We start from the raw sequence: 112,221 nt of genomic DNA on the forward strand, positions 1-112,221 counted from the left end.
CCCATTCATAATGACACTCTATCTCCTCCTTACTTTACTTTGTTTTCCTCCATTGCTCTTATCGTCACCTTCCTTACTGTATATTTACCTATTTGTTATTATCTCCTTGTCCCCACTGGAATATAAACTCTAGGAAGGCAGATACTTTGTCTCTGTCTGAAAGGCAGGCTTAAGGTAATCCCTCAACAAATATTTGTTGAATTAATGCATACATTTAATTGATTTTTCTGTTTGTTTTTTCTAAATATAACATGCCCATAAAAAGAAATGACTGAAGTTATTTTAAATAGCCCATGCCTATGGTCTTCCCTCTTATGGGGACATCATCTGAAACAGTCTAAAACACTTTGCCTTCCCACTGAAGCACACTTTCCAAGGAGGAAGGTTCTGTCCCTTTATTACATACTAACCTATAGAGAAAGGGACTGTAGAAGTGTTATGGGAAGTTTGTGTCCCTTCCTCCTTTCTCTAGAAGCACCAAAACAAAAAAGATAAACAAAACTAATTGCTAGAACATGTTTATGCTAGCATTTTTTCCACAATGGATCTTGAACTATAAAACAACAACAAAATTCTTGTTAAAGTTGTTCTATTCTTGAAGAAATAAGTGTGAATAGAGCAAATGGCCCATTTTGGAGCTAGGGTGTCATTCTGTGTCAAGTGAGGATGAGGTCTGAACATCTGTCATTTCCTGGACCTCAGCTTCAGACTTGCAAATAGCACCTTCTCAGTCAAGAATGCATATTTTCCCTGAGGGCAAGCAATGGGATTGCCTAATCATTGAGACTTTGATGGAGAGAAAACAACAAAGCAGGCAGAGATAAAGGCTCCGAAGCTCACAATAATTGCATTACCAACAAGAATACCTAACTAGCTTCTCTGTTGCAAATACCTGCAGTTAGGCTTTCTGTGTGTTCTCCATGACCCAGGTCTATGAATCTTACTTTTTGGCAATTATCTCAGTTGGGTCACTTCCTCAGAACAAAAGGTGACAATAATGAAGAGTCCAATTTCCACCTCTTTCTAGATTGAAAAAACTCTCTAGCTTTGCAACAATAGCTTTTTCAGATTTTTTTTGTCCCCTGCCTCCACCCTGCTACATTAATCTTATAGTAAAGTCTGTGCATCCTGTTCAAATAATCCCATTTAAAAAATTAGAAAACTAGATTTAAAGAGGCTTAAGATCAACTAGGATATGAGTCAAATCTTTAGGTACTGGAATGAGTTCTCCATTGTAGAACACTATAAAATGGAATTATTATAAACTCACGGAGACTTTGAAAGACATTTTTTAATGAGGTCAAGGCTGAACATGCCTCTGTAGTTTTTCTGAGGAAAAGAAACTAGCATCAAATTTTCACTCAACTATAGCTGAAAAGTAAATATTGATCTAGTTTCCTCCTGTAAATTCTGAATTCTAGTTCACAGGAACATATAGTTAGAAGCAAACTTTAGATTTACTTAGTCTAGATTCATCATAGGTTATAATTAAAAACTCAAAATAGGTTATTTAAAATCTTTTTTTTTTTTTTTTTTTTTTTTTTGGTACCAGGGATTGAGCCCAGGGGCACTTAACCACTGAGTCACATCCCCAGCCCTTTTTTATTTTTTATTTTGAGACAGGCTCTTGCTAAACTGCTTAGGGCCTTGCTAAGTTGCTGAATCTGGCTTTGAATGTGTGTTCTTCTGCCTCAGCCTCCCGAGTCACAGGGATTACAGGCACGCGCCACTATGCCCAGCTACAAAAAAGTATCTTTAGATACTAATTTCACAGACATGTTATTGATAAATGACTTTTAAAACAAAAGTAATATTGGAATAAGATATGTTTGAGGTCACAACTGGTCATTTTTATGTTAATAGCAAAATTACAGGTTTGAAATATATGTTAAAATGAAGGTGAAAAAGATTATTTAACGTAGATGTGAAAGTTTTGGCTTTCATAAAAGGTTTGGACTCTTCGCAGTAATTAGACTGAGGGTTTAGATTATCTCATGTGACTCTGTTACAAAAACAGAAGTTTTAGCCAAGTACTAACATGCAAAATAAAAATAAAAAGTTTCGTTTTGTTTTTTTTCCTTCAGGGGTTAGCTGCACTATAGTTGGAAGTTCAGTAATGCATCTACACATACATGGCAATTAAATCTAGATTCTAACAAACTTCAAGTTAATTTTTAATCACTTTTTATGACTGGGTAATAAACATATGTAAATGAGTCATGGATGGAGACCTTAGTTTATATAAAATGTCAAAAAACAGTACTGATTGATAATCTGAAAAGCAAGAGGTCTTAAAGATGGATATATGTTTTAGATCTAACTCTATCACAATAGGTCCTTAACCATATCATTCAGTTTCTTTGGGCCTCAGTTTCCTCATCTGTAAAATATAAGAGTTATGTTTGGTAACTAATATCTGTGCAGTGCTTATGTCTCCAAAGTTCTTTTCTATGTATGATTTAATTTAGGGAATTCTTGCAATTCTATGAAGGACAGATACTGTTACTCTCAATAGAAAGATGGAGAAACTGAGGCTCTTAAAGTCTTAAATGTATGACCAAAGTCACAGATTGTAAATGGTAGAACTAGGATTCAGACTCTGCTGTTCAGGCATGATTCTGTATAGGCAGACACCATGCAAACCACCTTTAAAAGTCTGATATAATAGGTTGTGTTTAGTCATTACTCAATTATAACCAGACTCTTAAAATACCTTTAACACTATTCAACAGGTACAACATGTTCTCTACCCTGCAGGACTGAATGCTCTTATGGTTCTAATGCAGGAGGATCCAATTAAGTATTAAGTTAATAGCCAACTTTATAGCCAAGCTAATAGAAAAGCCACATTACACTGGCTCCGTCTTGTCAAACCAGTCACTTTTAAGACTTTGTGCTGATTTATGTCCTCTGATATTCATTGGAATCACTGGATTACTGTAAAAATGCATTCTCCCATTGCTCTGTTACTGATATGTGTTAAGAATCACAATAGGCCAGGTACAGTGGCACATGCCTGTAATCCCAGTGGCTCAGGATGCTGAGGCCAGAGGATCGGGAGTTCAAAGCCAGCCTCAGCAACCTACTGAGGCCCCAAACAACTCAGTGAGACCTGTCTGTAAATAAATAAAGAAATATATATATATATATATATATATATATTTTATTTTATATAATTTTTTTAAAGGGTTAAAGATATGGCTCAATGGTTAAGTGTCCCTGGGTTCAATCCCAGGTACAAAAAAAAAAAAAAAAAAAAAAAAAAGTCACAATATAGCCAGAACACTTGAAAGGAAACAATGTAAAGAGTATTTAGGAAACGTTGAGGAGTCTTTATACTCTCTCCTCAGATATTTAAATTCAGGCATTTGCTAATTCTTAACAAGACATTATTTCAGCAACTCTTTTTTAAATTTTTAAACTTGTTCTTTTTAGTTATACATGACAAAAAAAGTATTTTGACATATTATACATATATGAAGTATAACTTCCCATTCTTGTGGTTGTACATGATGTGGAGTTACACTGGTCATGTATTCATATATGAACATAGAAAAGTTATGTCTATTTCATTCTACTATCTTTCTTATTATTTCAGCAGTTCTTGATTTCCATTTTAAGTCAAATGTTACATTCATTTACCTTTCATAGCATACTTCTATATTTTTCAAAGTGCTTTCATTTATTATTTCATCTCATCTGAACGTAGAGCTAATGTATGGTTGAAATTGTTCTCTGCGGTCTCCAAATCAGTTATTTATTTTTTAATCTCAACTTTCCTGTTTTATGCCATAGGGCATTACAAATGCTAAAGAACGAACATGACAGGCAGGTCATAGAACTTTCATGAAGATAACAAAATGAATTCTAAGGGGATTCATCCACCCAAAATTAATATGGCTTAAAGTCAAGAATAGCAATGACAATAAAATAAAGTAACATGTTTCAAAAGTGGTAAGTGAATCTAAAAAATATAGCCTAGATTCAGTCATCAAATGTGCAATTTCAAAGGATAAGTGCAAGTTGGTTGGAATTGGTGAGATTATATTTATAGTAGAAATGCCAACAGCATTTAAAATTTCAGAAGAAGGCCTAAATAAGCTGTACCAAAACCCATGGTATTCAAAGGAAGAAATGATATGGAGTGAGGTCAATACTTACATGTCATGGTTTTATCAATAGTTCTTTTTATAATGAAGTTTTAAAGTTTATTTTAAAATGTTAGTTTTTATAAAGAAGAAACATATCCTAGTACTTACTTAGGAAAAAAGATACCTGGAGGCACACATACCAACACCACTATTAGCAGCAGCTGTCAGGGAGAAAATGTACATTTGTATGGATCTTGATCTGATCTGATACAGAAGTTTCCAAATATTCTTGAAATATGTGTGAAAGTGTTCTCTTTCACAAAACAGTAAGTTCAGTCTCCTTTTGAAATTATAGCCGGAGAGCTACTGATTTGCTTGTATACTTACTATCTCTTGACACGAAAGTCAAGGTGCTTCAATCATGGGTCTATCGGAAATTTCATCTCCTATGAGTTGTGATGGATGAGGGAGAAAGAAGAAAGGAGAGACTAAGGTGAAAAAGTCACATGATGGAGGATAAAATATTATGGTCATTATTTTAACTTATCTAGGTACAGAGTAAGTTACATTTTAAGTCTAATGTGTTTCAGAACGCTCAGGCTTCCTCACCATTTGATATCTGGAACAACTCCTAGAAAAAAATCTAATTTGGTTTATTGCCACTTTAGGACCATCCTGTTTCTGAGACCTCGTTGTCTTCTTCCTCCTTCCCCTCTGGATGCAGTTACATAGTCATCTAGTGACAGGGTTGGGAATTGCAGCTTTCTATAGCCCTGGGGAAACCTGTCAATTCACCCTGTGAATTGAGATCTGAAATGAGAGAATTAGATTGGCAAATTTCCCCTAACAGAGAGGGGGGCAAGAATGGAGGAAGGAAGGACTGTAAAGAGGAAAAAGAGGGGTGGGAGGGGTGGGGGGAAGGGAAAAAATAACAGAATGAATCAAACAACATTACCCTATGTAAATCTATGATTACACAAATGGTATGCCTTTACGCCATGTACAGAGAAACAACATGTATCCCATTTGTTTACAATAAAAAAAAAAATTTTTCCCTAACAGAAACCAACTTAATGAACCACTGTGCAAATCTGTCTCCTGTCTCCTTGTTTAAGCATCTCTCACATGGAGTAGTAAATTCTCATGTTACCTTATAAGGTGACCAGGGCAGGGCATTACAATGAAATTATATAAACTGGAACAACATCAATGTACTTTTAAAAATCACTATTGTTCTTGTTAGTTTAACCCTTGAATAGGGTACTGAAAATCCTTCTTACGTGAAAGTCAGTTATAGAATGAGAGATGTTAAAGGTAAGCAACACGTGAGAAATTATCAGCCTAAACCCTTTATTTCAAGAATGGGGAATCGTTGAGGACATTATTTTAAGTGAAATAAGCCAGTTACAAAAGAGCAAAAAGCGAATGATTCAACTTACAGGAAGTAACTCAAATAGTCATTTATAGAAAGTAGAATGTGATTTCTAGGTCCTAGGGGGAGAGACAAATGGGGAGTTATTGTTTAAATAGAGATTTTCAAGGGCTGGGAATATAGCTCAGTGGTAGAACACTTGCCTAGCATGTGCTAAGGCCCTGGGTTCAATCCGTGGTACTGCCTTTCCCATCCCTCCCTCAAAAAAAAAAAAAAAAAAAAGGAACATGAAAAGTTGGTATTCTAAAGTACAGAGTTTCAGTTTGGGAGGATCAAAAATTTCTGGAAATGGGTGGTTGTGATGGTTGCACAACAGTATGAATTAATACCACTGAACAGCACATTAAAGTGGTTAGGATAGTATATTTTATGTTATGTGTATTTCATCACATTTTAGAAAGTGCACAGAATGCAATGGAGAATGAACAATTACTGTAGAATCATACATACTATGACACAGATCTTTCTGTACTAGGGATTGGGCCCAGTGGCACTTTACTTCTGAGCTTCAGCCCCAGTCCTTTTTAAAATTATTATTATTATTTTGAGACAGGGTTTCACTTGCTTAGGGCCTCACTAGGTTGGTGAGCCTGGCTTTGAACTTGTGATCCTCCTGCCTTAGCCTCCTGAATCACTAGGATTACAGGTGTGTGCCACTGCACCCATTTTGATATGGATAATTCTTATAATGTTCAGCCAAAGAAGCCAGACACAAAATGGTGCACACAGTGTGATTCTACTTGCATAATCCCTGGGTTAAAAGGACAGTGGGGAGGCAGGAACTGAGGTAGCATGGGCTTCCAGGACTAGCCATGTTTCTGTTTCTTGAAGAAGGAGTGTTCACTTTTTGTAAACATTGATTGCACTGTATGTTTATAATTTGTGCAGTTTTCTGTAAGTATGTTAAATTTGGTTCATTTTATTTAAAGGGACATAGGCAAATGAAAGGGGAATCACCATGATAATTAAGAGATTTTAAACTGTCATAGGAGGGAAGGTTGAAATATTTGAGGATGGTCAAAGTAGTTTGTAATCTTCAAATACCCAAAGGAGTGAAAGAAGTGGATTTTGCTTGCTAATAGCTAAAGAGGTAGAAAGTGGAAGAGGTGGTGAGTGGGACTTCGAGGAAGACAGAAGCTTATTATAAAGCATGATTCAATTATAAGATGAGAATGGGATCTCAGGATATCACACAGCAAAGTGGATAAGCATTGACTTTAGAGCCTGATGTAATTGGACATGAACCCTGGCTCTGCCACTTACATTGGTGATTTATATCCTTCTATCAAGTCTCACCACTGGGTTGCTTTTCAAGATAAGTGATAATGTATTCGACACGCTTAACCTGGGCCCTGGCCCATGGGAGGTGCTCAATAAGTGGAAGAAATTATTTTCAGTAGAAAATGAAATACTATAAAAGATGGGTCATACCTCTGTGAGGCACTATAATGTGTATTCAGGTATTGGTCCCTTTTAACTCCAAGAATCTATGATTCTTCGTATCTTTCTTTTTAACTTTTTTATGGTGGAATAGCTATTAAGTGGCAAGACCTTCTCTTCTTAAAATACTTTAGGCAAAAAGTGTTATAGCATCAAGCTATTGCTGATCAGGGCTAAGTGGATAATCCCATCAGCAATAGTCAGGCTCTGAGGGTTAGGATCCTGTTCCTTTAAATTCTGAGTGGATTCTGAAAAAGTTCAAAGAAGGAAAACCTAGGAAGGGTGTCCAAGTGATGGGCTATAAACAGAAAGGTTACAGCTTGTAGATATCAGGTTTCTGTGGGGGTGGGGCAGAGGAAATTGTTTTTAAAAAGTTGATTAAGGGCTGGGCATGGTAGCACATTCCTGTAATCCCAGGAGCTTGGGAGACAGAAGAACAGCAAGTTCAAAGCCAGCCTCAAGGCGCTAAGCATCTCAGTGAGACCCTGTCTCTAAATAAAATAGAAAAAAACATGCTGGGGATGGTGGCTCAGTGGCCAGGTGCTCCTGAGTTCAATTCCTGGTATACCCCCCCCCCCCCCCCAAAAAAAAGTTGATTAAAGGAAGCTGGGCATGGTATCAGACACCTGTAATCCAAGCAATTTCAGAGGCTGAAGCAGGAGTATCCCAAAATCAAGGATAACTTCAGCAATTTAACAAGACCCTATCTCAAAAATAAAAAGGGCCAAGGGTATAGCTCAGTGATAAAGTGCCCCTGGGTTCAATCCCCAGCATGAATGAACGAATGAATGGATGAATGAATGAATAAATAAATAGAAAAACTGGAAGACAAACTTAGCCCACCTCACTATTTTTTCAGGGTCCAGCTCTTACTGGTTAAATTAATCATTAGATGGAAATAAAAGATGCTACTCCGAAAACCAGTTTCTTTACTTGTAGGCAAAAGCCTGGGTAGTACTTTGGCCTAAATTTTTCCAGACCCTTCTTCTTACTGTGAGTCAAGACTTTTGAACTCTTACATATTTCCAAAGGAAATGTCATGCTGGTTCTGGGCTTCTCAGCTTCTACACAGGCTCCCTTCCCAGCCTCTGTTGAATATTCCTGCCCTGGTCCTATGTCCTGAAAACAAGGAGAGTCTCTATGACAAGAGGCCTGAGGAAACCTAGAACAGTCTCTCTTTGTTTGGGCATTACACACTCAGACTGACCCTTTGAACTTGTTTATCACCCTCAGCTGCTCAAATGTTATGTTGTGACCAATAGACTTTTATATTGGATGGAAAATAGGGGGTATGAATTTAGTTCACTACAGGTTTGGCCTTAGCCAAAGGAGAAAAATAATAGCAGGTTCCTTTTGTGCATAGCAACTTATTTTAGCAGCTTCCCTCTTCAGACTAAAGGCCTTGGTAGACACCACCATGACAGCTCAAACCCCCACAAAAACCTCAGGTTTTAGTCATAGGTCTCATAAGGATGTTACATCATTTCTTAGTTTAATACCTGAGACATTTCCTAAAACACAAGACCCACTGTGAGCTTAAGCCTAAAAAAAATTGGGACTGTTCAGTCTATGGTGCTGTCTAATAGATCTTCTTGTTTGGGTTTCCCACTGGCAGATTTTTTTTTTTTTTTTTTTTTTTCCTCACGTTGATCAGTGGGCTTGTCTCTTTCACAGGTGGAATTCAAAACGGTTGCTTATTTTTGAGATCCCAAGACACCTCCAAGTATACAACATCAGCATCCTGCAGGAAATGATAGCACATTCAAAATGAGTAATAGGAGGAAAGTATAATAAAGGACTATTTACAAAGATAAATGGAGTTTGGGGAAACAAGAAGGGATTAGGTTTTTTATAGTCCAGCATTAGTTACTGTGAGCAAAGGGAAGAGAGTCAGTTCCTTACAGTCATGGTTCTCAAACTTCAATGTGCATCAGATCACCTGGACAATTTGTTCAAATGCAGACCGCCTCCTCTGCAGTTCTGGCTTCGTAGGTCAGGGGGTATGACTAAAGTTTTTGTATTTTCCACAGATTTCCTGAATGGCAATGCTACTAGTCTGGGAAATCTTGGGAAAGAAGGCAGTTTGACACAAGCTGTGTCCTTGATAGAGATGAGGCCAAGCCAGGCAAGGAGGTGCACACCTGTAATCCCAGTGATTTGGGAGACTGAGGATCATAAGTTCAAGGTCAACTTCTGCAATTTAGCAAGACTCTGCCAAAAAAAGAGAGAGAGAGAAAAAAAAAGATTAGGAATGTAGCTCAGTGATAGAGTGCCTCTGGGTTCAATTCATGGTATCAAATAAATAAAAGGGCTATAGATGTAGCTTAGTGGTGAAGCACCCCGGGGTTCAATTTCCAATATCACACACACACACACACACACACACACACACACACACGCGCGCGCGAAAGAGAGAGATGAGGCCAACACAGGCAAACCCGGCAGGGAGAACACCAATCAGCCAAATCCCCACCCACTTCAATTCTGTTTGTTGCTCTTTGTTGATTAAATTAAACAGCAGCCAAAAGGCAAGGGATCCCATTGATGGAGTTCAGGCAATTCAGCCTCCAGTACACACATCGGAGTGGAGAGTGATTTGGAGGAGCAAATGGAAAATACCCAACACTTTCACTTCAGAATATCTTCTAGTACCTTCTCACCATTTTTTCAAAGTATTGTGAGTTTCTATTCTAATGTTCAGTGTATATAAACATTCATATGTATAAATGTGATTTTCACAGGTGGAATACAAAGCAGTTGCAGGTAGGCAGGAAACATGTTTATGTTCATTTATAAATAAGATGGTAAAGGCTGAGCATTTTATAAAAGCTGAGACCTCACAAGTTTTTTGGTCCCAGTTTGGGGCTCTTGCCATCACTTGACATGTTAGACACAAGGAAAGAGTTATGTGATACTGATCCACCCCTGACTCCCAACTCCAAGCTTCTGAGAAGCTGTCTATTCCTCCCTCAGAGCCCTGGTGTGAATTCCCCTTAAGTTGGTTTTTTTTCTCCCCTTCTGGAAGAGGTGGCTTCTTTCCTTTTCTGAGGAGTTTAACCCTTGCTCACAGGCGTACAGTTAACTTAGCCTCCTACTAGAGTTATTTCTTTGTATTAGTCTTTGGTTTTCAAACTTTTCATTGTCAAAGTTACTTTGAGTTTTGATTTGGGAGCTTTGAACAGACCAATTAATACAGTCCTGAGTCCCTTTGAATTCAGAATGTCTTAAGAAATTAACACAAGAAAAAAACAGGTGGAGATAAAATCCTCAGAGAGGTGAAGCCAAAGTGAAGTCACATATCAGGGCTCACAATCAGATTTCTAACACTTGTCCTCAGACCGTCCTAAAGCACATAAGCACCCCTGTCCCAGGTTTGTTGGCTAAACCTGGGTTTAGCCAGCAGACCTTTGCTAATCTGTTTATTTTCTTGAACTGGAGTTGGTTGTGAAGGTGGGAGGGCCCAGTGCACTGGAGGCTGGGGTGGGGGTAGGGGATGTACTTCCCTAGTGGCAGTCTAATCCAAGGAAAGAGATGACGAAAGGGGCAAGTATGCTCTGTTCCTTCCTTGGTGGCCCAGTGAGAGTGTAACGTCATTAATGATTATACCACTTTATGTCACTCTATTTGAGATTAGGTTTACTTCGCAAAATTGCCCCTTGTAGTCATTCTTTGTTTTCTCCTTTGCCCAGTGTTGTAACTTTTAAAAATCCCTTTAAATGGCTGAGATATTAACTATTAGAGTCAACTATTCCAGGAAAAAAATTGGTCCCCTGACTTCTAATCAGTAACCTTTTTGTTTTGTTTTGTTTTACAGAACCTACAACACCTGGCAGTCTTCAAATAACATCAAAGTGTGGCCAAGAAATTGCTAATTTTGTTCTCTAATTAAAAAAAGAATAATGTTTAACTTGCATGAAAATAATGTGCTTATCTAAAGGATTATAGGATTGGCCCATGAGCTAATGTCCTTTGTAAGCAATGGACACTTCAACTAAAAGAAAGAAAAAACATGCCCTGAAGATGTGTAACTCAGCACATAGCCTTCCTGTCCATCACCTCACACTCCCATTTTAACCTCCTCACAAAACCCCCTTCACTTACCTGAATTTTTTGAAATGGCTATAAGGATGAGAGTCTGGCCATTTTCCTGTTAACTAGTTTATTGTAATATTGGCTGTTGTGCCGTTGACAGAAGGGAAACTTGATTAGTGACAAGATGAATCACTCCTTCATGGAGAAGTGAGCGAGGAAAGAACAGAAGGTAAATGTTCTTTTGTCAACAATCTTGTGAATTAGAAGTGTCCATTTTATCGATCTGAGAAAGGGAGAAGGCTTCCTTCAACACTCTTGGCAGAGTGTACTGTCTTGCTCTCAGCAGTGTATGAGAACTACATATGATATAGAAATTGTAGTTTTTAAAGACTTGATTCTCATTTGTACAGCTTTGGGCTTCAATAGTACCATCACCTTTTTGGGATGTTACTTTTGTTTTAAACTTAATTAATTTCTGATTTCTTGATCACTTCCTGTAATACTCTGGATCAGGGCCCTTTTGGATGCTAAGTTCCCATCCTTCTGGGAAGGTCCAGGCTTATCCTTTCTGAACATATCTCCTTTCCTTGTCCTCAATCTAGTAGACTATTGGGAAATGTCCTTACAAAGATTTCCTGGGAACTAGATTTTTAAAATGAGTGTATGTGGGAAAATACTCTCCAAGCATGGAGGGGGCTCTGTTTTTGCCTGTACTTATTTCTTAAGCTCCTTGGGGAAAATAAAGTATTACAAGTCAAATCTCTTTACAAGTAGCTCAACAAGACTGTCTAAATACATCGAATGGAATAGAATTTTGTTTTGTGGATTTGTGGCTTGAAATAGGTTAGACATAAACTGGGCTGTGCACAATTTTTGCTCAATAGAGGTTTTCATTTGAAAAGTATTTGTTGTACAGGAATTTACCCAGTAAATTCAGATTTCTTCCAGCTAATGTTTTTACCACACTGATTCAGGCTCGGGGAGCAGGAGTGGGAAAATATTTAGGACAGAGTCTGCTGGCTAGAGGTCAAGGCAGAGGAAAGAAACACAGGCAGATGTCTGTGTGAAATGTGAATCTGAGTCACTGAAGGAGGAAGAAAATAGCATGTATCATCCTGAAAAAAAATCTTTTTAGTGTGTTTCTTTTGGCTATACCTGCTGGCTCTCCATGATGCATTTTCAGACTTAAAAGGAAGCCACCTTCAAGCAAATTCTCTCCTCCTTTCAAGAATGAAAATAAAAGGAAATGGAGAGTTCTGGTTTCTAAAGAACCTGGATTAGGATTAGAATTTGAATGAACCCAGACAGTGCTCCAGTTTCCGGAGCTGGGAATGTCTTCAGTCATGACCAAGTCTTGCTCCTCTGGCGCCCCCTTGGGCACAGGAAGGGAACTGCATACTTTAAGGTTGCCAAAATCCTCACCATTGCAGTACCTAGAAATGCCATCCAGTAATAGTGTGGTAGGCCTTGCCTCTCCACTTGGAGAGCTTCCTGACCAACTTCTTACCATTCCTAAGGCTTTTTTCTCTGGTCACCACCTACAGACCCTCCTTAATGTATTATTTATTTTTCTAAATGAATTATTTTTCTGCATTCATCTCTGGTCATTAAGTCCCAGAAAGATCCTGTAGCAAATTGTAAATCAATGTGAACCAGCATTTCTGAAATTCATGAAACTTTTTTAAAATATTTTTTTTAGTTGTAGATGGACACAATAACTTTATTTTTATGAGGTGCTGAGGATTGAACCTAGTGCCTCACATGTGCTAGGTGAGCACTCTACCACTGAGCCACAACCCAGTCCATGAAAACTTTTTTTTTTTTACAGTTTTAGTGAAATACATTTTACATATCATAAAACATCACTTATTGTAAGTGTATGGCTAATGGTTTTAGTTAATTTATAGTGTTGTGCAATCATTGTCACAATGCAGTTTTAGAACATTCCCACACCTTAGAAAGTTCCCTATTAGCAGTCAATCCTCACTTTCACTTTCAGTCTCTGGAAACTATCAATATGCTTTCTGCCTACTGATTTGCCTTTGCTGGTCATTTTATATAAATGGAATCATACAACATTTAGTCTGTTGTGACTGGCTTCTTTCACATAGTATAATGTTTACAAGGTAGGCACATTTGTAGCAGGTATCAGTGCTTCACTTCTTTTGATGGCAGAATAACAAGTCCACTGTATGGATATACCATATTTTCTTTATTCATTCATCAGTTGATGGCTATTTGGGGTATTTCCAGCTTTTGTCTATTGTGAATAACACTACTGTGAATATTTGTGTACAATATTTATACCAATACTGCACTTTAAAAAGTTTTTTTGATTCATTGTAACACAAATGGGGTACAACTTTCATTTCTCTGGTTGTACATGAAGAAAAGTCACACCATTTGTGTAATCATATATGTACACAGGGTAATGATGTTTGTCTCATTCTATTATCTTTCCTTCTTCTGCCCCCTCCTGAATTGTCTTGATTACTATGGTTTATAGTAACTTTCGGTGAGTTACTGCATCTTTGAAACACCAAGATTTCTTTTACTGATTTTTGATGTAGCAGGCATTCATACAGTAAGGTACAAGGCTTTTTAGGTCTTTCAGCTATTGCATGCCCTTCTTCAGCCAATGCAATGAACACAATAATTTAACCTGAAGTAAAATGCTTTGGTGAGATTTTCATTCTACTTTCAAAAGTGGTTACAACAAAGCAAATGTTTTTATAAAGTTTACCATGTCTATGTTTAAAATACTAAATTCCCTGTTCTTTAAATTTACTGATCTGAAAATGATGCTCAACTAAACTGGCTCCATAATAGTATTTGGAAATGTTCTCTTTAATAAGATAGAATAAGATAAATGATTAATATGTCCAAAGCCAAGGGAAAGAAACTTTTGTGATACTTTATTAGTTTTGCATAGATTTCTCTTGAGTCAGATAATTCTCTGATACTGATGTTAGCATCATTTTTTTTCTTTTGAAATGCTTTATTAACAATGACTGATGTTAGCATCATTTAAGTTATCTTTAAGCATGGAAAAGTTAGAAAGCAAATCTTCTCAACTTCCTTTTTTTTAAGCCAATAAAAGATCCTAAATTTAAAAATTAAAAAAACAAAATTTTGCTGGGTTTTGGCTCAGTGGTAGAGCACTTGCCTGGCATGCATGAGGCACTGGGTTTGATCCTCAGCGTGACATAAAAATGAATAAATAAAATAATTATTTTATTTAATAAAATAATTAAATAAAAATATTATGTCCATAATAAAAATATTATGTCCATCTACAACTAAAAAAAAATTAAAAAAAATTTTATTTTAAGATAAAATATTAAATTCTAAAAGAATATGAGTTTCAGATAGAATTGAGATAGTTAGAAAAGTTTCCAAGAAATTAAAAAAAACAAAAACAAAAACAAAAAAACTCTTGCAAAACAAGTCAGCAAAGCAGGCCTTTCTTCTTGAATTCCTGCACAGGTACAAGTACAACTTCAGGATTTCAGAAAAACCCATATTTTGGACCATAATGAGGTTTCAGAGATGAGAGCCGGTTCAAAAGAAGAAAGTTGAAAAAAATACACTAAGGTACTAAGGACAGTTAACTTCTTCAAATGTATATATTTATGCCCTTAACCTACTACCTTGGAAGCATACACATTTCAACAGTTAACATAAAGCAAATATATGTCATCTAGCGTCTTGAAGTTCCAGAGAACGAGAATGAAAATTGCAAATAACATTTAAGTACTAATATAAATATCATTTTTACTTGGGGGATCTCCTGGAAGGGTCTCAGGGACCCTCAATTCACCAGATCATATTTTGAGAATCACTGTATTAGAGTCTGTTCTACTTAGGAACTGGGGTAGTAGCTGTGACTGGAATATTCTCTTTATAGAGAAGTAAATATGATGCAGTGGCAACTGCGATCAGTTCTAAAATGGAAAAGAATGCAGAGTTGTGAGAGGTGGAACAAGGAGACCTCTCCAGGCCTGCCAAGCCAGCAGTCAGCTCAGAAAAGTGACCTTTAAACCGCGCCGGGCGGAGTAGGAGTCTGCAGAGTCTCACTGCCACCTTCCTCCCGCGACAGCCTCCAGACCTCCCCCGACAGGGCTGGGCGGGGAACCACTGTGGCGGCGTCTTGGGTTCTGACACAAGTCCCCAGGGCGGCCGCGCTGTCATTCAACACCACGGGTGTGCCCAGCCGCGTGGCGCCGGGACCAATGTGGAGTCGCCTCTTGGGGTGCGACAGTGGGAGGGGCGGGGTCCCCGCGGTCTGCAGACCCTGAGGGGTGGTCGGCCGCGGGTGTCGCTAAAGAGGACAGCAAGGCGAACCTCCTTGGCCGGATCTCGTCAGCGCGGAGACAAGAAGAGAAAGGAGAAAGAAGCTAAGCGGACCTACAAGGCCCAAGCGGCTTTCTCAGGACTCAGTTGAGTGGGCACCGGAGCTGCCATCAAAACCACAAGCGTCCGACGCCTGTAACCTTCCACCGGCCGCCAGCCTTTGGGCACCAGCTGGGGGAGCTGCTGTTCCGGCGGACTCCTGCGCCCTCCGGCGGCCTCTCCCGAGAACGACACTGTGCTTGAACAGGCGGGACGCTAATAAAGATTTCTTCTTCAAAACACAGGAAGTGCCTACGGTGGCCGGGCCGGCTGCGGAGGCCGGGCATGAAGTCGGGCGGTGACCGGAGCGCGGTTGTTGGTGGCGATGAGCGACATAGTGGAGAAGACGCTGACGGCGCTGCCGGGACTGTTCTTGCAGAACCAGCAGGCCGGCGGACCCGCAGCCACCAAGGCGTCCTTCTCCTCTAAGCTGGGCGGCCTGGTCCGTGGCATCACCGCGCTCACGTCCAAGCACGTAGGTGCACTGCGGGGGCGGAGGCGGAGGCCCGGGCGCGGGTGAGGCCCAGCGGCTGGGGTCTCGTCCGCCCTCACGCGGCTCAGGGGGCTGCCTGTGTTGACCCGTCCTGCAGTCTGCAAGATTCACTTCCCTGCCCAAATTGACAGCAGAGAGGCCGGGTTTCCACAGTTGGTCCTGAATCTGACTCATTCTGATCTGGGGCAAATTTGTTTAACCTCCGACCCTTTGTATGTTTTCTCTTGTTGAAGTGGAAGAGTGCCAATTCAAATGTCATAGGTTGTTTTGAGGATTAGATGAGATATCAAAATGTGGAACTATCCAGTGCGTTGGAAGTATCAGGCACTATTTACCTACAAAGTTTCTCTCCCTACTCAGTTTCTTCTGCTCCTCCAGTCCCTTTTGCTAGAAGTCATGAACCTGAACAGGCCACACTGGCCATCTGAGCGTGCTGTTGTTATCTTTGGGAAGCTTGAGGTTCTTAGGCTACACCACTAGGTTGGGCCAGACAACAACAACAACAACAACAACAACAACAAAACCCCCTCATTCTCCCAAACTAAAATATTTGCTGAGTAAGTCTGTGCTTCTGATGAGCTTTGAAAATGAGCAGTTATAATAGGGAATGTACAGACTTTTAGTAGTTACATGGGTAAGATACTGACTCCAAACCCCAGGGAGTTAATATCTTAAAACACGTGTTGTGTCTTAATCTGTTCAACAGATATTTATGGATCAAGGTTATGTGTTAGACACTGAGGACAACAGTAAAATACATTCCCTCTCCCAAGGACTTGGTCATTCATTTTGGGGTTAAGATAAGATGACTACAATGCAGTGTAAGTGCCAGGAGAGAAGAAATAGAAAAGCAAAGTGCTCTGAAGGTTTAAAAGTTTGTTTGTTTGGTTTTTTTTAAACTTATGGACTGGATACTGTTTACTTTCACAGTTTTGTCCTTTGCTAATTTTTATGAGTGCTAAGTGAAATTTAAGGAAAGTTATATTTGGTCTTAAATTGCAGTCTAAAACTGTACATAGGCATCCAAATATGGCAGTACTTCCCTGGTAGTTCTTGATTAACTGTCTAATGAACACCTGCTAATTCCGTGTGTAATTTAAAGATAACATTGTGTTAGCTTAAAATGGGACCAATTTTTATTGTTTATGCAATACAGACATTGAAAGTGATCACACTGGTGTTTGTGAGATAAAAAATGAGAGAAAGGATATGAGGAATCTGCCTTCTTATCCTATATCTCTATTCAAAAAGTATTCTTTTAAGGGGAAGATGTGAGACTCTTATCCTGGACAGAACATGGAGAATTTCTTCCTTTTTTCTCTCCACTTTTAATTTTTTTTAGCATTTTCTGCCAAATAGGTTTTTAAAGGGACAGTAGCCGAGTGAAGAGAAGAGAAGTGGTGGAGTAGCCTGGAAACACTTATTCTCTGGAGGGATGATTTTGAGGGTTGGAGAAATACATACCTTTAGGTAGATCTTATACACATAATATTTATAACTCACTTTTAAAATGATGTTTCTTTTTAGTTTTAATTATTATGTTTTATTTTCCCCTTGATAATGTGGTTACAGTTTTAAAAGACATTCAAGCTTTTAATTATTTTCACTCTTTTAGGAAGAAGAGAAATTAATCCAACAAGAACTGAATAGTCTGAAAGCAACTGTTTCTGCTCCTACTACAACACTTGTAAGTTTTCACAGTCATTGTCAACACATTTGGATTTGAATTCTGATCTACTATGGATTCAATCATGATATCTGATAATTTCTAAAATTTAATAATATTCAAAATCAGTTGCATGTGGTAGCAAGTCAGACATTAACTTAGATTTCTATCATTGACTGACTGCATTGGAATAAGACTTGCTTGCCTATGTCAAGTCAGGACCAACATAATGGTAATTACATAAGTATTACGGTTTTCATAGGACTCTATTACTTATATTGTGTACTTGGAAAAGGTTAAGATATGTCAGTATATTCAGATGTGAATTGATATATTACAAATCTTTCCTCTTTTTCTTAATTTCTCGTTTTTTTGTTTTTGGTGGTGCTGGGGATTTGAATCCAGGGCTTCATATGCTAATGCTCATGCTCTACCATTGAGCTGCATCTCCAGCCCTTATGTTGTAGATCTTTAATTTTAATACTCTACCTTTTGGAGTATAGGTTGGCTGACAAAGTAGAATAATTGTTTTCTTGCTGTGAAACTGAGTATATGGCACATTAGTTAAATCAAGACCTAGTTATTTTTAAACTTGGTTCCATATAATTTGATTTTTCAAACAGCATTTGTTTAGAAACTGTATTGAGGGGCTTCTGAATATAAGCCACTATGAGGCTCTTTAAGTTAAGATAAGGGCTTTTGTTGTTGCTATTACTATTTTTAATTGACATTATCATTTTATGACTTTATGGGATATAGTGTAATAACTCAGTATATGTATGTAATGTGTAATGCCAGGTTTTAAAAAAATATGTATTTCATTTTTGTGGTACCTTGCAAATGCTAAGAAAGTGCTTTGCCACTGAGCTATATATCCAGCCAGCTCCAATTTTTTTAATGAGATTTTTTTTCCCAGACAACATTTGTTCAGCAAATATTAGTAAGTGCCTTTTATGTTTAAGTCACTGTGGGGATGTTTTCCTTCCCTCCAATAGAAATATCAAGATAATCATTTTGCATGAGCACATTAGGTTTCCATTTTCTATAAGTGGTATCACTGTATACAATTTTTCTTGCTATAAGGCATAAACCTAGTGTTGGGTAGAACTAAGATTAATAGGTAGAAGTTAGGGAGTCAGAATTTGGAAGAAAGATGGTATAATAATTATGGCTATCCTGCTCTGGGCATACCTGAGTAGTGTGTTTCTAATGTGATCATGTAGAGGTAGGATGATTGTTAGAGAAATTGTAAAGAGAATTGCTGCATTGGGGAATGTACTTTCTTCTCTAAATATAAGAAAATAATAATGTAGGCAATAATTTTGCTTAAATAAAGCTCATAGTGACTTTAGGAAAACTGAGGTAAACCATTTGTGGTAATCCCAGAGACTGGAAGCTGAGGCAGGAGAATTGCAAGTTTGAGGCCTTCTCAAAATAAAAAAATAAAAGGAGTGGGGATGGGGATGTAGCTCAGTGATAAAGATTCTCTGGGTTCAGTCCTAAGTAACAAACAAACAAACAAACTCTGAGGTAATGTTGCAAATCCAGGGTTAAAACTTAATGGTTTAAATTAATGCACTACTAATTAATGTAGAAGTCTTTGAAGAGGGACTTGTAGAATCATTTAAGTTTTTCTTAGTATTTAGTTGTCTTAATTAATTTGTTAATTATCTTTAACTGCTTTAAGTACAAGTGACCTATATTAAATCTCATTTCCCTAAGATTTTTCTATGGTTTCTCATTAAGCTCTTAATATTTATACATAAATGCTCACACATGCCCATGAAATATTAAACATTTCCATCCTTGCTTTAAAATATTTTACTGTTTCCTAAGCATTTTGTAACTTAGGAGTCCTATAATATGCTAAACTTATTAATTTTTAGATATTAAAACAGATGGAAACATTTTGTATTTTTATTTCTGATTTTCTATAAATATTGAGAAAGTAAATATTGTCATACCAATGAAATAAATGTATAAAATCTCTTAAAATTTTTAGTTTGCATTGTAAATATTGAAAGACTCCATTAAAAAATTAAATATTGGAATGAGTATTTCATTAAATGCTTCTCAGTTTATAATAGTTGTATATTTAAAAAGTATAGACCATTATAAATTATATGTAGCATGATACTTCTGAAGAAAGTATAGATACAATTTGATTTTTAAATGCAAAAATTAATTTCATTACAGAAATTATTACCAACTTGTAATTTATGGATGTTTTAACAAAGTATATTAAAATTGACATGCTGCAGTTTAGATGCCAAGTAAAATTACCATGATGAAATTTTATCTAAGGACCATATGTATTACATTGTAACTAAAGTTTATACTATTAGTACATAGAATTAGAAATAGTGATAGTTGACTTATTTTGTAGTATCACTACCAACAAAATATTTAAAAGATTTTGCTAAAATTGATACCTATTGGTAATTAAGACTGGAAGCAAATTTGATGCAGAATTGAAGAATTTTCCTTTCAAATGAGTATAACACACACATACATACAAAATCAAAACATTCTCTTTGTTTATATAGTGACTGGATATTTTGCATTTCAGAAAATGATGAAGGAATGTATGGTGAGACTTATATATTGTGAAATGCTTGGATATGATGCTTCATTTGGCTATATACATGCAATCAAATTGGCTCAACAAGGAAACCTCTTAGAAAAAAGAGTAGGTATGTATGTGTTTAAGACTTTCCTACTTGAATGTTGTCCTTAGAGTTTCAACTATTATATAAAATGAATGATGGCAGGTATATATATGTTTTTAGAACATTGCATTGTAATTTCCAAAGCCTTTTCTGAAGTCCTGTACTTCAGAAACTCAAAGCCTACTAATGAAATTGATTTTCCTAGTTCATAGCATTTTGGAGTTATAGCATTTTGGTGATTAGATGACTACAAGTATTTGTAAAAACTCATTGATCTATAACTTAGAATGGGTGAATTGTTTTAAGGTAAATTATGCTTTAAAAATAATCATTATAATTTATTATTTTCTTATTACTATTATTATTAGTGTATACTTACTAGAAACATGAAGAAATGAATTTAATTAGTTTTGTAAGAGTATACAGAAGGTGAATAAGCAAATTCCAAAGGAAGAAAAACAGAATTAACAAAAAGTATGTTAATATTAAAATTCTTTTACAATCAAAAAAAAAAAAAAAAATGCTGATTTGGCCAGGTGCAGTGGCACACGCCTGTAATCCCAGCAGCTTGGGAGGCTGAGGCAGGGGGATCGAGAGTTCAAAGCCAGCCTCAGCAAAAGTGAGGTGCTGAGCAACTCAGTGAGACCCTGTCTCTAAATAAAATATAAAATAGGGCTGGGGATCTGGCTCAGTGGTTGAGTGCCTCTGAGTTCAATTCCTGGTACCCCGCACCCCCCTAAAAAAAATCTGATTTAAGCTCAGTTGGTAGAGTGCTTGTCTCTCAAGCATGAGGCCCTGGGTTCAATCCCCAGCACTGCAAAAACAAAACAAAACAAAACAAAAGTCTGATTTAAAGAACTCTGTCTGATCTCATCAGTTTAATGGTCAGAAATGTTTCTTTATAAAATAAAAAATTGAAATTTACTAGAATAATTTTAAATATCTTGTTCTTACTTTCATAAATGAGGATTAAAAGGTATCTCTTAAAAAACTGTCTCTGTAGTCGTACTGTAGGGTTATTAGGAAAATTTCTCTCAGCGACTTAAGTCTTCCATTTCATAAAGGCTCAGTTTTATGTCAGAATCTTCAGAAGGGACATGTTAGCATAGGGATGCATTTTTAAGCATTTGTGTGTGTGTGTGTGTGTGTGTGTGTGTGCGCGCGCGCGTGCGCGCGTGCTGGGGATTTAACCCATGGGCATTCTACCACTGAGTATACCCTCCAGCCCTTTTTATTTTTGACGATCTCACTGTTACTAAGGCTGACCTCGAACTTGGAATCCTCCTTCCTCAGCCTCCTGAGTCCCTGGGATTATAGGCATGCACCACTAGGTCCCATACATTCTTCACAAATTATATTGTGCTGTGCTGTCAGATAATGGTGAGGGAGTGTTAGATGTCTTGGTAAAGATTCTGAGGTGGTATACACATAACAGTCCAACTGCTGAACCCCACTTCACCCCCAATACTTTTTTTATTTTATAGATTTGTTGTGTTCTTTCCTCCTAGTAAAATGTCCTTTGGCATCCTGTTTCTCCCTTTTCATATTTCAAATCAAGGTTCTGAGATCATTCAGGTGGCTCCTACCATCTGTTATTGTATGGTATTGTCTTTTCATATATAAATGTCTTAGCTTCTGAACTAATTAGAAGCTTTCTAAAGACAGGATTTTGTTATTAGAGTGGTCTTCATTGGTAATATACTTTTCTTGAAATTTTGATTTTTTAAAAAATATGGAAGTGAACTTTTATTGTACTAGTGTTTTATTTCACATAGACTTGCAAGGCCTTCTTGTCATATTCACTGTCACCCTACACTTTGAAAAAATTCACTTCTCTAAGAGTTTTTCTATGTCATCAGTCTTTCTAAGTGATGTCACTCTTTTGTATTTAGAGTGTTTTTTTCTTGTTTTGTTTTGTTTCCTAAAAGGGAAATCAAAAAGGAACTTTCAGCCATTGTTGAACATTTTGGGGAAAGTGAAAACCAACTTCATCCTTTTCATTTTAGGGAGAACCATGTTAGATGTCAATACATTTGGAAATGTTCAAAATTCAGCAGTAAGAAGAGACAGTAATCGTAGATTCCAGGCAGAAGTCTGGTATTTCTTTGCCTCCTTTTCTTCTGATTTCCTTTTTCCTTCTCTCCCCTCACCTTTTTTTTTTTTTTTTTTCTTTCTAACATTTCTCATCAAGTTCAAGTCATTTTCATTTATTCCCTTTGCATGTAATTTCACAACACTTAAGAAGCAGTGATACCCTTCTTAGAGGTTGCCATTTTTTGTTAAGGACTCTGGAAAACAGATCCAAAGAAATTAAACCTCATAGTGAAATTTTGGCTTGAGTGGGAAAGATGTTATGAGCAGAAAGACTTCTTAAGAGATTGTCTAGTTACAAAATTTATTTAGTATTCATGGAATATATATGATAGGTGTCCACTGTATGTTAGGCACTGCAGTCAGACATACATGTTTTTTCCATTTTGAGAATCCCTTGTAATGGTAGAGTAGAGGATAGAGACAAACATAGAAATTAATGGTTACATGATGATGTCATATATGCTTTCATGGAGGCATGGACCACATGTTGTACTCATATAGGCATAAGAACAATCATGAAAACCTCAGTTTACTTGGTCTCTGAGACTTAGAGGAGAATATACTGATTATATTTCATATGAGCATTCTGTAATGAATTCGCCTAGAACCTGTTTAAATATTGCATGGCTAGAATTTAGTTAGGTTTGGTCCTGCCAATTTTGTTTGGCTTCCTTTGGCATGAAGATGAGCTTTATACTTGCTCTTCCTTGTTACTTGACTGACTCCCAAATTAGCACAGGCAGGAAATTTTGAAAATAGTCAACACATATTGGATAGTTGGTATAATTATTTTGTGCAGTTATTGCTACATTATGCTTTTTGGATTTATATGTAATTTTTTTTTCATTTTCAATTTTGTATTAAATTTTTTGTTGTTGTTGCTGGGGATTGAACTTAGGGTCTTGTGCATGATAAACACATTCTCTATCACTGAGCTGCACCCCAGCCTCTAATTTTTTTTGTTCATTTATTTTAAATTGGTGAATTATAATTGTACATAAAAGGAATTCATTGTGCTATATTCATGAATGCACATAGCACAATTTGATTGATTTTATGCCCTAGTACCTTCCCTTTCCCTACCCTTCTTCCTCTCCCTCTGTTCCCTTCCTGTACTTCCACATCTGTTCTTAAATTATATAGAGCATTACATGGCATTGCATACTTAAGACCTTATAAAAGTATACAATCAAAGAATGCCCACTTTCATCTCTAGCCCCACTGCCTAGTTTGTTCCTTACCCTCATAGGTAACTATTTTCATTAGTATCTGATTAATCTTTCCATTGTTTCTTTTTGAAATAACCAGAGACTCACTGTTACACAAAAGGCAGCGTATTACATACATTGTCTCTTATACAAAACATCATATTATATGGATTATTCTGTACTTTGGTTTTTAAAAATTTTGATAGTTTATCATCTGTTTAAAAGTTTTATGGTGGATTTATACTTTGTTTTGATGTTGTCATACTGTTATATAGTTCCATAATTTTCATTGGGTGGATATACCATAATTTTTTCATTTAGGTCTCTCTTGGTGGACACATGGATTGTTTTTTTATTTTTTTACTCTTGTAAATGATGTTGCAGTAAGTAATATGGTCCATGTATTATTTCAGTTACGAAAACTTTTCTTTTTTTTTTTTTTTTCTTTTCTTGCGGTGCTGGGGATTGAACCCAGGGCCCTGTGCTTGTAAGGCAAGCACTTTACCAACTGAGCTTTCTCCCTAGCCCTGAAAACTTTTCTTAAATGAGATATCAGAGTCACTTTTGCTGAGATTCATGATCTTTAGGAAAATATTTTCTTGCCAATGACAGAGCATATATCCATGGGCAGTAGATACTCTTAATGTGAAAATATTTTTTTTAAGATAGGATTTAAAACTTCTCTAAATCTTTACTCTGGTATTGTTGCCTCATCTGCTCTTCTGGGATTGATTTCTTTCTTTTTTGTTGGGGGCGCGGTTAGGTACTAGGAATTGAACTCAGGGGCATGCTACCACTGAGCCATGTTCCTAGGCATCCACAGCCATTTTTAAATTTTATTTTGAGACAAGGTCTCACTGAGTTGCTTAGGCTGGCCTTGAGCTGTTTATCCTCTTGCCTCAGCTTCCCGAGTCCTTGGAATTACAGTTGTATGCTGCTATATCAGGCTGTCCTGGAATTTCTGAGGCCAGCTTTGGTGCTTTCTCTGATGGGAGAATGTTTTCCTGTGTTTTGTGTGAATAGTGATAAATAAATTTCAGTATCCATTAAGTCAAGCATTATGTTAAGTGCTTTATCTTGTGAAATAGTATTTATCTTCATTTTAAATGAGAAACATAAAACTTGGAAAAGTCAAGTCATTTGTCCAAGGTCACAAAACTAATGGTGGAGCCAGAATGTGAACCTAAATTTCTGAGTCAAATCCTTGTATTATTATTTTATAACTCACTTAGTCATATCAAATGTACTTCATAATCATAGTTATTATTCTTTGTTTGCTTTAAAAACTTTTTTCATTTTAGAGAGTATCTTTTCTTCTGTTCTTTGATTGTTAAAAAAAGTTAGGATATTCATTGTAACAGATAGAATAAGGTTTTCTTGAGATGATCTTCGGAGTTTTTGGCCTTCATATGGGTTACTTATGAACAAGTGAGTTCTCAGCAGTCTGATAAGACTTAATCTCTGCTTTAAGTGCTTCTGAGGTTTTCCTCATCTGGTCGGGTTTTTTTTTTTTTTTTTTTCTTTTTCTGTTGTGAAATAACTCCTCTTCTTTGTCAGGGAAGATGTTACTGTCAGTCATGCTTCTACTTCTTGGCGAGAAAAGTTTCTCCTGTTGCCCAACAGAAAGATTATGGATCCTGGGTAATGTTGGGAATAGTTAATATTAGACTCTCTAATGACATGTCTGAAAAGAGTTGAACAAAAACCAATGATGATACATAGAGAGGCAGTACATATGGATTGACTCTGACTGTCTGGCTTTGAATCCTGGCATATAATAGCTGTAGGCCTTGGGAAGTTTCTCCTGTTTTGGCCTCATTATTGTATTGGCATAACAATAATACCTACCCTCATAGTGTTGATTCAAGAATTAAATAAGGCTTGTAAAGTACTTGACCCAGAGTAACTGTCTAATAAATGTTATTGTCAACATGAGAGATGACACATAAAATGGCCTGAAATATGGATTCCAGGTATATGGCATTTGTTATATTAATATACTTCCTCAATCTTAAAATATACTTTTTAATGTTTTAATATTATTGAAATAGAAATGCTTTTTTGAGCCCGTGAGTACATTTATTGTGGTAGACAGTGTTTCTTTCCTCTGCAGCTATTACTCATTCAATAGCGTGTTTTCAGATTGAGAAAATAAGGTATTGTGTGTGACTGAATATATGATTTACATTATGTGTGCTGATATTAGGTGGTTCACTCGGTAATGCAAATAATCAGTATCTCACTAATAATTGCAATAATTATTTTGTTTTTGAGTAATTGTATGTTTGACTATAAGAGAGAATGTTTTGATTGATAGTATAGAGATTTGCACAAGAGAGATAGAAGGCATATTTTAATGTTATTTAAGGGTTTTAAGTTGGTATTCATCTGTGAAATATGTAATTATTTTTAGTTTTTGTTATCATGGATTGAACCCAGGGGCACTTAACCACTGAACTACATCCCCAGCCCTTTTTATTTTTTTTTAAATTTTGAAACAAGGTCTTGCCAAGTCGTTTAGAGCCTTGTTAAGTTTCTGAGACTGGCTTTGAACTTGGCATCCCAAACTGTTGGGATTACAGTCATGTGCCACATGCCTGGTGAAATAGATAATTCTGAAAAACTTCAGGATGAAGAATACCTGAAGTTTTTCTTACTGAAGTGTTTTAACCTCATATTTTCAATTTGTTTTTATGTTTACCTCTAACTTATTGTTTGATTAAAACTTGGAATTTAGTATTGCTTTGTTTAACTTCTTGGGAAAAATTTTCTTGGGAAAAATTTTTTTCATAGGTACTAATTAGGCATTTCCTTTTAATTTTTATATAGGTTATTTGGCTGTTTCTTTATTTCTACATGAAAACCATGAACTATTGCTTCTCCTTGTGAATACAGTTGTAAAGGTATCATATCATATGTTGGTTAATATGAAGTCTTCAATTATTCCTGCTGGCATCTGACATTTCTTCTGAATTACATTGAATTAAATAATTTTGGAAAATAAGTGGGCTTATGGAAAGATCATTTAGATTAGTTTCTGCATTTGTAAAGTGTGGATAAATAGTAGAACTCATAATGTTGTGAGGATCAAGTAAAACACCGAAGTACTAGCTGCTGCAGTTGCATCATTTGTTATTGATATTATTATTTCATTTTGAAATGCACATTTGGAATTATAATCCCGATTGCTAGGCTCTTAGAAGCACTTTGCATGCTGTTGTCTTTTTCTCTAGGTTCACTCTAAAGGGATACAGCTATAAACTGAGAAACTGAGGTCTTTAAAATCAAAAAGTCATTTTAAATGGCCATAGAATATATTGAGTAACTGAATTGTACAGATAAAAACACAGTTTAATCCACCCTTACAAAATTTTGTTCTAAACTTCTAAACAAAATCAATAATGAAGTATAATTGAATTGTTGAGCTTTTTCCTTTGATCTTGCATCAATTTTGATATGTGAGAGTGTGTGTTTGAGGTATTTTCTGAATTTTAAGTCATATGCTATGTTAAAGTTGCTAGCAGCTTAAATTTTTTCAAACTTTAAAAAATATATTTTGAAGTTCTGTTAGAATGATTTATAAACCATATGCATAAATAAGTATATAGGAACATATCATTTTATTTTATAAATTTTAGAATTTTATAATTGTATAAAATTGTAGTAGTTGCATGGAATGATTTCCTTTTAACTCTCTACTAATTATTAAACAAGAAAAATTTATAAAATGTTCTGTTACTGGTTTGGAAAAGTTTTCAAGGCTATAATAAAAGAGACTAGTTTGGCCAGTATCAGAACAGGAAATAGTTTCCTTTTGTATCAGATGCTTTTGGACTATCTTTATCTACTGACAGTTAAGGTATATGAAATAATTAGGGTTATGCCTATAAAATTACATATGTCTGCATGTACAAATTAATTATAAAGTTAGGAGAAAATTACTAAGTATATAGGATCATTACAATGTTGAATTAGCCATCCCTAGTTTCAGAATTTATACTGAATATTTCCTTTGCTTAACAATTATGCCAGGACTTGCAGAGCACTAACCTGGTAGAAGTATGTATGGCACTTACTATCGTCAGCCAGATTTTCCCTCGAGAAATGATTCCAGCTGTTCTTCCATTAATAGAAGATAAACTTCAGCATTCCAAGTAAGTAAATTCTTTTGGCCAAGGTGTCTACACCTTTTTGCTTATGTTTTATAAGCTAAAATTTTATTATAATTTGAACAGAGTGCTACTGGGATAGAGAATATTCTTTGACTGGCAGGTATAACACAAAAGTCTCCAACAGAATTGTCATTATTTTTATGTGTGTTTAGAAGAATGTTAGGAAACTTTCTAAAGTTAAACTGAGAGAGAGTAAGCCTTGGTATCAGGAATTCTTTGCTTTTTTAAAAATCTTTTTAAATTTATTTATTTATTCTAATTAGTTATACATGACAGTAGAATGCATTTTGGCACATCATACGTAAATGGAGTATAACTTCTCATTTGTCTGGTTATACATGATGTAGAGTTGCACAGGCCATGTAATCATATATGCACATGTAATCATATATGCACATAGAATAATAATATCTGATTCATTCTACTGTCACTCCTACCCCTGTGCCCCCTTCCCTCCCTTTACTCCCCTCTGTTTAGTCCAAAATATCACTATTCTCCCCACCCCCTATTGTGAATTAGCATTGCGTATCAGAGAAAACATTCAGCCTTTGGGAATCCTTTGCTTTTTTCCTAATTGTACCACTAATGTTTAGTGGTCCTATTTTTCCCCTGGCTATGTGGGATTGGCAAAGCTCCTTAGTTCGCATAAAGTTGTTATGAGTATAAAGTGAAATAATAGAAAACATTTGAAAATAATTCAAGTGCTATGAATACAAAGCTTCAGTGTATTTTTTTCGCCCTCATTTAAAGCTTCAGTATATTGGGAAGATGCTTTTTTATATCAGAATCACAATGTTCAAATTCTACTGTACAGCAGAATATATCTAAATTAACATTACTTGTAGTATTTTGCTAATCTGCTTTTATAAGATTCCTTCACTTTCTACTCTCTTTTTCACCATACTTAATTCACTTTCTAATTCACTTTTTTACCACTCTTACAGTTTGTTTTGACTAAGCCCCTTAACTTCACAATTTTTAAAGTAAGTAAAAAGGGCTGGGTGCTATGACCCATACCTGTAATCCTAGAGACTTGGGAGATTGAGGCAGGAGGATTGCAAGTTGCCAGCTTTAGCAATTTCAATTTGCAAGACCTTGGCAACTTAGTGAAACCCTGTTTCAAAATAAAAAAGACAGGAATGTAGCTCAGTGGTAAAGTACACTTGGGTTCAATTCCCAATACCACTAAAAAAAATAAAATAAAAATAAAGTTAGTAAAAGGTCTGCAGTCATTTTCCTTTTCTCTTTGTGACTACAGTATTTTATTTGTACTTTTTTTTGGTAGTACTAGAGATTGGATCCAGTGCCTGCTAGGCAAGTACTCTACTGCTGAGTTACATCTCCAGCTCTATACACATACACTTAATTTTTTTGGTACTGGGGATTGAACCCAGAGACACCTAACCACTGAGTTGCTAGGATTATAGGTATGCCTTACCTTGCCTGGTGATACACATACATTCTTGATGAAGATTTTTTTTTTTTGGTTACTCATACAACATTTATTTCCTATGTTTTAAGTCAATGTTTTTAATGTTCTAAGATAGTAAAATGTCTTATAATTTATATTCTTTTTTTTTTTTTGGGTGCTTGGGATCGAACCCAGGGCCTTGTGCTTGCAAGGCAACCACTCTACCGACTGAGCTATCTCCCCAGCCCCATAATTTATATTCTTTAGGAAATCTTGGATTATTAATCTTCCAGCTCAAATGATAGCATTTACTGAGAACTGTGGAATAACATCAGAGGATTTTTCAGTCTTTTAAATTATAATTATGTTTTATGTATTAAATTTGTTTAGGAAGATGAGGATGATTAGGGACAATTAGTTGTTGGAAGTAAAATATTAACTTTTCTTGGATGTTTATCGGTTGATTTGATTGTAGCAGCTGTTACATTTGTGTAATTTTTTTCTTATCACCACCACTCTTTTGTGGTGGCCATACTTACTGACCATTTGTTTGAAATCATTCTGAGAATTAAAAGACCACTTGTTAATATTTTCCTTATTGCTTTCCCATGTAGATTAATTTTAAATCCTGGCTGGAGTTCAGACTTTTTGAACCTTGTTTCTGCAGTTTATGGCCATACTTAACTCCAATGTTAAGCAGTAAAGAGTTAAAGAATATGGAACAGAACTATGGGTGAGCCAGTAGATATCACAGAGATATGAGACAAGACTTGGGCTCAACTTTTAGATCTCTGCCTATATTTCAACAAATCAGTCCCGGAGCCCAGATTCAAGCCTCTTGATGTCTTGTGTTAGTACCACCACTTAGGTCCAGTCTTAGGGATTCTTGAGCCTTTTCAGAGTTTGTAATTCTTTTCCCTCACCTTGTTTACCTATTCTCTGCCAGAATTAACATTGGTTAATACTCATTGGCAATATGTTGGTATATAGTTTGCAGTTACCAGAGTATTAAACTAATGACAAATATGTTGCTAATCTGCTTTTTTTAATGTGAGAAGAATTTATGTGACATAGTTTACTTAGGAAGATAGTGAGTTGTTTATTAAGTAGAATTTAGCAGATGCTAGATGACCACTTGTTAGAAATCTTGCACACCTGTAATCCCAGCAGCTTGGGAGGCTGAGGCAGGAGGATCATGAGTTCAAAGCCAGCCTTAGCAATTTAGTGAGGCCTTAAGCAACTCAGTGAAACCCTGTCTCTATTAAAATATAAAAAGGACTGGTGATGTGGCTCAGTGATTGAGCACCCCTAGGTTCAATCCCCAGTATCAAAAAAAAAAAAATTCCTTAGTGGAACATTAAGTATTGAATTGAATAATCTCAATTTTGAGATTCTGTGATTTTAGGTAATATAAATATATATTAAGGAACACTTAAAATTTAAATTATTCACTTCTGACATGTTTACTATTATTGTTATCACTGCTAGTGTACTCTATAGATATGAGATACATAGAAATAGACATGAGAGAGAATAATAAGTAATACATTTCATTGGAAACTATGTCAAGAATATAAGATAGGAGCTGGTGCAGTGGTGCATGCCTGTAATCCAGTAGCTTGGGATGGAGGCAGGAGGATCATGGGTCCAAAGTCAGTCTCAGCAATTTAGTGAGACCCTGTCGACCCTGTCTCTAAATAAAATACACAAAAGGACTGGAGGTATGGCTTAGTGGTTAAGTGCCTTTAGTTCAATCCCCGGTACCAAAAAAAAAAAAAAAAAAAAAGAAAGAAAGAATATAAGATAGAGAGCTGAGTGCAATGGTCTATATCTATAATCTCAGTTATAGCTATTAGACTAAGGCAGGAGGACTATGAGTTTGAGGCCAGCTTGAGCAATGTAGGGAGACCTGTCTGAAATAATAAAAATTAAAAGAAAAGGGGGACTTTGGGGGTGTAGCTTGGTGGTAGAGTGCCTGCCTAGTATGTATGGTGCCCTGAATTTGATCTCCAGAGTATTTGGAGTATGCTTGCCCATGATATAAAAAACAATTTTTAATGTTAATTAAGAGACTTTAATATTACTAGCTGAAATTACCTATTACTGATTTAAACTTAATAGTGGTTATTTTCTCAATTTCTAAAAATAAAGCTTTTAAAAATGAAATCAGAAAACTAAGAAATTTATCTTGTTTTAACTGATTTCAAAAGTAGTACTTGCTGTTTGCCTCACAAGTACAAGGCCCTGGGTTCAATCCCCAACACCGCAAAAAAAAAAAAAAGAAAAAAAAAAAAAAAGTAGTACTTGCATTTTATTAAAAAATTCCAAAACCAGAGAGATTTATAAAATGGACAGTTAAACTCTTTAGGTCTTAACTCCTAGAGATAATTACTTTTTATAGTTTGTCATGTTAGAATAAAGAAATTAATAATAAGTGTAACTTTCTATATTTCTTTTTAGATTAAGGTAATAGCTGACATTTTGAAATCATCTGGCACATAATATTTTCAAACTAAAAGCCTAATGATTCAGATTATCTTGTTTAGATTTAATTTTTTATCCTTAGGGAAATCATACGAAGAAAAGCTGTTTTGGCATTATACAAATTCCATCTCATTGCTCCTAATCAAGTACAACATATCCATATTAAGTTTCGGAAAGCACTTTGTGACAGAGATGTTGGGGTCATGGCTGCTTCTTTGCACATATACCTTAGAATGATTAAGGTAAGTTGGAAATTTCATCAAGTACTAAGTAGTTAGCTTTAGAAAAATGTAATTATATAACTAAAAGAAAAATACTTAATTAACATATTAGGCTATTACTAACTTTTTGCAAGTTATTGGTAACATAATTGTAGGCACATTATAGAATTGGATTTTTTAAAATGCTTACATTTTTTTTCATTTTCCTGAAGAAATGTGGAAAAAATGAGAGCTAGGAAAGTGATTTGAATTTGCAGATTTGTGGTTTTTCAAGCAGTGGTTCTTTTTTATATAGCCTCAAGAGCTGTATAACAGCTTGTAGAAGTGAGGAAGCCAGTGGGGGTTGTGCCAGGTAGACTACAAGTGTTGACTCTGTACATTGATACTATATCAGAAGAGGAAAGAGGTTTGAATGGTATGTAAGAAATTTTTGTAAATGATGATGGGTTTATACTAATTCATTCTCATTGTATTGCCTGAAATGTTTTTGTTCAAAATTATATATCTCTGTGAGAGATTTTAAGTTGAATTCACTTAAAATCTGGAACCAAAGCTTGTCTTTTATGCATTGTATTCCAAAATAGTATGGCATAAATAGATGCTTGATATTAGACATATTTGATATTAAATCTTCTCTTCCCTCTAAAATTTGAAAGAGCAATTATGTCCATTCCAAAAATGTGCCCTTGATACCTAATAAAAATTACAATGAAGAATCTAATGTTCATTTTAAGGAGTGTATATTTAATTTGACCAGTCCAAGAGATTAGTCAGATAGGATAATCAAGGCACTCTCATTCAGAAATAGGAATATGTTTACATATTGCATGGCTAATTAAAATTTTATTTGGCAGTTTTTGGGGACTTTGAACATTTAAGTAGTCTTGGCTGTGCTCTTTTGTGAGAGTGAATTTAACTCAGTTCCATAAGGTCTTTTGCACAGAGCTAAGAGATTGCAAACAGCACTTATTTTTCATACAAAACAGTGGTATTACTGCCCCTTTTTAGTATGCCATTTTTTTACTTTTTTACTTTTTGATTTTATTGCTAGTATTGACTATTAAGGATTCTATTGAAAGATGTAATTTTAAGAACTTTTGAAATGTGATTAAATTATGTGTAGGAAAAAGGGAGTGAGGAAACTTTTCTGGGGATGATTTAACTTTGGATAAGGTAGCTAGAAGAATTTCATTGTGGAAGAAATTATATATATATATATATATATATTATTAGAGCACTATTTCATTCAATGTGCAGCATAAGCTTCTAAGTTTGCATGTTTTAAGTTAGGTTCCAGATGGCATTTCAACCAGTCTGTTTTATATTGATAAGACTTTATTATTAACCGAAAGTTGCTTTTTTTGGATATAGGAGAATTCATCTGGATATAAAGACTTGACTGGGAGTTTTGTAACTATTTTAAAGCAAGTAGTTGGAGGAAAGCTCCCAGTAGATTTCAATTACCACAGTGTGCCAGCACCATGGTTACAAATTCAGCTATTGAGAATACTGGGACTTCTAGGAAAAGACGATCAAAGGTAAACTTCTAAGTAAGTTACTTAATGATCTTATACTGTATGATAACCTTAGGCTTTAGTCATGTGGAGGCTTCATGATAAATTAGATTCTGATACTTTTTGCTTTAATTTGTAATAGTTAATAAACAACTTCTAATAGTTAATAAACCAGTGAAAGAAGTGAATAAATTCTTCCAGGTTGCTGGCATAATCCTAGCACTTAGCTTATCCAAATACTCCCCATTTTGAAGGGTAACTGGAGTGTAGGCTTCCATGCAAAGCTTTCTTCATTATTCTAATAGAGGTTGCAAAACTTTCTGCAAAGGATCAGACAATATTTTAGACTATGTGTACCATATACAGCTACTCCACTCTGGTGTTATTGCATGAAAGCAGCCATAGAGAGTACCTAAATGAATGAGCATGACTGTGTTCCAAGAAAACTTTTTATGGATATTAAAACTTGAATTTTGTATAATTGTTACATCATGAAATAATCTCTTTCTGATTTTTTCCCCAACTGTTAAAAAATGTAGGAACTGGGCTGGGGAGATAGCTCAGTTGATAGAGTGCTTGTCTCTCAAGCATGAGCCCCTGGGTTCAGTACCCAGCACTGCAAAAAATAACAAAAAACAACAACAACAACAAAAAAAAAATGTAGGAACTATTCTTAGCATCAGCCATTAAAAAACAGGTGTCTTATCAGATGAGGCCTGTGGGATGTTGTTTGCCAACTCTTGCTCTAGTTGGATGTGAGAATTTTACTTTTTTAAAAAAATATTTTTATATATATTTTTAGTTGTTGATGGACCTTTATTTTATTCATTTATTTTTATGTGGTGCTGAGAATTGAACACAGTGCCTCACATGCTAGGAAAGCACTGTACCTCGGAGTCACAACCCCAGCCTGCGAGAGCTTCACTTTTTAAATTGATGTTTTGAATCATTTCTTTTAGCCAGTGATATATGTCAAAATTTTTATGGCTATCTTTCCAACTATATGTATTTTTGATAAGTTTAAATTTTGCCATATTTTTTCTTTTTCTTTTTTTGGTACTAGGGATTGAACCCCAGGGGCACTTAACTACTGAATCACATCCCCAGCCCTTTTTATTTTTTTTAACTTTGAGACACGGTCTTGCTAAGTTGCTTAGGGCCTGGCTAAGTGGCTGAGGCTGGGTTTGAACTTATGATTCTTCTGCCTCAGCCTCCCAAGCTGCTGGGAATACAAGTGTGTGCCATCATATTGGCTACCATACTTTTTCAATTTTGCAAACTTTCTAAGTTCCAAGAATGGTGCAGGGTGTAAGGAGGTTCCTAGATCAGTTGTTATTTATATTTGATTCATCATTCTCTCTTTCTCTGTATATGTACACATATTATTTTTATTTTTAAATTTTTTTTCTGACTTGTTCAAGAGCAAGTTCAATTATTAGTTTCCTCGAGAGCATTATATTTTATTGGTCTAAAGGAGACAATGCTATCATATATTGTCAGGAGGCATTTAGTCAAATTATTTACTTAAGTCATTATCTTATTTTCTTCATGGATGAATTTGGAGAAGGTAAACATCAAGTTATTTGATAATAGAATTCTACAGTATTTAATTGAAAGAAAAAATTTCCTGGAAAAGTCTTTTTTATCTATTGTTTAAATATTTTCTTGTGTTTTATAGCATTGTACTTCTTAGGTCATTAACATTTGGCTCATTCATGTTCACAAATGTTTCTAGATTTCATATAGTTGTTTATGACTCTCATGTCAGACATTAACTTTTTTTTTTAGTTGTCAAAGGACCTTTAATTGTTTATATGTGGTGCTGAGAATCAAACCCAGTGCCTTACACATGCTAGGCAAGTGCTATACCACTGGCTACAATCTCAGTCCCTCAGACATTAACTTTTAATATTGAGAAACTATACTATAACTTAGGTGTAGTATTACCAAGATTTATGAGAGGATTGGTAATACCTGTTGTTTTGGAAGAAATGCTTATATAATAAAATGAGAGATTCCTAGATTGTTATTATTGGATATTTATATGTTAGTCAAGACAGAATGAAAATACATGCACTTAAAATTAAATTTTCTAGTTCTATATTTGGAATAAGACATTTTTTTAAAGAAAATGTAAAATATTCACGATATCTAACACATATAGCCCTAGGTTATCTTCATATTTTTGTTTGTTTTATATCTTGGTTTTTCAGCAAGACCATTATATGTAACATATGCTTGTTGTACTTCCACCCATTAGTGTTTCTCTAATTTGTAAAACATACAAAAATACCAACTCAGAGGCGATAGTTTTCACATTGGTCTCTTGGCAAGAAATTTTCTCTTGGAGGCTTGATGGCAGAGCGCTAGGATTCCATAGGCATTGAATTTTAATTTATTTTTTAATAATCTGTCTCAGCTCAGTTGTGGTCACTATAATCAGTGATCACAGAAATGTGAGTGGCACAAATCTGTTAATTTCACAAAATGTATGTTTATTATTAATATAAATGAAAGTTAAAATTTTTCTCACCAAAGAACCTTGTTTCTTTTAAAGGAAGGACTAATATTTGGATATTTTAAAAACAATAAACTGATTAAGAAGCAGATAATATACTGTCCAGAATTATTTGGATGTGTCAGGTATTACTGTATAAATTTAAAACAGGTGGAAATATTTTGTTGCAAAGGAAATTATAAAAAATAGTGTATTTGGTCAAATAACCTAGTTTGTCAATATAGAACAGGTGAGGAAAAAATTTATTGACTTATGTGTATAATTAGTCAATTTTGATAAAGCAGGAAGTTCAACTCATGAAAAGAGCAAATGAAATCTTTTGGAAGTGAAATTTGTATAACTTCACCATAAAATGAATTTCTTTCACTTCTCTTCTGTAGATCCTCAGTTATAAAGAGAGAGAAGTTTGAAAAACTATGTTTTATTGGTTTAGAATACTATAATTCTACTGCAAATAAAATGTCTTTTAAACAGGACAAGTGAATTAATGTATGATGTTCTTGATGAATCCTTACGAAGAGCTGAGTTAAATCACAATGTCACTTATGGTAGGTAATGTATATACATGCTATTTTGATGACTAATGGTGTTTTACAGTACTATAGCTAAATTTGTGATTAAAATTCCATAAATTCCATAGAATTTTGTGCATTAACTTTAAGGTACTTCTTTGGGTTAAAGTAAGTATTGTACAATAGCAGTAATTTGAAATTATGGCGTTTTCTAAATATGGATCTAAATTCATTATAATTTGTCTTTTCATTGAAAACATTAATCAAGTATCTAATTGACTGTGGGGTTAACTAAGTCTGTTGCATATTTTGTAAAAGTTTATATTTGAAGAAAGTTTTTAGTCAGTTGTCAAATAATTAAATTTCTGTTATTTGTCAGGCCCCATGCAAGGTGCTTGGAATACAGCTGTGAATAAAACAGTAATATCATGGGGCTTACAAACTACATAGATGGAAAGGGACAGGTGTTGTAAATGTTACAGGAGAGAATTAGTCAGTGTTCTGGTAGAATATAGCAACTAGTCTTAGTCAAGTAGAAGAACAAGGAAGGTTTTTCTGAAAAGTGGTGCTTAAGAAGACATCTGAAGGTTGAATAGGATATAGATAAAAATACATAGAGTAATAATGTTATTGTGTGATGAGACAGTAAAATGTTTTATATTATTTCAAAAGGTAATTTAGTGATACAGTAAGTTGGGAGAGAAGGGTAGACAACTGAGAGAGTAACTAAAAAACTTTCAGCAGAGAGAGGAACTATTTTTTTTTTCCTGAAACTATTCGTTTTTGAGCAGTCAGTGAAAGATTAGTGAAGAAATTTAGATTCTTGTAGAATTTAGAAGATGGAAGTAAAACTGTTTAAACTTTGTATGCTTTGGAGGAGATCAGTAGAAGAGGCACTGAGACATATATCTCAAATGAGAATATGTTCTTAACCTGGTAAAGTAAAATTGTTTCTCTGTATCTAGGAGGAATTGGTTCCAGGATTGCCCACCCCTGTGCCCCACACCCTCACCATCAAATCATCCCCCAGCGCCAACCCCAACCAAACTCCTGGATGCTCAAGTCCCTTATATAAAATGGCATAGTGTTTGTAGGTAACTTATGCACATACTCCCATGTAATCATCTCTAGATTACTTATAATACCTAATGGAATGTAAATGCTATGTAAATAGTTGTTATACTATATTGTTTGGGGAATAATGGCAAAAAAAACCTTACATGTTCAGTACAGATTGAGATTTTTATTTTCAAATGTTTTGGATCTGCAGCTAGTTGAATCTGTAGAGTAGAACTCACAGATGTGGAATCTGTGGATACAGAGGACCCACTGTACCATGAAGTAGGAGATTAGCAGCATTACTTTTCTTTCAGACAGTGGTAACCTGGATCTTTAAGAACTATGTAGAGTAGACCAGAGGGTAGAAATTGAACTAGCTTACTAGTTCGATAGAAAACTGTGACATAAAAAGTATTTGACAAATACTATAAGGATAAAGGATTAAATGTATGAGACTAGTTCAGAAAAATAATGAACATAGTAATGAATTAGAATAGCAATGTGTGTGTGTGTGTGTGTGTGTGTGTGTGTGTGTGTGTGTATTTTTTTTTTTTCCTGGTACTGGGTATTGAACCTAGGGGTACTTTACTACTGAGCTACATTTCCTGTCCTTTTTATTTTTTTATTTTGAGGCGGGGTCTTGCTAAGTTGACCAGATTGATCTCAAACTTGAGATCCTTCTGCCCCAGTTTCTCTAATAGCTGGGATTATAGGCCTGAACCACTGCACTTGGTGGAATAGTAAATTTTGAAGGAAAGATTTATATTTTGTATGTACAAATGGTAATTAAGGCAATAAGAGTGCTTTATTGATTTGTTCAACCTGTATTTATTGAAGACCTGTGAAATAAAAACTTGATGTTTGTTTTAAATAAGGTACATATTGAGGAAAGAGTTGTTGGATTTAATGTCTTCCTCTGTGTTACGTGTGGGAGATAAAGGAAGAATAAGGTAGACACAGCCCTCTTCTTGATGAGTACATGTTGTAGTGAATTGATGACATTATCTAGGTTTCTGCTTATGCAGTAAGAATAAGGGGACACAGATGAGGATGACCCTTACTAAGGCAGATGGTTCAACCAAGAGCTGTCAGAAGGTTCAACAGAGGGTCAGTATCTTTCCAGCTGCTGAAGTAAATGAAAGTGTTTTGTATGTGATGTAATTGGTGCCCCGGTTAAGGGTTTTAAAGACTTGAAGAGTTCTGTTTAGGGCTGGAGATATAGCTCAGTTGATAGAGTGCTTGCCTCGCATGCACAGGCCCTGGGTTCAATTCCCAGCACCACACACACACACACACACACAGGCCCTGGGTTCAATTCCCAGCACCACACACACACACACACACACAAAAAAAAAAAAAAAAAAAAAAAAAAAAAAAAGAAGCATTCTGTTTAAAAATTAGTTTAGAATTTGTTTTTTTTTTTTTTTTTTGCAGAAAGTTTTTTTTAAATTATAATTGACATTTCAGCTTTAATTTTTTTATTTTTTGAATAGGTAATATATGCACATGGTTCAAAATTCAAAAGATACAAAAGGGTATACAATGAACAGTAAGTCTTTCTCCTACCCTTATCATCCACCACCCAGATCCCCTTCCTGGAGATAACTACTCTTACCTGTTCTTTTGCCTTGGAGAATACTGTATACCTGAGGAAATATTTTTTAACGTTCTCCATTAGGACCCTTTTGTTACTATTGCTTGATGCATCACCAACAATTTTTACATTTATAGGCTGTTGGTTCAGTGTTTAACCTTCCCACCAAGACCTTAGAGTTTCTGTTGTTCCTTTTTCGCTTTTCATTGTTATGCTTTCCCCATATTTGTATTGATACAGTTTATAGCTTACATTGCTTGTATCATTGGTAGAGTATTTTCGAGAATAAACTAATTTAAGTATTGTTTAAGAATGTGATTTTTAAATTATAAGCTTCATAAGGCAGGGATTATGTCTGTCTCATTGACCAGCATATTCCAGTATTTGGCACGGGGTTAATCGATGAGTAATATGCTTTATTTAGAGGAAGGGAAAGTTAATTACTTACCTAATTGGGTTTCAGTCTCAGTACTTTCTAAACCATATTTTTATGGAAGATCCATTATTATAACTTATCTTAGTGTCAAGAAATAAAGTACATCAAAGACATTTATTGGGTATCTGCTGTGTGCCAGGCATTGTATAAGGTGGTATAAGAGATATGAAGAAGTATAAGCTGTAGTTTTTTTTTTTTAAAGAATTTATAGTATAATAGAAAAGATATCCTATTCATGAAACTATATACCAGTATATAGAATGTGAAGAAATGGTATAGGGAGTAACTATTATAGCAGTTCAGAGGTGATGGAGATCACTGTGGGCTTGAGGGCAAGGATGAGGATTAGTAGGTGTGGTAGGATCCTGAAAGACAGTAGGATTTAGGTAGGCAGAAGAGAGGTTGAAGAGGCTTCTAGGCAGAAGGACTTGAGAGAAGGTATAGAACTGGGGGTGTTTAAAACAGTTTCAGAGAACAGTGTTTTGCCATTCTGAATGATGATCATGGTGGGGAGGCTACATTGTGAAGTTCCTCTCATGGCAGACTTATAAATTTGGACTTATAAATCTGGAGCTATGAGAAATTTTGGAGCAGAGTGATACTAAAGTGAGGATGACATTTTTAGTAAACTTGTAAATTAGGAGAAATATGTAAAATGGAATATAAGGGACAGAGCCATCAAAAGTAGATATTAAGTGCTCCCCCCCTTTTTTCCTACTAACTTTACCTAAAAACCTGGATATTAATAATGTAAGAAAAATATGACTCAGGAAGGTGGAGAAAAAAGACGTCAAGCTGGTTGGGGACCTGAGTCACAAGGAATGACACAGTGTTGAGTACCCTGGGTTTTCTTTCTGCCTCATATACCTCTACTGGGTACTGGAGAACTAGCAATCTGGAAATGCCAACAGGCATGAAAAAACCCCCAATGACCAGGAAGAAAAGGACAAAATTAGCAAGACAGAAAACTTTCAGACAATAAACGTTCTATTCTAGCCAAGCATTACACAGAAAAAAAGTGACTACCCACCAGCAAAGGTCAAATGGAGACCAAAGATTTCCATTCTCACCAGGTATAATGAGCTACCCCAACCTCTCACTCTCCCCACTAGGGTAGTGGTAGAGGAGCCCTAGAGGGAAGCTGGAATTTTATTCCTATCAGTCAGGAAGGCCTCACTCTCATGCCTATTCAGTGGAAGCAGTGTGGGAAGGCTGAATTTCGTATCCACTTGGGAGTGAGGATTAATGAGGTACTCTTTCTGCTGGGGTTGTGTTAAAAGAATCCTGGTGGAGTCAGGGCTTTTACCCCTCACAGTGTTAGTGGAGTCCTTGTAGGAGCAGTAATGAGGTACCTCTCCCTCTCATAGGCAGGGGATATCAGCAGATAACCACCCTCCCCAGCAATGACAAGGAGTATCTCCCTCTCCAAGTGTTAAAGGAGGCAGAGTGGAGACTTTCACCCATCTTGGGCAGTTCCTCACTTCCCCTGCGGGAATGGTATTAGTAGATAGAGATTTAAAGTGAAAGTGAAATCCAGTCTGAAGGATAAGGTATCAGAAAAACTTCAAATTTTCTTTGAGTATAATCCAACCCAAGATATCATTGATAAAATTAGTGTCATGAATATTAGGACATCAGTTTTAATTTGGTAAATTTTACTTATTATTTGAATTAAGACCTGGGTTGCTACTGAAGAGTAAACAAAGTTCCATGCTATGTTTTTTTTTTTTTTTTTTTTTGCGGTACTGGGGGGATCAAACCCAGGGCTTTGAGCTTGCAAGGCAAAGCACTCTACCAACTGAGCTATCTCCCCAGCCCCATGCTATGTTTTTAAGTATAGAAATTCTTAGGAGTGCACTCATTTTTAACCACTGCAAAGAGGAGATAGCAAGTAGCGGCTCTTTCAATTATGGACTATACTTAAGTTTTTTTTTTTTTAGTTAGAGAACAAAAGGACTTAGCTCTAGGTGGGAAAATAATTTAAAAGTCCATTGAATTGATTTTCAGCCCAATTATGCCTCAGGAGACTAATAATAACTGTAATTTTGAACTATTAATTTTTCCTAGCATCCCAGAAACCTTATGAGCATCTATATATGAGTGTATATTTTTGGTAGGTAATGACATGTTTTAGTTAGTAAAACAAATTTGGTACCAGGAGAGTTCTCAGTGGCAGGTTACTGCAAAGAAAAATTTGTTAGTTATCGTGGAAAACAGAGCATCATCATTTTTAATCTCAGGGTTGCCATGACAGTTCAGAGTTTGACAGGTTTTTTTTTTTTTGTTTTAACACAGGAGGCAAGGACAGTAAATATTTTAGGCAGGTCACATGGGTTTCTATTACACATTTTGGATTTTCTTTTTATACAAATTTTAAAAAATATGTAAATCATTTTTAGTTCATAGGCTTATAAAAACGGATTGAAGGCTGGATTGCAGAAGTTTGCCCATTCCTTCCTTAGGTAGTTAGTGGGTCAAAGTTCTCTTTGGTTATTTTATTTAGTTCACAAAATCAAAGTCATCTCTTTTTTTCCTCCACAGTGCAGAGTAAAGACATTTGAAAAGCATATCCTCCAAATATGTAAAACATTTTTAAGTTCATTTAACTTACTATATAGTATTCATGGTACAGTTAGAATCCTTGATAAAGAGTAATTCAGATCCTCATTTTTTTCCTCTCTATGGAGTAGATTATATAATATTTTTTCTAAAGTTTGTGCATTAATTGATAGTTAATTAATTGATAGTGTAAAACGTAGCAGGTTGAATACGCAGAATGTGTCTTATACATGAAGAAAGTGTCTGATTGTTATGCTTTAAGCTTTGGAAATAAAGAGTAGTTCTGTTGACACTTGATAAGCTTCAGTTTGTAGTACAACTGTTTTTAAGTTATCTGATTCTGTGCATTCACTGTATCTCATTTCTGATACTATGATTCCATAGGACCTATGGGGCTTAATGATGTCTCATTGATTCTACTCTACCATGGCAAAACTCCAAATCCTCAATTCACATTTAAAAGAATTTGAAAACATTTTAGTGTCCACTTTGATCATTGTAGTTTTCATATTGTTGACTGTATTGGAAAATTAAATTTCTACAGCATCAAGTTGTATACTAGACTGTTCTGTATATGTGAATTTAATTTTAAAGTAGCTTGAAGAATTTAAAATAGTGATCCTGTCTTTGTAATAAATGTTAGAACACCCTCAAATGATCATATTTAAATAAACTACAGATGCATTTTCTGTGTATGTGGTAGAAACTACCTGAGAATAAATTATTTTAAAGCAGTCAGGGAGAGTTGGAAAGATCTGTTTACACAGCAATCATGAATATATTGCTTAAGTGCCTATTAGAATGTGAACTCCTTAAGGATAGGGATTTTTCTTCTCTGTTTTGTTCACTGCTGTATTCATAGTACTAATACCATGTCTGGCACATAGGAGGTGGTCAGTAAATATTTGTTGCATGAATGAACATATCATTCTTATCATTAGTAATGTAATATTCTTTAAATTGTACTGTGATAACTTAGTCCTAATAACTATATAAGCCTGGAAATAGTAAAGGTAGTTCCTTGAAAATTTTCCATAAAAAATATTTTTGATTAGAACTGATCTTCCAGTTAGTTTTTTAAGGTACAAGCTCTACACAGTTATGTTCATGTATTGTACCTTAATATGATATCTTTCATTTTTATATTTTCTTTCTCTAGCTATTTTGTTTGAATGTGTACATACAGTCTATTCTATTTATCCTAAGTCAGAATTACTTGAGAAGGCTGCCAAGTGCATTGGAAAATTTGTTCTCTCACCTAAAATAAATCTTAAATATTTAGGTAAGTCAATGGATTCTTTTGATGAAAGTTATAGAGAACTTTTGAAATTTTCTGGATATTTGTTTCAAGTCACTTCATATAATGTACTCTTTGTTTCTAGGACTGAAGGCTCTTACCTATGTTATCCAACAGGATCCTACTCTGGCTCTTCAACATCAGATGACAATAATTGAATGCTTAGACCATCCTGATCCCATTATTAAAAGAGAGGTAAACTGGTATTTTGAATAATGCACTTGAAGTGTTAAAGTTTTAAAACTTTTTGTCAGTATTCTGAAGAGAGATTAAAGTGCTGGGTAGTGTGTGTTTGTGTATTTTAAATTTTTGCATATATTTAATTCTAAAGTTTAAGTAACATTTTAAAGTATCATCAACATCTGTAGGAATGTTTTTAAATTAATGGATTGAAGAGGTTAGTTCTAATTATCTGTATGGCTTCATTAATATCTTTTTGACTTAAGCATTGTACCAATAGAGACATGAATTCTAGTTCTAGGACTTATTGGTACAGTATAAGATGTACTCCTATTACATGTTATAATTTATGATGGTTAATATTTTCCCATTATTTTCTTTTACATATGTAAAATGAGTTACTGAATTAACTTAGATAGGAATATTGAAAGAATTAAGATATCCATAAAATGATTTGAGCTTCTTGGAAGAAAAGATATAATTATGTACTTAGTTCTATTTTTAAAAAAATTTTTTGGTATGTAATAGTTATATATAATAGTAGTATTCATTATGACCTAATCATACATGAATATAGCATGATTTCATCATTTTTTTTCCCCAATACCTCCCCTTACCCTCCTCTGGTCCTTTCCTCTATCAGACTGTTCTATTTTCATGAGATGACTTTTTTTTTTTTCCCTCTTTAACTTCCATGTATGAGAGTAAACATTTATTTACTTAGTTCTGTTTCAACTTTTTCCTTTTGTAAAATTATTTCAGTGTCCTGTTGGGTGTCAGTATAAATATTTCTATTTATTCTTGTGAGAATTAATTTCTCAAGAGAAATCACTCTGTAGCTTCATTCAAGAGTATCTTCATTGAAAAGGCCATTTAACTCCATACAAGAGTTAAGAAGAGTGCAAAATTTTATTTCTGATCTAAAAATTAGTAAAGTTAAAAAAAAATAGGATGTACTAAACCTCTTAATATCTTAAGAGTAGTGAGATAAAAATAAGAGAGCTTATTGGATGAATACTATATTACATTTAACAATTGTAATTTTAAAAAAATAATGAATTTATTTTTAAAAAGCATTTTTGAAATAAAAATATTGAGTTTACCCTCATATACATACTTAAGTACATATTAACATATGTAACATATATTTATTCATATTTTTAATCATCTGAAAATTGTTACCTGTTACCTGCCTTAAATGAATCTGGGAAGTTTGCAAATGTATAAATTTCTGTTTGTAGGTATTATAGAAAAAGCTCCCGGGGCAACAAAATAAAAATTAATTACACAGTCCTTCTGCTATACCAGATATATAGAACATGTGTTTTCTTTGTGTGATTAACTACTAATAGGATTAGTTGAACAGGACTGACTTAAGTACAGTTTTCTTATTAATATATGTAATTATTGGACTCTTATTTAGAAATGAGTTAGAAAATACACACACACACACACACACACACACACACACACACACACACACACGTGTGCCTGCACACACAACCATAGACATAAGTAATGTACATTTAACATTTAGGAGCTGTTACATTTTTAGAAAATATATTATAAACCTTTTAACTTTTTAGTTTTTACATGTTCTCCCATATAGAAATGATAGAAATATCTTAATTGTCCCAATAGAAAATATTTACCTTTTGAGATTGATTGCAGTTTACTTTTTGAAAATAATCTTACTTTTTTTTGGGGGGGGGGGGAGTACTAGAAATTGAACTAGGGCCTTGTGCATGCTAGGCAAACATGCTCACTGAGTTGCATCCCCAGCTTTATTATTATTATTATTATTATTATTATTATTGGTACAGGGGATTGAACTCAGGAATGAGCCACATTCCCAGCCCTATTTTGTGTTTTATTTAGAAATAGGGTCTCACTGAGTTGCTTATTGTCTCACTTTTGCTGAGGCTGACTTTGAACTTGTGATCCTCCTGCCTCAGCTTCCTGAGTGGCTGGGATTACAGGTGTGCACCAACGCACCTGGCTTTGTTATTTGATTTTTGAGACAAAGTCATGCCAAGTCTCTGAGGCTGGTCTCAAAATTGCACTTCTCCTGCCTCAGCCTTCCAAGTTGGGAGTGGAGATGTGTGCCACCACACCCAGCTAATTTTTACTTAAGCTTTTTTTTTTATTTTTTAGTTAAAATTTGTATTTCTTGATCATCTACTAACTGATTGCAAACAATAGATCTGCATTATTATTATTATATTTATTGGTGTTATCATGCATAGTTTTATAATGCTATTTTTATTTCTCTTCCTTAAATAGACTCTGGAACTTCTTTACAGAATTACAAATGCACAGAATGTAACAGTTATTGTCCAGAAAATGCTTGAATATTTACATCAGAGTAAAGAAGAGTATATCATTGTCAATTTGGTTGGCAAAATAGCTGAGCTGGCTGAGAAATATCCTTTGTTTGGACCATGAGTCATAAAATACCTTTAGTTACGCACTAACTTTAAAATGATTGGCATATATATGGTTACTTGCAAGTTGAGGTCGGAGTTCCACCAATACCTTGCACTCTTGATACTTAAGTCTCTCATTGTTGTAGGCAGGAAATTATGTAGATTTCTTGGAGAATGGCTTTTTCCCTGGTTTCTTTTATTTGTTGGTTAGTATTTTAAGCAGGAAAACATAGGAGCCCCTACCTGGTTTGTTCGTTTTTTCACTCATTTGTTCTTTCTCTGTCTCTTTTTTCCCTTCTTTTCCTTTTTTTCTGTCTCTGCTCTCTCTTTCTCTCATGATAATGAGTCTCTTCTCATCTTTGACTTTACTTCCTACTCAACTTCTTTTCCTTTTCTAAGTAAAAGTCATTTTTTGGGGTAGGAGAGGATAAGGTGGAGGGTCAGGATCCTGAAATGTATTTTTATGATACTGTTTATATTGTGAATTGTCACAATAAAGTAGTTGGAAACTCCACTGGTAATTTACTTTTCTCCAATCTGTTTTAAAAAGAGGAACTTTATTGGTCATGAGGATATTGCATTCCTTTAAAGATATCTGTTATTTAATTCTAAGAGAAAAAGGGTGAGTAATACTAATTAAATTATCTTAAAAATTGTTTAAGTGTAGTTTATCCCAGACAGTGCTATAGCACTGACCAGCAGCAGGATAGAATTTTTAGAACTGATGAAGAACATATTAGAAAAAAGGTTAAATAACTTGTTCAGGTAGACACACCACAACATTTAACCTCTCTGAAGTGTATATGATTTTTCTTTATTTATTTGTTCCTAATCAGCTGGTTCATTTCTTTCATTTATTTTGCATTTATTTATTGGATACCTATTATGTGTAAGCCTACTGCTAGATAAAGTGATATAAATGCAGTTTATTAAATAGACTTTTATTGAGCAGACATTTTACATAAAAATTGGGGCATAGAACATGTTATGGCAGAGGTTAAAGATAAAGATGAACTGGGGCCTTTTTTGTAAAAAAGATTGCTATAGAAAGATAATTTCATTTAGAAGTATACTTGTTCTTAACACTGTGGACACATATGCTCCTGATAATGCATGGTTTATTCAGACAATGAATGCTGTGTTTTCAGTGGGAGGAGATGTAATGCATCCTGATATTCCCAATAACTTTCTGAGACTGCTAGCAGAAGGTTGGTAAAGATTTTAAAATTAAATGTTTTTCATTACAGAGTCATTAGGGAATTTAGTGGAAATTAAAATGGTGTATCAATTTCTTTGTAGGTTTTGATGATGAAACAGAAGATCAGCAATTGAGGCTCTATGCAGTTCAGTCTTATCTTACTTTACTAGATATGGAAAATGCATTTTATCCACAGAGATTTCTTCAAGTTATGAGTTGGGTGAGCAAAGTGCATTTCATAATAAATTTTTATAAAAACCAAATATTAACATTTTTTTCCTCCAGAAATCATTCTGTTCTAAAGCTAATTGCTTCAGACATCATTTTCTTTCCCAAGTTACTAACTATTTACTTGTTTGTTCTTTCTCTCTGCCATCTTACTTGTCTGGTCTTTTAAATATGGGTGGATGTTGAGATATCTGTGTTTACAAATATGTTATGTTTTTTATGTGAGTCCATGTTTGAATATGTGAAATTTACATATCTTTTATATATTAGCTTCCTATAACTATAAAACAATGTTACCACAAATGTAGTGGTTTAAAAAAACAGATTTATTTGACCTTTGGTTTTTTGGGATTGGCTTATTTTGCTTAGCATGATATTCTCCAGAATCATCCATTTACTGGCAAATGTCATAAAGTCATTCTTTCCTTATTCTACTGTCATGTATAACCAAGAATAACCAGTAAAATAAAATAAAATAAAATTTAAAAACCCCACAGATTTATAATCTCATAGTTTATTTTCTCATCTGTGGGAAAGCTGAAATTTACCTTCCCAGTTAACATTCTTAATTACATTTGCTTCACTATATCTGCATCTATTTTTTATATTTAGGTCTGTCTGCCTATATACAGTGTGTTTTACTCAGCCATTTAAAATTGAATTGCATTAGAAAAATGCAAATTAAAACAACACTGAGAAAAAAAAAAAAAACTTAAAACCAAACCAAAACAAAAAAAAAACTACACTGAGATTTCATCTCACTCCAGTCAGAATGCCAAGTATTAAGAATATCAAGTAAAAATAAATGTTGATGAGGATGTGGGAAGAAGCATACACTCATATGTTGCTGGTGGGACTGGAAATTGGTACAACTACTCTGGAAAGCAGTATGGAGATTCCTCAGAAAACTGGGAATGGACCCACCTTTTGACCCAGTTATCCCACTCCTCTTTTTATACCAAAGGAATTAAAATCAGCATACCACAGTGACACAACCACATCAATGTTTATAGAAGCTCAATTCACAATAGCTAAGCTATGGAACCAACCTAGGTGCCTTTCAACAGATAAATGGATAAAAAAACTGTGCTACATATACACAATGGAATATTACTTAGCCTTAAAGGAGAATGAAATTATGGCATTTGCAGGTAAGTGGGATGGAACTGGAGACTATCATGCCAAGTAAAATAAGCCAATCCCAAAAAAACCAAAGGCCAAATCTCTCTGATATGCCAATGCTGGCTTACAATGGGGGCAGGGTGGGAATGGAAGTTAATCAGATTTGTGGGGGGGAGTGGGGAGAAGGGAGGGGAATGGAAATGGAAAAGATAGTAGAATGAGTTGAACTTAACTTTCCTATGTTCATACATGAATATGCAATCAGTAACTATACATCATATACAACCAAAAAATTGGAAGTTATATTCCATGTGTATATGATCTGTCAAAATACATTATACTGTCATGTATAATTAAAAAGAACAAATAAAAAGATTTTTTAAAAAATTGAATTGCAGAGAGCATGACACTTCTAGAAAAATTCAATATTAATTTCTTAAGAATGAGATTAATTACAGAATAATGGGTCTTATTTATTTTGCTGATAATCCTTCCAAAATTGATTGATGTATTTGGTGACCATTAATTTTGTTTTCTCCGTTAACATAGCATGTCACTATATTTATTTAGACTGTCTGATTTCTTCCTATAGCATATAATTCCTATACATATTTTTATGCTTATTTCATTTTCTTTAGAGCAATTATGAATGTATGATATTTTAGATTTTGATTTCCATGTGTTTGTTGCTAGTATATACACTTTTTCATATTTTGATCATTTGGTTGCATTCAGTATTCTGAGTTTCTTTAGTATAGATTCCTTAAGAACTTGTTGGGATTTTTGAATCTATGTTCAAGAGATATTTGAGTCTGTTGTTTTCTTTATTTTTTTTTGCTATTCTATTTGGTTTCGATATTGAGGTGCATAAAATGTATAGAATTGCTGTTAATTTTTTTTTTTAAATTTGGAGAGCTGGACGTGGTGTACATGCCTGTAATCCCAGTGGGTTGGATAGCTGAGGCAGGAGGACCTCAGGTTCAAAGCCAGCCTCAGTAATTTAATGAGGCCCTAAGCAACTTAGTGAGAACCTGTCTCAAAATAAAAAGGGATGGGGATGTGGTTCAGTGGTAAAGTGCCACTGGGTTCAATCCCTGGTACCAAAAAAAAGTCCAAAATACCATTTAAGAAAGATCTCCTACTCTTTGAATTATCATTTTATGGTCCATAGAACTGTGTCACTTGAGTAAGTTAGATGTAAGAAAAGGGATAGGTAATGTGGATCAGCATTCCTCCAAGTCTATTCTGTGGATCATTTATATCAGAATTAGCCAGTGCTTGTCTAGATGTATACCCTCGATCCCCATCACAACCATGCTAAATTAGAATATCTGAGGATGGACTGAAAATCTGTATTTTGTGAAATATCTCAGGTGACTCTCATACATATTAGCATATGACAACCACTGATTTAAATTCTCACTGAAAAGTGACTTTAAAAACTGACAACTAACTCTGAAAGTTCAGAAGAAAACTGTTATAAAAGTATTTTGCTTATATATTGTTAATGACAAGCATGTGGAAAACATTTTTGTATTGCATTCTAGTTCTTTTGTATTGAGCATACAATTCTTGGTATAATTTTGTACATAAAAAACAATGGTTTCTACATTAAATTTACTTTGTTTAGGTTTCTGCATGTGGATTACTGTATAACTTGATATCTGTGTATATAATCTTTGTTTTATCCATAGGTGTTAGGAGAGTATTCCTACCTCTTAGAAAAGGAAACACCGGAGGATGTTATAACCAGGCTCTACAAGTTACTTATGAATGACTCCATTTCTTCAGAAACAAAAGCCTGGTTGTTTGCTGCTGTGACCAAGTTGACACCCCAAGCACATTCTTCTAATCTAGTTGAGAGGTTAATCCAGGAATTTACTATCTCTCTGGATACTTGTATGAGACAGCATGCATTTGAATTAAAATATTTGCATGAGAATGTAGAACTTATGAAGAGCTTACTTCCAATTGATAAGAGTTGTGAAGAAATGATGGTAAGACATCTGTGTTCCATCTTTTTAAAAATTGTGTTGTCTAAACATAGAGTAATTCTTGCATTTGTGATATATATAAGGAATATATCAAAATGTAGTTTCTGTAGCATTTAGGGTGAAGGCTGTAGTTTTCTCACATTGGTAGAAGAGAGAATTTGAGAACTTCCATTTAGTACAAATTCTAAATTGTTAGGAAGATTAGAGTATCTCTCCTGAAGAATGGCAGTAAAAATCTTTATATTTTGTGACAGTCTCTTGTAATATATGTTAATTCATGAATTTCCTTTATATTTATCTCCTTTGAAATTTTAGTCATACTCTATTTTCTTTGAGATTGTTTAAAAAAAAAAATGCTTCTCAATTCATATTGTCCATCTACTCTCTAAATACTGCTTTGGAACCTGATCAGCCACCTTTACTTTTAGCTATCACACCTTTCAATCTCAAATTGTCAGTTATTATTCATCTTCTTAATTCATATCATCCCTTCCCTGAGATTGGTGTGAATCAGAAAATTTCTAAAAGGAAGCCAGATTTGTTGAATTTTTGTGTATTACCTGTCATATAATTGAAAAAGAGAAGAGAATGGGCAATGTTCCCACTAGTTTTGACTCAAGTTTTCATATCAGGTTAATTTTGAACATTTTTAATGTTTTTTCAATAGCAACTCAAAAGCAAAGGCCTTACTTTAGCATTTATTAGGCATTTTAGATATGTTCATTAAATGATGAATGAATATGCTATTCATAGTAGTACATTAGGAGTAGCTACACTTTTCTTTTCCCCCAATAAAAGATGACAATGATGACACGTCCACATCTCTTAAGAATTGCATTGAAACTCCAAATTCAGAATGTGAGGTGCCACTTATACATTAAATTAAGTCAGGGGAAGCAATTCTAGAGTTATCTATGCTATCTCTTTCTCTCATTTTTTTCTCATCTCCCTTTCCCTTCCCTGTCATCATCTTTATCATTTCTTCACTGTGGGAGACTGAATAAAGGCCCCCAAAGATGTTCATATTTTAATCACAGAAGACTACAGGTCTTACCTTAAGTGTTAAAATGTTGTAAATATGATAAAATTAAATATTTTGTGACAGGGAGGTTATCTTAGGCTGTCTAGGTAGTCATGCTATAATATACTCACAAGGGTCAGAGAAGGCAGAGTAATAATAGAAGCAAATATTGGAATGATGTGGCCATAAGCCGAGGAATACAGGCAGTTTAGAGAGAAACTCAGAGAGACAACGAATGGATTCTCCCCTGGGGGATCCAGAAGGTACCAACTCTGCCAGTACCATTGATTTTAGCCCCCAGCAGAGAAAAATCCAGTTACTCTAACTCATAACAGGTATGTATCTTCTGGTGGGTTACAGGTCCTCTGAAGGTTTGAAACTCTGAAGGTTTGAATCATAGCACTTGATATGATGCTCTAACGTATTAGATATTCAAAAATATATTCTGTGCAGTAAAATTAATAATAATTGCAAGTGTTTTAAGTTGACTTATAGCTAGGTGATCTGATGATAGATATTTCAGAAAGTGAGAGAGTTGGGAAGCATTTTTAGAATTAAAACTTCTGTTTTTAACTTAAATATTTTTAGTATTATGTGCTAAAATTATTTATGTGAATGGACTGTTTAGAGTAAATTTTATAATTCCTAATTTTTACTGAATTTTTATGTAGGTGGATGCTTCCTTATCTTTTCTGGATGGTTTTGTGGCTGAAGGACTCAGTCAGGGGGCAGCACCTTATAAACCTCACCACCAACGCCAGGAGGAAAAGCTTTCTCAGGAAAAAGGTGATTTTTCATGAGTTTATACTCACTTGTAGGGACATTTTTTTTTTTAATGCAATTGATATTATAGTCATGTAAGTAAATGACAAGGGACATTTATTTTTTATTATCCTTTAAATCTGTTTATGATTTGTTTACCCTGACTGGTTTTCAGGTACTCATAAAGAAAGTTAGCAAAGTATTCTCAAAGCTACAGGATCCATATATAGAAATGATAAGATATGACCACCATCCAGGAATTTTGAAAGAACTGGAAGGTAAAATTATACTGGTCACTGTCTTGGATGGTTGACACATTAGTGAGAGCTATCTGTGGGAAAGTTTCAGGAAAAAACCCTGATTACTATGGATTAGAGAGTTACATTTTCATTCTAAACTGTTTTCAGAATGTCTCTTCTAATAACATGTCTGATTAGTGAAGTTAGGAAGAACTAAGAAAGGAAAGAAAAACTTCTTACTTTCAATACTATAGCCTGTTAGGGAAAGACTTCTGTAATGAATTTCATAGTTACTTGGATGATGCATGGGAAGTATGCATTTGATTAAAGTGAAAGCAGTGAATTATTATGTTTAGGTGTTCAGAATTTCAATATTGAAAAGTTAGATTCTGAAAGATTTTTTTCCTATTATTGAATGATTTTTGAGATGTATTGTTTTCTAGGCTCTGTGCTAGGCATAGTTATGAGTACAACTAATCAGTTGATCCTAAAATAAGACAAAAATTGTAAACGCTAATAATAGACTTGATATTATGTTTTTGCAGAAGTATTTGCTTTTTAAGCCTTTGATTTTTTAAAAGAACATTTTCATTTTATTTTATTGGGGAAGAACACAACATGAGATCTATCCTCCTAATTTTTAAGTGTGCAGTACACTATTGTTGCCTTATAGATATGGTGTTGTACAGCATATTTCTAGTGCATATTCATCTTGCTTTACTGCACTTATGCCTGTTGATTAAAAACTCCCCATTTCCTCTTCCCCACTAATCCACTCTTCAGGTCTATGAATTTGATACCCTATATATAAGTGAAATCATACAGTATATGTCTTTCTGTGACTGGCTTATTTTCTATAGCATAATATCCTCTGTGTTGTCACACATTGCAGAATTTTCTTCTTTTTTTAAGGCTTAAAAGTATTCCTTTTATGTTCTATATGTCTGTCTTTATCTTAGTGCTATATCAGTTTGAGTATTGTAGTTTGGCAGTAGATTTTCAAGTCAGGGCATGTGACACCTCAAGCTTTGTTCTTTCTCAAGATTGGTTTGACTATTTACTTCCTTGGCAAATTCTTCCAAACATTTAAAGAAGAATTAAGGTCAGTTTTCTCACACTCTTCTAAAAATTAGAAGAGGAGAACACACTTTTAAACTCCATTTATGAGATCAGCATTACCCTGACACCAAAGCCAGAGATGCCACTAAAAAGGAAAACTAAAGACCAATATTCTTTATATATCGTTGCAGAAATCCTCAACAAAATACTAGCACACCAAATCCAGCAATATATTAAAGGATCATATACCACAACTACATAGGAAATCCCACTAATATGCAAGGATGGTTCAACATATCAAAATCAATTAATATGATTACTATATTCACAGAGTAAAGGATAAAAATCACATGATTGTCTCAATTTAGAAAAAGCTTTTGTCAAAATTCACCACCCTTTCATGATAAAAACTCTCAACAAACTAGAAATAGAAGGGAATACCTCAGTATAATAAAGACCATATGTGAAAATCCCATGGCTAGCATTATAACATTATAAGGTGAACAACTGAAACCTTTTCCTTTAAAATCAAGAATAAGGCAAGGATGCCTAATTTTCTCATGTCTCGTCAATGTAGTACTGGGAATCCTACCTATAGTAGTTAGGCATGAGAAAGAAAGGAGGGGAGAAGAAGGAAGGGAAGAAAGGAGAGAAAAGGGAGAAAGGAAGGAAATAAAGAAATCCAAATTGGAAAGGAAGAAGTAAAATTGCCCCTCTTTCCAGACAATGGGATCTTGAAACCCTGAAGTGTTCGTAAGGAAAGTACTAATAAACAAATATAGGACGTTGGAGGATACAAAATCAATACACAAAAATCAGTTGCATTTCTATATACTAACTAATTAAAGGGAAATTAGGAAAATAGCTTTATTTAAGTATCCCCCCAAAAGTTAAAATGCCTAGGAATAAACTTAAGGAGGTAAAAAATTGTGTACAAAAAAAAAATCACAAAACATTAATGATAAATCAAATTACACAAATAAATGGAAAGATATCCTTTGTTCATGGACTGGAAAATTCATGTTAAAAGTTCATGCTACTCAAAGTGATCTACAGATTCAATACAATGTCAGTCTTCTAAGGTGTTTGATGTATTATTTAGTAATAGCTAATGGCCTAGAATATTCAAGCAATTTCTTCCCTCAGTAGCGCCTTATATTTTAATAGTATATGTTGGGGCCGGGTAAAGTTTTGAATTCCAGTTGCCCAGTCTATATACTTCATGTAAAGATCTGTGACATCCAGGACATGGAGTGAAAATCTCCTGAAGTTCTACAATAGAAACTTGACCCAGTTGCTCAGTTTCTTTATTTTCATATATCTGGGAGTCATCAGTTACCATTACTGAAGTCAGGGGTTGGGGAGGGAAGGGGGGATAAGAAAACTAGTTCCTGACAGTGCCTATTTTCTTTCTTAAAGTAAGTTAAATAACTGATGCAAATGTAATATAGTCCTGAATTCTCCAAGTTGACGCAGTCCTTTGCCAAGTAATTTTTTCCCCATAGAATCATCATTATAAATGACCCCTCGCTCTCATATTAGTGTCTTCCAAATCTGTTTTTAGAAGACATCAAAAGATGGAAAGATCTCCCTTACTCTTGGATAGGCAGAATTAATATAGTCAAAATGGCCATACTACCAAAAGTGTTATACAGATTAAATGCAATTCCTGTTAAAATCCCAATGACATTCTTCATACAAATAGAAAAAGCAATCATTCATAAGGAGGAATTAGAGACCCAGAATAGCCAAAGCAATCCTGAGCAGGAAGAGTGAAGCAGGAGGTATCACAATACCAGACCTTCAACTATAGTACAGAGCAATAGTAACAAAAACGACATGGTATTGGCACCAGAATAGACAGGTAGACCAATGGTACAGAATAGAAGACCCAGAGACAAACCCACAAAAATACAGTTACCTCATACTTGACAAAGGAGCCAAAAACATACAATGCAGAAAAGATAGCCTGTTCAACAAATGATGCTGGGAAAACTGGAAATCCATATGCAGTAAAATGAAATTAAACCTCTATCTCTTAACCCAAACAAAACTCAACTCAAAATAGATCAAGGACCTACAAATTAGACCAGAGACCCTGCATCAAATAGAAGAAGGAGTAGGCCCAAATCTTCCTCATGTTGGCTTAGGACCAGACTTCCTTAACAAGACTCCTAAAGTGCAAAAAATGAAAGCAGGGATCAATACATGGGATGGATTCAAACTAAAAAAGCTTTTTCTCAGCAAAAGAAATAATGTGAAAAGAGAGCCTACACAGTGGGAAAAAATCTTTTCCACATGTACTTCAGATAGAGCACTAATCTCCAAAATTTATAAAGAACTTAAAAAACTTTACATCAAAAATACAAAGAACCCAATCAATAAATGGACTAAAGAACTGGGCAGATGCTTCACAGAAGATGATATACAGGTGATTAGCAAATAAATGAAAAAGTGTTCAACATCTCTAGTAATTAGAGAAATGCAAATTAAAACCACCCTAAGATTTCATCTCACTCCAATTAGAATGGCTTTTATCAAGAACACAAGCAATAATAGGTATTGGCGTGGATGTGGAGAAAAAGGCACACTTGTTCATTGCTAATAGAGTTGCAAATTGGTGCAACCACTCTGGAAAGCAGTATGGAGATTCCTCAGAAAACTTGGAATGGACCCACCCTTTGACCCAGTTATCCCACTCCTTGGTTAATACCCAGTGAATTTAAAATCAGCATACTGCAGTAACCCAGCCACATCAATGTTTATAGCAGCTCAATTGACAATAGCTAGATTGTGGAACCAACCTGAATGCCCTTCAGTAGTTGAATGGATAAAGAAACTGTGGTATATATACACAATGAGATATTATTCACCCATAAAGAAGAATAAAATTATGGCATTTGCAGATAAATGGATGGAATTGGAAACTATCATGCTAAGTGAAATAGGCCAAGCCCAAAAAACCAAAAACCGAATGTTTTGTCTGATAAGTGGATGATGATGCATAATGGGGTTGAGGAAGTAAGAAAAGAATGGAGGAACTTTGTATTGTGTAGAGGGAAATGAAGGGGGGTAGGAAAGATGGTGGAATGAAATTACCCTATGTACATTACTCTATGTACATGTATGATTACACCAATGGTGTGAATCTACATCGTGTACAACCATAGAAATGAACAGTTGTATCCCATTTGTGTACAGTGAATCAAAATGCAGTCTGTAAAAATTAAAAATTAAAAAAAGTTTCTTAAAGCAAAATTTAAGTTCCATGTGCTCAGACTGTTACAGAAAAAACAATTGGTTATGAGATAGGAAATAGCAAGTACTTAATACATGTGAAATAAGTCATAAAATTATGTATCTTAGAATTATGATTGGCTGTAAGACAGCCATAAAATAAATTGGGGAAAATTAATTTTTTTTCTCATGAAGAGTTAATTTTGCAATCCTTCACATATCACTCAATTCTCATTCTGATCTTCTTTGAGATTTTTAAGAAGTCATTTGCAGAGACTAGTTAAATATAGCTTTAATAAGTGATCTTTGTGGTTTTCAAGATGGCGGCCTAGAGGGTGGCTGCATTTCGTGTTGCTCCAGGACTCAGGATTCAAGAGAGGAGATATTGGGACGCTTGGGACCAACTCAAAGTAGCCGGGTGACTCTCACCCCCTGGGGGGGCATCCCGGATGGGACGGGGGTCCCGGAACGCAGGAAACTTTGTGAAGTAGAACTGCCGGCGAGACGCCCCTCCCCCCGCTGGAGCAGTGAACTCGGACAGCTGGGAGCGCCGTAGAGGAGGCCGCTCGGCACAGCGCTGGGACTCGGAGCAGCCACTGGGGCTCCGGCGGCTGCCCGGGGGAGGAGTGGCGGGGAGAACTGTGTGGACTCAGGACACCGGGGCCTGCCCTGAGGAGGAGGAGAGGAGCGTGGCCACTTGGATTCGGAGAGACTGCACCAGAGCTGCAGGCGGTTGCCAGAGGAGAAGCTGCGCGGCGAGCTGTTTGGAATCAGAACGACGCTTCTGAACACCGGGGCCTGCCCTGAGGACGAGGAGGAAGAGGAGCGGCCGCTTGGATTCGGGTGACTACACGGGAGCTACAGGCGGTTGCCAGAGAAGGGGCTGCGTGGCGAGCTGTTTGGACTCTGACCACTTCTGAACCCTGGGGCCTGCCCGGAGGAGTAGGAGAAGAAGGAGAAGGAGCGCGGCGGGTCCTTTGGACTCGCAGTGACTGCATTAGCGCTCCAGGTGGCTGCTCAGAGGAGAAGGCGAGTGGTGAGTTGTTTGGTCTTAAAGTGACAGCTCCTGAACACAGGGGGGCTGCCTGGAGGAGAAGCGTGGTGGGACGCTTGGTCTTGAGTGGCCGCACCAGAGCTCCGGGCGGTGCCCAGAGGACCCGTGCAGCGGGTCACGTGGATTCAGAGCCACTCAGAGGGACTGCTCCTGAACACCCGGGGGGTTATCTGGAGAAGGAGGAGGAACGGGGAGGGTCACTTCGACTCGGAGTGATTGATTGCCCCGGGCTACGGGTGGTTGGTGGGAGGAGGAGGCACGAAGTGAGTTTCTTGGACTCCTAGTGACCGCACCGGCATACTGGGCGGCTGTCTGGAGGAAGAGGCCTGTGGCGGGTCTCTGGGACTCAGAGCGATTGTTCGGGGCCACAGGTGGCTGCTCAGAGGAGGGGCCACGCAGCCAGGCGATTAGGTGCAGAACAGGGTCCCAGGATCTAGGAGGCTTCTGGGTGGAAGAGCCGCACAGAGACAGGCTTAGGGCGGAGCGAAGGTTCCAGGCCTATGGGCAAATTCTCAGAGGAGGGGCAGCCTAAGGAGATTCATCTGCGAAGGGTGAGGCTCCCAGGCCCAGGAGGTAGGGCCGGGCCCCTGGAAACTTTGCAGAGGAAGGCAGCCCAGCCCAGGCAGTAGCTGTAAATTGAGGGGAACCTCTAGGAGGAAACTGACCAGCGAGACCTCCCCACTGGGTGAGTCTTCCCTGCCTGGTGAGGTTTCCCCACAAGGACGGTAAAACCAGAGACACAGGCCCAAACAGGCCTTGCCTCAGCCCACAGCCTAGGTGCCCTTTGGATGACCATTGGTCAACAAGTGGAGGCACCTCTGCCCACTAGCAGGGAATATACCCCACCTGAAGGCCACCACTCCTAGAGACGCAGCTTCCTTGTGGAGCACCGCATTATCAACTTCCTCCAAGACTTCAGCCTACTGAAGGCTAAGAGGGGATATATATAGAAATCTTCAGGGACATTGTAAATCAACAGAGGAAATCTGCAATATCTCAGCGGTCCACTGATATCTGAACAATATGAGAAAACAAGGAAAGAAAATGCTGCAAACAAATCTAGATGTTACATCAATAAAACCCAATGACAGCATGGCAGAAGAAATGACAGAAAAGGAGTTCAGAATGTACATAATTAAAATGATCAGAGAAGCAAACGATGAGATGAAAGAGTAAATGCAAGCATTGAATGATGAGATGAAAGAGCAAATGCAAGCATTGATTGATCGCACCAATCGACAGTTAAAAGAGCAAATACAGGAAGCAAAAGATCATTTCAATAAAGAGTTAGAGATATTGAAAAAAAACCAAACAGAAATCCTTGACATGAAGGAAACAATAAACCAAATTAAGAACTCCATAGAAAGCATATCCAATAGGATAGAACACCTGGAAGACAGAACCTCAGACATTGAAGACAAAATATTTAACCTTGAAAACAAAGTTGAACAAACAGAGAAGATGGTAAGAAATCATGAACAGAATCTACAAGAACTATGGGATATCATGAAAAGGCCAAATTTAAGAATTATTGGGATTGAGGAAGGCCTAGAGAAACAAGCCAAAGGAATGAACAACCTATTCAATGAAATAATATCAGAAAATTTCCCAAATCTGAAGAATGAAATGGAAAATCAAGTTCAAGAGGCTTACAGGACTCCAAATACACAAAATTACAACAGACCCACACCAAGGCACATTATAATGAAAATACCTAACATACAAAATAAAGACAGAATTTTAAAGGCTGTGAGAGAAAAGAACCAAATTACATTCAGGGGGAAACCAATACGCATATCAGCAGATTTTTCAATCCAGACCCTAAAAGCTAGAAGGTCCTGGAACAACATTTTTCAAGCCCTGAAAGAAAATGGATGCCAACCAAGAATCTTATACCCAGCAAAACTTACCTTCAAATTTGACGATGAAATAAAATCCTTCCATGATAAACAAAAGCTAAAAGAACTTACAAAAAGAAAGCCAGCATTACAGAACATTCTCAACAAAATATTCCCTGAGGAAGAGATGAAAAACAAAGAAGCAAATCAGCAAAGGGAGGAATTATCCTAAAGGAATTGTCAAATAAAGGAGGAAACAAGTTGTGTCAAACAAATAAATAAACAAAATTTTAAAAATGAACCAAATGACCGGGAAACCAAATCATTTCTCTATAATAACCCTGAATGTTAATGGCCTGAATTCATCAATCAAAAGACATAGACTGGCAGATTGGATTAAAAAGAAAGATCCAACAATATGTTGCCTGCAAGAGACTCACCTCATAGAAAAAGATACCCATAGATTAAAGGTGAAAGGATGGGGAAAAACATACCATGCACATGGACTCAGCAAAAAAGCTGGAGTATCCATCCTCATTTCCGATAATGTGGACTTCAAGCCAAAGTTAGTCAGAAGGGATAAAGAAGGTCATTTCATACTGCTTAAGGGAAGCATAAATCAGCAAGATATAACAATCATAAACATCTATGCCCCAAACAGTGGCTCATCTATGTATGTCAAACAAATCCTTCTCAATTTCAGAAACCAAATAGACCACAACACAATAATACTAGGTGATTTTAACACGCCGCTCTCACCACTGGACAGATCTTCCAGACAAAAATTGTACAAAGAAACCATAGATCTCAACAACACAATCAATAATTTAGACTTAACGGACATTTATAGAATATTCCATCCAACCAAGAGTGAATACACTTTCTTCTCAGCAGCACATGGATCCTTCTCTAAAATAGACCATATATTATGCCACAAAGCTAATGTTAGCAAATACAAGAAGATAGAGACACTAGCATGTATTCTATCAGATCATAATGGATTGAAGTTAGAAATAAATGAAAGAGTAAAACACAGAAACTATTCCAACATCTGGAGATTAAACAATATGCTATTATATGATGAATGGATAACAGAAGATATTTGGAAGGAAATTAAAAAATTCTTAGAGGTAAATGAGAACAAAGAAACATCATATCAAAATCTCTGGGACACTATGAAAGCAGTACTTAGAGGGAAATTTATTTCATGGAGCGCATTTAATAAAAGAAGTAAAACTCAACAAATAAACAACCTAACACTACAGCTCAAAGCCTTAGAAAAAGAAGAACAGAACAGCACCAAAAGTAGTAGAAGATAGGAAATAGTTAAACTCAGAGCTGAAATCAATGAAATTGAAACAAAAGAAACAATACAAAAAATTGACAAAATAAATAGTTGGTTCTTCGAAAAAATAAGCAAAATTGATAAACCTTTAGCCACACTAACAAAGAGAAGACGAGAGAAAACCCAAATCACTAAAATTCGGAATGAACAAGGAAATATCACAACAGACAGGATGGAAATACAAAACATAATTAGAAGCTATTTTGAAAATCTATACTCCAACAAAATAGAAAATTTCGAAGACATCAACAGGTTTCTAGAGACATATGAATTGCCTAAACTGAATGAGGAGGACATAAACAATTTAAATAGACCAATTTCAAGTACTGAAATAGAAGAAGTCATCAAAAGCCTACCAACAAAGAAAAGTCCGGGACCAGATGGGTTCTCAGCCGAGTTCTAAAAAACCTTTAAGGAAGAGCTCATTCCAATACTTCTCAAAGTATTCCATAAAATAGAAGAGGAGGGAACCCTCCCAAACTCATTCTATGAAGCCAATATCACACTGATACCTAAACCAGACAGAGACTCATCAAGGAAAGAAAATTTCAGACCAATATCCTTAATGAACATCGACGCAAAAATTCTCAACAAAATTTTAGCAAATCGCATACAAAAACATATTAAAAAGATAGTGCACCATGATCAAGTGGGTTTCATCCCAGGGATGCAAGGTTGGTTCAACATCAGGAAATCAATAAACGTAATTCACCATATTAATAGACTTAAAGTCAAGAATCACATGATTATTTCAATAGATGCAGAAAAAGCATTTGATAAAATACAGCACCCCTTCATGCTCAAAACACTAGAAAAAATAGGGATAGTGGGAACATTCCTTAATATTGTAAAGGCCATTTATGCTAAGCCCATGGCTAATATCATTCTAAATGGTGAAAAACTGAAAGCATTCCCCCTAAAAACTGGAACAAGGCAGGGATGCCCTCTTTCACCACTTCTATTCAACATCGTTCTTGAGACTCTGGCCAGAGCAATTAGAGAAACCAAAGAAATTAAAGGGATACGAATTGGAAAAGAAGAACTCAAACTATCCCTGTTCGCTGATGACATGATTATATATTTAGAGGAACCTGGAAATTCCACCAGAAAACTCTTAGAACTCATAAGTGATTTCAGTAAAGTAGCAGGTTACAAGATCAATGCCCATAAATCCAACGCATTTTTATGCATAAGTGATGAATCTTCAGAAAGAGAAATTAGGAAAACTACCCCATTCACAATAGCCTCGAAAAAAATAAAATACTTGGGAATCAATCTCACAAAAGAGGTAAAAGACCTCTACAATGAGAACTATACAACACTAAAGAAAGAAATTAAAGAACACCTTAGAAGATGGAAAGATCTTCCATGTTCTTGGATAGGAAGAATTAATATTGTCAAAATGGCCATACTACCTAAAGTGCTATACAAATTCAATGCAATTCCAATTAAAATCCCAATGACGTACCTTACAGAAATAGAGCAAGCAATTATGAAATTCATCTGGAAGAATAAGAAACCCAGAATAGCTAAAGCAATCCTTAGCAGGAAGAGTGAAACAGGGGGTATTGCAATACCAGATCTTCAACTCTACTACAAAGCAATAGTAACAAAAACGGCATGGTATTGGTACCAAAATAGAAAGGTAGATCAATGGTACAGAATAGAGGACACGGACACAAACCCAAATAAATACAATTTTCTCATACTAGACAAAGGGGCCAAAAATATGCAATGGAGAAAAGATAGCCTCTTCAACAAATGGTGCTGGGAGAATTGGAAATCCATATGCAACAGAATGAAACTAAACCCATATCTCTCACCATGCACGAAACTAAACTCAAAATGGATTAAGGACCTCGGAATCAGACCAGAGACCCTGCAGATTATAGAAGAAAAAGTAGGTCCAAATCTTCACCTTGTTGGTCTAGGACCAGACTTCCTTAACAGGACTCCCATAGCACAAGAAATAAAAGCTAGAATCAACCACTGGGATAGATTCAAACTAAAAAGCTTTCTCTCAGGAAAGGAAACTATCAGCAATGCGAAGAAAGAGCCTACAGAGTGGGAGAATATCTTTGCCAGTCATACTTCAGATATAGCACTAATCTCCAGAATCTATAAAGAACTCAAAAAACTCTACTCCAACAATTCAAATAGTCCAGTCAACAAATGGGCTAAGGAAATGAATAGACACTTCACAGAAGAAGATCTACAAGCAATCAACAAACATATGGAAAAATGTTCAACATCTCTAGTAATAAGAGAAATGCAAATCAAAACCACCCTAAGATTCCATCTCACCCCAATTAGAATGGCGATTATCAAGAATACGAGCAACAACAGGTGTTGGCGAGGATGTGGGGAGAAAGGTACACTCATACACTGCTGGTGGGGCTGCAAATTAGTGCAGCCGCTATGGAAAGCAGTGTGGAGATTCCTTAGAAAACTTGGAATGGAACCACCATTTGACCCAGCTATCCCACTCCTTGGCCTATACCCAAAGGACTTAAAATCTGCATACTACAGAAATACAGCCACATCAATGTTCATAGCTGCTCAATTCACAATAGCCAGACTGTGGAACCAACCTAGATGCCCTTCAATTGATGAGTGGATAAAGAAACCGTGGTATATATATACTATGGAATATTACTCAGCCATAAAGAATGATAAAATTATGACATTTGCAGGCAAATGGATGAAATTGGAGAATATCATGCTAAGTGAGATAAGCCAATCTCAAAAAGCCAAAGGACGAATGATATCGCTAATAAGTGGAGGATGACACATAATGGGGGGGAGGGAAGGGTTAGAGTTAGGGTTAGGGAGGGGGGCAAGTATGGAGGAAGGAACTACTGTATAGAGGGTAAAGAGGGGTGGGAGGGGTGGGGGGAAGGGAAAAAATAACAGAATGAATAAAAAAAAAAAAAAAAAAAAACAGATAATACCTCAAATGTCTTTGCAATAAAATTTCCCAATTTCAGACCAAAAAAAAAAAAAAATAAGTGATCTTAGCTCTTGTGGATAGAAAAATGTCTGGTTTATGTATATCTAAACTCCAGGAAACTAAGATTTGACAAAAAATATATGAGGTCTTTAGAGAATACAATTTATAGAATTTATTACCCATTTTAGTTTTTACCTAAGAATGTAGGAATCAGTGTGGATTATTTAATAAAACATTATTTAAAAATATCGTAAGCCCCACCATTATATACAGCTGTAGTGCACAAATAAAGAGGTGGAAAAAAATTTTAATCACTTAAAAATGTAAAAATAAAAATGTTTTAGTCCTAGTGTTGAATAACACTAGAAATAGTAAGGGGAAATAGCAATATAATTTCTTGTCTGCTGACCTGTGGTTTTTAGAAAATCATGTCAAGTTATTAGTCTCTCAAAAAATAAAATTAAATAACAGTAGTTAAATAACTTAAATTATTTGAGTAACTTAAATAATTAAAATTAAATAATAATTAATAGTAGCTGAGTATGGTCAGAGAAGGGTAGCCAAATGACCAAGGTATAAAAGAACTGAAGTGTGAAGTAAAATAAAGAAATGCATGTATAATACAGACCTCTAAAGCAGTGAAGGATACAAAGAGGTTAATATTGAACTACTTATGCCCAGAATAGTTTATACTATATTTTCTCAAACCTGTATTACTTCATTAACTCCCAACTCTAAGGATTCCCTCTATTTTTAGCTCATACTTTCTCTTCTGCATGAATTGCCCTTTTCCCTCACTCTCTGTTTACTTCTCCGTATTCAGAGTTGTAGTTTAGATGTCTTCTTCCTTCTGTCTCTTTCTGCATACTATTCCTCTCCCTCTCCCCACATGCACATATAGTTACTCAAAATCTTTGGCTGTGTTAGTCATTCATCACTGTATGAATCTTGGAAGGAGCGTTCACTAAAGAATGAAAGTAATATGGCTTGAATTTCTTTCTCAAAATTGAGCCTTTCCATATTTCCTTAGATGTCTTCAATTCTTTTGTCTCTTTTTGCTTTTCAGATTCTGTCCCTATCCATATCTAGTTTTCTTCTCTCTTGAACTCTCTGCCTTTGATTTTGAACTTTTTTCTGCTCTTTGGCTTAAATAGTTTTTAATAGTGTGTAGGCAATATTTCTTGAGCTTGGTACTCTTATTGCAGTGTTAAATGCAGAGGCTGTATTACTGACTGTCACAGATGATATTAAGAAGAAGCTGGTATTGGATCATTGGATCATTGAAAAGCTTAGAATGAGAGGATATTCTAACTGAAAAGAACTTTAGAGAAACTTAAACAGTTAGTTTCCAAATATGATTATAAATCAAAATCAAAAAGTTTTTTTTTTTTTTTTGTACTGGGGATTGAACCTAAGTGGGCTTAATCGCTGAGCCACATTCCCAGCCCTTTTTCATATTTTATTTAGAGATAGGGTCTTGCTAATTTGCTGAGGCTGGGTTTGAACTCTCGATCCTGCCTCAGCCTCCCGAGCCATTATTATTTTTTTAAAATGAGGCATTTTTGATCTCTCCTTATATATCTTCTGTTTCTGAATCTGTGAAAGCTCAGTTATATGTATGAAAAGATTCCGAGGAGTTTCTATGAAGTCAACTTGATCCTAGTTAATCAGATTAGCATTTGGAAACTGTTGAACTGGTCCTACCTCTTTTTTTTTTTTTTTTTTTTTAATGTACGTATATATATATATATATATTTTTTTTTTTTTTTTTTTAAGTTGTTGATGGACTTTTATTCATTTATTTATATGTGGTACTGAGAATCAAACCCAGTGCTTCATACGTGCTAGGCAAGCACTCTACCACTGAGCTATAACCCCAACCCTGGTCCTTCCTCTTTACAGACAAATGAATTAAGGTCTTATTCACAGGAGTTAATATGAGGCCCCCATTAAGAACTTCTGTCTCCGGATTATTAGCTCCCCCTCCTTTAGCCCCTGCACACTGATTCCTCTTCTGTGCATTCATTTAGCTAACAAGCATTTATTTAGTACTCTTCAGATTAGGTGCTGTTTCATTTGGAAGAGGCTATATAATATAATAGTTAGAAGTGCAGCTCTCCGGACTAAAGGTGTAGCTCAATGATAGAGACCACTGGTCAATGAAATTATGGACAGCAATCAAGTTGCTGTCTAGCCAGCAGGAAGAGAGAGGAGAAGAGGAGATTGTTTTCCCTTTCAGAAGAACTCCTCCCAGAAGTTGCACATAAAGTATATGCATAATTTTATTGACCAGTGAAATTAATAATTTCAAGACCCTGAGTTTTGTCCCCAGCACCCCCCACCAAAAAAAAAGAATAGCTCTGGAGCTATAGTGTCTGAATTTGTATCTGGCTCTGTGATTTCCTGTGTTTGTAATCTGGGATAAGTTTGTAACAAACTTTGCCACAGTCTCCTTATTTTGTAAATGTGGATAATAATTTCAGAAGTTGTTATTTATATTTTCTAACATACTTTTTATGGTTTAAGAAGATTGTTTTTGTTATAATCTAGATAGTCTAAAAAGATAAATTTTCCAGTTAGAATTAGATTTAGCTAATTAGGATGTTAAAGAAAACAAATAATATGGGGCCTTAAATAGTGTAGAAGGTTGTTGTTTTTTCGCATTGAAGAAATCAAGAAGTAGGCATTCCAGGGTTGATGACTTCATGATTATAAAAAGCCCAGGCTCCACCTCTTTTGCTATGCTGGCATCTGTCCTGTTTGACTTGGTGATCTAAGGTAATTGCCTACACTCCAGCAATCAAATTGTAGTCTAGCCAGTAGGAAAGAGGAAGGAAGAGAAGAGATTGTTTTCCCTTTCAGGAAGACTCCTCTCAGAAGTTGCACACAAAATGTGTGCATAATTTCATTGATCAGGAATCCAGTCACATGGCAAAGAGGCCTAGAAATGTCTCTTTTCTGGCTGGCTATGTACTTAGCTAAGTATTGAGGGATAATGGAGATTAGTATTTGCTCCGCCATAATAGTTTTGAATTTTCTTCCTTCTTCCTTCCTTCCTGAATGAGAGAAAGACAGACAGACAGACAGACAGATAGACACTGAGAGAAATATATCAGGGATTGAATCCAGGGCCTTGTGAATGCCAGGCAAGCACTTTACCACTGAGCTATGTCTCCAGTTTCCTTTTTAAAAAAATTTTTTGAGACAGGGTCTTGCTAAGTTGCTGAGGCTGGTCTCAAATTTGTGACTCTTCTGCCTAAGCCTCCTGAGTAGCTGGGATTATAGTCTTGTGCTGCCATACCCAGCTGTTTTATTATTGTTACTATAAATATATGGTTGTATCATTTCCAAAGCCCTATGTAGTTTAAAAATTGTTGCTGGATTCCAGTGTTCATTTATTTCAGTTGGAAGGAAAACTGCTGATAATTTTTTCTTTTTTGCTTTGTTTTGAATATAAACTTCTGTTATTGTTTTAAAATTCTAGTTCTCAATTTTGAACCATACGGACTCTCCTTTTCCTCATCTGGCTTCACTGGACGACAGTCTCCTGCTGGCATTTCTCTTGGTTCAGATGTATCTGGGAATAGTGCTGAGACAGGGCTGAAAGAGTAAGTTCTTTTTCTTATTAAAATTGAGAACATGGGAGTATTTAAATGTCTTTTAGTATTTGAAGCATTTGCTTTCTGCCTCTGGTTTTTGTCATTTGATCACTGTTTCCTTATTTTATGATGACTTCCAAGAAGTTTATTGTTTCATTGGATATCAAGAAATTCAGAGAGAGGCTCATTTGTAATAATGTGTTTTAAATATAATAGCATTGAAGAGTCCTAAAAGTACCATAAATTCTGTATGGGCTGTTTTTTCAGTGGTTTCTGTTTATTGCTCTTAAGGTACTGATATTGTACAGCATGTCCTTATACTTTAAGAACTTACTTAACTTCCAAAACAGCATGTGTATAAACATTAAACATAGTAATAAAATTTGTGTGTTATTACTGCATACTATAAATTTTTAAGAAGTTATATCAGAATTTGTGTATCCTGGTAAGTATTAAGCATATTATTCTACATTCCTCATAATTTATTTATGTCATTCTTCTGATAAATGCTGCTTATAACCATTTATTAGAAGATTGACAGGTATAGAAATGAACATAAAATGAAGTGATTAACTTCAGTTGAGGAAGCTGTGTATTCACCTGAAGAACATCTGTACTCACCTGAGGAAGCTATACTTTGTTTGGAATGCTTTGAGAGCTTCTTTTCAGCCACTTTGAAAACTACTGATCATTTTGTTTAAATACCTTATTTGGAGACAAATTTTATCTATTTTTTCTTTCAGTACTGAGGATTGAACCCAGGGCCTTATGTCTGCTAGGCCACCATTCTACCACTGAGCTATATCCCCAGCCCAATAATTTTGATTTTGTAAATATAATTAGATTACTTTTAGGAAAGCCAATAAGAAAAATTGATAAAATGAGATAATGAAGTGCAAAGTACAGCCCATCATATAGTAAGTGATTGATAAATGGTAACTCCTATCATTAATAATAATTATTAGCATCACTATCATCATTATCCAAAAGCTGGGTCTATCAAATAAAATTAGTGATCATTCTGAATTATTTTGGTCAATATACTAATATGACAATAAAGTAATGAAAATGGCTTTCTTCTTTGTAGACAAGTTTCATTCAAAAGAGTTCAAAATGTTTTAAGTAAATGACAATATTATTCAAATAAATGTGCCAAAATCCCAAAGGTGACAACTTTGAAGGATGACATTTGAATTTTGAATTCTCATATATTCATTAAAAAGTTAGTCACCTTATTTTATTTCCATCCCTATAATTGTCAATCTTCTAGTGAGATGGTTATAAAGAGTATTTATTAGAAGAATGATAAAAATAGATTATGAGGAATGTAGAATGATATGCTGTATAAAATGGGCATTAGTTCAAATTCTCTTTCATCCTTTTTTTCTTGCTCTACTAATTTCCTTATTTTCATTCTGAGACATTTAATTTTGGTACTCCAAGCATGAGAGTAGATACGGTTTGTGCATTTATGATGGTGCAGGTGATAGCTAAGAGCCCTAAACAGGGGACAGAGGGACAAGGGAAGGAGAGACAGAAACCATCCAAACCCAAGACACTTAAACAGTTCCTGTTGCATGGGTAAAAGCCTCTGCTATTTTAGAACTAAACTAGGATCTGGGGAATGTGACAGGGTCTTGTAAATCCTGTACTACATGTACCACCCTTAAAGAAAAGGCATTTGGCAAGACTGCTAAGGAATTATATGTGTCATGTTATTAAGAAATGGAACATGAGAGATGAGTTTAAAACTTCTTTTCAAAGACCACAGTTCACATATTATTTCAGTTTAGGAACCTGTGTGTTAATCAGCAAGGTGAATCAGCTTTAGACATATAAAAGATATTCTTTTATAGTTCCTGGCAAGCTGAACATAAAGAAGTAGCAAGCCTAATTTAGAATTTCTTGCCTGTAAGTCCTTTACTAACTAGCACCTTACCTTAAGTATGAATTCCTAGAGCTAAGTTAAAGTACATCCCTAATCTTTTGAAGGTTACTGAGTTAGATTTTACATCTGGATTTTTGCATGGTCTGATTTAAACTGAAACAAAGGTACAACATATAAAACCATGCATAATAGTGTTGTTAATATCTAGGCAAAGATGACTCATGTTTTAAAAATTCTTTTATAATATGTTTCATATCATTAAGGGGCATATTTTATGTGTTAAATAGTCTTATGTTGCTTGTACATATTTTCCTACTTTTTAGACTATCTGTAGTAATGCATAGTAAATCATATTGATAATAGGCATGTATGCAGATACAGTAATCGATAAAAATCCTTAAAATAGTTTAGTACTTCTTTTATACTTTTTTTGTCCCCGCTTTCCCATTTGGCCTGCTGATGTGGATTGTATTCCCTTGGAAGCGCATTCTGCAATGTTTGTAGAATATTAAAGAGTGCCCTTGGGGGCCATACCTGTAGAGGGAAGGGGAAAGAAGTAGGTTTGGGCAGACAAAGAAGATGCTATGTAGTACCAGGAACAGCCCCAGCTGATCCCATGGGGAGTTTTGGAGCTAGAATGACCTTTCAGAGTTGGTTATCCTGAGCTGGGCCAAGATGATTGACCAGAACTTTGTACTTCTGTTCATCAGTCATTGAATATGGGCTGCCCTTGTAGGGGCATGATCTTTGGCAAGGTATCCTTTTGTAGTTGACACAATCCCTAAACAGACTGAGATCTGTCTGGCATTGTCAACAGTTGGGCAACAGTCCTTCATTGAAGGTGTCCACATTTTTTTTCTAAACTAATATTTGTTTAATTTATCAATAAATGACTGATATATGGGCCCTTGTTCTTTCTGTTTTGTAAATAATTAAAGGAAATGTTTTGGTTAAAGGTGGCACAGAGATATTGTAATCCAGCTGTGGGTATTTTTTATTTTCCTAGAAGTGCTTGCTTTTGAGCATTATAGAGTTACTAAGGGGCCATTTTAGTGATTCCCATGGCCCGTTTTGGATCTGCTTATGGCAAGGACAATCAGTTGTCTTCCAAGAGATTTTTTTAGATAACTTCTTTTTCCTTTCTTTTAAAAACTTTCTAAAAACTGCTTTGGAACCTGAAAGAAAGGGAGAAATGAAGATATTTGTAAAGGAGTACCTCTCAGTAAAAATCATGAGGAGAAATGAACCAATTCCCTCTAAGGCATTCTTTATTAGCATTCCCTCAACCACTTACTACTTAATAGCATTAGTTCTTCATTCAGTATGAAGTATTACTACCTATTATTTTTAATTGGCTTAGTACAGAAAGCCAAATTGATCATGATTCCAGCAAATTAGATGTAATAAAATAATGAGTACAAATATTTTTTTTTTTTTTTTTTTTAAGATTAAATTTAGCATCTACTCTATTCATGTTTCGAAACATGACAGATGAGCCAAGTTACAAAGCCTTTTTTTTTTTTTCTGGGCAGTTCTTTCCACCCCAGATTTGTTGAGATATAATTGGCAAATAAAAATTGGATACATGGTGTTTTGATAATGTATTTACATTATCAAATGATTACCACTGTCTAGCAATTAACAGATATATGTTGTTTTTATGAGAATAATAGAGACAGTTTGTTTCTACCTGTGCTTATGATTATATTAGTTACTCCAGATTCACACTTAATTGTAACTTTTGGGACAAAGTTATGTTAGTTTGTATGCTAAATTTGACTCTGGTGTTTTTGCAGAGATACCTTGTCTTAGCTTTTTGAACCGGACATCTGGCTTCTAATTAGCACTTTAATTCTTTTTCAACTCAGCTGTAAAAAATTCCTAAGCCTCATGCCTTTTCCTAAAATCTTTTTTCTTATGTAAACCAAATCTTTGTGTGTGTATGGTGCTAGGGATTGAAACCAGGGTCTCAAATATCCTAGGCAAGTGCTCTTCCACTGAACTATAATCCCAGCCTTCTTTTCATTTTTATAAAACAACATTTATAATAGTTGAAAATGTAGTTAGTGTTCACATTAAGAAAACGTTTTGGATTAAAAGTAAATTTACACATAGGAGTGCATTTGAATAGTTTTTATATTTTTGCTTTCATCAAGATTTTATTTAGTGAATTTATGTTTATGAATTATTATTCATATCCAAGATGACAAACTAGAAGGAGGCTGCATTCTTTGTTGCTCTGTAACTTGGGATTCAAGCAGAGGAAATACTATTTCTCTGTGAGGCAGTTCTCGCTGCCCACCAATCCCCTGTGTTTACCCCATTCGTCCACCACAATCAACTGCGTTCTGACAGCATATCATCTGCTTTTTTGAGTGTAGTTCGCTTACTGACTGCTGCCTATCATCCGCCATTTGCCTATTTTCCTGCCTCTTGCCTGCCCATTACCTGCCTTTTCACCTACCCATTACCTTTGCCCACTGCCCAATGTCCACCCGTTGATCGTCCACCGTTAGCATGCAGACCACCTGCAGACTGCCAGCAGATTGCCTGCTGCCTGCCATTGTTAGAAGTTCATTAACACAGTGCCTGCAGGTTTGCCACCCGCTGCCGGTCGCCAGCATCTCAGGGTGTAGCCACCTTGGTCTGGGGACTCAGGCCAGGGCCTGGAGATATATTGGGGTGCCTGCAGGTCTGGTTGCACCCGAGGTCTTTCTGCTCGGTGATAGTAGCTGCTATCTGGCTGACTTTTTGCAGGGTGGCTCCTTTGTGTGAGCACATGCCTGGTGGTCTCTCTGCAAGTTGAAAAGGCATTGAGATCTTGGGATTGCAGCAGGACAGGGCCTGGGGAAGCTGAAGCCCAGGTCCATCAGATTACAGCTGGGTTTGTGTGAACCAGTCTGGGTCTGGCAAGCCTGTGGAAAGCCAGAGACTAGGGACAGTTCCCTGGGGAGAGCACCGGTTGGAGAAACTGGAGAACACCGGGCTCTGTCTAGCTCAGGGAGTCCTGAAGTGTGCAGGAATGGAAGGGGCCAGCTATAGCAGGTGGTAAGACTATAAGAGGGTGTGAGGGCATCTTGCTATATTGGCTCACTGACCCCACTGGTCTGGCACCCACTAGACTGGAGCTAACATCAAACTTCAGACAACCCCATTTATTGGGGGAGAAGGGAAGCTGAGAAAAATTTTGAAAGCCAGGGGAGGCAATCATTCAATTTTTCATTGAGACTTTCTTCTTTTTTTTTTTTTTTCCTCTTTTTCTCCCTCTCATACCTCTGCCATCGTTAAATCCAAATATTTTTCATGCATCAATTTATTGAGGAATGAGATGTCTGAATAGTATATGACAGTTTCGCTGTGTATTCCTATATTTAAAAAAAAGTACATATTTTTTCTGTCACCTACCTGTCTGCCTAAATTTCTCTTTCTCACTTCTCTCATACTAACAGCCAACCTCTGCTAATTCCTACCTTGCTCTTACTATAAATTTTTACCTCGCTCTTCTCTCCCTCTCCCTCATAAACATCACATCTTATAGTACTTCTGTTCCCTCATTGTCCATTATTTGAAATGGTAAACCCTATTAGCAAACTTACTGTTTTTATTGTAGACAATAATTGAATACCTCATTTCTGTCTATTGTGACAAAACTGTAAACACCTTAATAGGAACCATTTGGTGTTTAAGGTGGTATATCGATTGCATTGGGTGCTGTTAATATTGCTTTCCCCCTTAAGGGTGAGGTACTGGAAGCCTTCAGGGACACTAAAAGCCTACAGGGTAGAATCTGTACTGCCTCAGTTCCATACTGCTAGATGAGAAGACACACAGACAACTTGAAAAAGCAAGGGACCAAAGTGCCTCAAACAAACCAAGATGGTCCAGCAATAGAATCCATAGACAGCACAGTAGAAGAAATGTCAGAGGTGGAGTTTGGAAAATACATACATTGATCTTTGAAATAAAGGATGGTGTTAGAGAGAAAATACAGGAAGTGAAAGATCACTCAATAAAGAGAGATTATAAAAAGGAATCAAGCAGAAAATCCTCAAAATGAAGGAAACAATAAACTAAATTAGAAATTCAGTGGAAAGTATCACCAACAGATTAGACCACTTGGAAGACTGAACCTCAGACAATGAACACAAAATATATGCTGTTGAAAAGACCAAATCTAAGATATATCACAATAGACAAAGGTGTGGAGATACAAACCAAAGGAATGCACAATCTTTTCAATGACATAATATCAGAAAACTTCCCAAATCTAAAGAATGAAATGGAAAATCAACTACAAGAGGCTTATAGGACCCCAAATATACAAAATTACAGCAGACCCACGCCAACACATATTATAATGAGAATGACTAACATACAGAATAAGGATAGAATTTAAAGGCTGTGAGAGAAAAAAGTCAAATTACATATAGGGGGAGACTAGTTTGAATCTCAGCTGATTTGTTAACCCAGGAGGTCCTGGAATAACATATATCAAGCTCTGAGAGAAAATGGATGCCAACCGAGAATTTTATATCCAGCAAAATTAAGCTTCAGATTTGAAGATGAAATAAAAATCTTCCATGATAAACAAAAGTTAAAAGAATTCACAACTAGAAAGCCTACATTATAGAACATTCTCAGCAAAATATTTCATGAGGAGGAAATGAAAAAAAAAATGAAAATGAGCAAAGGGAGGAACTACACTAAAGGAAAGGTCAATCAAAGGAGAAACTAAGTCAAGTTAAAAACCAAAAATGAACCAAAATGACCAGGAATACAAATCATATCTCAATACTAACCCTGAATATTAATGGACTAAACTAATCAATAAAATGACCTAGACTGGCATATTGGATTAAAAAAACCTAACAATATGCATCTTCAGGAGACTCACCTAGGAAAAAAGATCCACAGACTGAAGGTGAAAGGTTGGGAAAAAACATATCACTCACATGGACTTTGTAAATAAGCAGGGATTTCCATCCTCATATCAGACAAAGTAGACTTCAAACCAAAGTTAGTAGGGATAAAGAAGGACATTGCTTAAGGGAATCATACACCAACAAGACGTAACAATTATAAATATATATGCCTCAAACAATGGAGCATCTACGTACATCAAACAAACCCTTCTCAATTTCAAGTATCAAACAGATCATGTCATAGTAATACTGGATGACTTTAATATACCTCTCTCACCACTGGATAGATCTTCCAAACAAAAACTTAACAAAGAAACTATGATACAATCAATGATTTAGACTTAATGGACATATATAGAGTATTTCATCTATCATCAAGCAAATATACTTTCTTCTTAGCAGCACACAGATCCTTCTCTAAAATAGATCATGTGTTACGCCACAAAGCAACTCTCAGCAAATACAAAAAAAATAGAGATGCTACCCTGCATTCTATCAGATCATAATGGAATGAAACTAGAAATCAATGATAAAATAAAAAAGAAGCTACTCCAACACCTGGAGACTAAATAGCATGCCATTGATTGATGAAAGGATAAAAGAAGAAATTAAGGAGGAAATAAAAAGTACTTAGAGGTAAAGGAGAACTGCAATACAGCATGTCAAAATCTCTGGGGTGCTATGGAGACAGCGATAAAAGTTCATTGTATCAAGTTCATATATTAAAGGAATAAAAAGTCAATAACTAAATGACCTGATTACATATCAAAAACCTAAAAAAAAGAACAAATCAACACCAAAAGCCACAGAAGACAGGGAATAATTAAAATCAGTGCTGAAATCAATGTTGAAACAAAAAAATTCAAAAAATTGACAAAACAAAAGTTGTTTCTTTGAAAAAATAAATAAAACTGATAAACCCTTAGCCGCACTAACAAAGGGAAAGAGAGAGAAAACTCAAATTACTAAAATTCGTGAAGAAAAAGGAACTATCACAATGGGGTACTACTGAAATAAGAAGATAATTAGAACTATTTTGAAAATTTATACTCAAATAAAATAGTAAAACTTGAAGACATTGACAAATTTCTAGAGACATAGGACCTACCCAGATTGAATCAGGAGGACATACACAATTTAAACAGATCGATTTCAAGCAATGAAATAGAAGACATCATCAAAAGCCTACCAACCAAGAAAAGCCCAGGACCAGACGAATTCTCAGCTGAGTTCTACAAGACCTTCAAAGAAGAATTAACACCAATACTTATCAAATTATTCCATGAAATAGAAAAGGAGGGAACCCTTCCAAACTTATTCTGTGAGGCAGGTATCACCCTTATACCAAAACCAGACAAAGACATATCAAGGAAAGAAAACTTCAGACCAACATAGATGCAAAATTCTCAATAAAATTCTGGCAAATCACATACAAAAATATATTAAAAAAGATAGTACATCATGATCAAGTGGTGTTCATCCCTGGAATGCAGGGTTGGTTCAATACATGGAAATCGATAAATGGAATACATCACATCAATAGACTTAAAGACAAGAATCATAAGATTAACTCAATAGACACAGAGAAAGCATTTGAAAAATATAGTACCTCTTCATGTTCAAAACACTAGAAAAACTAGGAATAGTAGGAATATACCTCAACATTGTAAAAGCTATCTATGCTAAGCCCATGACCAACATCATTCTAAATGGAGAAAAATCGAAAGTATTTCCCCTAAAAACTGGAAAAAGACAGGGATGCCCTTTTTCACCACTTGTATTCAGCATCGTCCTTGAAACCCTAGCCAGAGCAATCAGATGAAAGAAATCAAAGGGATAGGAATAGGAAAAGAAGAACTCAAACTATCACTAATTGCTGAGGACATGATTCTATATTTAGAAGATCCAAAAAATTCCACCAGAAAACTTCTAGAACTCATAAACAAATTCAGCAAAGTAACAGGATATAAAATCAATACCCGTAAATCAAATGCATTTCTATGCGTGGTGAATCCACTGCAAGAGAAATTAGGAAAAGTACCCCATTCACAAATAGCCTAAAAAAAAAAAAAATACTTGGAAATCAATCTAACAAAAGAGGTCAAAGACCTCTACAATGAAAACTACAGAATACTAAAGAAAGAAATTGAAGAAGACCTTAGAAGATGGAAAAATCTCCCATGGTCCTGAATAGGTAGAATTAATATTGTTAAAATGGCCATACTACCAAAAGTGTTATATAGATTCAATGCAATTCCTATTAAAATTCCAATGACATTCTTCATACAAATAAAAAAAGAAATCATGAAATTCATTTGGAAAAAGTCCCAGAATAGCCAAGGCAATCCTCAGCAAGAAGAATGAAGCACGAGGCATCACAATATCAGACCTTAAACTATACTACAGAGCAGTAGTAACAAAAACAACATGGTATTGGCATCAGAATAGACAGATAGACCAGTGGTACAGAATAGAAGACAAAAGCACATAAATACAGTTATCTCATACTAGACAGAGGTGCCAAAAATATACATTGGAGAAAAGATAACCTCTTCAATGACTGGTGCTGGGAAAACTGGAAATTCATATGTAATAAAATGAAATTAAACCTGTATCTCTCACTTGGCACAAAAATCAACTGAAAGTGGATCAAAGACTTAGAGGCAATAAAACAGAGACCCTGCACCTAATAGAAGAAAAAGTAGGCCCAAATCTTCATCATGTCAGCTTAGGACCTGATTTCCTTAACAAGATTCCTAAAGCCCAAGAAGTAAAATTAAAGAGTCAATAAATGGGATGCATTCAAACTAAAAAGCTTCTTCTCAGAGAAGGAAACAATCAGTAATTTGAGGAGAGAGCCTACAGACTGGGAAAAAATCTTTACCACATGCACCTCAGGTAGAGCACTAATCTCCAAGATATATAAAGAACTCAAAAAACTGAACAGCAAAAAAATCAAATAACCCAATCAATAAATGGGCTAAGAAACTGAACAAACACTTCACAGAAGAAATACAATTGATCAACAAACATGAAAAAAATGGTCATCATCTCTTGCAATTAGAGAAATGCAAATCAAAAGTGCTCTAAGATTTCATCTCACTCTAGTCAGAATGGCAATTATCAAAAATACAGGCAATAATAAGTGTTGGCAAGGATGTGGGGGAAAAGGTACACCATGCATTGTTGGTGGGACTGTAGATTAGTGCAAGCACTTTGGAAAGCAGTATGGAGATTCCTAAGAAAATGTGAAATGGAACCACCATTTGACCCAGCTATCACACTCCTTGGTTTATGCCCAAAGGATTTAAAATCAGCATACTATAGTGATGTAGCCATATCAATGTTTACACAATAGCAAAACTATAGAACCAACCTAGATGCCCTTCAACAGATGAATGGATAAAGAAACTGTGCTACATATATACAATGGAATGTTACTCAGCTTTAAAGAAGAATGAAATTATGGCATTTGCAGGTAAATGGATGTAACTGAAGAATATCATGCTAAGTGAAATAAACCAATTCCAAAAAACCAAAGGCCGAATGTTTTCTCTGATAAGCAGATGCTGATTCATAGTGGGGAGTGGGGGAAGGAAGAATGAAGGAACTTTGGATTGTACAGCGGGGAGTAAGGGCAGGGGTAAGGCGGGTGGGGATGGGAAGGATGGAAGATTGAGATAGACATTATTACCCTATATACACATATGAAAAATTTTTTAAAAAAAATTTATCACTGTCAAAAAAAAAGATAAAGAAAAACAAAGTTGCAGTGGCAGAGCAACAAGGGCTGTATTCAAAGCATGAAGTTGACCACTGTTACAAAAGAACTTGTGATTACCAGTCATAACCAACAGTGAAATCAAGAGAACCCAGTGAAATAAAACAAATCAGATTGATGAGACTTGTGAATTTATTTCTATTCAATAAATTCTGACTTTGTGGAAAGAATAAAAAAAAAAAAACTTGTGAATTTAGGTTTAATTCCTTTATATAACTAAAAAACTTAAGAATCATTTCTGATTTTATTCTATCAGAATTAAAGATGTTTTTGAAAAGTCAATGGAGAAAAAGAACCGATTTACAGTAGTTCTATTTTTATATAACTTATTCAGGCAATTAAATGAAAATTAAATGATTGGAGGTTTTAAAAACTAAGCCTGGAGTTCTGTTACTTTAAATTCTTTGGCTTGAGGGTAGGGAGGCTGGCTATAACTAAAATGAAATCTAAAAATCTAGGTTTACTTCTGGTATATAAAATACAATATGAAAGCTGCTTCTAAAAGGCCATTGGCAATAATACACTTTGAAAAAAATGCCTCCAGGAAGTACCTATTTGACAGTTATTAAAATTGACTTGATTTCTTTATCTGTTTCTCTAGAACAAATAGCTTGAAGCTAGAAGGTATAAAAAAATTGTGGGGAAAAGAGGGCTATCTTCCCAAGAAGGAGAGCAAAATTGGTGATGAAATGGAAACTCCACCTGTTCCTCAAGAAAATGTAACTGTGGAGAATGTGGATCAAGTTGTAACAAAAAGGGATCAGTCTCAAATCCTTACACAATCTAAAGAGGAGAAAGAAAAGCAGCTGTTGGCTTCATCATTATTTGTTGGGCTAGGATCAGAAGGTACTATCAATTTGGTAAGTTATCAGGTATATTCCTCTAAGAATCTGTGTTCCCTTTCATTGACTCCTCATAGCTGCTGGCTTTCATCTATATACATGATGAGAGGTGGCCTCCCTGGCTCTCATCATCTCCTAGCTCCATAAGCACCAGTAACACACCCTTTATGTTCCAGAAAGAGGAAATCTGGTCAGCTTGAGCCAGGTGTTCTCTCTAGTCCTGTCAGCTAGGGTAAGAGTCAGGGTCCAGATAAAGTTGTATAAGTGTGCTATAGGTATTACCACCCCTGTGGGTGACTGAGACAGTTCACTAAAGGAAGGAGGCTTGATTGAAATATTGCTAATAATAGTAGTCAACAGTACTGATATATGTGCAAAAAGTACATCTCAAAGTGGAATGTTTAATAGTGAAAAATAGGAATCATTTAAAATGTCTAACTGTAGGAGGGTGGTTGCAAAATTATATTCTCAGAATATTTTTCAGCCACTAAAATGATCAGAATTGCATTGTGAAATGAAAATATTTATGTTAAACAAAAAATGCTAAGAGTATAAAATTTTATTTATACCTTGTTTAGAGCTGTAAAGAAAATAAAAGTATTGAGGCTAGAAGGGACTATATGATATTTTGATAATAATAATAATTAGTAGGATTATAATGATTCTCATGACTTTTTTTGCTGACATTGTTTTCATAATAAAAGAATGAAAGTTATAGTAAAGGACAGGTGCTGTTTCTGAGCAAGCAGGAGAAGCTATGCCATGTAAAATTAGCATGTACCATATACAAAAATACCATAGGGAACTTCAACTTTATGTATAGACAAGAAGAACCAATCAGATATAAGTAAATAGAAGAGCAAAAGGAAGACTAACATAGTAAAGGAAAGAGGGAAAGCCAAAGGAGGATAGGAGGGGAAAGGGGATCGTGGACTGAAATCAAATTCCATGTATGTATGGTTTTTTGGGATGAACCCAACTACTATGCATAACTATAAAACTCTAATTAAAAAAAAAAGAGTAGAAAAAAAATTAGCATATACCCTTTGGCTCTCAGTCCCAACCTTTCTGTGTTGCTAGTAGAAAGCAGACAGGATTGGAACTAACTGGATGTGCTCCTTCTGTATCATACATCTGTTTAGATGACTGCTTTTCTCCAGCAGTGTTTTTTATTTTTTCCTAATGTTTAAACTCTCAGTTAAATAAATCTAGGCTATGTTCATGTATTCCATTTTAATTAACTCTTATTTGTAGGCTTGTGGCCTATTGTGAGTTAATTTTTTACATAAATTATTGTAAGGGTCAAGGTTCATTTTTCCACCTTCACCTTTTTATTTCACCTTCATTTTAAAAGACCCTTTGTGTGGACGTGCAGTGCTATGCTGTTTATGTATTATAATAAAGATGACTTTGGCTTCTATAGCTTCTAATTAATAGCAGATTGACAGTGCAGAAGAAAGCATTAAAAAGCGGGGGGTGGCAGCGGGGGCAGAGCAGACCTGAGGGACAGTGTCAAGTAGTCTTATATACATCTAGTTTGAATCCCCTAACTACAAAAAATGGAAATCCTGTGTCCACTTTCCCTCTTCTTCCCTTTCCCATTTGTTTTTTTATGTTAATAGAATGTTCGTACTTGATAACTTCTGAATTGGGAGGTAAGAGACAAACTCATCTGTTGAGAATTGAAAGGTGCTGGGGCTTGAGAGGAATGGAGAAAGTCTGAAAATGGAAGTAAAATTCTGGTTAATTATAATCACATGAAGGGGAGCCGTGCAGTGTTGAAGCCCCCAGGAGCACCGAGACATGGACTTAGAACACTGCTAGTCTGCTGCACTGATTCCAGATAGAACTTTGTGAGGCCAGGATGCACTTGTACCATGACTGTCCTAACATAGATTTATAGACCATTCCTTAGGGTTAGATCAATTTGCTATTGCTGTCTTCTCAGTCTGTGGCAAACATTGCTAGTCAGTTACAGAATTTTTTCCTACTGAGTTTTTCAGTCAGCTTCTGCCATTTGATTCTTGAGGTAAAACCAGCTTTTCTTCCCTGCTTATTAACTCTTTGACCATGAAATCACAATTATTATAGATTACTAAAACAGGGTTTGGAATATCCTTTTATCAAGGGTAACTTAGGCTTCTGTAAGACAACTCTGGGGGAAAAAGGGAGGGTGCTAAGTTTCTCACAGTTATTAATTTATCCAATTATTTTTAATATTCTGAAATCTAGCAGTTGTTTGTGACTGACTTTTTGACCTTATTTCTTTTTCTGATTTTGTGTTTTTAATAGGAAGCAAGGTTTAACAAATAGTTCACAGTTACGTAGCTGTCACAATTTTAGGGCCTAACATTTTATTCATCTCTGATTTTTTTTTGTTAATCTGTGCTTTAGATAGAATCTTAGCAAGTTAGTAAATTACTCATTTGAAGTTATAGAAGAATATTTAAAACTCATGTTTGTAAAATAGTTCTTTTTATATTATTATTATGTTTTTGTTTTGTAGCTGGGAAAAGCAGACACTGTGTCTCACAAGTTCAGAAGGAAATCAAAAGGCAAGGAAGCCAAAAGTGAAGAAACGACCAGTGCTCAAAGTGTGACCTGTTCTTCCTTTAGTTCTTTATCAAAGGTGGCCTGTGAAGAAGATGATTATTTGAATACTTTGCAAGAGAGAGAAGAGAAAGAATTAGAGAAATTTTCTCTCAGTTCTCAACTTTTGGATTCTGAGTCTCTCACAGAACTGCCCTTGGTTGAGAAACTTCCAGATTGCAGCCAGCCTGCACCTTCTTTGTTTGCTGATAACAACATGGAAATTTTTCATCCTCCTCCATCTACTGCAGCTTCAGTTGCCAAGGGAATCTCTTTAGCTTCTTTGTTGGAAGAAACTACTGAATACATGCATTCAAATCTTATGGATGTCTGTAACAATGAAGCTGTATCAGTATCTTCTTACAAGATTTGGAAAGATGATTGTTTGTTGATGGTTTGGTCAGTTGCTAGTAAGAGTGGTTTGGAATTGAAAAGTGCTAACTTAGAAATTTTTCCTGCAGAAAATTTCAAGGTAAGACAACGAATGGTTTATCATTCTGCCTTAAATGGATAGTGCTTATTTAGTGTTTCTGCTGTTGGCTCTTCTGATGGTTTGTAAATTTCTTCCACATCCTTCTTACCTCCTTAACAAAACAGGTTAGAGATGTGACAAATTTTGTATTGTTCTAAGTAGGGACAAAATATTCAAAAGAGACAGGGAAGCATAATAATGATTGTATTGGGAAAGGCCATAGATAAAAAAATGAGTTTGGATAAACCACAGCAAAGAATACAGACTTTTGACTTGCACTGCTTGACTTAGAATCTTGCTTCTATAGCTTATTATCTGTTACATGGTCAAGATAGTTAGCTGTTTTGTGCCTCTGCTTCCTTCTGTTTAAAATGAGAATACTAACAGTATGTGCCTGTTATTGTGAGGATTAAATGCATTAATACCTGTAAGTGCTTCTAGCAATAAATGGCACATGAAAAGTTAAAATTATTTTCAGTGTGTATTTTGTGATCTCTGTTTCTGTACTCTTTAAATATTTCATTTAGTGTTATAATCATCAAAACTAAATTTTCAAATGATTTAATAGAACAACTAAACATCAAGGAGTAAGAATATTGTGTATACTATTTTTTTTCTCTCACTTATTTGTTACTTTATACTGAGTGTTCAGGTAACAGTTCAGTTGCTTCTGCAGCTTCAAAAGACTATTTTGTGATTTCTGGAAGTATGTTTATTTGCATTAGCATATGAATGTCCTTGGTGGAGTTACAGTGAAGTTTGACCAGTGTATCTGTCTTCCACAAAACTAACCCACTTTCTTCTATGAGCTAGAAAGTATTGAAAGAAATATGGTCTGGTCCACTGACTATGGCGGAATGTAAAAAATAAATAAATAAATAAAACCCCTACCCAGTTGCCTAAACTCTACCAGCTTGAGTAGTGTAGAGAATGAGAATGCAAGAAATCTGTATTATTGTTATTTTAAGAAACTCTTCCAGCTTTAAAAATCTGGTACCAGGGGTTAGGAGTATAACTTAGTGTGCTTGCATGATGTGCATGGAGGCCCTGAGTTAAATCCACAACACTTGAAGAAGAAGGAAAAAAAAAAAAAAAAAAAAAAAAAACCCGGGGCCAGCCAGGATTGAGAACCACCAGACTAGAATTTAATACTCTTTGAAAAAAATTATACATGGATTTTAACTGTAATGCCACTCGTCAACATAATCTTGGCCTGTACAGTATTATTTCTTAATTACCTATGCTAGTGTATTGTCAGTCACCTTCATAATGTAGTTTGTTAGGTTCTCACATTAGTATCTTTTCTACCACTTCAATTAAATAGAAAATTAATACGCATATAATAGAGTGTATTGATCCTTATTTTAATACTTTTATTATTTTTATTTAAAGATCACTGAGCAACTTGGATGTTGTTTTCCTGTAATGGAAGCAGAAAGTACCAAAAACTTTCAATATAGTATACAGTTGGAAAAACCTTTTACAGAAGGAAATATTTCTGGCTTTATAAGTTATCAAATGATGGATACTCATTCTGTTCAGCTGGAATTTTCCGTAAATTTATCACTGTTAGATTTCATTAGGTAAGTATTGTCTGGAATGTTAATTTGGTCATTCTTTTAGCAAATAAAATTTATTACGCTTTTTTTCTAGACAGAGGCAGTATGCTAGATGCTGTGCAATAGAGCAATTAAAAACTGAACACAGGGGCTGGGGAGATAGCTCAGCACCCAAAAAAAAAAAAAACAAAAAAAAAAAAAAAACTGAACACAGTCCCTATCTTCAGAGAGCTTTTAGTCTAGGGAGGAGACATTGAACAATCATATAAATATATATGTTATTATGAATTGTGCTATTAAGAGAAAATAAATGGTAAAATGAGAGATTATACTATGATATCTGATTTAGGTTGGGGTTGGTTGGTGATCTGGCGAAACTTCTGAAAGCAGCTAATATCTAAACTGAAATAATGTCAAAGATTCTGCATGACTTTTTATGATTTTGAAGTTTCATTTATATTTCATTCATGTAATTAATTTTTTCATAAATCTGTTCGTTAAGCTTTAGATATCAGTAAGAAAATTAACCAACATAGTTATTAAAGTTTTATTGAACAGTACTTCATGTTATATTAGGCACTGTATGGGGTTACTAAAGTAATTGAAAATAGTTTCTTAACTCTTTTGCTCTAATTTAGTTTTATAAATATACTATTTTTTAATGTTTTTAAAAAATGAAGACTAAATCAAGAATGCAGAATGCCTGTGAATATTTATACAATTTTTTTTTTTTTTTTGGGCGGTGCTGGGGATTGAACCCAGGGCCTTGTGCGTGCACTCTACCAACTGAGCTATATCCCCATCCCTATTTATACAGTTTTTAACCTCTACTCATCCAGTTATGTTACACTGCTATGATTTTTGTCCATCTATAAAGTTTTTTTAGTAAAAATTGTATTTATCAATCTTGCAAAGAGGGTTTATATCCATGGTGGTGTATTGGATAAAATCCAGCCTTAGAAGATCTTATATTCTGCCGTGGAAAAATATAAGTTGAAAGTGAAAGTCCCCATTAATCCCCCTCCCTCCCTGAGATACCCATTGTTAATTATATTATCTTTAGTCTCATAACTAATTTTGAAACACACTTGTTAGAATCCTTTTTCTTGGTCTAATTTATTTAAAGCACTAGGTCTTTGTATTCATACTCGTTTACCTGGCTTTGTTAGACTGTCACATCAACCCTAAATCAAAGGTGTACATGAAGGAAAGCTTTTATTTTATATTTGAATGATTCATGAAATTACCTGGTAAAATTTTGCTCGAATGACTAATATCCAGAAAAAGAGAAAATCAAGTACTTTATTGAAAAGATATTTGTAATTTAATAATACCTTCTGCTTTCAGTGTTTTCATTAGGTTGGAGAATGACAGTAAGCATTCTAATTATATTTGGTTTAAAAACATAAATTTTGTGGGACCCAGATTTATAGTGATTATATTTTATTTCCATGAGTTATTTGAAATGTGTTTAGAATAATTTTATTCTTATGGACATAAATCTAATTTTTAAAATCATTTTCAGACCATTAAAAATCTCAACTGAAGACTTTGGCAAACTCTGGTTATCCTTCGCAAATGATGTGAAGCAAAATATAAAAACATCAGAATCTCAAGCTGCTCTGCCTTCTGCCTTAAAAATGCTGCAACAGAAACTGAGACTTCATGTTATTGACATTATAGGTTTGTAGAGTTATTTAAAGGCAACCTTGTGTTTATAGGCGCTTTCTTGTAATCAGAAGACAAATTAAGACTTTCAAGTGTCAGAATGCTTAGAACTTTATTTCCTTTTATGAGGGTTTTCAAATGAGTATGTTTTTCAGACTACATTAAAGATTCTTTTATTGAAAAATTCATATAACATGAAATTTACCATTTTACCCATTTTTAAATTTATAAGTTCAGTGGCATTAAGTATATTCACATTGTCATGCAATCATCATGACATCCATCTCTAGAATTGTTTAATGTTCCCCAACTGAAACTCTGTATCCATTAAACACTAATTCCCATTTCCCCTTCCTTCTCAGTCCCTAGCAACCACTATTCTACTTTATGACTTTATGAATTTGACTACTTCAAATACATTAATGTCCTTTTGTGTCTGGCTTATTTTACTTAGCATAATGTCTTCAGGTTTGATCCATATTGTGGCATGTGTCAGAATTTCTTCCCTTCTTGGTTCTGAATACTATTCTACTATATGAATATACCTCATTTTATTATTTAATTTGTCAGTGGACACTTTGATTATTCTCTTTTTCGATTATTATGAATATTGCTTCTATGAATGTGGATTTAGAAATAACTGTTCATGTCCCTACTTTCAGTTCTTTTGATTTTATAGGCAATAGTGGTATTGCTGGATCACATGTGAAATTCGTATGTCTTCCTACCTGCCTGCTTCCTTCCTTCCTTCCTTCTTTCCTTCCTTCCTTTCTTCCTTCCTTCTATCCATCCATCCATCCATTCATCCAGGACTTTGCACTTACTAGGCAAGTTCTCTACCACTGAGCTACATTCTCACTGACTCTGCTACCTCCCACTTTCTTTTTCTTAAACTTGTGATCCTCTTGCCTTCACCTCTTGAGTAGCAGAGGTTATAGGCCCAGCTATCCATGTTTAATTTTTTGAGAAATTATCACATCCTTTTCATAGCAACTGTACAATTTTATATTTCTATTAGCAATACATAGGAGTTCTAGTTTCTCTGCATCTTCATCAACACTTTTTTTTTTTTTTAATAATTGCCATCCATTGGATGTGAAGTAATGTCTCATTGTAGATTTGATTTGTATTTTCCTAGTGATGAGTAATGTTGAGCATCTTTATGTGTGCTCATTGCTCATTTCTCTTCTTGGAGAAATGTCTGTCAAAAAGTCCTTTTGTATTAAATAATTTTTCATTTTTGTCTTATTTTAGGCAATGAAGGACTATTGGCCTGTCAGCTGCTCCCATCCATTCCCTGCTTACTGCATTGCCGAGTTCAGACTGATGTATTAGCTCTGTGGTTCAGATCCTCTTGCTCTGCTCTTCCGGACTATTTATCCTATCAGTGTCAAAAGGTGATGGAGGGATCCTAGCCGAAGCTCTGCTTAATTTAACTCTATCAAGAAAAATGGTTTACATAGATAAACTTATTTACCAAAGTAAAAAGAACTCATGGTACTTTTGATGAAAATGGGGATTATTACAAGTTGTGGTGTATGTGTTTTCTTTTTGATTTTTGGTTAAGAAAGATCCCCAAAAAACTTATCCCTAACCTTTTACTCAGGATTGTACAGTATGTTTGAGTCCCCCCAAAGTGACCTAATCTAATGTTATAAAATGCTAATGATTTATATATCATTTAGTGTAGAGGGACTGAAAATATTTATTTTGTTACAAATAATTTTATAGTAAGTTACTCTAATTTACAGTGAAGACAAGACTTGGTTCTTCTTGTTAATGGAGGGGAGACATGAAATTGATAATCCCAAACCTAATTACTATTTGGCTTTTGAATGCAGTGTGTTTGTTGGTAGGTAAATTGATACTTTTAATTATGTTTTGCTTAGATTAGTGTTGAACTAAGTTGGTATAGCACACACAGGAGATACACAAGCATGCTGGATATTGAGGAAATTCAGTCTCATATTTTTTACTATAATTAACTTGTTACACATAATTCCAGATTATTTGGCTATAAAATCAGTCTTTTTTCCATTTCGCACTTATTTTAAAATTTAAAGAGAATCACTGTATTCTTATTTTAAAAACTCGGCCATTTATAAAATATTATCCTAAAGGAACAGAACCCAGAGAGCACAATAGGAAAGCAAACAGATATAAAAACTTTTTGGTATGACAAATATCTTAGTCAGTTATCACTTAGGTCCTTTTAGCAAATTAAAATTTGTGACTAGACTATAAATGGTAAAACTCGTCTTTCTTGGCCTTTGAGTCCACTAGTATTCAGTGGATATAGCTGAAGGAGTGACCAGTTAAGTATACCATATAGGTTCTTCAGTAAAATATAATCATTTTCATGTTACAGTGTGCCTGTGTGGCCTCTGTCAGAATTGTTATCAATAAAGGAGGTTGTGACTAATATGAATGGTGGACCAAAATCTTGAGATTGTACATTTACTGAAGTAGTATTTTATAAAACCTTATGGTGCTGTGGAAAATATTTATTATTTCACTTTTTCTGACACTTCACCGTGGAAACTATTCAGGTAATACAGTTTTAAGTCATTGCATTAATAGTCTGATTAAGTGGTACTGTTTATCACCAAGGTGAGATATTCTGGTTTTAAAGTTATCTCATCAACCATCTCTGGTAAAGATGCTGAGGGGATTCCCCAAAGCTGATAGATTTCATTAGTCATTTGTGTGTAGAACTAAAGCAAAAATTGTATATTTTAAAATTAATGTTTTAAGTTACTCATTTAAATGTAACATCTTATTAATTTCACTCTTTTAAAAACATGCAGTAAAACCTTGCTAAAAAGCGCAATAAGTGACTGGGATTTCCTGCATGTTCAGTTCCTCCTTTTGAATAGAAGATCAGATTCATTCTCTAACTCTCAGCACTGTCATGATGAGGGGAATGTGCTGACTCTGGAGTTGTGGTGAACACTGGTAGTTAGCCTCATCAGTCTCTTCTTTATTTCTGCCTGTCAGCAGCATCCCCTATCCCTTACCTGATCCTGCTTGTTATTTTGACAAAGAGAGGAAAGGCTACCACTTTGGAAAGCAATGCAGCCTTTTGTGCAGGAGGTGCTCCAGTTTTTTATGTCCTAACTTACGTTTGTTTGCATGGTTGCTGAGGCTGGGTCAGGTGTGGAGTGATAATGCTTAAGATGCTAGGGAGCACATGAATAGCTCTCAGGGAGAGATTACAATGAGTTTTCTGCTGCTTTGTTGCAGGATGTGTTCATGAGTGGCAGCAGCAATTGTCACGAGACATGCTTGGCATACAAAGCTGTCTAGTGGTGGGAAATGTATAATGGTGGTAGGTCTAGGACTTGGAGCAAGATTTTGGGTCTGCCAAAAAGAATATGGTGTTACTTTTGTTCTTTTCGAACTCTCTAAATAAAAAGTAGGGCAACAGGGTTTCTACGGAAATATTTAGTAGAATGTTTACAATTTTTATATTTTTATGAGTTTTAAAAGAAAGTAACAATAATAGAAAATATTAGCTATTGAACTTTAGATCAGTATGTATTCTACCTAATTGAATGTTTTTAAGTTCTAAATCAGGCATCATCAACCTTTTTTGCATTATAGGGGATGTGATCATAAAGTAGGGAAAATGATGTTTGTGGATAGAGTCAGGCTCTTTATTTTATAGCCATAATTTAATCATTGAAAGGACAACGTCTGAGATAAGAGCTGTGGGAGGGATACTCAGTTATTTGAGTTTTGTGCCAGGCATTTTTGCTGAGAATAGAAATGGCATCAAGTTTGAACCTGGGGAAAAATAAGGAAAGACAGGAAAGACTTAAGAGGCTGTAGAAGAAGGGTAAGACTCCCACCAGAAAGATTCTTGGAAATTCAGGCAGATGAGAGGCTCAGGGTTTGAAAGTAGACCCTGAATTAGGGTCCTGCTCAAGAAACTGCAAGGGGAAGCTGAGCAGTTACCAAGTGCTAATGTGCCAAGCATACCAAGCACAGCATATGCTCTGCAGAGGAGCATTATTTTAAACAAGATTCTACTATCATTTACCAAAACAGTTGTGGTAGAAGTGAAGTATATTGTTTTTATTTTTTCTTTACTTTTATTTCATGTCATTAATATTTTGAAATATTGAACTGTTTTTCTAATTTTTATGGATAAACATGGTCTTTGTCTCATGATTGAGCCACTGGAAGTACAAAGAATGTATTCATGTGTCTTTACAGTGTTTTGCTATGTTAAAATTTTAGGAAAAAAAAAACCCAAGTGAGTAACAATTTAAGAGCCATTTATTACCTTATTTCAGAGTTGAATTCTGTAATTTGAAAAAGTTCAGTTAAACATAATAAATACTAAGTGATCTATACTTTTCTTTGGTCTACATGTTCTTTATTATTTAAATAGCTGAATAATCTATCTAAATCTATTTAGTAAGTGATTTGGTAGGCATTAGCATAAAAGAACAGAAGTAATTAGAGTAGAATAAAAAGAATAATTTATTTAATAACAGCCTCCAAATAACCTAAAAATAATACTTTTCAGTATGATGATCAAAGAGTGTGGATTAATTCTTTAGATGTCTGTCTATATCCCTTCTTTCATCCTAGTTTGGCCAGAGCATTCAAAGTAGAGTTTTCTGTTCCCGTGTTGCCCTTTATGGACAGTTTAAGATGTAAAAAACAAGCAAATACGTTAAAAACTTATTAACCAAAGAATCTGAGCATCCTGACTTTCTCTTCATTGTGTATCCTAAAGCACAAAGCTAGATTAGAAATGGAATTTAAATCCCATTGATTTATGCCTTTTGTTGGCTACACTGTATAGCAGAAAAGAAGTTCTGAAACTAAAGCTCTGTCTTTTGTGTACTAAAGGAAAAAGAGGTTTAATTGTACCCTGCCCACTGTTGTCAATGAAAAGAAGGAAAGGGAGGGTGACCTGCAGCCAAATGGGCCAGGGTTAATGATTGTTTGATAGGTAATTTGTTTATGTATTTGCATAATGAGAGAATTAAGAGGTTTTTTTTATGATTAAGAAACATGTATGAATGTGTGTGTATGTGTTTGCATGTGTGTGCATGTAGGTTTTTTTAAAAAAATAAAGCCTGTTATTTAATGTTAGAGAAGTTAAGTTCACAGCAAAATTAAGAGAAAGGTGTTATAGAGATTTCTCATTACCCTGCCCCCCACTTATAACATATAGCTTTCCCCATTGTCAACATCTGTCAACATCTTGTTATAGTTGATGAACCTACACTGACGCATCATTATCACCCAAGGTCTATCATTTACAGTAGGATTCACTCTTGGCATACATTCTGTAGGTTTGAATAAATTTATACTGACATGTATCCACCCTTGTTGTATCATAGAAAGTTTTCACTACTCTAAAAATTCCCTGTACTCTACCTCCCACAGTCACTGATCTTTTTACTGTCTCAATAGTTACACCTTTTCCACAATATCCTACAGTTGGAGTCACAAAGTGTGTATAGATTTTTCAGATAATTTCTTTCACTTAATAGTATGCATTTAAGTTTCTTCCATGTCTTTTCATGGCTTGATTGCTCATTTATTTTTTAGTGCTAAAAAATCCATTGTCTGAATTTACCACAGTTTTTTAATACTGAAGAACATTTTGATTGCATCCAAGTTTTGTCCATTTTTAATAAAGTTGCTATAAAAATCTGTGTGTAGGTTTTTATTTGGACATAAGTTTTCAACTCCTTGAGTAAACAGAGAGCACTAGTGCTGGATTTTATGGTAAAAGTATGTTTAGTTTTGTAAGAAACTGCCAAACTCTCTTCCAAAGTGGCTGTGTACCCATCAACAATGAATTAAAGTTTTTATTACTTACCTTGCCAGCATTTGTTGGTATCAGTGGTTTAGATTTTGGCTATTCTAATAAGTGTATATGAGTCTCATTTTCCATTTTCCTGATGACATAATATGTTGAGCATCTTTTTGTATATTTATTTATGATCTGTATATCTTTGGTAACAGTCTCTGATGGTTTTTGGCCCATTTTAACCAGGTTGTTTTCTTATTGATAAGTTTGAGTTCTTTATTTATAATTTTGGGTAATAGTTTTTTATCAGATGTGACTTTTGTGCATATTTTTTTCTCAGTTGGTATGTTTGTCTTGTTGTCCTTTTGGTAGTTTTTTGTAGAGCAGAAATGTTTAATTTTACTTAAATCCAGCTTATAAATTGTTTCTTTCATGTATCATACCTTGGTGTTATTCATTACCAAACCAAGGTTATATAGACTTAAGCCTATGTTTTCTTCTGGGAGTTTTATAGTTTTGCATTTTATATTTAGGTCTGTGATCCATTTTTAAAAATTTTAAAATTTGTCCTAATTAGTTTTACATGACAGTAGAATGCATTTATACATTTTGATAGGTCATACATAAATGGAGTGTAATTTCTCATTTTTCTGATTGTACATATTGTGGGATCACATCAGTCATGCAGTCATATATGTACATGAGGTAATAATGTCTATTTCTCTCTACTATCCTTTCTACCCTCATACCCCTCCCCTCCCTTCAGTCCCCTCTACCTAATATAAAGTAGCTCTACCGCCCCCACCTCCCACACACCCTTCGTGAATTAGCATCCAAATATCAGAGGAAACATATGGCCTTTGGTTTTTTGGGTTTGCCTTATTTCACTTAGCCTGATATTCTCCAAATCCATCCATTTACCAGCCAATACCCATAATTTCATAATTTCATTCTTTAAAGCTGAGTAGTATACCATTTTGTGTGTGTGTGTGTATACACTGCATTTTCTTTATTCATTCATCTGTTGAAGGGCACCTAGGTTGGTTTCATAGAGTTAATTTTTGTGAAGGGTGTAAGGTCTGTATCTAGATTTTTTTTTTTCCCTCTTTGGCATGAGAATGTTCAGTTGGTCCATCATCATTTGTTGAAAGGGTCCAACATGTTTTCTTCATGGTATTGCATTTGCTTCTTCGTTATAATCAGTTAAAACTATGTTTTCTTAAATATCGAATCTCTATTCTTCTCACTGATCTAGTCCTGTTTCTTGCTTTGCCTGTAGCATGTTTCCTTGATAACTGCAGTGTTAGGGGAAATCTTGAAGTTAGGAAGTGTCAGTTCTCTAACTTTGTTTTCCTTCAATATTGTATGGCCATTCTGAGTCTTCTGCTTTTCCATATAAACTTGAGAATCAGTTGGATTGTACTGGTTCCAAAGATCAAGTCAGGAAGAAGAAACATATTGACAATGTTGAATCTTCTTATCTAGAGACACAGAATGCTCTCCATTTATTTATTTCCTCTTTGATTTATTTCATCAGAGTTTTGTAGTTTTCCTTATAAAGATCTTGGACATATTTTGTTAGGTGTCACCTAAGCATTCATTTTTTGGGGTACTAATGTATCAAGTTTTAATTTCACAGTCTACTTTTTCAGTGCTGACATATAGGAAAGCAAATGACTTTTGTGTATTAACCTGTATCTTACAACCTAGCTCTAACTGCTGGTTAGTTCCAGGTTTTTGTTGTTATTCTTGTTCATTAATTTTGGATTTTCTGTATAGACGATCATAGCTTCCAAAACAAAGGCAGTTTTTTTCTTCTCAGTATATCTTTTATTCTCTTTCTTCTTTTTTCCTTCCTTCCCTTCCTTTGTCTTTCTTTTTTATCTGTATTGCACTAGCTAGGATTTCCAGTGCAATGTTAAAAAGCATTGATGAGAGGGGACATTCTTGCCTTTCTCTTGATTTTAGTGGGAAAGCTTCTAGTTTCTCACCATTAAATTTAATGCCAGTTGTAGATTTTTTTGTAGATATTCTTTATCAAATTGATGAAATCCCATTTCTTCCTATTTTACTAAGAGTTTTCATCACAAATAGGCATTGGTTTTTCTAACATGCTTTTTCTGTAGCTATTGATATGATTATGTAACTTTCCTTCTTTAGTCTGTTGATGTGATGGGTTATATTAATTAACTTTTGAAATGTTGAATCAACCTCACATACTTAGGATAAAACCTACGTGGGCATAGTGTATAATTCTTATTTTATATTGTTAGGTTTGGTTTGTTGAGTTCGTTTTTAAATCAATATTCATAACAGGCAGGCATTGGTCTGAAGTTTTCTTATAATATCTTTGCCTGGTTTTGATGTTAGGTAATGCTGTTCTCATAGAAGGAGTTAAGATGTAGACCTTTGTACTCTTATCTTCTAGAAGATATTGTAGAGGACAGGTATAACTTCTTTAATGTTTGGTAGAAATCATCTGAAACTGTCTGGGCCTAGTGCTTTCTGTTTTGGAAGTTTTATTAGTTATCAGTTCAGTCTCTTTTTAATGGACATAAGCCTATTCAGATTGTTTTTATTTGTGTGAATTTTGGTGGACTATATATTTCAAGGCATTGACTTATTTTCTCTCGGTTATCCAATTTGTGGGTGTAGTTCATTATTTTTCTTTTTATGGTCCTTTCAATGTCCAGGGGATCTGTAGTCATGGTCCCTCTTTTATTTCTGGTATTAGTAATTTATGTTCTTTTTTTATGTGATATATACATTTTTATGTCCCTTTTGCCTGTTGTACAATAGACCCTCAGCAATAGACACTCAGTTTTTTAAATGAATGGCTAAAAAGACTTGTCTTCTCAAAATAAGTAATCTGAGATCAGGAAATATGGAGGAATTAGTAATCTTAACTCTAAATAGCTAATACCATCTCAAAATTCATTACTTATTTTAAATGTAGTTACATCTTTGATGAAGTTTGCTTTCCTAAGAAAATGGGACAACCAGTGCTTGTGGATTCAGGACAGGACCATAGACAATTTGGGGAAGGTTTCCTAAAGAATGTACTCCTAAGGCTTTCCCAAAAGTTAAGTGATCTGATTTTTAAATATAAGTCAGTGGAAAAGAGTTCCAGTGAAAACAGCTTATTCTCATTTGTGCCAGGTGAGAGAAGAAACATGATCACGTAATAGGATGCTTACTAGCATGGAGGTGAAAGATTTTTCAGAACAAGAATTCAGGCTATTTTGGGAAAATTCAGCAAACTCGAAGAGAGGATAGAAAAACAATTCAGAAATTTACCAGAGGAATTTAACAAAAGGATTGAAATTAAAAAAAAAAAAAAAAAAAAGATTCCTAGACTTGAAAATTATAGTGAATGAACTGAAAAATACAGTGGAGAGCCTCAATAGAAGAATTATCAAGCAGAAGAAAGAATCGGTGAACTTGAAGATAGCCTAGCTGAAAGTATACAAAGGAGAAAAAAAGGGAAAAAAGATAAGGAGAAATGAACAAACAGGATACATAGGACAACATCAAGAAAGTAAATCTAAGGATCATTGGCATTCAACAGAGACTTGGAAATTAAAAAGGGTAGAAAGTTTGTCCAAGGAAATAGCAATAGAAAACTTTCTAAGCCTAGAGAAAGATACATATTCAGGTACAGGAAAGTCAAATGTCATAAGATTCAGCCCAAATATCACTGCCTCATGACATAATGTAATCAAATATGTCAAAGGGCAAGGGCAAGAGAGCATTCAGAAAGCAACAGAAGAAGCATATTAAATAACATAAAATTCACACAATATACCCAGGATGAGACTTCCCAGAGGAAACTCTGTAAGCCAGGAAGGAGTAGGCAGAAGGGGAAAAAAACCCCTCTCAACCAAGAATACTGTACCCATTCAAGGTATTCTTCAGAAAAGAAGGTGAGAGACAGACTTTCCCAGACAGACAAAATCTGATGGAATTCATGATCATAAGATCTCTTCTGCAGGAAATGCTAACGGGTGTTCTCCAAACTGAAAGGAAAGAATGCTAACATAAGAAAACATCTGAAAGTGTAAAATGGACTGGTAAATAAAATGGACAGAGAAATTCAGAATTCTCTGATATAGTAAATATGGTATGTAATCCATTTATAGCCTTAATATGAAGACTAAAAGACAAAACTACTCAAAGGATTCTCACTATAAAAACTTAAGTGACAGGCAACGTAAAAAAGTGGAAATTGTTATATCAAAATTGAAAATGTATGTAGGGGGAATGGAGCTAATGTGTTGAGTTTTATTGTTTGTTCCTTCTCTTTGTGATCTGTTTAGAAGAACTTATTGTAACTATAGTTGTGTAAATTTCAGGATAACTACAAAGAAAAACTTTAGTAACTGAGTCATTAAAAATAAAAAGCAAGAAGTCAAAGCATAAGGTGGAGGCTGTGTTTGGGGCAAGTTAGCACCAGGCCTGGGGCCAATGAATTTGTCATACCTCTAGAGGAAAATTACCTAACCACAACAGAAGACATTTAAGAGAGAGTGAAAGGATGAAATTATCTATAAAATAACTAGAAAAGTAAAAAAATAACAGTAGTAAGTCCTTACTTATCATTAATTACCTTGAATATAATTTGATTGGATGCTCCAATTAAAAGACATAGAGCTGCTGAACGGATTAAAAAAAAAAACAACAAGAACCAACTATATGCTGTTTACAAGAAATTCACCTATAAGGTCAAAAATATGCTAAAAAGTGAAGGAATGAGAAGAAAATTCTGTGCAAATAGAAACCAAAAAAGAGTAGAAGTAGTTATCCTCACATCAGACAAAATAGACTTTTAATTCAAAAACTGTAAAAAGAGATAAAGCAGTCAATATGATGAGAGGATGTAACAATTATATATGCCCAACATTGGAACACTGAAATATATATAGCAAATACTAACAGACACAAGGGAGAGATAGAGGACAAAAGAAATATACATAGCAAGTACTAACAGACACAAGGGAGAGTAGAGGACATCAGCATCCACTTTAATTAATGAACAGATTATCTAGACCAAAAATCAACAATAACAAAAATACTTCTGAGTTAAATAGCATTCTAGGCCAAATGGACCTAACAGACATCTATAGAATGTCCCATCAAACAGCTGAAGAATGCACATTCTTCTCAACAGCACAGAGAACATTGTCCAGGAGAGACCATTGTTCATCTACAAAACAAGCTTCAACAAATGTTTTACAGAAGTTACAGTCATATCAGGTAACTTCTGGTTACAATGGAACCAGTAACAGGAGGAATGGTGAGAACCATGCAGACAACATGGTAGTGAAGCAACATGTTTCTGAATCACCAATAAATCAATGAAAAAATTAAAAAGGAAATTTAAAGACTCCTTGAGACAAGTGAAAATAAAAACACAGTAAAACCTACGCAACACAATGAAAGCAGTCTTAAAAGTTTACTTATCGCAGTAAACACCTGCATTAAAATAGTAGAAAGCGACAGAATGAATTGAACTTATCTTTCCTTTTTTCATATATGAATACATCACCAGTGAAACTCCACATCATGTACAGCCACAGGAATGGGATCCTAATTAGAATAAGTTATGCTCCATGTATGTATAATATGTCAAAATATACTCTATTGTCATGTATATCTGAAAAGAACATATAAATTCAAAATAGGAAAAAAAATACAATAACTGGAACACAGATTAAGAATCCAGCTATCTTCTATTCAACCAAAAATATTTGCAAGAAAAAAAAAGTGGAAAGCTCCAAAATAAGCCAACATTCTCCCTCAAGGAACTAGAAAGACAAAAACAAACTAAATCCAAAACTAGTAGCAAAGAAATTATAATAAAGATGAGAGTAGAAGTAAATGAAAGAGACTTTAAAAATGATACAAGAGAATAACAAAATGGCTTTTTGAAAAGATAAAATTGATAAATGCTTAGCTAATTGAGAAGAAAGAAAAACAAAATCAGAGATGGAAAACATTACAATGGCTACCACAGAAATGCAAGAGATTGTAAGAGATAGTTTCAAACAACTGTATGCCAATAAATTGAAAATCCTGGAAGAAATGAATAAACTCCTGAGTGTACACAACTACCATAGTTGAACCATGAAAAAAGAACCTGAACAGACCAATAACGAGTAACAAGATTGAATTAATCAGCAATAATAGTCTTCTATCAAAGAAACGTCCAGGCCCCAGTTTCTTCACTGCTGAATTCTACCAAACATTTAAAAGATGAACTAATACTATTTCTTTCCAAACTATCCTAAAAAAACTGAAGAGGAAGGAATTCTTTCCAAACTCATTACAAGGCCAGTATCACCCTGGTACTAAAACCAGACAGGGACATAACCGAAAAGGAAAATGACATGACAATGTACCTGACAAACAGATTAAAAAATTCTCAACAAGATAGTAGTGAATTGAATTCAATAGAACATTAAAAAAAATCATTGTAATGGTGGTGTATCTGTGGTAGAGTACTTGCCTAGCATGTGCGAGGCCTGGGATTGATCCCCAGCACCACAAAGAGAGAGAAAAAAATCATTCACCATCATCAAGTGGGATTCATCCCAAGAATACAAGAACACCAGCAAAAAATCAATAAATGTGATATGCCATATCAATAGAATCAAGGACAAAATCATGATAATTTTAATAGACACAAAAATGTTGATGAAATTAAACATCCCTTCATGATAAAAAAACCTCTGAACAAATTAGGTATGGGGGGAAGAATCTCAGGACAATGAAATACATGTATGATAAATCCACAGTGAATGCCATACTGAATGGGGAAAAACTGAAAGCTTTTTCTCCAAGATCTGGGATAAGATAAGCCTACTTTCACTACCTCTCTTTTATTTAATATAGTACTGGAAGCTCTAGCCAGAGCAACTAGGCAAGAAAAAGAAATGAAGGACACCCATATTGTGCCTGTTTGCAGATGACATGATTATATATATATATATATACACACACACACACACACACACACATATAAAGGATATGGAATTTATATATAAATCATGAGATTCTGCCAAAAATGGTTAAAATTAATAAATTCAATAAAACTGCAGAATGCAAAATCAACATACAAAAATCAGTAGTTTCTATGTCAATAGCAAGTTATCTGAAAAAGAAATCAAGAAAGCATGACTAAACAACCAACCTAGGTATAAATTCAACCAAGAAGGTGAAAGATATCTATAATGCAAACTATAAAAACTGACAAAAGAACAAATAACTGGAAAGATATCCCGTGTTTGTAAATTGGGAGAGTTAATGTTGTTAACTGTACTACCCAAGATGGTATACACATTTAATACAATCTCTATTAAAATACCAATGTCATACTTCACTGAAATAGAAAAACAATCCTAAAATTTATATGGTACTCAAAAGATTCTTGATATTCAAAGCAATCTTTAATAAAAGATGTTTCTTGTTGTGTTGGAAGCCTCAAACTTCTTGACTTCAAAATGTACTACAGAGAAACCAAAATCACATGGTCCTGTCATCAAAAAGAGGCATGCTAATAGGCACAGTGGTGCATGCCTAAGCAACTTAGTGAGACCCTGTCTCAAAACTAAAATTAAAAGGAGCTGGAGATGTGACTCAGTGGTTAAATGTCCCTGGGTTCAATCCCTGGTATCAAAAAAGAAAAAAAGAAAAAGAAAAAAATTAGAATGGGTATTTTAAATAAAGAGAGATGGAAACACATGCTGACAAGTATGTAAATAAAGGGGAGTTCTTATACATTTTTTCTGAGATAGTAAATTAATAAAACTACTTTGGTATACAGTATGGAGGTTCCACACAAAAATAGAACTACTATTGGATTCAGCAATTCCACTACTGGATATATATATAAAGTTTATGGAATTAGTATGTCAAAAAGATGCCTACACGCCCATGTTTATTGTGGCATTATTCACAATAGCCCAGATTATGGTCCTGAAATACCAGTTGCTGAAGCCAACCTGAACAACTTAGTTAAGACCCTGTCTCAAAAGGGCTGGGAATTGAGCTCAGAGGTAGAGAAGCTACCATGCACCAGGCCCTGAGTGCAGTCCCCAGTACTGTGAGGGAAAATATTGTAGTTTGTTAAGAGACCCCTAGTGATGAAGCTTAAGTCATTTTCTATAAAGTGGAATCATTGTTTCAACCTGAATTATTGCTTATATTATTAATCTGTGTTGTATCTTCTTTGGAGAATACAGGGGCAGCCATACTACCAGTACCTAAGGAGACAGAAATCTATCAGTTGCTCAGCTTTGATTTCTTCCTTTTCTAATTAAACCATCCACAAGATGTGATAGTTCGTATTATTATTCAGCACATTTCATTCCCTTTCTTTCTCCTTCCATTATTATTAGTATAGCCAATGAAATATTCGTAAATATAATGTAAGTAGACATCTTAAATGTATATGTGGTTTTGTTTGGCTCTTCTGTAATTGTGATTCTCCATGAGAATAGAATAAGCTGGTAACTGCAGCTCCTTCAATGGCATTAACCAGAGCTGAACCCAACTTACAACTTCAAGACTGGATCCCAACTCTGGAGCCCAGAGCCTATTGTCCCTCTAGCATTGCTATATTGAGGTAGAGTTACCTACCAAGCCACTTGGATCAGCTAAACTGTAGTTGACCTGCAGATCTATGGACATGAGAAAAAATGCTTTTTGTTTTTACCACTTAGTTCTTCTGGTGGTTTATTATATAGGATTGTTGAGGCATTAACTGAGAAGTACATCCGATTGTCCTTGTCTTTGACATCATTTGCCTGTATGAACTCAGGAAGACAACATTTATCTGCAGTAGTAAATAACTGTGACTTATAATTCTGATCTAGTTAGTTCTGACCTTCAACACCTTTTCTCTCTGGGATTTAGTTTTCAGCTTTGAAAAGTAAAGGGAGAGACAGGAATGGAATAGATTTTACATCCTCATTAGTTCTGAAATTCAGAGTCTCAGGGCTGCTCTAAGTAAATCAAACTTTCTGTCACAGATTGTGTTCCTGGCTCTTTCTTCTAAAATGTCTTACTTAGTTCAAGGAGATTACTGTTCTCCCTTTTGTCAAGTGGGGAACAGATTCTTACATATTTCTCTAGAGCAATGTGGAAGAATATTTGCATATGGAAGAACATTAACTTACTCATGGAGTTTCAGCATAATTAACTGTATCTTTATTTTTCAAAATTTTTTTTAGTTGTAGATGGACACAACACCTTTATTTTACTTATTTGTATGTGGTGCTATGGATTGAACCCCAAGCACTCTACCACTGAGCTACACCCCCAGCCCAATTCACTGAATCTTAATGTTCAATGGAATAATTTTTCATGGCTAGTTTTTTCTGTGCAGGAAAGCTGGCCTTCAGTTGTTCTGATCAAATAGGGAAAGTTTGGCAGCTCTAATCTGTATACTACAGTTGTGACAACTATGTCCACATGCTCTTCCCTATTTCTCAACTCTATTGTAATTGGACTTTCCATGTGACTGTGTGACTGAGTTTTCACCAATTCTCTTTTAATGGATGTTAGTGGAAATGATGTGCACAATTTTTAGGCCTGTCCTCACTGTGTTTATCAGGTGGCTGAATGTAGACAGTCTAGTGAGTTTTCAAAAGGGAGAGAGTGGTCTCACTGACTTGAAGGAGTCTGAGTCTCTGAATAGAGCAGAGTTTCTTTCTCTAGAGTCAGCTTCCCTAGATTATACCCTTAAGTAAAAATAAGTGTTGGTTGGGTCAGTCATTGAGATTTTGGGGTTTGTTACAACATTAGCAGTACCGTGACTAATTCGGCTGCTTAGACCCACATTCAGTATATTAGCCAATAGCCACATGTGCTAAAAGAGCACTTGAAATGTGACTAGTTAGACTTGAGATGCACTCTAAGTATAAAAAAAAATTGGATTTTAAAGATTCAGTACAAAAAGAATGGAAAGTATTAAAATAATCTTGTATTAAAGTTATTCAAATTATAATATTTGGGATATATTTGGTTAAACTATACTAGTTGCACCTGTTTCTTTTTATTTTTGATATGACCACTAGAAAATTTATACGTGTGACTTGTGTTTTTATTTCAATTGGACAGTGCTGCTTCTGATATTATTACTATTTTTCTTCTTCTTTTTTTAGTACTGGGAATTGAACCCAGGGTCTACTGCATGCTAGGCAAGCATTCTACCACTGAACTACACATCCTTGGACCTCTCGTCTTTCGACCAAAATCTCAGTATATAGTCCTACAAAATCTCAGTATATAGTCCTACATTTCCTATAAAATCTAGGAAAAAAATCACTGATTATTTTTTCCTTATTACTAATTCTAACCTTAAATTATACTATCCTTAAATTTTAATGTCAGTTCAGAGGGAATTTTATTTTCAAAGGAAGAATTTCCCTCTACTCTGGAAGAGTTTAGTATGTATTTGTTCTCTTTTAATCTGATCCAGTATGTTCTTCACTTTAGATATCATATTTTTTCATCTCTAAAGATTTCATTTAGGTATTTTTTCATCTCTAAAGGTTCCATTTAGGTATTCTTTACATCTTTACTTCCTCCGTCAAGCTCATGTTTTCATCTCCTTTCTTAAACATATGGGATGTTTGTTTGTTTTTACAGTGCTGGAGATTGAACCCAGGGCCTCTCACATATGAGGTACGCACTCTATAACTGAACTGTATCCCAGGCTGTGAATTGCATTTTTAATTGCTGTTTTGTTAATGTCCTTGTTTGATAATCTATCGTCTCTGTCATTTCTATTGATGCATTTCTCCTAATTATTGGTCATATTTTCCTGCCTTTTTGCATGCCTGGTAATTTTTTTACTAGATGCCAGACATTATGAATTTTATATTATTGTGTACTGAATTTTATTGTACTCCTTTATGTTTGGGTACACAGTTGATTTACTTGGAATATGTTGGATACTTTTAAGACTTGGCTTCTAGCTTTATTAGGCTAGGTCCAGAGCAGCCTTTAATTTATTCCCACTAGGGCACCACCCTTCTGAGATGCCTTCTGTATCATGGGGGTACTCTGATTGTTGGACACAAACTATTTCCATCCCCAATTCTAGTCACCCTGGCCTTCCTGAACTCTTTAGATTTCTCCTTTCTGTGCTGGGCCCTGGAAACTGCTTCTAGGCAATAGGCTGGGATGGTCAAATAGATTGCCTTCCATTTTCCCTTTTCTTAGGGTGATCCTGTAATGTTTTCCACTGTCTGACAATTGTAATTTCATAAAGTTTTTTCATTTTTCTTGTTGTTTTAAAATTAGAGGGTAAATCCAGTTTTTGTCACTCTTGGCCATAAGATGTAGAACCCTAATCAGGTTTTAATTTCACAAAGAAGTCATTAAGAAGCAAATGTCACTCTGTATAGACACAGACTACTCCTTTGTATGTTTTGGTTTGGTCAGATTATTAAAGATAATGCAGCAAAAATTAGGGTAGGGGGTGCAATTATATCAAAAGGAAAAGCCCCTAATTGTGACAACTCAGTGTTGGGTTAAGAAAACTAGTTGAAGAGGAATTATTAAATCTTCCCATCAGAATTAGGCCCCTGAAGGCTTGCATAGCAAGATACTACTGGACAGGTCAGAAGGGCACAAGAGCAGAGGCCTTTGCTAGAGCAACCCAAGGCTGAGAACTCTATGGTAGGCTCGTCTGAGCTGACCTATCAGAATTGTGAGTGGTGTTTAAGAATGTTCTTTGTAGGAAAATACTGTGTTCTCTGAACTACTGATTTACATAGCAATAATTTTTTTCAGGGGAAAGGAAAAGTATGGTGACTGTTTCTTAATGTTCCCTTTGTGGACATTAAACTTCTAAACGTGGAAAATTATTGCCTGCCCCTGGGCTGTCCAGCAGTATCCCCTTCCTTACTTCTTCCTCAGATGTCAAGGGTGTAAGTCAGTAAAGGATATTGTTAAAGGGTCCACCCTTCTATGCTTATAGATATTGTCAGTACTGGCATGTTCCTTTGTTAATTTTTTAAAATGAAGTGATTCTCAACTAAATTATTTGTTGGTTTAATATTATTGTCTGTGGTTTTCTCATGAACTTGGCCACAAAACTCATTGTAGATGGGTCCTTTGTGCACATAAGAGCAAGAATGTTAAAGGCTATCACCTCCTCTTCTTTGATCATGGAAGATGTTGCAATCAATTTCATCTTACTTGCCCTTGGATTCAAGACTCAGCTTCAGAATCCTTCCCTACCACAGCACTTCACGCACCCATTACTAGTTAACCTGAGTTGCCACTCAAAATGAAACTTATTGCCCTCTCTGTTTTTAGTGTGAAATTAGTTTATAACAACCTTCTTACATTAGGAGGTTCCAGACTTGTAGATTACAAATTTATATCAGAGTCACTTGTCTATATGATTTATCTACTATATATAATGACACTCCACTTCTAAATATAAAAGACCTCCAAGGAAAAGTAAATTCTCATCACAAGAAAACATTTATGAAGTGCCATGGAGTTACAAGCTGTTCTAAACAGAATCGTGTGTTTAATCTTAATTTCTCCAAACTTTTGTCAACACAGATACTATATTCCTATTTTATTGATGAATAAATAGACTTAGAGGGCTTAAGTGACTTGCCTGAGGTCATACAAGATCTAGTAATGGAGTCAGGAGTTGCACTGGAATTTTATGATCTTTCGTGACTGTCCTCTGCCTTTTTTCTTATTTCATTTTTTTCCTTTTTTTCTTTCTACACCTCTTGGCTTTGATGAGGAGCAGCTGGCCCTTTTGGAGCTCTGCCAATAAGAGGGTATCCTAATGTCTGTGAGCAGATTGACAAGTCACAGCCTGTCACAGGGAAGAATTCTTTTTCTCCCGAAGAGACACATTTTGCTTTTTCTTTTCCTGGTTACTTGTGTATTTGAAGCCATTCTGACTGCTAAAATTCCAGCTAGAATAAAGAAAATTGAGAGATTGCAGTAACTTGTTTATTGTTTTAGATTCATTTGGTGGTTGAGTTGAGAAGTTAAATAATGCTATGATTATTTTATTTTATTAATATAGATCATTGTGAAGCCAGAGGAAAACTATTTTTAGCAAGATAATCATTGATGATTAATTATTTACTGGTATTTTTTGTAGTATTATAGTAACAATCATCACCAAAAATAAACAAGCAGATAAATTCAGCAAAAATATGCAGACACATCTACCCATGTAGGAACATATATATTTAATGAAATAAATGTGTTTGAAATTATTAACCATTTTATTTATGTGAAATATCTTTTCAAGTTAATAAATTATTTCAGCCATATCAACTCCAACAGGGCAGAGTGTTAAAAAACACTCAGATCACTGGGCCCTGTCTAGTGTCCTGGGAGCAAGCCCAGGGCAGCAGGAACCTCTAGAATTCAGGGCTGGCTGACTGAGGCTGGAGCTGAGGCTGGTGTGAGACCAGAATGCAGCTTTACTACCTGATATAGTGCTGCATGACTGCCCGTCCCTGGGCCTCAGAGAGGAGAGGGGTCAAGCACCAGTTATGCTAGGCTTCCCATGGGGATGACCCTTCGGGATTTCAGCTGCATGAACAGAGCATAGAGCTGAAAAGTGAAGGTAATCTTCTCTCCTACCCTTCTTCTTTTCCTTATTTTCTTCTTTACATTTTTTAGGTACCTTATGTGGTCCTGGACCTGGGCAATGACACTTGCCCTTAGAGAGTTTCCAGTTTGGGAGAATTATGTAATGACCATTCCTGAATGACCAACTCCAGTTGCTGTGGGGACACAAATAACAGTGGGAACCCTACTAGGTGTTCAAAGGGGACCATCTTCTCAGTAAAAGTGTGGTGTCCCAGGTGCTCCATGTTTTGATGGGTGTACAGAGGACCTGGACTATTTTTTTTTTAATTGAATAGAGCAACCATATAACTTATGGTAGAAACTAAGACATTTCTGGAAGTGAATAAGGGTTTTAAATGGTAACTTTAGCTTAACTTTTTGCACAATAGCCATACCCTTTTCCACAGCAGCTATACCATTTTATATTCCCTCCAACCAATTTCTCCATCTCCTTATCAACACTTGTTATTGTCCATTATTTTTATTGCGTCTATCCTAGTGTGTGTGAAGTAATAGCACATTGTGGTTTTTGTTTGTATTTTCCTGTTTCTGTTTTCATATGCTCAGTATCACATCTTATTTGAAGAAATGTCTACAAAATCCTATGCCTATATTTTAATTAGATAATTTGGTATTTTGAGTTTTTACATATTCTAGATACTAGACCCTTATTAGATGTATGATTTGCAGATATTTCCTCCATTCTGTGGGCTCTCTTTTTACTTTCGTAATGGTGTCCTTTTAAGCAAAAAAACTATTTAATTTTGATTAAATCTAGTTTATTTTTTGTTTGATAGTATGTTTGGTGTCATATTTAAGAAATCATTGCTTAATTCAAGGTAACGCAGATTTTCACCTATTCTTCCTTGTAAGAGTTTTATAGTTTTGTGCTTATATTTAAGTATTTGATTCATTTTATATTTTGTTTGTATTAGAAAGCAGGGACCCAGATGCATCCTTTTCATGTAGGTATCCATTTGTCCCAGCACCATTTTTTGAAGGATTATTTCCTCACTGAATGGCCTTGGTACCTTTGCCAAAAATCAATTGACTGTAAATTTATGGATTTTTCATCTGGACTCTCAATTCTGTTTCATTGTTTCATATATCTGTCCTTGTGCCACATGATCTTTATTATTGTAGCTTTGGAGTAACTTTGGAAATTGGGACATATGAGTTCTCCAGCTTTGTTGTTCTTTTTCAAGATTGCCTGGGTTGTTCTGTGTCCCTTGCAATTTCATGTGCCTTTTTGGTTTCTTTCCATTTCTCAAAAATAAAAGTAGATAAGGATTCCATTGAATCTGTAGGTTAATTTGAGGAGTATTGCCATTTTAATAGTTTTAAATTTTCTAATCCACGAATATGTCTTTGTATTTACTTAGGTCTTTAATGTCTTTTGACAATGTTTTGTAGTTTTTATTATATGTCTTGTGCTTTGGTAAAATTTATTCCTAAGTATTTATTCTTTTTGATGCTCTTGTAAATTTAATTGTTTTATTACTTTCATTTTCAGATTGTTCATTGCTAGAGTATAGAAAGCAACTGATTTTGTATGTTCATCTTGTATCCTGAAACGTAGGTGAAATAATTTATTATTAGCTCTGATAGATTTTTGTTTTGTTTTATAGTAGGTTCTTTAGATTAGGTTTCTATATAAGTAAAATGTCAATGTGAATAGAGAGTTTTCTTTCTTTCCAATCTGGACGACTTGGTTTTTTTTCCTTACCTAATTGCCCTGACTAGAACCTCCAATACAATATTGAATGGAAGCAGTGAAAGTGAGCAGCCTTGATTTGTTCCTGATCCTAGAAGGATAGCTTTCAGTCTTTCACCATTAAGTATGATGTTAACTATTGGGTTTTTCACAGTTTTCTTGATTAGATTGTGAAAGTTTCTTTGTATTCTTTGTCTGGTGAGTGTATTTATCATGATATTATGTTGGATTTTGTCAAATCTTTTTTCTGTATCTATTGATGACTACATTTTGATACAAACTTCAAAAATGTTTTTTGCATTCCATTTGAGGACACACTGATAAAAGATTTCCTATTAGTTTAGAACAAAGTACAACCAAAATTTGGAGATTGTTTATGTAAAAGTTCAGTGTCACTCAGGATACTTACGCTGATTTCAAAAGTAATTCCTCATAGGTTTGGATATTTCTGAAATGGAAAAGTTTGAACTGTCACACTGAAGCATTTTAAAACATTTAACATCATCTTTACCAAAAAAAATCTTGTAATATGAATATATAAAAATATATAAATTTTAATAAGTATAGTTACTATTTTGATTGGTAGTATATCATAATTTATAATATAATTTAAAATAAATAATTTTAATTAGAAATTATGTATGCACACAATGAATTACAAGTACAGTTTTGATTATTAGAGTTTTAATTTGTTATGCACATTAGTCTTATGACAATTAAAAAAACCCTACCAAATTTTACTTATATCACCAATGCAAAAATAAATAACTTGTCTGCAATGTCAGATTTTTCATTGAATTTATAACATTCACAATAATGTCAAATGAAACGTTCACTTTTGGCAGAATAATCATTTTAAAATTTAATTCAATGAAAAATTGAGGTATTACTGGAATTAACATTTTCTGTCTGAATCATCTGATAACACTGGTTTTGAGATAGCATCATTTAACTGTTGACAGTGTTCTGCTTTTAATTTGTTTTTTGTCTATGCATGAAAAAACCTGGAATTAATAATGAGTAAAACCTTGTTGTGGTGGGAGGAGTCATTTGCTCTAATGAAAAGTTGCGCTTTGTGGAGTGATTTGTAAACACACCTTCTGCAACTACACATGACAAATTAATGTCCTTGGGTATAATCTTCTTAAAATAATTGCTAATTTCTGAAGCAGATGCTTATGCTGCTTTACATTCTCATGTAGTCAGTCAGATCACAGCAGTAGGTGGTAAATATAGACAAACATTTTGTTCAAGTAACATCCATCATCTTACTGTCTTGTGAAATTAAAATTTGGCATTTTAATTTTCTCTAAACATTTTCATTTTTTTAGTTTATTGCTCCTGAAAGAATTTACTACAAAATATTCAAGTATTAACAAACAATAAAATAAATAGTAGTAAATTAGCATCATATACTAATAGACAACCAAAATAACAAGAGCATTCAGAAAACTTCCCTTGTGTTGTACCTTTGTTTTTTTTTTTCATATTTCATCTACACTAACTCCAATAACTTCTCCCTAACCCTTCTAATTAGTGGTCTGGGAGCTTTGTGCATTGGAAAGGCTGTTGGCATTGACCATGACACGTAAGCTGGTAAAAGTGACTGATACTTCCAAGCCTTGGAGTTACCTGGTCCTACTTGTTGGTGTACTTAATTTTATCACTGAATCCCCTGCAAATCATCCGTGAAAGAATATGTTATATAGTATCAGAGAATTGGGAAAAGAGGAATTATAGATCATCATCTTTCAAATGTGTTTAAGTAATTTGTTCCTGTACCTGATGAGTCTCACATACCACTAGCTGAAACTACAGTAGAAGTGCAAAGTAGAAATCTATCCAAGTTTATTTTAATGAAATTTTTAATAATAATACTTCAGTACAAGATGGAAATTCTAGGACATAGGATGAATAAGAGGGGATGCCAGGGATTGTTCTTGGAAAATCCTAATACCTCTAATGGTCTGGGAGAGAGTCCTCTGGGGTAGAAGAGAACAGGGGAAAGGGTTGATGACATTCATTCTTCTCCTTTATGTTTATTCAAAGACCTGAAAATAACAAATTTTGCCTAATGGGATCTAGACAGGGTTCCATAGGATATGGTGACTGTCGTTAATCTTTTAAGTAATCTTTAGACAAGTCTTTATAGAATCCTGATGAGGCGGTTTACCCAGAAATGGAAGTGGGAACATGTGTAAAATCTACTTCAAATTTTCATTTCATCTGGACACCCCAAGCTCCTGAGATCAAGTAACATTGTCTAACCTCTGTTGTGCCAACCCTTGGGCTTGGTAGTAGTAACTTTCCACTCTGGTTAATCTCTTGGGGTGCATCACTATACTCAAGCTTCTCAGCTTCACAGCTTTTTCATCAACTTGGTAATTAATTCTCTGTATTCAGTTCTCTGCTGGAAATTTTTGGAATGGTTCCTCTTTTCTGATTGACCCTTGATTGATTTGGATCTCCTCCCTTACTTCTTGTTTGTCAGAATCCTCGGGTGCTTAGTGCTGACCACCTTATCCCATTATTCTGTTTAATGGGACCATTTCTTCTGGGGATTTTGTGCATTTTTACGTACCGCATCTTCTTTCTCGTATCAAAACTTGCTAAATCAGCTAGTTATTTGATATACAGTTATCATGCCAAGGTGTTAGGGCACAATAATGGATGACTGTGCATCATTTTCAAGAGTATTCAAACTCTGCACAGGCATATATGGCCACATGATGCATTACTCAGAAGAAGGATTCCTAATGTTAGAATTTCAGCCTTCTTCTGGAAACTCCTGAAACTTCACTAGGCACATAGTGTTCTACTGATGAGAAATTTCCCTTTTCTAAATCTGACCAGATCTTGGGAAGCTGAACATGAAATAAGATGCCACTGATTGAAAATAACCAAAGGTTTTTTGGCACTCTTTTTCCTGAAATGGACTTTGTAGCCAAACCTGCAAATGAATAGAATAGCTAAGTCCTGTTCTTTAGAGGTATACATGCAGGACAGAAGAGGAGTTTAGGTTTCATGGCTTGGGAAAGGACACGGATAGGCAGATGGAGAAATAATAGGGCAGGTAGTTGGGTTTGAGTTCCACAGCAATCGGTCTATAGGGAGAATGAGAATGAGGATAGTGGCAAGAGGAAAAGGATGAGGAAAAGAAGCAGAAATGGATATATGACTTTGTGAATCCTCACCTGCTTCAAGGGCACAACCTGAGAAAACAGAAACCACTCCTCACAGGTGACAAAGCCCATACCCCTGTGTATGCAGCCTGGCCACCTCCTTCTAAGATCAGCCTCCTCTTAAACAGTTATCCAGAATTTCTTCCGAGGACAAGTAATGTCAAGCAGAGTGACCCACAATGAGAGATTCTTCCAAAGCCCTAAAAGCAGCCATTCCCCAAAATAGGCACCCAACGTGTTCACTTATGACTTGCAATAAATATCAACATTAGCAATATTATGATACGAGGAGCTGGCTTCATAGAGCTTCAGAAAATTGCAACATCATAAATATCTACGAACTTTTTGTTTGATTTACTCTCATAGTTTTTTCTGCTTCAACATGGTTCTGGCTAATTTTAGAAGTTTTCATGTAAATATATGAATATAATGGTAGAAAAAAATGAAAACAGAACAAAATCAGGTAAAGTATCACATTTAATACATAAATATTATGATAGAATATGAAATTGTTTTATGGGTGGCTAAAGTAAACCTTTCATTTGAGGGGAGGTCATGTTATATGTATTGTCTCCAGTCTAAAAAGAAATGATGCCAAAATAGGGAATGGAGCAGATCTCTTTAGAACCTCTTTTTTTTTTTTTTTTAAATCTGGCTAGTGATGTCCATTTTTATAGATGATTTGATAATGTCCTAAAATACCAGACCCAACACATTTAGGCTCATATAAATTTATACTGACACTTCAAGAGTAACAAAAAAGTTATTTTACAACATTCAATGCCCTATGATATGTGTGCCATAAAAGAAAATTAATTCTGAAACAAAGTTGTTTCTTACCTGTTGAAGAGAAATATGAAGGTTTTTTTTTTTTTTTTTTTTTTTTAATTGGTCCTGAGAATTTAACTCAGGAGTGCTCTACCACTGAGCTACATCTTTAGCCCTTTTATTTTATTTTGAAACAGGGTCTTGCAAAATTGCTGAGGCAATTGGGGGGCCTCAAATTTGGGATCCTCCTGCCTCAGCCTCCAAAATAGCTGGGATTATAGGTGTGCATCACTGCACACAGTTGAAGGGCTTCTTTCTTTCTTTCTTACTTTTCTTTTGTGTGTGTGCCAAGGATCAAAACCTGGGTCTGTGAATACTAGGCAAACACTCTACCACTGAGCTACATTCCCAGCTAAGGGAGAGATTATGGAAATGGGTTAATTATTATTCATTTTAGTTTTCTAAAAATGTGTGCCTTGGGTATGGCTTGTGGTTCTTTCTTCTTTGAGTCTGGAATCCTCCCCTACTCCCAAGCTTCTTTACTGATTTTGGACTTTCAAGGTAACTTTTCCAGTGCTATTGATTTTCCTAATGTGTTACAGATGGATTTCAGGTTGAGGAGGCTCAAGTCTATTTCCAGTAGACACACAGGGAAGGTTCCATTGCTGTCTGATTGTCCATGTTGTTTAGGTTACTTGGTGATAGGGTGGTTTTAAAAAGGAACCTGATTAATAGTATGCTGGCAACTGCTCTGATTTCCTCCAGTATTCCTCTGGGAGGCTTAAAACGAACTCGATAAAATTTTTCCTGTGAAGTTGTACAAGTGAAGGTGGTAGAAATGTTACTTTGGATAACACATATGGGATGAAGAGGAGTGCCTATCTGGGAAACCTGGTTTTCCCTCTTCCTTAGTCCTCTTATGTAAAGATAGGTGATGTGGCTGGCTTTGGAGAGCAAGTATCTGCCATATATTTTGCTTTGGAAGTCAGTATCAACAAAGAGGGAATGAAAAACAAATCTAATGTAGCATTTAGCCTAAAAGAAAAAAAATGCATGTATTGTCTCACCAGTTTCTCAAACATTTTTTTTTATTTTTTAAGCCACACCTGCTGGAAAGTTTTTCTCTCACCTGGTTTCAGTAGCAACTCAGCAACCAAGGGGTCTTTTACAAGGAATAATTAGGGGCTCAGAGAGTTGAAAGATGGAGTTAGAAACATTCACAAGTAAATGCATTCAACAGTGGCTGCAAAGGGTATAGGACACATACTAGATATTCAGGGACCTTCAAAGGCTGCAAGTGAGACACAGTGAGCTTATAGAACATAGTGGAACCCAAAGAACCATTTCTGAGATAAATGCCCTTATTCAAATGCCACAGACACACTTTCTCTAAACAGAGAAACTTGAAGCCCTGGAGTTTTTATACTAGAGCAAAAGATTTGGGTCAGAATCAAAGTTTTAAAGACTTTTTATTGAAGAAGTTCAAAGATTCATTGGCCAGCAGCCAAGTATGGTCTGATTTGTTTGCATTTCCTCTGGGAACTCACAGGCAAGTGAGGAATTGGCCAGCCTTGACTGTGAGGGTCACCCAATCCCCTGTGGGTCTTTTCTTCTTGGGCAGTTACAAGGTAGAGGAGGAGAGCCAGGGGGAACCCAGTCTCTACACAGGCCACGTTCAGTAGCCTGACCAAGCTACAGTTCTCTCCTGAGTGAAGGAATCTCTCTCTCCCAATATCTGCAGTGTCTCTTAGTATAATAACCTGGTGTTGATTAATCCATCAATGAGACCACTGTGACTCAGGATGAGAGGCAGTAAGAGTGGGGTGAGCTAGGAGATGTCACTGCTTCTTTCCTCTTCCAGTGATGGTTGAAGGACGTGCTCAGAGGCATC

General features: G+C 35.2%; 1 protein-coding gene and 1 long non-coding RNA gene across 2 annotated transcripts; one reads left to right on the forward strand and one right to left on the reverse strand.

The window, feature by feature from the left end:
* Positions 1-3,311: 3,311 nt before the first annotated feature.
* LOC306655506 lies at positions 3,312-15,160 on the reverse strand. The gene is made up of 3 exons (XR_013762270.1): positions 15,030-15,160; positions 5,531-9,174; positions 3,312-4,537 (listed from the first exon to the last, which is right to left on the reverse strand). It is a non-coding gene; the product is annotated as an uncharacterized lncRNA (long non-coding RNA).
* AP4E1 (adaptor related protein complex 4 subunit epsilon 1) lies at positions 15,111-90,943 on the forward strand. The gene is made up of 21 exons (XM_079129901.1): positions 15,111-15,862; positions 17,496-17,567; positions 20,116-20,239; positions 26,347-26,420; positions 27,550-27,671; positions 31,667-31,826; positions 33,177-33,343; positions 36,312-36,385; positions 43,157-43,279; positions 43,380-43,489; positions 45,758-45,897; positions 46,996-47,108; positions 47,200-47,318; positions 50,143-50,445; positions 52,135-52,249; positions 67,432-67,555; positions 78,739-78,997; positions 81,486-82,040; positions 83,433-83,623; positions 85,125-85,282; positions 86,522-90,943. Exons 1-21 carry the CDS (start codon positions 15,713-15,715, stop codon positions 86,680-86,682), a joined length of 3,414 nt encoding a protein of 1,137 aa, XP_078986027.1. The 5' UTR covers positions 15,111-15,712; the 3' UTR covers positions 86,683-90,943.
* Positions 90,944-112,221: the final 21,278 nt, after the last annotated feature.

This window comes from Sciurus vulgaris (assembly GCF_902686455.1).
Source record: "Sciurus vulgaris genome assembly, chromosome: 2".
Lineage (NCBI taxonomy): Eukaryota > Metazoa > Chordata > Mammalia > Rodentia > Sciuridae > Sciurus > Sciurus vulgaris.

Excerpts from the sequence above, each read along its gene's own strand:
- AP4E1 (XM_079129901.1), top strand. The coding sequence starts at position 15,713 with ATGAGCGACATAGTGGAGAAGACGCTGACGGCGCTGCCGGGACTGTTC. Across the intron at positions 20,240-26,346 it reads CCTCTTAGAAAAAAGAGTAG|GTTATTTGGCTGTTTCTTTA; the intron begins GTATGTATGTGT and ends ATTTTTATATAG. Across the intron at positions 83,624-85,124 it reads TCACTGTTAGATTTCATTAG|ACCATTAAAAATCTCAACTG; the intron begins GTAAGTATTGTC and ends AATCATTTTCAG.